A 121,896-nucleotide genomic window follows, 5' to 3' on the forward strand; every position below is an offset into this window, starting at 1 on the left:
TACAGATTCAAACTGGACTACTTTCTCACACCATATACAATAATAAACTCAAAACTGATTAAAGACTTAAGTGTAAGACCTGCCTGAAATCATAAAACTCCTGGAAGAAAACATAGGCAGTTTGCTCTTTGACATCATTCTTAGCAATATTTTTTGAATCGGTCTCCTCAGGCAAGAAAAACAAAAGCAAAAATAAGTAAATGTGACCTAATCAAACCAAAAAGCTTGTGCACAGCAAAGGAAACCATATACAAAATGATAACACAACCTACAGAGTGGGAGAAAATATTTGCAAGTCATGTATCTGATAAGGGGCTAATATCCAAAATATATAAAGAACTCATACAACTCAATAGCAAAAGATTGTTTTCAATTAAAAAATGAGCAGAAGGGCTTCCCTGGTGGCACAGTGGTTGAGAGTCCGCCTGCCGATGCAGGGGACACAGGTTCGTGCCCCGGTCCGGGAGGATCCCACATGCCATGGAGCGGCTGGGTCCGTGAGCCATGGCCACTGGGCCTGTGCATCCGGAACCTGTGCTCTCCAACGGGAGAGGCCACAACGGTGAGAGGCCTGCGTACCACAGGAAAAAAAAAAAAAATGAGCAGAGGATCTGAAAAGACATTTTTGCAAAGAAGGCACACAGATGGCCAACAGGTGTGTGAAAAGGTGTTCAACATCAACTAGACATCAGGGAAATGCAAATCAAAACCACACACATCTGTCAGAATGGCTATAATCAGAAAGACAACAAATAACAATTGTTGGTGAAGATGTGGAGTAAAGAGAACCTTCATGAATGGTGGGAATGGAAATTGGTGCGGCCGCTGTGGAAAACAGTATGGGGTTCCTCAAAAACTTAAAAACAGAACTATCATATGATCCAGCAATTCCACTTCTGGGTATTTATCCAAAGGAAATAAAAACATTAACTCAAAAAGATATATGCACCCCATGTTCATTGCAACGTTATTTAGAATAGGCAAAATATTAAAACAACCTTAATGTCTGTCAATAATGAATGGATAGTGCAAGAGGGTTCCCTTTTCTCCACACCCTCTCCAGCATTTATTGTTTCTAGATTTTTTGATGATGGCCATTCTGACCGGTGTGAGATGATATCTCATTGTAGTTTTGATTTGCATTTCTCTAATGATTAATGATGTTGACATTCTTTCATGGGTTTGTTGGCAATCTGTATATCTTCTTTGGAGAAATGTCTATTTAGGTCTTCTGCCCATTTTTGGATTGGGTTGTTTGTTTTTTGTTATTGAGCTGCATAAGCTGCTTGTAAATTTTGGAGATTAATCCTTTGTCAGTTGCTTCATTTGCAAATATTTTCTCCCATTCTGAGGGTTGTCTTTTGGTCTGCTTTATGGTTTCCTTTGCTGTGCAAAAGCTTTTAAGTTTCATTAGGTCCCATTTGTTTATCTTTATTTCCATTTCTCTAGGAGGTGGGTCAAAAAGGATCCTGCTGTGATTTATGTCATACAGTGTTTTGCCTATGTTTTCCTCTAAGAGTTTGATAGTGTTTGGCCTTACATTTAGGTCTTTAATCCATTTTGAGTTTATTTTTGTGTATGGTGTTAGGGAGTGTTCTAATTTCATACTTCTACATGTATCTGTCCAGTTTTCCCAGCACCACTTATTGAAGAGGCTGTCTTTTCTCCACTGTATATTCTTGCCTCCTTTATCAAAGATAAGGTGACCATATGTACATGGGTTTATCTCTGGGCTTTGGTGGGAATGTAAATTGATACAGCCACTATGGAAAACAGTATGGAGGTTCCTTAAAAAACTGAAAATAGGGGCTTCCCTGGTGGCGCGATGGTTGGGAGTCTGCCTGCCGATGCAGGGGACACGGGTTCGTGCCCCGGTCCGGGAAGATCCCACATGCCGCGGAGCGGCTAGGCCCGTGAGCCATGGCCGCTGAGCCTGCGCGTCCGGAGCCTGTGCTCCGCAGCGGGAGAGGCCACAGCAGTGAGAGGCCCGCGTACCGCAAAAAAAAAAAAAAAAAAAAAAAACTGAAAATAAAACTACCATATGACCCAGCAATCCCACTACTGGACATATACCCTGAGAAAACCATAATTCAAAAAGAGTCATGTACCAAAATGTTCATTGCAGCTCTACTTACAATACCCAGGACATGGAAGCAACCTAAGTGTCCATCATTGGATGAATGGATAAAGAAGATGTGGCACATATATACAATGGAATATTACTCAGCCATAAAAAGAAACGAAATTGAGATATTTGTAGTGAGGTGGATGGACCTAGAGTCTGTCATACAGAGTGAAGTAAGTCAGAAAGAGAAAAACAAATACCGTATGCTAACACATATATATGGAATTTAAGAAAAAAAATGTTATGAAGAACCTAGGGGTGAGACGGGAATAAAGACACAGACCTACTAGAGAATGGACTTGAGGATATGGGGAGGGGGAAGGGTAAGCTGTGACAAAGTGAGAGAGTGACATGGACATATATACACTACCAAACGTAAAATAGATAGCTAGTGGGAAGCAGCCACATAGCACAGGGAGATCAGCTCAATGGTTTGTGACCACCTAGAGGGGTGGGATAGGGAGGGTGGGAGGGAGGGAGATGCAAGAGGGAAGAGATATGGGAACATATGTATATGTATAGCTGATTCACTTTGTTACAAAGCAGAAACTAACACACCATTGTAAAGCAATTATACTCCAATAAAGATGTTTAAAAAAAAGGTAAAAATTAAAAAAAAATAAGGAATGGATAAATAAAATGTGATATAATGACACAAACAGATGAAAAGATATACCATGTTTTGGATTGGAAGAATCAATGTTGTCAAGATGACTATACCACAGAAGACAATCTACAGTCAATGCAATCTCTATCAAATTACTCATGGCATTTTTCACAGAACTAGAACAAAAAAAGTTTTAATTTGTATGGAAATACAAAAGACCCCAAATAGCCAAGGCAATCTTGAGAAAGAAAAATGAAGCTGGAGGAATCACACTACCTAACTTCAGACTACATTACAAAGCTACAGTAATCCAAACAGTATGGTACTGGCACAAGAACAGAAATATAAATCAATGGAGCAGGACAGAAAGCCCAGAAATAAACCTATTCATCTATGGTCAACTAGCCTATGACAAAGGAGGCAAGAAAATACAATGGAGAAGAGAGACTCTTCAATAAGTGGTGCTGGGAAAACTGAACAGTACATGCAAAAGAATGAAACTAGAACACTGTCTAACACCATGCACAAAAACTCAAAATGGATTAAAGACCTAAATGTAAAACTAGATACTATAAAATTCCTAGAGGAAAACATAGGCAGAACACTCTTTGACATAAATCATAGTAATATCTTTTTTGATCCGTCTCCTAGAGTAATGGAAATAAGAACAAAAATAAACAAATGGGACCTAATTAAACTTAAAAGCTTTTGAACAGCAAAGGAAACCATAAACAAAATGAAAAGAGAACCTACAGAATGGGAGAAAATATTTGCAAATGAAGCGACCAACAAGGGGCTAATCTCCAAAATATACAAACAGCTCATACAGCTCAACATCAAAAAACAAACAGCCCAATCAAAAAATGGGCAGCAGGAGTCCACCCAAGTAGTGGTGTAGAGGTGACGGGACGCCTGGATTCCTCAGTTTCCTTCCTTTTCCATTCCTGGGCTGGAGGAAATACCTGAACATATGGAATCCCAATGCCAGGCAGCCAGGGCCATATCCACACACCCCCAACGTTGGGTACCCTGGAGGTTGCAATCCTGCCCATCCACCACCTGCCACCCCTACCTTTCCTCCAGGCCCCTTTCCCACTCCCCCAGGAGCACCCCAGGGGAATCCAGCCTTTCCCCCTGGTGGGCCCTGTCATCCTGTGCCACAACCAGGGTATCCAGGATGCCAACCCTCAGGTCCCTACCCCCCTCCATACCCACCACCTGCCCCTGGTATGTGTCCTGTGAATACATTGGCTCCTGGCATGGTTGGACCAGGAATGGTGATTGACAAGAAGATGCAAAAGAAAATGAAAAAAGCTCATAAAAAGAAGCAGAAACACCACAAACATGGCAAGCATTCCTCCTCCTCCTCCTGCTCTTCCAGCAGTGACTCTGACTGAATACAAGGCCTGGACCCTTCCCTCAAGTCTCTCCAGTTCTGCTCTCCCATCAAGCTTCAGAGGCCATCTTGTACTGGGGGAAATTAGCCCTTGTGTCCCTCCCCCCGCCACCACTGCAATCTAAGCCTCACTCTGCTGTGAAAAGAATTGCTATGGGCTAGCAAAGGCCGTCCTCCAACTGCTTGGATAGAACTTTTAGCTGGTGAATTTTGCAGGGAACTATTTTTTGAAGATGGTGAGATTTGAGCTAAATGCTGAAGACAAGTCTAAGATCTGTAAAATGTGATTTTTTTACTTTCTTTTGTAATACTCATGATTGGGGAGATGCTGTGGAAATTTAATTATGGAAAGGAAAAGACAACCTGTACCTTTCTTGTAATTGTGGCATGCTTGGGTGATTTAGTGGCAAATAAACATTTCCCAGCAGGCCTTTTATTGATTGCACTCACTGCAAGGCTGCTGGGAAGTGGAGTCCATTTGTCTGATGAGCTCTGACTGCCATTTTGGAAACTGATCTCTACCCCTTAGCTCAGTATGCTATCTCAGGTCCTCCTCTCACTCTCCAACTCTCAGTCCAAATAAATCTGTTTCTCCTGGTCTCTGTTCAGAAAAAAAAAGGGCAGCAGATCTAAATACACACTTCTCAGGGCTTCCCTGGTGGTGCAGTGGTTGAGAGTCCGCCTGCCGATGCAGGGGACACGGGTTCGTGCCCCAGTCCAGGAAGATCCCACATGCCGCGGAGCGGCTAGGCCCGTGAGCCATGGCCGCTGAGCCTGCGCGTCCGGAGCCTGTGCTCCGCAACGGGAGAGGCCACAACAGTGAGAGGCTTGCGTACCGCAAAAAAAAAAAAGGTAAATACACACTTCTCCAAAGAAGACATACAGATGGCCAAAGGCACATGAAGAGATGCTCAACATCACTAATTATTAGAGAAATGCAAATGAAAACTACGAGGTGTCACCTCACACCAGTCAGAATGGCCATCATCAAAAAGTTTACAAATAATAAATGCTGGAGAGAGCATGGAGAAAAAGGAACCCTTCTACACTGTTGGTGAGAATGTAAAATGGTACAGCCACCATGGAGAAAAGTATGGAGGTTCCTTTAAAAACTAAAAATAGAGCTACCATATGCTCCTGCAATCCCACTCCTGGGCATATATCCAGAGAAAACCATAATTCGAAAAAATACATGCACCCCAATGTTCATAGCAGCGCTATTTACAAAAGCGAAGACGTGGATGCAACCTAAATGTCCATCAACAGATGAACGGATAAGGAAGATGTGGTACCTGTATACAATGGAATATTACTCAGCCATCAAAAAGAATGAAATAATGCCATTTGTAGCAACACAGATTATCATACTAAGTGAAGTAAACCAGACAAATATCATATGATATCGCTTATATGTGGAATCTAAAAAAAATGATACATTGGGAACTCCCTGGCAGTCCAGTGGTCAGGACTTGACACTTTCACTGCCATGGCCCAGGTTCAATCCCTGGTCAGGGAACTAAGATCCTGCAAGCCACGCAGCACAGCCAAAAAAATAAAAGTAAATGTAATTTAATTAATTTTAAAATGATACAAATGATGGGGATTCCCTGGTCATCCAGTGGTTAGCACTCTGTGCTTCCACTGCAGGGGGCAGGGGTTTGATCCCTGGTCAGGGAACTAAGATCCCACGAGCCATGCAGCATGGCCAAAAAAAAAAACTAATGAACTTATTTACAAAATAGAAAGAGACGCAGAGATGCACAGATGTTGAAAACAAATTTATGGTTACCAAAGGGGAAAGGGGGTGGGAGGAGGGATAAATTGGGAGTCTGGAATTAACAGATACAAACTACTATATATAAAATAGATAACCAACAAAGACCTACTGTATAGCACAGGGAACTATACTCAGTATTTTGTAATAACCTATAAGGGAAAAGAATCTGAAAAGGAATACACACACACACACACACACACACACACAACTAAATCACTGTGCTGTATACCCGAAACTAACACTATATTGTAAATCAACTATACTTCAGTTTAAAAAAAAAAGAAAGGGCTTCCCTGGTGGTGCAGTGGTTGAGTCCGCCTGCCGATGCAGGGGACACGGGTTCGCGCCCCGGTCCGGGAGGATCCCACATGCCGTGGAGTGGCTAGGCCCGTGAGTCGTGGCCGCTGAGCCTGCGTGTCCAGAGCCTGTGCTCCGCAATGGGAGAGGCCACAACAGTGAAAGGCCCGCGTACCGCAAAAAAAAAAAAAAAAAAGAAAAGAAAATGTGATATATACACACATATATATGGAATATTATTCAGCCATTTAAAAAAGGAAGAAATTCTTCCATTTGTGACACGGACGGACTTTGAGGGCATTATGCTAATTGAAATAAGTCAGAGAAAGACAAATACTGTATGATCTTATATGCGGAATCTAAGAAAAAGTAAAGAAACTCATAGATACACATAACAGGTTGGTGGTTGCCAGAGGCAGGCAAGGGGGAGGGTTTTTGGTAAAGGACATCAAAAGGTACAAATTTCTAGTTATATAATAAATAAGTCCTGGGGATGTGGTGTACAGCGTGGTTACTATTAACAATACTGTATTATATATTTGAAAGTTGCTAAGAAGTAGATCTTAAAAGTTCTCAGCACAAGAAAAAATATGTGTAACTCTGTGTGGTGATGGATGTTAACTAGACTTACTGTGGTGATCATTTTGCAGTATAGATAGATAGATATAATTATGTTGCACACATACACAGAAAAGGATAGGAAATGAACAATGGAAATTATTTGTTTTATTTATATTTTTTCTTCCAGTTTTATTGAGATATAATGACATACAGCACTGTATAAATCTAAGGTATACAGCATGATCTGACTTACATACATCATGAAATGATTTGCACAGTAGGTTTAGTGAACATCCATCATCTCATGAACAAAATTAGAGAAAAAGAAAAAACATTTTCTGTTGTGATGAGAACTCAAAATTTCCTCTCTTAACAACGTTCACATACAACACACAGCAGTGTTCGTTATATTCATCATGTTGTACATTACATTTCTAGTACTGATTTGTCTTACAACTGAAAGTTTGTACCTTTTGACCACCTTCATCCAAATCTCCCTCCTTACACCCCTTACCTCTGGTAACCACAAATCTGATCTTTTTCTATGAGTTTGTTTGTTTTTGAAGTATTATTGATCTACAACACTATGTTAGTTCCTGGTGCACAAAACAGTGATTGGATATTTCTATACTTTTCAAAATGATCACCATGTTAAATCTAGTTACCATCTGTCACCATACAAAGATATTCCATTATTATTGACTATATTCTGCACACTGTACATTTCATCCCCGTGACTCATTTATTTTTTAACTGGAAGTTTGTACCTCTTAATTTCCCTCACCCATTTCACTCATCTCCCACCATCCTCCCCTCTAACAACCACTTCTTTGTTCTCTGTATCTATGACTCTGCTTTGTTACTCTTATTTGATTTTTGATTCTACACATAAGTGAGATCATACAATATTTGTCTTTGTCTTATTTCACTTAGCAAAATACCCACTAGGTCTATCCATGTTGTAGCAAACGACAAGATTTAATTCTTTTTATGGCTGAGTAATACATATATCACCTCTTTTTCAATTCATCTATTGATGGACACTTAGGTTGTTTCCATACTTTGGCTATTGTGAATAATGCTGCAATGAATATATGGGTGCATATATCTTTTCAAATTAGTGTTTATATTTACTTCGGAAAAAAAACAGAAGTGAAATTGCTGGATCATATGACAGTTCCATTTTTAATTTTTTGAGGAACTGCCATACTGTTTTCCATGGTAGATGCACCAAGTTTCATTCCCACCAACAGTGCATGAAGATTCCCTTTACTCCATATCCTCACCATTGATCTTCATGTCTGTTTTTATGCCAATACCACACTGTTTTGATTACTGTTGCTTTGTGGTATAGTTTGAAATCAGGGCGTGTGATACCTCCAGCTTTGTTCTTCTTTTTCAAGATTGTTTTGGCTTTTCAGGGTCTTTTGTGTTACCATACAAATTTTAGAATTACTTGTTCTAGTTCTGTTAAAATTGCCATGGGTATGATGATAAGGATTGCATTAAATCTGTAGATTGCCTTGGCTAGTACAGACATTTTAACAACATTAATTCTTCTAATCCATGACATATTATATCTTTCCATTTGTTTGTGTCATCTTCAATTTCTTTCATCAATGTCTCATAGTTTTCTGAGTACAACTCTTTCACCTCCTTGATTAGATTTATTCTTAGGTATTTTTTAATGTAATTGTAAATGGGATACTTTTAATTTCTCTTTCTGATAGTTCACTGTTAGTGTACAGAAATGCAACCAATTTCTTTTTTTAATTTATTTTATTGAAGTATGGTTGACTTACAATGTTTTGTTAACTTCTGCTGTACAGCACAGTGATTCAGTTATACACATATATACATTCTTTTTCATATTCTTTTCCACTACAGTTTATCACAGGATATTGAATATAGTTCTCTGTGCTATACAGTAGGACCTTTTTGTTTATCCATTCTATATATAAAATTTGAAATGCAACAGATTTCTGTATATTAATTTTGTATCCTACAATTTTAATGAATTCATTTATTAGTTTTAATAGTTTTTTGCTGGCACCTTTAGAATTCTCTATATGCTGTGTCATGTCATCTGCAAACAGTGACAGTTTTACTTCTTCCTTTCCTACTTGGATTCCTTTTATTTCTTTTTCTTGTCTGATTGCTGTGGCTAGGACTTCCCATACTATGTTGAATAAAAGTGGCAAGAGTGGGCATCCTTGTCTTATTCCTGATCTTAGAGGAAATGCTTTCAGATTTTCACAGTTGAGTATGATTTTGGCTGTTAGTTTGCCATATGGCCTTTATTGTGTTGAGGTGTGTTGCCTCCATACCCACATTGTTAAGAATTTTTATCATAAATGAATGTTGGATTTTGTCAAAGGCTTTTTATACATCTATTAAGATGATCATATGATTTTTATCCTTCAGTTTCTTAATGGGGTGTATCACATTGATGATTTGCAGATGTTGAACCATCCTTGTTTCCCTTGGATAATTCCCACTTGATCATGGTATACAATTCTTTTAAAGTATGGTTGAATTCGGTTTGTTAATACTTTGCTAAGGATTTCTGCATCTATGTTCATCAGGGATATTGGCCTACAATTTTCCTTTTTTTTTTTTCTTTGTAGTGTCTTTGTCTGGTTTTGGTATCAGGGTAATACTGGTCTCATAGAATGAGTTGAGAAGTGGTCCTTTCCTTTAAATTTTTTGGAATAGTTTGAGAAGGATGAGCATTTAATTCTTCTTTAAATGTTTGGCAGAATTCACCAGTGAAGCCATCTAATCCTGGACTTTTGTTTGTTGGGAGTTTTTTTTTTCTTTTATTACTAATTCAATTTCATTACTGATAATTGGTCCATTCATATTTTCCATTTCTTCCTGATTCAGTCTTGGGAGATTGTACATTTCTAGGAATTTATCTGTTTCTTCTTGGTTGTCCATTTTATTGGCATATAATTATTCATAGTCATCTCTTATGATACTTTGCATTTCTATGGTGTCAACTGTATCTTCTCCTTTTTCATTTCCGATTTTATTTGGGCCCTCTCTCCTTTTTTTTTTTTTGGCACTATGTGGGCCTCTCACTGTTGTGGCCTCTCCCGTTGTGCAGCACAGGCTCTGGACGCGCAGGCTCAGTGGCCATGGCTCATGGGCCCAGCCACTCTGCGGCATGTGGGATCTTCCCGGACCGGGGCACGAACCCGTGTCCCCTGCATCAGCAGGCGGACTCTCAACCACTGTGCCACCAGGGAAACCCTCTCTTCTTTTCTTGATGTGTCCAGCTATAGGTTTATCAATTTTGTTTATCTCTCCTACTGTATTATTTCTTTTTTTCTCCTACCTTTGGGTTTTGTTTGTTCTTCTTTTCCTAGTTCCTCTAGGTATGAGGTTGGGTTATTATTTGAGAATTTCCTGTTCCCTGAGGTAGGCTTGTATCACTATAAACTTCCCTATTAGAACTGCTTTTGCTGTGTCCCACAGATTTTGCTGGGTTTTTTTTAAATATTTATTTATTTGGCTGCACCAGGTCTTAGTTGCAGCACGCAGGATCTTCATTGTGGCATGTGGGATCTTTAGTTGCGGCATGCGGGATCTAGTTCCCTGACCAGGGATCAAACCTGGGCCCCCTGCATTCGGAGCAGAGTCTTAACCACTGGACAACCAGGGAAGTCCCTGTGTCCCATACCTTTTGGATCCTTGTGTTTCCATTTTCATCTTTTCATTTGTCTCCAGATAGTTTTGATGTTTTACTTTTTAATCCAACAATTTTAACCCTTTGCGGGGGGGGAATTTGTTTCTCTCCATGTTAAATCACAATCTAAAAATAGTTCTTTTGTAGGGGGGGAAGGGGGTGGGATGAATTGGGAGATTGGGACTGACATATAAATGCCACTGGGTACAACATAGATTAACTAGTGAGGATCTGCTGTATAGCATGGGGAACTCTACTCAGTGCTCTGTGATGACCTGGATGGGAGGAAAATCCAAAAGGAGGGGATATGTGTATACACATGGCTGATTCACTTTGCTGTGCAGCAGGAGCTAGCACAACATTGTAAAGCAAGTGTACCCCGTTAAAAAAGTAAATTTTTAAAAAATAGTTCTTTTGAAACACCAGATTATGATTTAGTTTCTTCACTCTATTGGTGAATATATAATGTAGTTTGAAGGTACTGCATCCATTTGTACTAGTTGTTGAGAAAGAAAAACAGAATTTTCAAATTTGTTCTTTTAAAAAAGGATTATTTTCTGACTTGTTTTCCGTTGGTCAGAGTGACAGAGCAGCAAGGATGATGGGATTGGGCAGAGGCAGGAAATGGAGATCTTGTAGGACAGGATAACCACGCTATGGAGAAGCTGACAATCAGGACCACAGTAGCACACTGGTCAGTGTTAACAGTGAAGAAAGAAAATTGTGCTGGATGGACAATCCTGTTGGGACTTGTAGTTCTGACGTCAGTCCTAAGTATCTTCTCTTCAAAACTCTATGTACCAAGAACTTACAGTACTTTGTTTCCACAAAGAATGCTTTCTAAGCATGACAATTACAAACACAAATACATACACACACACACACACACACCACTATTAAAATACTATATTTTTATAAGGACTCAATAATCTATTTTATGGCTTTCTTCAAATTAGTTTAGTTTTTAAAATCTCATTTTAAAATGTGTGACAATAGAGCATACAACAAAGTTAAAAGGAATATAACTCTTTTAAATAGCTGTTCCCTTTACCTTACGTACTTTTGTTTTTCTTTAAGGATAATTTGCTTCAGGGAGGACGAAGTATAGGTTCTTCTGATGAAATGCAAGAAGATGGGAATAGGAATGCAAAGCAAGGTTTCTTTTTTTTAATCTTTATTGGAGTATGGTTGCTTTACAATACTGTGTTAGTTTCTACTGTACAGCAAAGTCAATCAGCTATATGTATACATATATCCCCTATTTTTGGATTTCCTTCCCATTTAGGTCACCACACAGCACTGAGTAGAGTTCCCTGCAAGGTTGCTGTAAGTTTTCTGTCTTAAAATCTTTTAACTATCTTCTTACCAAGCAAATAGTCTTAGAGGAATGTGGTAAGCTTCACAAGAAGTTCACTGTTTCAGGAAGCAAACTCCATTTTGTAGGAAAGATGTAAAAAAAAAAAAGGCAGCTTTAGAGAATTATAATTCAGTCAAGGAAAAAAATAAAGGGTATTTTATGTTATGTGAACTATATTTCAGTAAAGCTATTTTTTAATGTAAATTGTATCATCTCATTCTCCAGCTTACAAATAATAGTTTCTCTGTGTTTAGAATAAAAATCAAATTCCTTACCAAAAAAAAAAAAAAAAGGAGGAGGGGAGAAAAGATGAATCCACAAACTCAGATTCTAGTCCAAGCTGCTCAACTAACAGATTGAGCGTCACTCAAGGTCTCTGTGCCTCAGTTTCCCCTGCTCTAAGGGACATTTTATGGGTATGTGCTTCCCTGGATGGGTTCATCAGCTAGTGGGTGTGTGCATTCAGAGAATACAGCCAGGGAGTCATTTGTCACTCTGTTCCCCCGACACCTGACTCTAACATGAACTCTGTTCTGAGCTGGGTTCCTTTTAAATCCACTCATCAAGCTGAGGCTGTCATGGGCTCAAAGCCCTGCAAGCTAAGCCTGCATGGAGACCACTGAAAACACAGCCAGGACCCAACGATTGAATCATCAGAAAGGGCCTTTGGGCATTTCCTGGAGTTTTCTTCCTTTTCCCATCAAACTGGCAAAGACTCCAGGAGATTACTGCTTATTAACCTGTGGTCCACTAATTCCACTCCCATCCTTCCACCAACTTATCCATCAAAATCAGGTAGGAGGAAGAAGACTCACTTTCCCAGAGGCCTTGTCAAAGGCCTGGTCCACCGGCCTCTCCTTTCCCTCCCTACAGACCTCTGGACACAGCATTCCAGAAGCTACCATGCCTTCCCTGACCACTGACCATGACTATCTGGGTCAGGATTGAACAGAGAACTGCAATAGCAGCCACTGACGATAGGCACTTGCTATATAACAGGGACTTCTCAAACATGATCTCATTCAAGCTATTAGCCCTATCGTTATCCTCATTTTGCAGATGAGAAAACTGGGGTTCACAGATTGTTAAAATCAGGTGACCAAAGTCTTACAGCTCTTAACAGTGAACTTCACTGTCTCAGGCGAAGTCTAGAAGGACAGCAGCCCAGAGGGACCCTCCTTGGAGACAGTCCCATGAGGATCCCAGGATACATCCTTGCCAGGATCCTCTGCCCAAAGCAGGAAGGCACTGAGACTCCTGCAAATCCCTCCCTGGAGAGCATCAGGCAATGATGAGGGGCAGTGAAGGGCAGCACTCAGAGGAGAGAACTGGTGTACACTTTGCAGAAAGCTTTTATGGCTGGGAAGGAGTAAGTCATAGGCACACAGACTCTGGAACAATACAAGAAACTAGCCATCATATTTCCTTGAGCTGCATGACTCTGTGCAAATCCATCCCCCTCTATGGACCTCACTATCCCCATCTGTCAAATGGGCAGGTGTCAGACTAGATCTCCAAGGGCCCTCCCAGCTCTATCCCTTGAGGCTGAAGCTGGGAAACATCCATGACACGCCAGAGTAGAGGGTGAAGAATGCATGGGAAAGAGCAAAAGGGGTAGGAGAAGTGGAAAGAAAAGCAATGCGCCCTGACAAACTCCTTCTCAACCTGACTCTCCCAGGAAGCCTTCCCCAAACCCCACCCCCGTGGCCTTCTTCCAGACTCCCCTTTAGCACTCAGCCTGGACCTAAAGCAAGGCCCGGCCCTGACTGAGGGCAGGTTGGCGAACTGAAGAAGCAAACTCCTGAGAGAGAGAATATGTGAACAAGGTGAGCCGTCTCCCCTGTGGGGCCAGCAGGTGCAGGAAAGCCCCGCAGAACTGAGCTGACATGGGATGTGAACCAAAGACGTGTGAGTACATCAGAGAGTGAGTTGGTGAAAGAAGAACGAAGACTGGGCAGCTGCCTCCCCAGAAGGGGGCTTGGGAAGGGACGGACCAGCTGGCTGGTTCTGAGCATGATACCAGGGACTGAGGCCCAGAGGCAGTTTGCAGAAATGGAGTTTTAAACACATGCTAAACGCCCCTGGGGTCTGAGTCAAGAGCTCAGTTTTGGAGGGAGGCACGAAGAAGGTGAACAGCCAAAGCGAGTGGAGGAATTCGTGAAGACACTCCTTGATTCCCCAGCTCTGCACCTTGCTAATAACTCCGCTCAGCCTCCAGCGGTCAGCTTCCTAGCCTCTGACTGCCAGCACAAACCGCATCCTCCCACCAAACACTCCCAACCCACAACGTGGCCCCTCGCCTTCCTTCCATCACAGCTTTACCTAAAGGACTATTCAGCATCTGACTGATCTCTCCACAGGGTCTATTAGCTCCGTAAGGGCACGGACAGTGCCCTGTTCACCACTAAATGGCCGGCCCCAGCCCCGAGGTACTCGTGAGAGGTACTCAGGAAGTACGTGTTGAATGCAAGATGAGTGAAAGAGAGCAGGGGCTCAGGGGGAGGGGGGGTCTGGAAGGCCTCGAGAGACTAGACAGTCCTCTCGGGGCCCCAGTGGCAGCCAGCCTGCTCAGGATGGATGGGTGAGGAGGGGCACGCAGGCTGGCACTCACTGCCACACTGGCCATGTAGTTTGGCCTCACATCCACTGGGAGAGGGTGAAACCAGGCTGACAGACAGCTGTCTGGAACCATTCAGTGTGTCACTGATTCCTTACCCTGGCTTGAGGGCCGCGTTAAAGGAAGCTCAGGAAATTGTTTCAACCAGCTTGCCTCGCTGGGGCCTGACATCATGCGGCCTGACATCATGCGGCCCTCTACTGTGGTTTGGTGATTAGGGAGCTTGCCTGTCGCCCATTCTGCATCACACAAGCCCAAATCAGGCATGTCTTCCTCTAGTTCACGCATGGAACCAAAACATCCTGGCCCTGGTTTTACTTTCCCTCGTAAGCCCTTGTGCTTCCCTGACTGAGGGTCCTTCTGAAATCCTAGAGGTTTGTTCCCAAGTGGTGTATTCCATACATAGCCTGAAGTGGGATTACAGTAGAGATAAATAAAAGATTAGTTTCCGAGTTTCGGGACTAAATAAAGGATCAGATTCTTAGTGATTGGGAGATAAAAGGAATTTCGGGGTTTGTTCATGGATGAACCGATTCAGAAGCAGTTTGGGGCAGTGGGTGGGACCTGGAGCTCAGTTTTCCCCGGGGTTTTTTTGTGGATCTCCCTCACTACCCATCCTAGCCATCTGGTTTCACTTCTGAGACAGGCTGAGGCAGCTAGGGCAGCAGGAAGCCCAAGCGAGGAGGCTGATCAGAGCCTCTGCCCGGGCTGGGTGTCGAATTAGGAATGGCTGAGCATAACTGGCCCTTATGCTGGATTTGGAGTCTTCCTGGTCCCACTGGAGTATAATGTCCAGGTAACACTTGGCTTCTCTGGAAGATATTCTGCATGACAACCATAACTCTCTAGAACATCATTAACAACTTAAGATTAAGCAAAAGCGGCCCTCAGGCATTGGATATCTTTACTCTTTTCTGTCTTGCTTGTTTCTCTTTAGGGCCTGACAGATTTGGTGCAGCAAGTTAGAAGGGAGAGTAGAGAAGACTCCTGGAAGCAGAGACAGATGAATATCTGAATGGGGAGGGTGCACCACAAAAAAAAGAAAGAGAAAAAGAGAGCAACTCAAGAAGCACTTGCCCTGTACCATGCTGTGGCCTGACAATCACCAGCTGGTGTTCTGAATTCTGAGCCCAGGAGACCAGAGGAAAACCAGGCTGTGTCCGTCGAGCTTTATTTATAAAAGCAAGGGAGTCCAGCATGGCCTCCATGTCCCAGTGACTAAAGGTACAAAGATCTCCTCTTTTAAAGTATAAGAGTTCAGTTAGCTGAGAATTTAATGACTGTAGGACAGAGAATTCCCCACTGGCTTGAAATAATTAAGGGGTTGCTCCTGAAGGATTTATGTTAACAGGATATATCTGTAGTAGTAGTAGTAGTAGTAAAGAAAAATGGGCATCATTTTATGAGAATTTATGGCACAGTTGTAAGCCCATTTCATGTGTTAACTTGTTTAAGCCTTATAAGAAGCACATGAAGTTAACCGAACTTGTTAGCTGTGGGAAGAAGACCCTGGGAGGAAAAGCAAAGGATCATTATTTTTTTTTAACTGGATTTATTTTGAATGTTTAACAAGGGCTCAAAAATCCAACTATCTCTTTATAATTCATGAGTTTGGCCTGAATGATGATGATGACGGGGATGAATGTGACTGTGAAGTAAAGTAGTATCATCCAAAGATACGCTGTAACCAGTCACCTACTTGCAAGCGAACTTATCACACCCGGAAGCATCAGGATGAAACATTTCAATTTCCATCTAATACATGGGTGTTTGCAAAGATCTCTATGTTTACTAACATGGAGGAAAACATCCCAAATATCTGATAGTTTTTCACTTTCCACTCAGTTGTTTTGGGAACCATGTAGTGTCTCTCTCTCTCTCTCTCTCTCTCTCTCTCTCTCTCTCTCTCTCTCCCCCACACACACACACACCCCCCTCCCACTTCCCTCTCTCTCCCTCTCTCACTCACACACAAACACACACACACACACACACACCACCACCACCACAACCAGGGCACCCTGGCTGAGCCCCAGCCAACCTGCCTCCTGGCTGCCCTTCCTCAAGGATCCTGGCCTGAGGCTTGTGGACAGAGCTGGGTAAAGCGACACATGATCTGAATGGGATACCTGGTGATGAGCAGCCTTGGCAACCTAGACCCCCAACACTCCCACTGTACTTGAGATAAAAGGAGAAGTGCCCCTGACCTGGCTGCTTTCTACGTGGGCCTCGCAGGTCAGAGCGTAGAAACCTAAAAGCATCATCCAGCTGGGGACTGGGCCTCGCACGGAGGCAGTCAATGAGGAGAGGAGGGAGCCATCCTTCCAGGTGACCCCCTCACAGATGCAGTGGCTCTGGGAACTCCAAAGTGGGGACTCAAATCCCAGAGAACAACTGGCAACAAACTGAGGCCTCTCTATTTACAAATTCTACTCTGAGCCTCTCAATTCTGGAGGTACATTTCCCACAGAGTGAACGCTGGACCACCTGCAGCAGAATTCCCAGGAAAGCTTGTTGAACCTGTGGATTCCTAGGTCCCACCCCAGGCATCCTGGATCAGCTCCCGGCACTAGGATTCAGGAATCTGCATGTTGAAAGAGCTCCCTAATCAGCCTTATGCTCCATGAAGACTGGGAACCACTTCTTTAGAGACGTATTTCACCGGGTTGTAGTTTCTTCCATTTCTACAGGTTTCATATTTTACTCTGCTTCAATTCAACAAAAATTCACGGAGAGCCTGCTAACCAGATCCTGTTCCAGGTACAGAGGGTGCAGCACTGACAGGGACCCAGACCCTGCCTTCAGGGAGGCTGCAGTGATTTCGGTCTCACAGCATACCAACAGCCACAGCACATTAGGACTCTTTTTTCACAAATGAGAAAGCAGGACTCAGAGAGTGTAAACAACTTACCCAAGGTCACACAACTGCTAGGTGATATTTCTAGAGCTAGAATCCACTCCCCTCGTTTCAGACCCACATTCTTTGCACTGCCCCTCAGAACGTTAAAGGCTCCGTTGGTAGAGTGAAAGCTGGAAGGACCCTTAGCAGATAACTAACTGTTCCAGGAATATCCAAGAGGTTTTGTCATTTCAACTCTAACCAGTTGACAGTGATTGCCTCTACTTGTAAGGGAGCGCTCTGAGGCTACATCCAGGATCAGTGACAAAGATGCTGCAATTGACTAATCACGTCTATCACGTCTACAGTGGGTAAAGAACCAGGGAGTGGCTGCACACGGACTACATATGCACATTGGTCCTGTATATGGACAAATCCTCCATTTTATTGATGGGGAAATTGAGGTCCAGAGAGACAAAAGTCATCCAAGTCTCAGACCTGGTACTAGACTAGAACCAAGGTCTCTAAAATTCTAGTCAAGGGCTCTTTACCTTATCTAGTGCTGCCTTTCCCATGCAGCCAAGATGACTAAACTGAGAAATGGACCAAAGTGTCAGGAATCAAAGACTTTCTGGTGTTGGTACAAAGGGTCCTGTGGAGCCCAGGGGAAGGAAAGGAGGCTGAAACGGTAGGAGGACTGACTAGGGAGACGGCCCCTCCCATTTCTCCCCTCCCAATGGTGTAAGGAAGAAACCCACATTACTGAGCCCTCATCTGTGCCAGCCACTGTGCTAATTACATCAATTACCCCATTTAATCCTTTCAATCACCCCATGAGGAAGCTTCACGCAGAGGAGGAAACAGAGTGGGAGAGGTTAAGTGACTGGGCCAAGCTCACATAACCCAAGTGGCTGAGCCAGGACAGGCTCCCAGGTCGTTGTGGCTCTACAGCCCACCCATGATCACACAGCGGGGCTTAGAGCACATGCTTTGGGTCAGAAAGACCTTATTTTGAGTCCCAAATTTACCACACGCTGGCTCTGTAACCTTGGGCAAGTGCCTTAACCTCTCCATGCCTTAGTTTTTTCATCTGTAAAATGGAGATAGCAGGGCTTAGCTCAGAGAGTTGTTGTTATAGTATTAAAAGAAATAATATATGGGAAGCACTAAGCCATAGTATATAGTAAATGCTCAATAAATGGCAGCTCTTACTGTTGCCCTCTCCGCTGCCCTGGGCATATCACCTGGACACCTGCCACCCAGTGCTGGCCTGGACATCCCTCTTGGACAAGGTTCCATCCTGAGATCATCATGTTCATTTTTCCTACAGCTGGAGTTAGGACCCCAGAGCCCCATTTGCAAGTATATGCAAGTACTATATAAATCACAGGGAAGCAGATCTTTGGAGAAGTTAGGAAGCCTGTTACCCACAGACAGACTCACCTCAGAACAACTGCCACAAGATGGCAGCCTAAGAAGTAGCCACAAATCAGCAGAGCTCTTCTAAGCCAGGCCACAGCCTGTCAGATGGGGTCTCCCCAGCTGTGTTCACAGTGACCAGAGGGCCTGGCTGTGCGCAAGAACCTCCTTAGGGCACTTCCTGAGGTGGTCACTGCTTTCCTGACCTCATTAGGGACTGTTAGCACACCAAAGAAGGGTGGTTGGAGTTTTAACCTAAGAAAGTGAGGCGTGCTTTTATTTACTCTTAGGTGCCCAAGAACAAGTGACGAGTTTCTTTTAAGCTTTTTTTTTTTTTTGACTGTGTTGGGTCTTCATTGCTACACACAGGCTTTCTCTAGCTGCGGCGTGTGTGGGCTACTCTTCGTTGTGGTGCACGGACTTCTCATTGCGGTGGCTTCTCTTGTTTCGGAGCATGGGCTCTGGTGCGCGGGCTTCAGTAGTTGTGGCGTGCAGCCTCAGTAGTTGTGGCGCGCAGCCTCAGTAGTTGTGGTACATGGGCTTAGTTGCTCCGTGGAACATGGGATCTTCCCGGAGCAGGGCTCGAACCCGTGTCCCCTGCGTTGGCAGGCAGATTTTTAACCACTGCGCCACCAGGGAAGCCCCGAGTTTCTTTCAAATGCCTTTTTTTGACAAACTTATGGTCACCAGGGAGGAAAGCGGGAGGGGGGGGACTAAATTGGGAGATTGGGATTGATATATACGCACTGCTATATATAAAATAGATTACTAATAAGGACCTACTGTACAGCACAGGGAACTCTTCTCAATACTCTGTAATGACCTATATGGGAAAAGAATCTGAAAAAGAGTGGATATATGTATAACTGATTCACTTTGCTGTACACCTGAAACTAACACAGCCTTGTAAATCAACTATTGTATACTCCAATTAAAACTTTTTTTAAGATATAAAGAAAGAAAGAAAGAAATATGGGCTTCCTTGGTGGTTAAGAAGCTGCCTTCCAATAGAGGGGACATGGGTTCCTGGTCCAGGAAGATCCCACATGCCACGGAGCAACTAAGCCCGTGTGCTACAACTACTGAGGCTGCATGCCACAACTACTGAAGCCTGCGCACCTAGAGCCCATGCTCTGCAACAAGAGAAGCACTACAATGAGAAGCCCGCACACCACCACGAAGAGAAGCCCCCGCTCGCCACAACTAGAGAAAGCCCGCACACAGCAATGAAGACCCAACACAGCCAAAAATAAATATAAATAAAATAAATTTTAAAATATATGTTTAAAAAAAGAAAGAAAGAAATGCCTTTTTTAAATTAAGGGCTCCAAACAATATATCTAAATAAATATGTTACTAAAAGGCATTGGTTTCTATTTTCTATGTTTGGAGGTCAGATCCAAAGGAGTGGTGGACTTAGAGGGCCTGGAGCCCCTGTAATGGGTCCCAGTATGTGCCAGCATCTCCTCTGACTCCCTCATCCAAGGAGGAGGAGCACCCCCAGCTTCATTCATTCCACACACTGGCATTTGTTGTGCTTTATATGCATTATCTGATTGAGTCCTCCTCACAAAACCTTACGTAAGTAAGATAACTACTATTATGGTCCCCATGTTATAGGTGAGGAAACTGAGGCTCAGTGATGTTAAGTGACATGCCCGAAGTTCTCAGCCAGAAAGTGGTAGGTCCAGGAGGCAGACTTAGTCTCTCCTACTCCAGTACTTAATTTCTAACACCTCCAAGGTCAGACCTCTCCTGCTGCTCAAAGAATTCGTAAGCACCCATAAAGGCCCAGACAATGAAGGTGGGGAGTGGAAAAACTATGGTCTCTGCTCTTAAGGGCCTTCCATCTATTTGGGGCAGGAACAACAGAGTTGTCACCATGTGGCTGGGATAGTTTTCTTGGAGAAGAACCTTAGAAGAGGAGGTTCTGAAACCAAAGCCTGCACCAAAAGCCCAGGTCCTGGGGCTTCTTCCCACGGCCCACTTCCACCAGTATCCCCCAAACACCAATTTGACTAGTATTTCACTGGAACAGGCAATGGGGGAGGGCTGGGCCATGCTCTGATGACAGAGCCGGCATGGTGTAACCTTGACTTGACCTTGCTGTCTACCCACGGATGTCCTGGTCCAGAGGTAACACAATCTGTCACCTTAGGCAGGAGCCAATATCAAGAATGGGGTTGAAATCATCGTGTTTCCCCCTGTGAACTGCTGTGACCAAGAGAAGCACTTTCAAAGGGCAGCTGATAAAATTGCTGGTTTGACCCTCCTTTTAGCTGAAAACCAGACACCATCAAAATAGCTTTTCTTTTTATTAGCTACATTATTGGAGAAATAGTGAGGGATTGATTACATAATTGATTCTCCAAATAAAGATAATGTCTGTGGAGTAACAGGCAAGAGCTGACCAAGGATGGATACAGTGTGGGGTGTGTGTGTGTGTGTGTGTGTGTGTGTGTGTGTGTGTGTGTGTGTGTGTGTGTGTTTGTGTGTGTGTATTCGCCTGTCCTATTGTATGGCTGTGTCTCATCTCAGAGCATGTGATCCCCTCAGACCCTCTGTTTAGTCTCCATAGACAAGACCTCTTTGCCCCCAGACCTCATAGAATGCAAAGTCATCCAAGCACATCATCCCTGATTTCAGCCTGAAAAGTAGCAAGCTCTAATGGAGCAGCCATTATATCAACAGCCTCCAGAATGAATTAAAAGTTTAAAATAAAAGTTATTCACTTACTTAAGTATTCAACAAATATTCACTGAGGCCAAGGTGCTGGGCACACAAAAGTCATCAAAAAAGCTAGTCCCCCAGCCGCATAGCACAGGGAGATCAGCTCAGTGCTTTGTGACCACCTAGAGGGGTGGGATAGGGAGGGTGGGAGGGAGGGAGACCCAAGAGGGAAGAGATATGGGAACACACGTATATGTATAACTGATTCACTTTGTTATAAAGCAGAAACTAACACACCATTGTAAAGCAATTATACTCCAATAAAGATGTTAAAAAAAAAAGCTAGTCCCCACCTCTGTATAAGCTAGTGAAGGAGGCAGACATAAAACAAATAATTGCGTAAGCAAAAATAAATTACCAATAAGTTAAAAATTAAAAGAATAAATTACCATAGATGATGGGAGCTTGCCTAAAGGGGTGGCAATGGAGATGGAAAGGAGAGGACAGGATGGACGGGTACTAAGAAGGTTCGACCAAGAATGTTGCTACTGCACAGGGCCAGTGGGGGAGGGAGGAGTCCAGCATGACTGCCGCTGCCATTCGCTGGGCTTGGGCCCCTGCAGAAGGACCAGGCTACGGGTAGAGGTGGTTGTGAGTTTAGTCTTGGGCATGTGAAACCCTGAGTGCCATGGAGTCATCCAAGGCAGATGTCAGATGACTCACTGCAGTATAGGTTTGAGGCTCCAAGAAACAGTCTGGTCTGAAAATAGAAATTCGCAAGTCAGGTGATGATGGAAGCCCTGGGCGTGGATAAGGCTGACTGGGTAGAAAGGATGGATTGAGAAGAGAATCGGATGCAGAATTAGGTCTTGAGGAGCTCTACCACTGAGCTACCCTTGGGGCCTCCGCAGTAACAAGAGATTCCAATCACATTGCCACCACTTCAGTGGCATGACTTCCAGCTCTGCCAGGTACCTCGTGTGCACCCTGAATCCAGTTACTTAACCTGTCTGAGCCTCCGTGTCCCACACCCCACACATTCTGTGTCAGTCTTTAATCACTCCCCTTTTACTGCTTCCCCACCTATGCCCCATCCCTGCCTCAAAACCTCCTCCACTCCCAGCCCTCGGCCCCAGCCCCTCAGTGGAAGGGAACGAGAGCTACAAGACTAGCTGTTTCCCTTTGGAGAGGTTCTCAGGCCTGGATGTTCTTTGGAGTCACTGGGGAACTTCACAGGATACCAATGCCCAGTCCAACCCAGAGACGCTGATGTCATTGATCTGGGTGGTCTGCGCAGTGTGGACTTTTCAAAGCTCCCCAGGTGGTATTAATGTGCAGCCAGGGTTGAGAATCACTAGTTTAGAACCAAGAAAGCCAGACTGCCAGCACTTGCGAAATCATCCCCTTGCCTTGTACACAACACATGACAGCAAGGGTTTCTCAAGCATCGCAATTGGCAGCTCTGGTTGGGCTCCTGTGTTTCAAGACCACGACCATCTTTGACTTAGGAGGCGGGCACTCCTCACCTCAGCATCAGCGATCTGTGACCCTTAGGGACTAAGAGCCCAGACTTGGGCATCAGACAGCCTGAGCCCCAGCTCCTTCTCTTACAGGCTGTTTCAGTCCATTCAGGCTATAACATAGTACCATAGACTGGGTGGTTTATAAACAACAAACATTTCTTTCTCACAGTTCTGGAGGCTGGGAAGATCAAGGTGCCGGCAGATCTGGTGTCTGATGAGAGCCCACTTCCTCGTATACAGCCTGTGCCCTCTCGCTGTGTCTTCACGTGGTGGGATGGGCAAGGGAGCTTTCTCGGGGCACTTTTACAAGAGCACTAATTCCACTCATGAAAGCTCTGCCCTCATGACCTAACCACCTCCCAAAGGCCCCTCCTAATATCGTCACATTGGGCATTATGTTTTCAACATATGAATTTTGAGGGGACACGAAGATTCAACCTATAGCACAGGCCTTGGGACTGGGCAATCAGCAAAGCTTTCTGAGCTTCAGTTTCCTCCCCTGTAAGACAAGGAACATAGTTATGTGCAGTGTGGGGCTGTCACAGCAGGACTATAACCTCTACACACAGTACCCACTCACAGAAAGCTCTCAGTACATTGCTACAGATGGAACTTTTATCAGCAGCAAAGTTCCTCTTACCTTCCGTGGGCTCACTCTCTTCCTTCTCCCCTCCTTTATTCTCTGGATACCTCCTTGTTTCCCCAAAATGTCGAACAGAGCTAGGGACATAGGACACATCCAATAAATAACAATAGTTACCACTTATTAAATATCAACTCTGTGTTGACCTCTTTACTAGCTCAGACTTTAGCACAGATGCTCACGTCAACAGCACGAGGCAACTGCTCTACCCCCTCTCCATGAGGTTCTGGGAATTTAGGCAATGAAGCTGCCCACAGTGACAGGCAGGCGGTGGCAGTACAGGCCTGTCTGACTATAGAGACACAGTTCTGTCCCTGTCCTACAACTGCGATATACTGTGCTTCACAACTTCCTTATTGGTCCACTTGTATATTCAGATTATTTTAAAATCATAGAATCTTAATTTAAATACCTGCAACCTAGGGCTTCCCTGGGGGTGCAGTGGTTAGGAATCCGCCTGCCAATGCAGGGGACACGGGTTCAAGCCCTGGTCCGGGAAGATCCCACATGCCGCGGAGCAGCTAAGCCCATGTGCCACAACTACTGAGCCTGCGCTCTAGAGCCCGTGAGCCACAACTACTGAGCCTGTGTGCCACAACTACTGAGCCCACGCACCGCATCTACTGAAGCCCCTGTGCTCTAGAGCCTGTGCTCCGCAACAAGAGAAGCCACCGCAATGAGAAGCCCGCGCACCGCAACAAAGAGTAGCCCCCGCTCACCGCAACTAGAGAAAGCCCGCGCTCAGCAATGAAGACCCAACGCAGCCAAAAATAATAAATAAATAAAAATAAATTCTAAAAAAATAAATAAATAAATACCTGCAATCTTTAAAATCATGGAATGTTAGTTTAAATGTTAAACTGTGCTCCACAGGGCCTTAGAGTTCCATGGGGTATCGTGCCATGCTTTGGGAATCACAGGGACCAGCTCTGAGACCTCCAGTCCCCACTTTCACATGTGTAACCCCTCTCCCATCTAAGAGGGAAATCACCAGTTTTACAGATGAGGAAACTCCCAGTTACTCGGGCCGAGGCCCCACTGCCCCCAGAAGGCACATGACTTCCCTAGTCCAGGGCTCACTCCCCCGGCCTACGCCACCATCTTTGCAACCGCAGGGCCCTTCCTCCGCCTGGTGGGCTGCCATTAGGACATGGGGGGTGGGGCCCACCCCACAGGCCATGAGGCCTCACTGCCCTGCTTGTACTCGGTTCCCAGGTCATCCCTATCAACCCCGCTGGCTGTGTTGTCAGAAAGTGCAGGCCTGCACTGAGAGCCGGGTCACCCTGAGCTGCAGGGCCGCCCGCTGGAGCCCCCTGTTTATTTTCCTTCATGAACACATTGGTGACTCAGTGTTTGAAAAGCTCCAATGAGGCTGGAATGAGAGTCCACAGGAGAATGGACAGTCACCTCACAGAGGCCTGCTGGTGATTTGGAATGTCCTTCAGAAGGCTTTTTAATAAACTTTGTTTGTATCTGCCTTGATGAGGAACACATTTGCCTGGGACCGAGCAGGGATGTTTGGTTTCGAGGCTTCCCTTTCTTGGCCTTAGAAGTTCTTGGTGGCAGTGGCTGCCTGCAGGCCCTTGGGACTCCCCTGTGGAGGGGTGACCTGCCTCCGGCTTTGTCCCAGTAACTTTAGTCGTGCTACACTCCTGGCCCCTGGTGTCCCTGATAAACTCCAGAGCTCAAAGTGCAGGGTCAGAAAGGTTTGAAAGTTCAACAGGAAAAAAGGTCCCATCACCTTTTCTAAGGAGCTTCCAGACTCAGCACTGGAATTTGTTTTTTTAATCCATCAAGTAATGTGTCTCTGCCTCCTGCCTCTCTCAGTCCCCTGCTTTTCCAGCCTACATCAATTGTGAGAATTAGTTTCAGTAGCTTACACACACAGCAGTTCCTGGCCAAGAACCCTCACTAGAAAGAGGAAAACATTTAGGGGCCTGTTCCTCCCACTGGGTTTATCTCCTAGGCAGGAGTAGGCAGTGACCAGCTGCTTTCCCAGGCTCCCCACATGTGGTAAGTGCCCTGAAACGCTGTGCTGACCTGTTCTATTTGGCCAGAAAGGGATGAGCATTCAGCCCTAGGTGCTCTGTGGTCTGAGATACATGCACATTGGTCAACCGTCTGGAGAAAGCGTGGCAATGCCACCCTTGCTGGTACTTCTTATTCCCGTTTGACTCTGGTGTGTACAAAGCAGAAAACGGTCCAGGTGAGACAATTAGGTTGGTGCAGTAATTCCAGGTCAGGGGACAGGAAGGAAGCAGCAGGGACAAGCTCCTGCCCCATTTATTCAGGGTGACCTCCCACCATGTAACAAATACCCACCCTGACTGACCCAACTGGCAAAAATAATAACAGCATGGAGGAGGGGCAGCAAGAAAGAGACCAGGTAAGAAGCACACTACAGTTGACAAAGACCAAAGTCTGTGACCTGCTGGGGGTCAGGGCGGTGCCAAGGAAAAGGGTTTCCTGTCAGTCTCTGGAGTCACACACTACAAACAGTGGGTTTAAAACCCAGCTCTGCTCCTTCCCGGCTCTGTGCCCTGAGGCAAGTTGCTTAGCCTCTCTTGGCTTCAGTTTTCTTCTCTGTGAAATGGGGATCACAGAACTTTCCTTGAAGGGTTGTTTTTATGGTTAGAAAATAATATATGATGTATATGTATATAAACGCATAGAAAAGAATCTGGAAGGATAAAACTCAAAGTTGGGAGATGGGTTAGAGAGTGGGAAGGGGATTGAAGGTGGGAGAGAGAGGGAGGGCCTTCCACTTTCACCAGGCAGATAAAGATAACGGTGAGGGAAGAGAGAGAGAGAGAAGAAAAACTATGTGTGTGATTTATTTTATAATATGCTTAGCACATTGCACACAGTAAATGTTTAATAAATAGTAACTACTGTTACTCATTTTTTTCTCAAAAGTCTTAGATACTTATGGATACTTAAGGACCTGTGACCATCAAAAGTCCCTTGTCGAAGTCCCTTTTGATTCTGATCTAGGACAGAGGAAGGAGTGTCAGTCAAAGGGCCCCTAATCCTTTCTTTATTTTGGTTCAAAACGACCAACAGGAGAGGAAGCTAGATGTGTGGACACTCCGTGGGTCACTTTCTTGTTATGAAATCCAAGTGTGAGCAGTTCCCGCCTGGCTAGCAAGCCTATGGCCTCTCTTCCGGCCTCAGCTGGAGCCCCTCTTGGGCTGTGCTCTCGCCCGGCCCAGGCAGCCTCCCTCCCAATGCCATCCTGGAGGGGCAGCCCAGATATGCAGTACAAAAACACCCCAGCAGCGGCCTATTCCATAACATCACGTGTCCAAATAAATGGAGCTGTTGACTCAGGCTAATTAGATGAGGGGCCTTTCCTAAAGAGCAATCTGTGTGAGGCTAAGAAAAACAGGATTCTCGGCAGACTTAGGCTCCTAATCCCTGGCTTCCCCAGCAGAGCCATGGCCTGGAAGAGCTGGAGGGCCTCCCAGAGATGCCCTGTCAGGAGCCGGCCAGAAGGCTGCATTCTTGTTCTGCTGGCTGCCTCCAGCCTGGTTCATCCCCCTTGGGCAGGAGCATGGGGGCCTCAGGGTCTCAGTGGGGCCAGGGCCCAGGCTGAGGGCGTCCCTGGGGCTGCACACCTGAGCTGTGGGCAGCTGGGGTTGCTGAAGGAGCCCCACAATCCCCTCATCGTCACCCCAGATGGGCTTACTGCGACCTCAAGAGGCGGGTACCATTCAAGCTGTGGCCACCCAGGCTCACTTTCCAAGTGGAAATTGATTAAAGGCAGAGATGGGTTTATGGGGAACCCCCCCTCACACACACACGCACACGTTCACACGCACACACACCACCAGCACACAAAAGAAAAAGCAGAAAAATAAAAGGGGGTGTGTTATAAGGCATCTGCAAAGGGGCCAGCCACCTCGCCAGGCCCATACTATTTTGCATTCACATCTCTTTTGTGAGTGCCTGTGAGCAGGGACCTTGTTCAAGTCACCTCTCCAAGTCACCTTAGGGATAGCCTCACAGGGCTCACCGTGAGGACTAAATCTGGAAATTTGTGCGAAGGCCTTGGCCCCTTGCCCAGCCTATAGCAAATGCTTTATCAGCGGTCTACCACTGTCCGTGAGGCTTGTGGGGCAAGGAGTGGGTTGGAGCTGGGGCTCCTGCCTGAACGTGGGGAGCTTAATGAGACAGACATTAGAAAGGGGCCCAGGACCCCTCAGCTAAAAGCCAGGAGAACTGGAGTTCAGAGGACAGAGAGCAACTACAGCAAAGGTCAGAGAAGGCTTTCCCAGAGGAGCCGAAATTCCCAGCAGGCCATGAAGGGACAGGCAGGATTTGGGTAGGTGGAGAAAAGAGAGGATGACGTTCAGGTGGGGGAACAGCAAATGCCAATGTGGGAAACCAGAAAGGAGCCCAGCAGAAGCAGAATGTCTGCAGGGGGGCAGCGGAAGAGGAGCTTAGCTTGTCAGAGCAGACAGCTGGGCCTCGAGTGGTCAAACAAGGCCCTTGATGGAGGCATGGGGCCCGAAAAGGAAGTTCTGCAAGTTTCACCTCACTGGCTGCCACACAGGGCCAGCCTGGTCCTTCCCGCTTGCCTCTACTCACGAAGTTCCACCACCTCTCATGCCTCCTAGGCTTACCCTCCCATCTGCCCTCATACATACCCAAAACTTGCCTTCCCCAAGAAGCCTTCTGTATGGGTTTGGGAGTCAGACTGGGCTTGAGCAAGTCACTTAACTTCAACAGACCTCCTCTTTATACTCACACCTGCTTATGTGTGAAATGGGAAAAGTATCTACCTCTGTGGCTATACTGAGATGAAATTCGATAAGGTATGTAGAGTGCCTAGTAGGTGTCTGACACACAGTGAGGAGGTTCTCAGTAAACATTTGTGGTATGAACGGATTCAAAGCCATGGAACCTGCAAACCTTCCTCCACTCTACAAAGAAAGGTCTTCTCTCCATGCTGTGAAACCCTAATCCCTTCTTTCCTCCCCACACCTGCTGGTGGAGGCTCCCCACTGGAACGCTTTCCCTTCTCTCAGCCTAACCCGATCCCACGTGGAGGCCCAGCTCGAGGCTCAGCTCAGCATCCTCAGGCCTGCCACCACATGGCCTCCTAAGGGTATACTAGCATTATTCACTATTCTCTCAGAGGGCAGATCTGGCCACCCGCTCCTTGGGGGCAGAGGACAGTCCACCTTCTCACCACAGCACCCAGGACAAAGCTGGGGACAGGCTGCATGCTGCGCAGGGGCTGCCACTCAAATATCTTCAAGGACCGGGAAGGTGACATACGTGAGAGACACAAGCATGGTGACGTACAGCAGGGCATGGCGGGGCGTGTGGCAAGCTGGAGAGCCTTGCTGGGTGCTGAGCGGTCGATCAAGCTGCACAGGGAAGAGGCTCTTTAGAGACAGTCCTAGATCCCTTGGTTGCCAGGTGACTGTAAGCCAGGTGGCTTCCCCCTCTCTGGACCACAGGGACATTGTCTGTCCAAAGAGGCCAATAAACTCTTTCAGGCAGTTCCTAAGCTGTGAAAAAGATCAAATGAGTTGGTGCTTCTGAGAACACTTTGAAAGCCTGAGACCCTGTGGCGACCTGAGGGACCATGTTTAGAAGTCCTAACGTTTTCCCCAGACCAGGCCCCAAATCTCAGATGATCAGGAACAGGTGTATGGTTAGGGGAGCTTAAAAGGCCCCTGCTGCCCTGCTGGGAGCCGCCTCCTATCTCCCCAGGATCTCTGGCGGCCCTGGCTCCACAAGGGGGTGGTAATTGGGTCCCTCTGGAAAACAGCAGAGGCGGCTTAGGGCAGCTGGAGGCGGCAGAAACCCTATCCCCTCCAGAGCCCTGACATTCTCATCAGCTCCTTTCCCGCCCACCAGCCAGGGCTGCAGCTTCCTGGGGCCACCTGGCTTCCCGCCTGTCCCTGTCCCCACGGCTCCATGCTGCTCCCCTCCACTGCCCTGGCAGAGGCCAGCGACTGGAGATGCCCCATAGCTGTCTTCACTCCAAGGTCTAGCTCCATGCTGCTCCCCTCCACTGCCCTGGCAGAGGCCAGCGACTGGAGATGCCCCATAGCTGTCTTCACTCCAAGGTCTTGGTGGCAGCTGCCAAATAGCACAGTGACCTCCTCAACCCCAGTTCCAGCGTCACTCACCTCCTGAGGCGGGGGGACTGAGCCCCAACCTGTGGCCCAGCCTGACCCCAGACACTGAGGCCAGCTGTCGCCGGTCACCAGGAGCACAAGCTGCTCGTGAACAAGTATGCTCCTGGCTTTGCATCGAAGATGCTACTATGATAGTTACCAGGGCTCAAGCATCAGCTATTTGTCCAGCACTTTCAAAGTCCTTCCAACAGCTCCAAGAGGCAGTGTTATTGTACCCATTTTTCAGATGGGAAAACTTCAGCTCATAGAGATTAGGTAACTTGCCAAGGTGCAGAAATAAAATTCACCCCAAGTTCTGACAACAAGCTACATGCTTGTGCTATCAAAATGCCACATGTGTTCACTTCACAACCTTTTATTGAGCACCTACTCTTTGCCAATCTCAGAGCACAGAGAATATAAGGTTGCACAAAACAGACATGCTCCCTGCTTGCATGACACATAGAGTAAGAGGAGAAATAGACACTAAGGATCAAATCGGAGAAATATATAAGCATAAATAATGATAAATGCTGTAGGAGAACTGTGTGGGGATCAGTCCTGAATGATGAATCAGTGTTAACTAGGAGAAACCAGGGTGCTGAGTGGCAGGTGGGCGGAGGGAGTCTTCCAGATGCAGAGAACAGCATGAGCTGGGAAGGAGAAACACCAGGTGGCTGGAGTGCAGGTAGCCCAGGGAGAGCTCCTCAGAGGAGGCTGGGTGGTTGGCAGGGCCAGACCACTCTGGACTTTATAGGTGAAGGTAAGGATTTACTGCTGCCCCCAAGAATTCCCCCAACAAGTCATGGTGGGAGCAAGAGAATCTGGTTGGCATAATTCAAGACCCACCAGGGCTGCAGCGTGGGTATGGACTGTTCACACACACACACACACACACACACACACACACACACACACACACGCCTCCTGCCCATCCAATCCAATCATCCTCCCTTCTAGAGTCAAGGCTCCTGTGGGCCAAGCTCATCATCAGACCCAATCCAGGACAGGGCCCTTGGCGCGTTCATCTCAGGTCAGGAGCCCAGCAAACTTCTCTGAGCAGAAGCGTCCTAAACGCCAAGCCCCACCTAGGTGGAGCCAAGACTATCACGTCCCAGCAAGGGAGTGCAGCAGGTCCCAAAGACACTGTGATTGAAAGCAGGCTCACTAGAGATTCACAAAGTGTGAAGCTGAAAACCCACAGCGTCAGCAAAGTAACAATCTTGGTTACTGGTTTACTTTTTTCCACAGACTGAAATAAATGTCTCTATCTTCTTCAAATCAATCAACTTTCATCACCATCCAACGTCTGTACTAAACGAGTGCTCATTATCCTATTCTTTTCACTTTTCTCTGTGTTTAAATCTTTCAGAAACTTTTTTTTAAGTTGGGGAGACTTGTATTACCTCTGTGGAGAGCAACTTGGCAATATCTGTCAAAATTACATGTGCATGAACCCTCTAATCTGGCAATTCCACTTCAAAGGCTATACTCACACACGCAAAATTAGATATATATTTTTTTGAAGGACCAGAGGAAGATGCCACTGCCTGCCGTATACACATCTGTTTCTAAATGCATAAAATAGCTCAAAAAGATATACAAGAAGCTGGTATTATTGGATGCCTGTGAAAAGGAACTGACTGGTTACGCAGTGGAGCGCGAAAGACTTGTGTACTTGTTAAATTTTGAACCGTGTGTCTATAATACCTGTTCAGTGAATTAGGATATATATGCACAATGGAATACTACTCAGAAATAAACAGGAGTGAACTATGGATTCACTCAACAACATGGATGAATCTACCAAATATTATGCTGTGTATACAGAAGCCAGATACAAAAGACCACACACAGTATAATTCCACTTATATGAAACTCCAGAAGGACAAATCTAATCTCTAGTGACAGAAAGAAAATCAGTGGTTTGCTGAGGCTGGGAGTGGGGTGGGGGATCGACTAAACGGGGACACAAAGGAACTTTTTAAGGTGATGTAAGTGTTCTATACCTTGACTGAGGTGTTCATTACATGGGTGTTTAAATGTGTCAAAATTCCTCAAAATATACATTTAAAATGGGTGCATTTTATTGTATGAAAATTATACCTCAGCGGAGTTGATTTTTCAAAGAGGAAAATACATGCACGTGGGGACTTCCCTGGTGGTCCAGTGGGTTAAGAATTGGTCTTGCAGTGCAGGGGATACCGGTTCGATCCTTGGTCGGGAAACTAAGATCCCACATGCCGCGGGGCAACTTAGCCCGCGTGCCACAACTAGAGAGCCCACGCGCTCTGGAGCCCGCGAGCCACAACTGGAGAGAAGCCCACACACCGCCACAAAGAGCCTGCCTGCTGCAACTAAAACCTGACGCAGCCAAAGATAAATAAACAAATATTTTTTAAAAAAAGAAAATACATGCGTGTGATATAAATAAATAAAGAGTTTTGAAAGCAACAAAAAGCTAATATTGAGAACCTAATGGTGAAAGCACTTCATAACAAGCCTGGGCACACCCAGAAAGGGGTTAGAAGAATAACTGCAAGAACCCCCGGTCCAATCTGCCTGCCCGCACTCAATTAGGCCCGAGTTAGACTTTCTTCTATCAGTCCAAACAATAATCTTGATAACCAACCACGGACAGAAGCGAATCTGTGAGTTGGCCCCCGCGGGTGACTGCTGTACGTCTGTCAGCAGGCGATCTCTGGCCCAGCAGCTTGAATCAGCAACTGCTCACAAGGGAGGGGTCACCCTTCCCCCCAAGTCACAGTTCCTCAGGCCTGGAAGGAATCTTAGCGGTTCTCCCATGGCAAGGTCCATGCAGGCATCACCACAAGAAGTGGCCCAATTATTCTGAGCAGATTCTTCCCCACTGCCCAAAGCCACATCCCACCTCTCACTGGCACTTGCTGTCCCCCCCAGAGCATGAAGAGCCTGAGCAAATGGCCAAGACAGAGTTCTGCTGTCCCTTCAATGGTCAGAACTGCTGAGGCCATCAGGACCCAAGACTCCACCAAGGGAAGCCAGGGAACAACCATAAGGACCATGGGCTCTGCCCAGAATCTGAGACCCAGGGCCAAAATGAGGGCAGCCACGGGCTGTCCCCAGAAGCCAAGATTCCCATCCCTTCCCTCCCATCCCATTCCTCTCCCCCTGTGAAAACATGTGTGTATTATTCCCACTAATAGAAATACATATATTTATACTTGTATATACATATGTATGTTTAATTTATATATGTATATATTATATATAAATATATTATTATATTTACTTTATACTAATTATTATGTATTTATACTTTAATGTGTTATATATATTAACCATGTATTTAACTCAAATATATGGTGTATAGATAGATAGATATAGATATACCATCCCTGACCCATGAACATCCCTCTAGCTACTGCTTTCTCTCCCGACTTTTCATCTACTCACCTTAAGAAAATTATCTGGGGATTTCCCCAGTGGTCCAGTGGTTAGGACTCAGAGCTTTCACTGCCATGGCTCAGGCTCAATTCCTGGTCAGGGAACTAAGATCCCGCAAGCAGCGCAGCACAGCCACAAAAAAGAAAAAGAAAATTGTGCTCATTCTCTGCACTCCCTCATCTCCCTCAACTAACTGCAATCTAGCTGCTACACTGCTCTCTCACCCCCATGTCATAAAATAACAATATTTGTAAAAATGTTCATAGTGGGGCAATATAAACGTAGGGGATTCAGAGGTACAAACTATTATGTATAAAATAAGCTACAAGGATGTATTATTGTACAACACACAGAATATAACCAGTATTTTATAATAACTATAAGTGGAGTACAAATTTAAAAATTGTGCATCACTTTACTGTACACCTGTAACTTATATAGTAGTGTACATCAACTACACTTCAATTAAAATAATAATATAAATAAACATTAAAATAACAATAATTTTTAAATGTTCATATCAGCTTCACTGTGATATCTAAAAACTGTATACAGCTCAGGTTTCTAACAATAGGAGAATGGATAAACTGTGTTATAGCCAAACAATGAAATACTACTCAGCAATAAAAATGAACAAACTACTGATACACATACCCGCAAAACATGAATGAATCTCAAGATCATTTTGCTGAATGAAAGAATAATTACCCAAAGGAATACACCTGGAAAGAATTTCTAGAACAGGCAAAACTAGTTCATGGGGGAAAACATCAAAAGAGTTGCCTCGGGGCTTCCCTGGTGGCGCAGTGGTTGAGAGTCCGCCTGCCGATGCAGGGGACACAGGTTCGTGCCCCGGTCCGGGAAGATCCCACATGCCGCAGAGCGGCTGGGCCCGTGAGCCATGGCTGCTGAGCCTGCGCGTCCAGAGCCTGTGCTCCGCAACGGGAGAGGCCACAACAGTGAGAGGCCCGCGTACCGCAAAAAAAAAAAAAAAAAAAAAAGAGTTGCCTCTTGGCAGGTACAGGAACTGACTGGGAAGGGGCAGGAGGGAACTTCCTGCAGAGATGATGATGCTCTATATGCTGATATGGATTTGCATTACACAGGTGTGCACATTAGTCAAAACTCATGGATGGTAGAGTTAATACTGGCTCATTTGTATCTAGGGGGGAAAAGAACCATAAATAAATATTTAACTCTAGCTAATAATATGCATGCTGAACTGTTTAGGGATGAAGTATACTGATGTCTGCAACTTATTTTGAAACATATCAAAATACAAGATGAATAGATGGATGACTAGAAGGATGGGTAATGGATAGATACAGAATAAAGCAAATATAGCAAAATGACAATTGTAGAATCTGGGTGGATAGGATGTATATGCATTATGTTTGAAGATTTTCATAATGAAGTGATGGGGGTAGGAGATCATTATCAATAACTTCCTAAAGGCTACATTAAATGGAACCAGAGAAAGCTGGGTTCAAATCCTAACAAAGCCATTTCCTACCTGTCTGATCTAGGACAAGACTTAAACTTGCCAAGTTTCAATATCGTAATGCATAAATAGAAGTTGATAAATAACGTCTGTGTCACACAGTTCTTGTGAGAATGATATGAGAGAACACACACAAAGGGCCTGGAAAGGTTCATTGTGACCTGAAGCTATTTAAAAAGAAGAGTCTTCCATTACAAACTCACAGAAACTCTAGATTTTAAAATAACTAATAAAAAAAGATCCATTTTTTTCAACTTCTTGCTCTCAAGAAAGAAAAATCCCTAGACACCAGAAATATAGAGGGAACTGAAAGCCAGAAGAGTAGCACATGAGAAAACATTGAAGAAGTCCTAGATAGGGGGCGGTGGGCTTACAGACTACAAAATATCTCTGAAGGTGGAGTGCTTCAGTTCTAACCTTCTTACAGGTACAAGAGACAGAGCTTTGAGATCACTCAAGTTAAATTAGGAGTTAGAACCCTACAGAAGGTCAGGACTTTTGAAGAGCTGCACCCTAAGCAAAAAGAAGGTTAGAAAATCTTCCCCACCAACCCAGAGACATAGCAATAAAGCTTGTCTCTTCCTGATCTCTCCACGTGATGGTTTAGAGTTGAACTTATACCACCCACATTGTACAGCAATCCCAAGTCAAAAAATTAACAAATAAATAAAAAATAGATCCCAAGCTGCTGATGCCTCCAGGGCACCTGGCAAAACCAAAATAAAACCTCTCTGTGGGGTCATTCCTACAACTCAGGCAGTACAGGATTCCCACTGGGAAGGAAGTCACCAGTGAAAATGGCAGACCATACAAAGAAAAGTTTACCATGAGCAAGTTTTCAGACACAACAAACAGGATAAATGGCATCCCAAGAGCTTCCGATAGACAAACATTCTGAAAGACTATAAAATAAGTATGTTTAAAATAATAAAAGAGAAAAAGATAACAGAAACCATAATGAAATACCAGGCATTTTTTTAAAGAACCAAACAAAACTTCTAGAAATGAAAAAATATAGTCATCAAAATTAAATTTAAAAAAAAAAAACCTAAAATTTTAATGGATGAGTAAAATCTCTTTTCAGGAGCTGAAAAGAAAATTACTGAATTGGAAAATAGCTATGAGGAGATCACCCATAATATTGTACAGAGAGATAAAGCAACAGAAAGCATGAATGATAATTAAGGGAAAAAGAAAAGAGAATGAGAAGGTCCAACAAATTTGTAATGGGAAAGAATAAAAAGAATAGGGAAAAGGTAATATTAAAAGATATAACAGGGACTTCCCTGGTAGTGCAGTGGTTTAGAATCTGCCTGCCAATGCAGGGGACATGGGTTCAATCCCTGGCCCGGGAAGACGCCACATGCTGCAGAGCAACTAAGCCCATGCGCCACAACTACTGAAGCCCACGCGCCTAGAGCCCGTGCTCTGCAACAAGAGAAGCCACCTCAATGAGAAGCCCACGCACCGCAACGAAGAGTAGCCCCTGCTCGCCACAACTAGAGAAAGCCCATGTGTAGCAACAAAGACCCAACGCAGCCAAAAACTTAAATAAATCTTTTTAAAAAATGATGTAACAGCCAGGAATTCTCAAAATTGATGAAAAATATGAATCTTCATAAGGAAGAATCACTCCAGTCCCCAAGCAGAATATATAAAACTAATTCCACGCCTAGACATATCATATTAAAATTGCAAAACATCAAAGTAAAATCTTAAAAGCAACTAGAGAGACTAGACACATTACCTACAAAGGAACAATTAGGCTCACCTCAGACTTCTCAACAGACACCACAGATGCCAGAAAGTAATAGAATATTCCAAGTATCTCCCATGTACTGAGGAAAAATAACGGTCACCTTTGATGTTCTATATCCAATGATATTAACATTTAAGAGGGAAAATGAAATTCTTAAATTTCATCAAGACTTACTACACACAAACTTTTGGTGAAAGCACTATGAAACCATATGCTGGACTTCCCTGGTGGTACAGTGATTAGAAATCCTCCTGCCAATGCAGAGGACATGGGTTCGAACCCTGGTCCAGGAGGATCCCACATGCCGCGGAGCAACTAAGCCTGTGCGCCACAACTACTGAGCCTGCGCTCCATAGCCCACGAGCCACAACTACTGAACCCACATGCCATAACTACTGAGGCCCGTGTGCTTAGAGCCCGTGCTCTGGAATAAGAGAAGCCACCGCAATGAGAAGCCCGTGCACAACAATGAAGAGTAGCCCCCGCTTGCCGGAATTAGGGAATGCCCACGCGCACCAACGAAGACCCAAGGCAGCCAAAAATAAATAAACGCATAAATAAATTTATTTTTTTAAAAAAGAAAGAAACTATATGCTTCAGGAAGAAGGAAATTAAACTCAAAAGGAAGAAATGGGTGAGCAAAGAAAATGTAAACATGTAAGTGACTCTAAACAAGCATTAACTGTAAAAATACACAGATAAGTGACAAAGCCTTAGCACACAAGTGCTTAACTAATGTTTATTGGTTGGTGATTCTTGATTGCATGCACCTCTTCTGAGACATAATTCTGCATATGTTTTGGGCACAAACTCAGAAGCACTTCAGCTTATGGCTGTCATATCCTATTCACTTCCTCATTCCAGGAATGTTTTATCCCTTCATAATTTAAGTGCAACTCTGTATTTATTATCTTTTTAATTTTTTCCATATTTTGTTGGTGAGGGAGGGAATTCCAGTTTGATTTCCGTATACCATTTTGAAACTCCACTCAATAAGTATTTATTGAACTGGAAAAACTATTCCCACCCCTCTGGTAGTTCACCCAACAAGAACAATCCTCACTGCCTGCCAAACTCCAGAGTAGTTAGATTCTTACCTGGCGACTCAGGGCTCCAAGTACAGATCTTTATCGACTTACAATGGGGTTACCTCCCAATAAACCCATCGTTAAGTTGAAATTTTCATAAGCCGAAAATGCATTTAATATACCTAATCTACCAAACATCACAGCTTAGCCTAGTCTACCTTAAACACACTCAGAAGACTTAAATTAGCCTACAGTTGGGCAAAATCATCTAACACAAAGCCTATTTTATAAAAAAGGGCTGAACATCTCATGTAATTTATTGAATACTGTACTGAAAGTGGAAACTAGAATGGTTGTAAGTGTATCAGCTGTTTAATCTCATGGTAGCTGGCTGGGAGCTACAGCTTGCTGCCACTGCCCAGCATCACAAGAGTATTGAATCACCAGGAAAAGATCAAAATTCAAAATTCAGTTTGTACTGAATCTGCATCACTTTCACACCATCATAAAGTCGAAAAATCAGAAGTCAGGGACCACCTGTATGTGTTCCGGCAGCCAAAACAACGCCTGTGAAGTCACACAGTGTCACTTCCGCCATACCACACTGGCCAAGGTAGTCACACGAACACCCAGACGCAAGGGGAGGAGACATAGACCCTACCCCTTAAAGGGAGGAATGCCACAAAATTTGGAGGCCATATTCTAAAACCGTCACCTGCAGCTGGAACACAGCTGAAATTCAGGGCAACTAAAAGTGGGAAGTAAAGAACAAGTAACGACGGGATCTGTAAGTTACTGGGCACATAGTGTGTTCCAGACACTTCCATATTTCACTTACCTTTACACAGAAACTGTGAGATAAACAGGACTGCTACTCCCCATCTTACAGAGGAGGAAGCTGCCCTCACAGGGTCAGCGTGAATGCCCAAGGCCGTACAGCTAAAGAGTGGCCAGATTCAAGTCCAGGGTAGCCACACCACAAGGCCATGCTTCTACCCGCTCTGCTGTACTAATTCTCAAAGTGACTGAGCAGGGATAACGTACTCTAGTCCTCCCTCACTGAGGCTGCCTGTGAGGAATTTGAGCTTGGAGCCAGCCATCAGGGGAGGGAGGTGGCACCCCAGAGCAGGGGCTTCCTGTATAAACAGGAGGCGCATGGGAAGCGGCACTGTGGTGCAGGGACAATGGGCAGTGAGCAGGCAGGGCCTCCTGTCTCCGGTGGGCGCTCAGGGCTGCGGGCGGCCGGGCAGGAACAGCTGGGGCCCTGACTCCCTGACGCCTGGCCCAGGAGAGGAACTGCCCCTCTCATGGCTTTCCCAGGAGGAAGTTCCCCACTGATTCTCGGGAAGCCCTTCCCATCCCAGGCCTCGGCTGTGCCTAGACCTCCTCTTTCTTCTTCAGGAGCATGTTGTCTTTAGGGCTAATCTAGGATACAAGCCTCCTCTGAAGTCCCCGTGGCCTGGAGGCTTGGAGGGTGTGGGCAAGCCAGGCCAGGCTCAGATGCCAATCTAGGAGGCAGCCACCTCTGAAACATGCGCTAAGGAAAGCAATTAAAAAAAAAAAAAAAACTTGGAATATGGAAAGCAAAAAGACCTGACTCCACATCCCAGCTACAGTTCTAACAGCTGTGTGACCTTGGACAAGACACTTAACCTCTCTGAGCCACAGTTTCCTCACTTGTCAAGGGGTGGGGGAATAATATCTGCCTGAAAAGAGTTGTTTGAAGATTAAATGCGATAATTTGTGTAAAGTTACCAACACCTGTAAGAGCTGCATAAACAGTATCCATGAGTATTTAAAGCACATAAGAGGCCCCCTCCCCAACCTTTGTCCCACAACCAGTCTACTGTAGCATCTAAATTTTCACCATCAGAGAGACTGTGTCACCACTAAAATACCAATCACCCCATAAGGGGCAAGGCACCCCAGGCGTAGGAAGCCAGAGAAGGTGGGTTTGAGGGAGGGTCCTCACCAGGGTCTTCCCAAGGCTCCCATTACACCACACACTCTTTGTCACCCCCACTTCTCTGTCTACTCCCGCTCAGTCATTTTACTGGCTCCCCAACTCTACCCATCTCTTTTCTTTAACGCCCTTCTCTCTCTCTCTCAATCTCTCTCTCTCAATCTCTCTCTCTCCACACCCTCCTTGGGTGAATTCATCCTGTCCCATCTATAGGTTAGTGACTCCCAAACCTCTCTCAGGAGGCCAGATTCGCACATCCAACTGCCTCCCCGACACCTCCACCTGAACGCCCGTCGGGCACCTCAAATGCAGCGTGTGCCTCACAGATAATCATCTCATCCACCTGTGGGCCCTTCCGGCCACCCTCCTGCTCCTTCCTTGGTGCAGGCCCATCACCCCTCACCTGTGTGCTTCACCCTTCGCACCTCCGGCCATCCTCCACACTGCAGCCAGGATCAGCTTCCTAACATGTAAACCTTCCCTTTCACTCCCATTTGACAGCCAAACGGCCTCAGGATAAAGTCCAAGTCCCTCAGGGAGGCATCCTTGGCCCTCAGTGATGTGACTTTGTCAACCTGTGCGGCTTCATGGCCCACTACCCGCCACCCCTCCCCCACACTGGACACTGCCAAACCCAGACACTGGTGGTCCCCTGAGAGCACCATTGCCTCCCTCAGCTCTGGTCTTTACACACATGCTTATTCTTACTGGAATGCCTTCTCTACATCTCCCCTCAAGACTTAGCCCCAGCGAGAAGACTTCCTCCACCTCCCCCCATCACCGTACTTATCATATTATATTGCATTTGTCTGTTTACCTACTCAACTCACCACTAAACTGCACCTCCCCAAGGTCGAGAACAAGGCCTTCCTCCCCAGATCCCCAGGCCCAGCACAGGGCCAGTATAGACGCAGTGTCTGGATGTGTTCATCTGAATGCAAGAAGAATGAATGACAAATTCTGCCAACCAGGGAGTGCCACCTAAAGGTAGTCCTTGGGGGGGCAGTCAGTCGCAAGCAAACCCACATATGCAATAGAAGCTTGCTCCTCCCTGATGGCTCATGTAATTTAAAGTTTGCAAACAATTCTGCCCCAAGTCCCAGAAGCCAAAGAAAATCTGGTGGGATCTTAACAGAAATGCCCTTCCCAGACCTGAAAAATGGAGAAAGCAGACTGCCATATGTAATAGGCATTCTATACGGACAGTTTTTTTAAGACACAAACTGGAGAGAAAAGGGGTGGGGTGGGGCACTGTGTGGGTGCGGGGGTGTGCGTGGGCACGCACACACACACCAGTGAGGACACAGGTGAACAACTATGTGTAATGTGTGGACACACAAAGTGCAGAATGTTTGTGGAACTGTGAGGGCACACACTCAGCCTCTGTGATTTGTTCTCGATTCATACACTCTTCGGATGAAGGAAGGACCACCCCGTGACATATAAATAATGTCCCAGAACCTGTGGGCACCCGTTTCTCACAGAAAATTAGAGCCAAGGCAGTCCTGGCTGTCCCGAACGAAACGCCAGCCTCCCCACACAGGTGTTCCCTCCATCTGGACTTTACCTTGTCTCCAGGGTCGTCCCTACCTAGAGAATGTCTTAGCTACGCCTTCTTGCGGCCACAGGAAGCTGCAGTCGGTCCCGCCGTCTCGGGGCGTATCTTTTATTCCTTTCCCGGGACGGGGCCTCCGAGGCAGGGCTTAGCAGAAGCGGGAGGTGGCGAGGCCAGCGTCTCTGAGGACGTCAAAGAGACATGAAGATGGCGAGGCGGCCTCAGTGCAGGACCCCGGCCGACCCCGCCTCCCTGGGCGAGTGCGTCTGCGCTGAGAGCCGAGGGCCACGTACCACGCCTGGGCGGAGGCCCGGCGCCGGGGGCTCGGGTGCGCTCCCCAGGGGCTTCCTGCACCGCCGCGGGGTAGGATAACACGGTACGGCCTGGCACGGCTCTGAGCCCCACAGCCGGCTGCCGCTTCCGGCGCTACAAAGGGAGGAAGCCCCCCACGTCGGGCCAGCCTGACTTCCGACTTCCGGCCCGTTGGACACACCGTGCACCGTCAACGTCCTACACCCAAGGCACGCGGCGGGCCTGGCACACTCGGAAGCTGCCCTTTCTTTCCTCCACTTGAGCGTCTGACAATACCGCCGGCAGCCTTTGCCTTCGAGCCCTCCGGGACCCTCTCCCATCCTGAATTCCCCTCCTCTTCACCCTGGCACCTCACTATCCGAGAACATAACACGTGCGGACCCCTAACTCTTGTCCTAGAGTTCCTCCCATTCCCAGTTTCTACCTCTCACAGAACTATAATGAAACACTGGAATGATTCATACTAAAGTGTCAGTGACTAATAACATTTGCATGCCTCTTTTCCCAGACTGAATCTGCGCCTAAGAGAAAGAAGCACTAAATGTGGAGTCTCAGACATTCGTTCAACGAACATTTTCTGCACTACAGATACGTCAGGCACTAAGAATACAAAGATGATGAGAAAACAGCCACTGTTCTCAGGAGGTTCACAGTCTAGGAGAAGGAGATAAACAAATTAACAAATAATTTACAGCAGAGGGTAAGAATTGCTGAGATAGAAGAAAGCACAGACAACGTGCCGTAGGACCCCAAACACCCAGCCCAGCCTGCTGATGTATCAATAGATTATTGGGCCAGGGAATACCTCCAAGAGGAGATGATCCTTGAGTAGACTTAAAGGATGACCAGCAAGCAACTGAGAAGACACTGATAGGTAAGTCAACTTTACCAAGGCCCACATGACCAAGGATGCACCCCGAGTTTGGGGTGAGAGGAGGGGTGGACAGGAACACAGAGCACCCAAAACACAGACATGCCGAGAAGGCCATACAGCCTGCTGAAGGCAGGAGGCCCTCCTTCTGGCATACCGTAAACACTTCAGAAAACTTTGTTGAATTACAACTAACGCTTGCTGATCTGTTGTGGATCGAGTGTGTGTTGTTTTTCTTCCCAATCAGACTGAAGAGAACTCTTCATGGGTAGAAACTAGGTCTTTTCTTATGTCCACCATAACACTTGGCACATACCTTGGCATCTGACAGGTACAAAGGTGAAAGCACTCCTTGATTAAGGCAGTAACATGCTGTCCTCTGGCCCATGCAATGGCATGGCGGGGGGCGGGGGGTGGGGGTGAGAAGGGCAGCTCAGCCTCTCCTGGGGGACGAGACCTTTACCTGCCAGGCCTTCCCAGATTACCCAGCCAGAAATCTCTCCTCTCTTCCTCTTGCCTCCTATGGCACCTGCATCTTGGGCTGGGGAGATGTGTACAGGCTGTGTACTTGTCACCTGGGGCTCCCTGTGAGCAGAAATCACACATTGCTCCTCACTGCATCCCCACACCTGGAACAGCCAATGCACAGAAAAGGGGTTCAACACCTGTGTGAAGAAACAAATTATGTGATTGGGGAGTTTGTGAATTTGTTCATTCATTCTTTTCTTCCTTTCTTCTTTTGGGTGGAAGACACTCCTAATATCTTTCAGGACCCACAAAATCAGCTATTTCCTAAATGACCACTTACAGCCCCATTGTCACTGTCTTTAAACATAAGAAAAATCCATCATTCATCCTGCCTATCCTTCACAGACATTACCTCCGGGCAATCAAATGGTTGATAAGGAGGAGTTTCTCTTTATGGAAGAATCTCGTTAATTATTGAAGAAGGAATGACAGGATTAGAATAAAACCATTTTGCTAATGAACCCTAATGAATAATGGCTCTGGACAGTGATAATCAATGGCTGCTAAAATCCAAAAGAGGAAAAACTAAACATTAGTGTGTCCTGATTGAACTATGCAACACTATTGGTAAAGTTCTTGCCAAAATATCAAACCTGATCTAACCAAGCCTCTAGATCTACCAGCACACAGGAAATACAGAGGACAGAGGAGCATGTTAAAGGATGTTAAAGGATGCCATCAGCAAAATCCAGGCTGTGAGAAGCCTTGTCCTAGAGGATGAGTGGCCCACTATCTTACAGATATAATGCAAGAAGGGAAAAAAAGAGGAGCAATATTTATAGGTTAAGAGACTTAAGAGACATCTAAACCAAATGTAATATATGGATCTTGTTTGGATCGTGGCTCAAACCAACTGTAAAGTCCTTTTGAGATTATTGAGAAATTTTCAACATTAACTGTGTATTTGATATACCAAAAAATAATCACCCTCAGGCTTCCCTGGTGGTGCAGTGGTTAAGAATCTGCCTGCCAGGACAGGAATAAAGACGCAGATGTACAGAATGGACTGAGGACACGGGGAGGAGGAAGAATAAGCTGGGACGAAGTGAAAGAGTGGCATGGACATATATACACTACCAAACGTAAAACAGATAGCTAGTGGGAAGCAGCCGCATAGCACAGGGAGATCATCTCAGTGCTTTGTGACCACCTAGAGGGGTGGGATAGGGAGGGTGAGAGGGAGATGCAAGAGGGAGGAGATATGGGGATATAGGTATATGTATAACTGATTCACTTTGCTATAAAGCAGAAACTAACACACCATTGTAAAGCAATTATACTCCAATAAAGATGTTTTAAAAAAAAAAAAGAATCCGCCTGCCAATGCAGGGGACATGGGTTTGATCCCTGGTCCGGGAAGATCCCACATGCCGTGGAGCAACTAAGCCCGTGCGCCACAACTACTGAACCTGCACTCTAGAGCCCGCGAGCCACAACTACTGAAGCCCATGTGCCTAGAGACCATGCTCTGCAACGAGAGAAGCCACTGCAATGAGAAGCCCGCGCACCACGATGAAGAATAACCTCCGCTCGCCACAACTAGAGAAAGCCCGTGCACAGCAACAAAGACCCAACGCAGACAAAAATAAATAAAATAAATAAATAGCTTTTTTAAATCACCCTCAATTTTTAGATATGATGATGGTATTGTAGCTATGTTTTTTAAGTGCTTATATTTTAGGAATATGAACTGACATATATACAAATGAAGTAATAGATATGATGCCTGGAATTGACTTCAGAAGAATCTGGTGGGGAAAGGGTGAAGAAATGGGTGGGGATATAGAGGAAACCAGATGGAGGTTCATTGTACTATTCTCTCTCTTAGTTTATAGGCCTGAAATGTGCCACAATAACAGGCTAAAAACAAAGAGATCAAAGACATTATTATTGTTGGTATTATTATCATCATCATCATCACCACTGGGATTTTTTAGTGCTTCCTCTGTGCCAGACCCAGTGCTAAATACTTTTCACACAGTATCTTATTTAGTCTTCTCCAGAATTCTGTAACTTAGATACTATTATCACTGTTTGCAGATGTAGGAACTGAGGCACAGAGAGGCTGGATAACGGCCCAAAGCCACACAGCAAGTAGATCAAAGAGCCAGGATTTAAGTATAGATCTATTGAAATTCAAGCCCACGTTCTCTCCCACTCTACCATCTCACTCACTGATACTGACTTCCCAGGGCACAGGGATCACTCTCTCTGTTTGACAGATGAAGAAGCTGAGGCTGTGTTCAGCAATAACTAGTAAAGTTGAAGATATCTGAATCCTTTGATACAGCAGTCTCACTTCTTGGTAAACTGTAGCACATGTGCACTAGCAGACATATACAGGAACGTTCATAGCAGGCCAGTTGGTAACCTTAAAGAATAGGAAATAACCCAACATCCCTCAACAGGAACATGAATAAATAAACCGTGCTGTGTCCATACAATGGAATGGTGCAACCAAGTGAAAATGAATGGAGTTTGTCTTTGTGTATCAACCAGGAGCTTTTCTCAAACATAAGGTTGAATGAAAAAGCAAGCACATGTCTTTCTGCCACAGCAGGATACCATTTATATAAAGTTATGAAACACAAAGCAGTACTAAGTATTGCCTAGGAATGGATACCTGTCACACAAGTATTAAAACACCTATGGGAATATTTACCATGGTAATCACCTCAGGTGAGAGGGACAGAGAGGGATCAAGGAAGGATACAGAGGGGTCCTCGACTATATCTGCAAGATTTATTTCATAAAAAGAAATATGTGTGTTAGTGAGACTGTGGAGAAACAGGAATCCCATACACTTTTGGCGGGAGTGTACACTGCTTCAATCTATAAAGAGGGTGATTTGGTAACATCTATCAAAATTACAAATGCATATACCCTTTGACCCACCTCTATACTTCTAGAAATTTTTGTACAGATATATGCACACACCTACAAAATTAGGTGTATACAAGATTTTACATTACAGTATTAGTTATAAAAGCAAAGGACTGGAAACAAGCTAATGCTATGCAGCTCTAAAAAGTGAAGGCATTGATATGGAAAGATTTCTAAGGTGCAGAACACTGTGCATTAGATGCTGCCATGTGCAAAAAGTGAGGGAGGGCAGGGAAACATATGTGGTATGCTTGCATATGCATAAAATATGTCCAGGAGGATATAGAAGAGACTAGGGTCTCTGGCTGCCTGTGAGAAGGGTGACTTGGGGACAGAAGTGGGAGACTTTTCATTGTAAGCCTTCTGTATATTTTTTTAAACACCTTTATTGGAGTATAATCACTTTACAATGGTGTGTTAGTTTCTGCTTTATGTCGAAGTGAGTCAGCTATACAAAAATATGGAACGCTTCACGAATTTGCGTGTCATCCTTGCGCAGGGGCCATGCTAATCTCCTCTGTGTCGTTCCAATTTTAGTGAATGTGCTGCCGAAGCGAGCACCTTCTATATTTTTTAAAATTTTGGTATACGCAAGTATATTGCCTGTTCAAAGAATGACAAAATGTTAAAACTCTGAAGCTCAGGAAGGTTCCATGATCTCCAAGGCTGATGTAAGAACTGGGACAGAGGTCTGTGTTAACCACTCCCCCACGGTGCCTCCCAGACTGTGGTGGGTGTGCATCGGTGACAGTACCGGGCACCAGCACCTCCATTCCACCTGCACTACCTCTGTGGCCTAGAGCAGGCCTCGTATATTTCTGGACCTGAGTTCCCATCATCCACGTGAGGGGGCCCTTCCTGTTCAGACGTGCTACTAGTTCCCATTCCTCAGAAGTGCTGCCTCCGAGCAAAAGGCTAGGGCCAGGAGGTACCTGGAACAGAACACACAGGAATCCTGGAAAGGATTCCCACCCAAAGCTCCAAAATCCTGACCACAGTTTCCCCCAACAAAAGCCTGCTTGTACCACCACAGCAGCCTGCCAGCAATTACCCCCAATTTCAAACCCAGAGCCCAGCAAGGCCTCAATTAGTCTGAAAAGGAGCCTGAGGAGGGGCCCGGTACGCAGTATAGTGCCCACGTATTGTCTCCACCCACAGGGTAGCACAATCCTCTCAGTGAAGCCCAGGGCCTTGGATACCTGGGAACCATGTCCTCAGGATATGGTCCTGAGGAGAAGGCTGTTGGCTCTCCTTCCCAGAGTGACCATTCCCTGCAAGGCTCAGTCAAGTGCTATGTCCTGAAATGCAGCTCTCTCCCTGCACACACCACACACACCCTTCCCACTTACCACTTTCCCAGGCAAGGTGTGACATTTCCAGGCTATCATCCCCATCAACCCCAGATGAAAGCATCCCTGGGCGAACCTGCAGAGAGAGGGATGCCCCAGGCTGATGCCTTTAAATCACCACTGTTATGGACTTGGCTCACCGTGTTGGGAGGAGGACCAAATGCTCACCTCTTCTCAGGGAAGGATGGTCTCTGAATTCTTCTCAGAAGCATCCAAAAGCAGACTTGTCCCTAATCTTCTTTGCAGGTCTAATCTTCTCTGCAGGTCTAATCTTCTCCTGCAAATTCCCTGAGAGGAACACCGTCAGGTTGCAGAGGCCTGGGTTTGGCAAGCTTTGAGGTTTTCATGAATTGGCCCCCATGCCCATCTCCTTCACAGTGGGTGCGCATGGCTGTGACAAAGACTGTGTGCATATGTGTGTGTACAGAGATCTCAAGTGGGTGTGACCATGTATGCGGGGAGGACCAGAGGTTATAGGAAATGGGCCTCATAAATAATAGCTTAGATTTGGTCAGATGGAAGAAAGGAGTTCCTGACCTGGAAGCAACAGAGGCACACACTCAGAGGTGAAACTCGGGGTTCCAAAGTCAAACTGCCACTTAGTGGCTGGGGGCCTTCAGCAAGTTACTTAACGTCTGTGAGCCTCAGTTTCTTTATCTATCAAATGGGAATAGCACCAACCCCTCAGCTTACCACTGGACCACCAGGGAATTCAGTTGTCATAAAAAAGAAATGAGAGGGCTTCCCTGGTGGCGCAGTGGTTGAGAGTCCGCCTGCCGATGCAGGGGACACGGGTTCATGTCCTGGTCCGGGAAGATCCCACATGCCGCGGAGCGGCTGGGCCCGTGAGCCATGGCCGTTGAGCCCGCGCCTCCAGAGCCTGTGCTCCGCGACGGGAGAGGCCACAGCAGTGAGAGGCCCGCGTACCACAAAAAAAAAAAAAAAAATTGAAATGAGACACAGCTTTGGGAAAGGTCCCTAGTGTTCTCCTTACTTGCTGCAAGTAATAAATCCTTCCTTCTCTTGAAAAAAAAAAATGAAATGAGAAAATGCATGTAAAATCCCTGGTTCAAAATAAGCATTTAATAAAGGATAGCTATCTTAACCCTTTATAATGATGACAATAATAATAATAGCTGGAGGTACACAGCGGTCTTTAGAGAATGCTTTCTAGAAGGAAAAGGCCTGTTCCAGCATGTCTGTCTGTCTGTATAACACTGTAATTTGTTCTTCCACTTTGGAAAACTGGCAATTTCTACTAAAACTAAACAGATGCCTACTCTCCTACGTAGTCATTCACGAGTAATGAAATGCCCTTCACAAAAAGACATGTAGAAAACGTTGACAGTAGCTTTATTTATGATATCCCAAAACCGGAAACAACACAAATGTCCATCACTAGGTGAATGGATAAGCAAATTGTGGAATATTACACGGCAATAATATCTGATACATGCAACAAGATGCATGGATATCAAAAACATATTACACAGAAGGAACCACAGTAAAAAGAGTACATGTGGTATGCCCCATTTATATGAAGCTCAAAGCACGCCAAGTTCATCTATGGTGACAGAAATCAGAATACCTGTTACCTTTGGGAGTAAGTATGGATGAGGAAATGATAGGAGGGAACCTTCTGACGTGACAGAAACGTTAAAGCTCTGTATCTTGATCAGAGTGGTGGTTACATGCTATATTATATGTAAAAATACATCAAGCTGTACACTTGAGGTACATATCGTTTACCATATGTAAGTTAAACGGCACACACACATACACACACCATTTTGGCGTGATGGAAATCTTCTTCGGAAGCCCAGTAATAGGGAACATAAAACTCAGCCCTTCTCCCTTCCTCTGGACTTCATCTAAGCTAGGCATCTAAAACTGCCCTCCTACATGGACGCTTTTTAGATGGTGCCCATTTTGGGAGAGAAATATGAATGAGAACCACGAGGAAGAGCTCTTTCAGGCATCGCCTCATGGGCCTGCTTAGGCTCCAGACAGCAGGCCTTACCTTGCAAGCTAGCTGCCACAGATGCAGAGGCCTCTCTCTTTCTAGTAAAGTTAAGTCTGACTGTTTCAGACACACCCTCGCCGTGATCGGGGGTGGGGGAGGGGTGGGGGAACCAGGAAGATGCCTAAGGTTCAGCAGCACGGCTGTACCACCATAATGAGCAGATAGCCCCAGACGACAGAGGACTCTCAGATCCTGAGCTGGCCCTCTATGGTCCAGCCACTCTTCCCCACCTGCAGTCCCTTTCTTAGAAATTCCAGCTTCATAATAAGGAAAGTGGCATCTCTCAATTCTCTGTGGAGCACAGCCATGTTCCCATTCCACTACAATGCATTAAGCCCACCCTGGTGCGAAGCACTGAGTGAGAGAAGTGGAGGACACAGTCTCTGCCCATCAAGGCTTACAGTTTGGATGTGGAAAAAGGCAACTTTAAACAAGAATACATCACGCTCTCAAGCATGTGTTTGGGCCTACTGTCAGGGTACTCACTGTTCAGAGCTGAAGAAAATGGCTTTGGGCCATGGGAGTCAGAGCCATAGGATACCAGAGGAAGCTGGCCAGCAGCTCCTGCCACCCTAGGCTTCTCTCTCTGAGAGCATTCCAGAGGTCTTTGGAAGGGAGAGGTCCTGACATGGCCCAGGAACCACTCCCTCTGCCTTTTCTTTCTGAATTAGGCTCAACCAGGAAAAAGGTCTGCAACTGCACTGCAGTCTGCCTGCTACAGGGTAGGGCGTACACTCCTTGGGGCAAAGAGGTGCTGATGGACTTGAAGCCCAACACCAGTAAGGTAAGGAGGAACCCAGAACTCTGGCCTGCTGCCTCCCAGCCCAGCCACCCGCAGGCCCGGTGTGGGGGGGGGGGGGGGGCGGGGGAATTCAGCAAGATACTTACCAACTGGAAACAGCTCTCAGCTCTGGTCTGTGAGTTCTTCCCCAGAATGGGTAATAGCGTCCTCTCTCCCTCTCTCCCTTTATCTCTTCCCTCTCTCTCTCTGTCTCTCTCTCTGTCTCTCTCTCTCACCACTTCCCTACTCTTTCTCACTCTCTCTCCCAAGCACATATTTGGGTAAGTGACTCTGCTAATCCTAACCAGGCAGAATAATACCGGCTGGCCTGGGGCCTGGCGCCGTGTGGGTGTGTGCATGGGAGAGAACCGTGCAAACTTCTCTGCAGCCTGTCAGTTCGGGCAGCAAGCACAGCTACAAGACAGAGATGAAGCCTGTGTGAGTGGCCTGTGTGTGTTCAAGTGCATCAGGTATATGTTCTGTACCTGGGCTTCTCAAAAGAACTCTGAACAGCAACCTCGCCATGGTGACGTCCAGGTGGCAGCCCAGTCACCCTAACCGCAGGCCAAGGACATCAGAGAATCAGCAGGCTTCTGGGAGTCAGACTTGCAGACATGGAGCCAAGAGATCAGTCTTGAGATAGCTGGGTGTGGGAGTGTGTGAAGAGGCTTAGAGTCCCAGCATCAGACTGACAGGTTTTCCACCAAAATGTGCAGGATCTGAACTAGTATATGTGACAGGTGAGTGTGAGAGAGTAGTGGGGGAAAGGAGAACTGGAGGGGATAACGGGGGTTGACTAAGAGAGAGATGGATGGATGGAGGAATGTGACCTGGGTAGAGAGACCTGGAGTCCGTAGGGTGAGGTGGGCCGGGACGGTGCTGACAGCTGTTGAGGTGTGGAGTCGCGCGGGTATGTACTAATCACCACGCGTATTCAAGGTTCCCTTTTCCTGCCGTGGCGCCGCAGAGTTCCCTCTCACCCCGCAGGAGCGGGGAGCGGTGGGTGTTCGGGGGCCTCCGCCGCCGGTGGCTCGGGGCCAGCTGAGCGGGGCCAGGGAAGCTCCTCTGCCTGCCTCGGGGTCGCCGGGCGGCTCACCTGGCGGGGCCCGGCCTCCAGGCTCCCAAGGCGCGGGCCGCTCCAGCGCTGTTGCAGGATTCCCGGCCGTGCGAAGAGGAGCGCCTCGCTCCATCAGAGCGGAGAGCACAGCTCGCTCCGGCTGTCGGGGCCTCCGCCGCGCGGGGCGGACGCGGGGCCGGCGGCCGCGCTAGGTCGTAGGGTCTCCACGGCGTCGGCCAGCGGTGCTCGGGCTGGAAGACCGGAGCCGCAGCTGCGGGCCGCCGGGAAACCCGGGCCGGAGAGGCTGGGAGCTCCGCCCGGCCCTTGGACGTGGGCACCGCCCCAAGGTCACTGAGCCGGAGCCCTGCGCGCCGCAACGCCCTGGGGCCCCACACAAGCCTCGGCGCGGTCTGTCTTGCCGGCGGGATCCCGACCTCGCCCAGAAGCAGGGCCCTACCCAGCCTGCCCAAGAGGGCTGAGAAGTAAACCAAGGCGCGCCCCACCGTTTCCTGGAGAGATCGATACCTGGGAGCAGGACTCCTCTTCCTTCCTACTCAGAAAATCCTTGAGAGCAACCCCTTCCTTTACCCCCAACCCCTACACACACACAGACACACACACACACACACACACACACACACAGTCCTTAAAGGCTGAAAAGGGAGCCAAGTTTGGAATTCAGGGAAGTGATGACACACACAACAATGCTGTCACACCTGGCTGCTGCAGGCCAGCAGCGGAAATGCCTGCAAGGGGGAGAGAGGGAGAGGGAGAGGGAGAGAGAGGGGGCGCCAGCCTGGGTGGTCAGAAAAAAACAGAGGAGAGAGCAGCCCCCCACCCCCCAGCTGTATTTTCCCCTGCCAAGGCCCTGGGGGAGGATGGACAGTGAGGTCAATCTGCAGCAGCCCCAAACCCAACTCACACCACTCCCACCCATAGCCTGGGCACTAAGGGGGGTGAGGAAGAAGAAAACACCTTCGCTCTTGCTCAGGAAGCAACCACAGAAGTTTTGAAGATGAGCTGCTTGCCCCGGTGTATGTTGGAAGCAGTGAAAGAAAACAATCAAGCCACTTGGGACCTTTTCCCTCTTACTGTGGTGCTCAGGCCAGGCTGCCCTGCTGAGCTCTCTGGAGTCATCTTCAAGATGCTGAATTCCAAAGAGCCTGATCACCCTGTCCTCCTTTCCTTTAATCTCAGAATGCAGATCAGGGGCCTGAGTGGGAAGAGGCCGCACATGAGGGTGCGGCCTGTGGATGCTGGGGAAAAGGCCCATAGGCCACCAGTGGCCCTTCAGGCTTCCTCAGAGACTGGGCAGCTTGGGAGGAAGAGGTAGTGACAGGCATTGGGCCAGCCACTCCAGACATGCCAACCACTACACACACCCGCATGACATCCATTCAGGTTCACCTTCCTCCACAAAGTATCCTGGCCCCATCGGCGACAAGGGGTGTGGGGCATGAAGACTCAAAACACCGGCCATCTCTCTCACACTTTATGATTGCAGACTTTTTGTTAAGGCTGAGTTAACTGTTAAAAGACACACCTGACTATTTTGCCAACACTGATTTCCCCTGAGACAACCTCCCTGCATGCAACTGGGTCCCAATCAGACTTCTGCTGAAAGTAGGTGAGAATTCACCCCTCAGCCCTGGAGAAAGATTGAACAAATGTCTTGTCAGGAGAGAGATTTGAACAAGTACCTCCCTTACAGCCTGTTGTTTTTCTTCCTAGGCTGTGATAGATTATATACACCAGTAGCGAGAGAGGCAGGAAGAATTGAGAAAGAAAGAAAAGAGGAAATGGGGAAGGGAAGGAAAGAATAAATAAAGGAGAGAGAGGACAGAGAAAAGAGGAAAAAGAAAGAAGATGCAATATTCATGAGCCACATTTACTCTGATACATGACACACATATACCATTACATATCTATAAGTATAAATGTGTTTTACCCCATAAATATAAATATCACACCTTGTATATGTGCATACCTGTGTTTCTGCACCAGCACACGCACACCCGGACAGCTGGTATCTCACGTGTCACAAGGACAGACCCTCCCCATGACTTCTATTTGTGATGCGGTGCACATACATATACAGTCCCCCAAAGCCCCACGGCAACATCTGCGCCTGTGTCGGCGCAGGAGCACAGTGGGGTCTACTTGGTTAAAGGGAGTCTCTGTGTGTTAAAGCACACATCCAACCCGTAGGATTACGACGCGGTTACTAAGTAGGGGTCTGGTCCCTAGGTCCAGGAGCGACGCAAGGAAGGGTGCAGGGGCTTCAGGCGGAGCCCCCGGGCCCCTCTTCCCAGCGATCTTCTTTCCCGGCTCCGTCCCGGCCCAGTCACTCTGAGAGCGCAAGGGACAGGACAGGCCGAGGTTTCTTCGTTCAGTGACACGCGTTTCTGGGCTGAATTTCCCAAAGCCAACGCGCAGCTCTCTGCACCCCACCCTCGTCCGGCCCCCTCGCCGTCCCGCCCCTCCCCCGGACCGGAGCTAGAAGTTTAGCCCCCAGCCAGCAGCGAAGGGCAGAGCGAAGGAGTCGTTTTCTTTCACCTGGAAGCTGCGAGGAGGCTTGGCGCGCCTCTCCCCGCTAGGGCCCGAGCTCCCAGGGCACGGGCCAAATGCGGACGGACCCCGCCGAGGCCCTCGGCATCTCCCGGCCCAGTCCGCAGAGCGAGCACCGGCAGATTCAAGGGCTTGTGAGAGCGTGAGCGCGGCTGTCCGCCGGGCCCCCTAAGCTCGCTGGGAGGGGGCAGGCTGGTCCGGGCTGTGCGGGGCGTTTACAAAAAGTGACTTGGAGATGAACTCTCCCATGCGCTGCTGGCCGCCCCGCTATAGGGGCGAAGGCGCCTGACGCAAGCGGAACTCGGCGGAGCCCATACGAATCAGAACAGAGCGAGGCTCCTGGCGCACTAGGGACTCCAGGAGGCAGCTCCGCCAGAGACGCGGGTCTTGCCTCGGGAAACCGGAGGGTGGGGGGAGGGGAAGAGCGCAGAAAAGAAAACCCACCGAGGCGGGGACTGGCCTGGGCGGGGAGGGGCGGCGGAGCCGGAGCCCCTCTCTGTTGGGCGGACTGCCCATGGCCAGAGGCTGAGTTCCACTCCCGCCGACCTCTCCCTAGGGGAAGGGAAAGAAGAGAGAGGCGCGAGAGGCCGCCAGCGAGAGCGCGGGCGGCATCCGCAGTCTCCAGAAGTTTGAGACTCGGCCGTGAGCGGACTTGTGCGCCGGGACTCTTTGCCGCGCCAGCGCCAGCGGAAAAGAGCAGGGACTACCCGGCCGCGGCGTGCCGGCTTTGTCATGATGGCTAGCTATCCCGAGCCCGAGGACGCCGCGGGGGCCCTGCTGGCCCCGGAGACCGGCCGCGCAGCCAAGGAGCCCGAGGCGCCGCCGCCGCCGAGCCCGGGCAAGGGTGGCGGCGGCGGCGCCGGGACAGCCCCAGAGAAACCGGACCCGGCGCAGAAGCCCCCATACTCGTACGTGGCGCTCATCGCCATGGCGATCCGTGAGAGCGCCGAGAAGAGGCTCACGCTGTCCGGCATCTACCAGTACATTATCGCCAAGTTCCCGTTCTACGAGAAGAACAAGAAGGGCTGGCAGAATAGCATCCGCCACAACCTCAGCCTCAACGAGTGCTTCATCAAGGTGCCGCGCGAGGGCGGCGGCGAGCGCAAGGGCAACTACTGGACGCTGGACCCGGCCTGCGAGGACATGTTCGAGAAGGGCAACTACCGGCGCCGCCGCCGCATGAAACGACCCTTCAGGCCGCCACCCGCGCATTTCCAGCCGGGCAAGGGGCTCTTTGGGGCCGGAGGTGCCGCGGGTGGCTGCGGCGTGGCAGGAGCGGGAACCGACGGCTACGGCTACCTGGCGCCCCCCAAGTACCTGCAGTCCGGCTTCCTCAACAACTCGTGGCCGCTACCGCAGCCGCCCTCGCCCATGCCCTACGCCTCGTGCCAGATGGCGGCGGCCGCTGCGGCGGCGGCCGCAGCAGCGGCGGCCGCAGGCCCGGGCAGCCCAGGCGCGGCCGCTGTGGTCAAGGGGCTGGCGGGCCCGGCTGCCTCGTATGGGCCGTACTCACGCGTGCAGAGCATGGCGCTGCCTCCCGGCGTAGTGAACTCGTACAACGGCCTGGGAGGCCCGCCCGCCGCGCCCCCGCCGCCGCCGCCTCACCCCCACTCACACCCGCACGCACACCATCTGCACGCGGCTGCCGCACCCCCGCCGGCCCCGCCGCACCACGGGGCCGCCGCACCGCCCCCCGGCCAGCTCAGCCCCGCCAGCCCGGCTACTGCCGCGCCCCCGGCGCCCGCGCCCACCAACGCACCCGGCCTGCAGTTCGCCTGCGCCCGGCAGCCCGAGCTCGCCATGATGCATTGCTCTTACTGGGACCACGACAGCAAGACCGGCGCGCTGCACTCGCGCCTCGATCTCTGAAAGGCCAGGGCCCGCCGGCTGCGAGGATGCAGGAACGCGCGACGCCGGCCTTGGACGCAGCCACCGCCGCCAGCCAGACCGTGCGCCCGCTGGGGCCGCCCCCTGAGCCAGCGCCCACGGCCCCTCTGCGCCTCCGCGCTCCCCTCGGCTCCCCTCGCTCCTCTTTGTCTCCGCTTCTCCTCCTGTGCTCGCCTCCCTGCCCTCTATGCCCTTTCGCTCCTCCGGCCTACAGGCCGCCTCTCCACGCGTTTTCTACAGGCCTAGTCTTCTCCGGGCGCCCCAGCGTCCAGGCTGGACACCGGTTGCCAAAATTCACGGCGGAGAGGAAGTGCCCGGGGCCGAGGTGCAGCCGGGCGTCGGCGGCGCAGACCTCCTGGCCTTCTCTCACAGGTCGGTGCGCTCGCGCTCGGCTCTCTCCGTCCGGCTGCCGCGCCATCCTTGGCTAGAAGCGCCGGCCTGGGCGGGCAACGAGACCCGTGCCGACCGAGAAAGGGACGAAAGTGTATTTGCTCCGCGTACCCTCTTGGAGCTGTTCAGAAGCCCCTTGCTGGGGCCCACTGGGCCGGGCGGGGGTTGGGCCGGAGCAGGGAGCCGGGGCCGCCTCACTCGGCCGCCTGCGCCCGGGTTTACACCGCATCCGGGCTCGGAGAGAGGCTGCGTTTCTCCCGCTCTCCATCCCGGCGCTTCGGGCCCCTTCAGGCCCGGGCGGCTGGCTAATGTTTTGCTAAAAAGATGGGGAGGGCTATTTTAGATGATATCAAAAAATATATTTTTTAAAAGAAAAATCTCACCGGAAAACCGGCGAAGTATTGTGGCCTTGGAGTTTGCTAAAGCAAAACATGAAAATCTTCTCTACTGGAGATTTGAAGTAGAATTCCTGTCGGCCCTTCAAAAAGCTGTGTTCACAGAGGTAGGAGAATATGCCCAGTAACAGACGGTTTCCTCTGCAAACTAGAGGATTTCCCCCCTCAACCTATCTTTTAAAAAAATATCAGAAAATTTCCCCTATCTTCCGATGCAAACCCCCGAGCGCCGGGAGATCACTGCCTGCCTGGCGGAAGCTGCAGGGACAACTCATCCCCTCCCTGATTTTTGTTTTTCAAACGTCTTGCTTCTCCCACCTTGGGCAGGAGAAATGTGAAACCCGGCAGCAGTCGGACCAGGCGGGCTTGTGGCCCCGAGCCTGCTGGCCCAAAACTCTAGACCTGGTTGTTCTGTAGTGTGTCGTTTGGAGGACCAAATTTTTCTAGAAAGAACTAGAGCACTTTTGTTGTTCGTTTGTTGTTGTTTTGTCTTGTCGATTCCCGAATAAATTTTTTTGTTCTTTCTTTTCACACGGACTTATATTATTTACGTCGCGTCTAAGTTTGTTCAGCAGCTAGTTAAAAGAGGGAGATTTTCAGCAAAAAGTTACCCTTTTTCAGATAAACAAGGGTTGAGGGCAGCCGGAGTGGGGGGCCTTTGTGGTTGTCGCTGCTGCTCTGTTTTCCCGGGGATTGTTTGTTTTCTGTGTCATCGCTGATCTGTTGAGGCTGTTTCACGTCATCGCAGAGACATTATTTGCCGTGGTTCTTTCACAAGGCGTGACTGTACGTAGGATTTGTTCTATTTTTGCATCCATGCAAGTTTGAACTTTACCTCCTCCACAGCCGTACTGGGTGTATGGGCTGTGTTTTTATTATATTGTCTTCATGCTTTTCAATTTTTCCAGTTAAATCTAACAGCCAGAAGAGTTTATTCCAAATAGATAAAATCCTGGTTGCGGAAATGCTCTGTAAGCTGAAAACCTCTGTACAAACGTAACGAGTGACTGATTGCCTTATTTTTAATGGTCAGAATTCATTTACCTTGAGATATGTGTAAGAGATTTGGCAATATCAGAGATAGGTGAACATACGGCCTGGCTGTAGAAATGTAATCTTTTCTCTCTCTTTTTCTTTAATGAGACTCTTCGAATAACGAATTCAGACTGGTGCTTCCGCGAAATGTAATCTTTTCTCTCTCTTTTTCTTTAATGAGACTCTTCGAATAACGAATTCAGACTGGTGCTTCCGCGCAGGCACACGGGAGTTCGACCGGATTACAGGCCGGGGCTGAGAGGAGGATTAGAGGTGGTCAGCTTTCAGTCGTTCGGTGGGATGACAAGTATCAACCAACTCTTGCTGCCACTGCGGCGGCGCAGCTTGAGCTGGACCCCGCTCCCAGCCACGTGTTGCTCACTGCCCCCCACCCAGCCTGTACAGCAGTGGCCACAGGTCCAGGCCGACCAGTAAGCCCGGAGGAGCTGCCCGCGGCAAGGAATGAGCCTGCAGGCCTCCCACTTCAGCCTATACTGGTGGTTACGCCTCGGCAATGTTAGAGTGGGAGCCCTGTTATGTGTGGTTGGCCCCAAGGGGAAGTGGCTCAGGCTCAGAAATCCCACTTCTTCCTCGGGCATCCCGGGGAGGCTGGAAGGTGGAGATTGAAGCCGTGCGGGTTCTGAGGAGCATCACCCCGAGACCGGGACTGGAGCCTGCCAGGGCCAGGGGAACCAGAGCGGGCTGCAGATGAGCTTCAGCCCCGGCAGGTGAGAAACCCAAGAGGCTGGTCAGGCTTGGTGTCTGGGTGCTTCTGGCAACCTGTCGCACCTTTGTCTGGCTGACTAAGGTGAGGTGGGGAAAAGAAAGTAGATGGCTGCGTGCTTGCCCGTGCTTTCTGTGATGTGAACGTGTATCTCATTGGTAGTTGTGTAGTCTATGCCTGCTGCAAATGTGTGTGTACAGTGTAAGTCATGTCCCGGTGACAGGGAGAGAGGTGTGTATATCTGTCATTCACCCGCAGAGAGGGCATATATTTTAGGCATTGTAATAATCATATGGCTAATATTCAGAGAATGGTTACTGGGACCACAGCGTGTGTTGCATTCATAAGTCATTGGTAACATATGCAGTTATGTTCTGGGTATATAATTTTGGTTTGTTGAATGAAAACAGAATACATACAGAGCCTTTGCTTCAGCTGGTCGAGGCTCTCTGTTCCAAGGCTGGCTCTCAGCACCCCACAACTGCTATTCCAAGCAGAGAAAGAAGAGAAGGGAAGTCTTCTGGGCAGAGCCTCCAGTGAGGTGGGGAAGTTGGCCTAGGCCAGCGCTGAAGGACAGAGCCTTTCTCTGTCCCCCAAGAACTGAAAGGCGAGAGGCACCCACGACTGGGGAAAGAGCAGTAGCCTCACCCAGTTCGGAGGATGAGATGGAGGAATCGGGGAGGGATTCCTGGTCTACACAGGGATTAGAGGAGTTGAGAGAAGGGAGCCAAGTCATACCCCACTTCCCCATGGATGCCCGCAGAAAGACATCTGTCTCTAATTCCAGCCCCAGGAGGTTCTCCAAATCTCTACAGTTTGGTCATTTCCCCCCAGTGTTACAAGTTCGGGGCAATGGTTGATTTTCTTCATCTTTCATTTCCTTTCTTTCCTCTCCCTCTTTGCACTTTTGAGTTTCTGTTAGAGAAGATGATTTAAGGAATTCCCTAAGCAAGGACAAAAGTATTTAAGAGAGTTCCTGATATGTAGCAATTATGCGTTAGCATATACAGTCTGGTCTAGATGGCCAGACCATGTGGGTATATGTATATATGTTTGCCAGAGTGTATTGTAAATACAACGTAAATAGCTTGATATAAATACGTTGCCAATTTCTGCATGTCCTGGGTAATGAGTTGCTACACATGGCGTTGAATGAGGAGTATGTGCGCACTTGGTTGCATGTAAACATCCTCACACTCAGCACTGACAAGATGAGCCCCTCTCCTCACGTTTACACACAAATTCTTGGTCATCCCCACCCCCTAGAACTGCCCAGCCAGAGTACTTGGGTTCTGGTGGGGGAGAGTGTCCAGTTCGCAGGGGGACCTGGGAGAAATCTTTGCCAGTGCAGTACATGCACCAAGGGACTGTAAAATGGGGACCTAGGAGGTTCTCTGGGATGGCTCTGCACCCAACTCCAGAGGGTGTTCTGGGCCTGTTTCCCCCTTGCCTAAGTAAAGCGTTCACTGCTCTCCCTCCTGGCTTTGGGCAGGCAGGAAGCCCAAGACCTTTCGCCTGAGGTTAGGTGTCCTTCTGCCCTTGCCTGGGCCTCTCGCTAGCCAAGGCTGGAGCTCCAGGCTGGGAAGAGCCCCCTGGTGGTGGGTGGAAACCAGGGGTGGACCAGGGCTTCTTGCAGCCAGATGGGCAGGAGAGGATGGGCCAGGAAACTGGGTCAGACCCAAGACAATCGGCCCATGAATAAACTCTTCCCTTAATGGAGGTCTGGTGCACCAGAACCGCTGAGCCAGGCTCCTGGTCTCCAGGAGTGGGTCAGGCTCCAGGAAGAGCGGCTTGGTCAGGCTGAGGTTTCCTGCGATGCTCCCACTCTGTGGAGATAAGCCAGCGGTGACTATGCCTTGTCAGTCCCGCTGCCTCTGGAGGGCAGCCCCTGCTTCTGGGAGTAGCCTGTGGAACCTGTATGAAGGGATGGGCCCAGGAGCCCACACCTCTCCTCTGTGGTGGGGACCGGAGGCCTGGAGTGGTTGGGAGCGACCTTCATGCCCCAGAACCACAACCAGAAGTGAAAGATTCTTCACTTCACTTCTGAAGGATTCTTGAAACCAAGTGATCTGATTGGCTTTCTGCTTTCTGGAGAGAGGGCTCCATTCTGTCACAAGAGTGTCTGGGCCCCAGGAACCCCAAATCTTGTTTGGGGTCCTGAGAAGAGAAGGAGCCAGACAGAGGTCACCCAGCTGTCTGTCGGTCAAACAGCCTCAGAAATTTTAAGGAGAGACCTGAGAGTACCGAACCCAGCTACCCACCTGCCAACTGATGTTCGATGTAGGGGAGCTTAGTGGGTGAAGGGGGAGCCATCCAGAGGAGAAGGAAGCACAGGGCTGGGTCTGAGCTGTGGGCGGATTTTACTCTGGAAACATCTGCTATGCCAGCTGTTTGCTGCTCCCTCCTCGGTGGTAAGCTCTCACAAACTTGTTCTGGGACCATGTCACCCCAGGGAGATGGTTTGTGCAGGAGGGGGCAAGGACAGGGACTGTTCAGCCTGGAAGGACTAGTGTGGAGGCTGGTGACCTCCTTTAATAACTGTGGGACCTTGGGGGAAAAAAAAACCCTTCTGAATTTCAGTTTTCTCCTCTGTAAAACAGAATTACATATACCTCGCCAGGGTTATTAAAATAATTAAATGTTCTCATGTCAAAATGCCCAGTTTATAATAGATAGTCAATATGGTTTTCCTTCCCCTATTGAAAGAGGAAAGTAAGAAAGAAGGGAGGGAGGGAGGGAGGGATGAAGAGAAGGGGGAGAATGGGGAAAGGAGGGAAAGAGGAAGAAAGGAAAAGCCTTTGGCAGTAACTCCGTAGGGTATGACATCCAAATGCAGCGGCTGTGGCCACCCCTGCACGGCCCAAGAGCCCAGGCCACTGATCGCCTTGGCCGTCCGGGCTCGGGCGATTGCATCCACCCTACCTCAGCCCCTTGACCCTGGGGGTGAGGCACGTTCTGTTGCTGGGAATACCCGATTCGTGGGGGCACAGACGGAGAGCCTGGTCCGGAGCTCCTCCGACGGCCCTCTCGCTTCTCCTAAGCCAGTCTTCACCAATACATGAGGTTTTCCCTGAGAAAGGCCCACTGACCTGCGAAGTGACACCGACTCAGGCGCTTGGGACCAGCAGCAGCCGCCACTCTCAAGCTCTTGGGCCGACGCCCCCACGCCCTCAGGTGCCTCCCTCTGGAACGCGGGGCTGTTAGAACTTTTTCCCCCTTTTTCAGAAAAGCAGTAGGTAGCCCTGAGGTGGGAGGTGGCGGAGGTCAGCTTGTGGGAGAGGCTCTCCCCGGTCTTTGTGGAGAAACGGGAAACCTAAGGGGTAAACGCAGGAAACGGGTTGGCCGAGCTGCGGCGGGCAGAGGCGCAGCCCGCGGGTGACAGCGGAGACCGCATGGGGCCGTGGCTCCGCACAGCCGGGCCCGGGCGCCAGAGCCTCCAGTCCGCGGGCCTGGTGACGGCGCTGCAAGCGCGGATCCCCAGGCGCGGACCCGGTGCCTCCTGGCGGCTCTAAAACTTCGGTGAGAACGACTGGGCCCGTCTGAGCTCAGGGTGCTCCGGACAGCAGGGCGAGCAGGGGAAGCGCAGACCGTCCCCGGAGGTGGCGGAGCGCACCGAGCATTGGCCGCCCGAGCCCCCCCCCCACGCCGGGAGACTGACTCCGCTTCTCCGCGTTGGGAGCTCAACCTGACCTCGTTGTCCTTAGTAATAGCACTATCAAGCTGAATAAAATAAAACCTTTTCTGGATTCTCCACGGAAAGTTTTCTTTAGGCAGGCGAAGCAAAGGAAAGGACAGGATCCCGGGAAACTTCAATCCCTATGGATGAGGAGGGAAGGTGAATGTGCTTTTTGCTTTTTTTTTGTTTGTTTCTAGGGAGAAAGAAGGAAATTCGACACATATTTTTAAAAATCTACCCCCAACAAGTCCCAAAGGCTGTGAGTGTGAGCAGAGTCAGGAAACCGAGCCCCCGCCCGCAGTGACATCGGGCCTTTGTCTTCTTTCCTGAAGCCCCCATGACTGCTGACCGCGCCAAGATAAAGGCCGGGTCAGAGCCCTGTGGAATCCCGAGGGAGGGGGCAGCGGGGCTGTCCATTGGCCGCTTCCAACAGGCCGGCCTTGCCGGAACGGGGCTACCCAGCCAGAGGCTGCTCCCCCAGCCCCAGGCCCAACTGAGGCACGGATCCGCGTTTCTCGACTTGCCCTGAGTCTTCTGCCACTAAGTTCCCTGGACCCAGTCCCCACCAGCGTTACGTTTTCCTATTTAAAGACTCCAGGAGGGGTGAGGGGCCATGCCCGCCGTCTCCCCCAACCTCCCACCCCCGGGACGGACGTCGCCTGATTTGGTCCTCTAGAGTGGAATCGTGAGCAACTTCTGATGCGTCTCTGGCGTTTGCGGCCGCTGGGCTCGGTTGGCCAACAGGATCCGAACCCGTGCCGTGACTTCGCCGCTGCGCCTCTGTGCCTTCTCGCGGCCCTGGAGACCCCTCCAGCTCTTGGCCTCAAATTTTCGGCGTAACGCCCTCCTGTCGGCCGAACGGGTCTGCGGAGGTGGCAGGAGAGCGTTTGTGACCCTATCCTACCGCTTTTTGTGATTTAGAAACGCGCGTCGCCGCGGAGCTCAAGCCTCCGTGCTGTTGCCTTTGCACGGCGGTGTGGAGACCCCGGGGTACGCGTAGGGTCCGTTTCTCCGCAGACACACGCAGGTGATGAGAGTGCTGCGCAGCTCAGACTTCTTCCGAAGAAAGACGGGGAAGACGAGCCCGGCGACCTGCGCGTGCGGAGATGGAGGGATCTTCAGCAGTCAGGCTGCGCGCCTCCCGCGTACACCAACAAGGTTGTGCGCTGGGGCCCCCAGCCGGCGCTGCAGCCGCACATTTTCCCAAGCTGAGGGCGAATCCTCGGTTCCCTTCCCTTCATGATGGCTTGTGGGGGTAGGGGCCCGGGCCGTTCTCCCTGAGCCTACTGGAAGATCCGGGCCCCTCTTTTATCTTCCATGGGGACGCGACCTGGGGAGGAAAAGGAAAGGCGACAGACCAGGGAAGTGAGGCCCTGCAGCCTCGCGTGCCGGGAGCGCCCTCCACCTCTTCCTCTCTCGCCCCTGGCCCCCACCCGCTGACTCGGGGATCTTGGTCTCCACTGAAACTGGAGCTGCCCACCGGCCATCAGATGAGAGATAAAGGAGCCTGGCGGCGCCGAGGCGCTGACCGGATCCGGGCTTTGCCGCACCCTGGAGCGGCACCTGAGATCCTACTTCCCCAGGTGGCACTGACTCAGTTGGAGAGAAACGGGTCGGCTGAGCAGCGTGCACATTCTGCCTCCAGGCACCAACAGTCGCGTCCGCGTGCGCAGTGTGCCTAGACACCTCTGCACGAGGGTAGCCCGTATCCGTGTGCGTGTACACGCATACGTGTGTGCATCTGTTATCAGTCTAGAAAGACAGGCAGACACATTTACACACGCGTGATACACCTGTGCACACGTTTGAACTCTGTTCTTGCATCTGCCCTGTTCGCGCGCTGCGCAGACGCTGATGGAGCCGGCTGCTCGTGAGTAGTAATTATGCCTCATATTTACATAGGCCTTTACAGTTTCTAATCACGATTTTTACAGCTACCCTGGAGATACTGTCCTTTCGAATTTTAAGTGGGGAAACGAGCCAAGACAAGTTAATGGGTGCCCGTTTGCATGCAGACTGTGAGAGAGCGGGGCCAGCCAAAGACCTCGCCCGCTGTTGAACGTGGATGTGTTTGCTAGACGCGCTCCGAGGTTGGCCCGTTTACCGCCCTAAGCTACCTCCAGGCCCGGCGGGCCTTGGCCTTTCGCCAGGCTTCCCGGGAAACCCACCGCGCCGGGTGTCTAGTCTCAATTCGTTCGCTGATAAAGTGCGCACTGCTAGAGCTCGGTGACCCTGGTGCCCAGAGCAGGGGAGCTCGGGGCTCGCCGGACTGCCGCGAAAGAGAACCCTAAGAGTCCAGGGCCGTGACCGCCCACGCGCAGCTGGGTCCCAAAAGTCTGGCTGGCCTGCATCCCCAAGGCAGCCACGACAGGCAAATGCGCGATCCTTTCACCCCAGCCGCAAAACCAGGAGCCCTGAGTTGTGCCAGAGCAGAAGCAGTGACGAACGAATTCTGCTGTCTTGAATCTCTAATGACCCTGCAAGAGCCGGAGCTCACCATGCCCATTTTACAGAAGTGATTAGTCAGAGGCAAGAGAGGTACAGTAAGTTGCCCCAAATTCAACAGCCGGGAAGTGACCAGGGTCGGGGTTGGAATCCCCAATTAGCTGAGTCTGGATCCCTAGACCGCGGCTCCGATGCCCCCAGCCGGGATCGCCAGGTCCTTCCTTGCGCCACGTCTCCTGCGCGCGGCTCGAGACATCCGGCTCTTAGCCTCCGACTTCCCTCGCCAAGGACGCGAAAACTATTCTAGCTCTCACCAACATAATTTAAAAAGGTTCCTACACGCTTGGAACCTGTTTCTTATATATATATTCCCTGTGTGTTGGGCTTTGCTTCGTGCTTTTTCTCCTGGGGCATTTGGTTTCCCCCCCGCCGCCCCCCCGCCGCTTCCCCGCCCCAAGCCTTCGCACTCGGAGACTAAGGTTGCCCGAGGGCTGCAGCCTGACCACATCTCGCCGGGTGCCCTTGGGTCTCGGCGCCCGGCTCCCGCAGACTGAGGTCGCTGGTCCCCGGGCTCCAAGGCCGCCCCCATCCCGCCGAGCAAGGGCACTGGAAGGGAGCCCGCGGCACGGCGAGGTCGTCTTGCGGCCTCGCTGCCTCCAGGCTGCCCTCTGCTGGCATTAAGCGACATCATCGCAGACTCCCTCAGCGGCCCAGGCGCTGAGCCCACGAGAGGGGCTCGCGCAAGGCAAGGCTACCCCACAGCGCAGAGAGGCTAACACCACTCTTACTGGATCCCGGGAGTGGCCGACGCGCCTTCAACCACTGCCGATACCCTCTGATATCTCTGTTTCTGGTCCCTGCTCCCCGCCGGCCCCGGACTCCGGGTGCTCCAACCAGGGGCTGCTCAGAAAGCCGAAGCTCTGCTCTGGCAGTCCAGCTGCTCTGGGGCTTCCGCCCGGATCACCGTCCCTCGGGGGAAGCGGGGGAAGGGTGGGAAGCCGCAACCCGCTGGCGTCCACCGGTCACGTCACGGCAGGCCATTTGGCGGACTCTGGAGAACCCGAGGAGAACCCCAGTCTGTGCTCAGGCCCCTTTATTTTCAGCACCATGGCACTAGCACCCCTGGGTCAAGACCCAGAAAACCCTGCCCTCCCACTCCGTTCGACTTACAACTCCACTACATAGTCTCCTTGTCGCTTGGCTGCCTCTATTTCTTGCGGAGCACTTGTCTCCTCAACCAAATTAAGGGAGCCCCAAGGATCCGAAAGGACCGGTTCCCGACCCGCACAGTTCCCGACCCGCACGGCACACTCGCTCAGAGTCGGCCTAGTGGCGACCGCGCCTCCGTCGTCACTCTTGAAACAAGTCTTGGGCCATGAGGGGAGAAGATGCTTCCGCCTGCTGGAATCCAAGGTGGGATACAAATTATTCAGTAATCATACCTGTGCCCTTCCAGTGCTACATATTAGGACTTTGCACGTTTTCCCTTTTCCTCTTATTTACAAAGATAATTCAAATTGAAGAAAATTGAGAAAATAGAAAATTGAGAAAAGAAAACAAAAATTACAGGTGATCCCACCCTTCCTCCATGAGGTAACCACGGTGAACATTTTGGTGCCTTTCCTCTGATCTTTTATTTATCTATTTTAATAAGTCTAATTTCCACAATTACAAGAATATATTTTATATAGAATTTGCCATTTTGTATCCTGCTTCTTTTAACCTCCCACTATGGGGGTTTCTCCATATCTGATTCTTTGAAAGATGATTTGGAATGACTGCTTAATAATTCATCATATAGGTGAGCCATAATTTTTTAATATAAAAGCACTAATCATATTTTTTTTTTTTTGCGGTATGCGGGCCTCTCCCTGTTGTGGCCTCTCCCGTTGCAGAGCAGAGGCTCCGGACGTGCAGGCCCAGCGGCCATGGCTCACGTGCCCAGCCGCTCCACGGCATGGGGGATCTTCCCGGACCGGGGCACAAACCCGTGTCCCCTGCATCTGCAGGCGGACTCTCAACCACTGCGCCACCAGGGGAGCCTACTAATCAGCTTTGTTTCAGGTCTAGGAATCACACTCTCCTGGTCATTAAATATGGAATCAGTAGTTGATCAAAAAATCTTGAGTCCCTTGCTGGCCCAAAAAGGAGTGTTGTGGTCCCACTCTCAGGGCACAAAGGATCCACCCAGAAATTGGGAATTGCCTTGAGCTGGGAGAGGGCCTTCCAGACTCTGCTGACAGCTATTATTTCTTTTTGCTGGAGACCAGTGGAGCTGGGGTGCTGGAAGAAATGTCCTGAAAGAGAGCAGGGACCAGCAACGTGCCTGAAGAGCTGCCCTGGCCTGCCTCTAGGACCAAGCCCTGTATCCCCAGCTGGCACTCAAGATGGTATCTGCAGCCTGGGTTTCTGCATGCAGTATCTTGTAATAGGAGTCAAACATGCATTTATTTGGATCCTGGATCTTCCCTCAGAGGCTGTGTGACCTCGGAAAAGCTGCTCAACGTCTCTGAACCTCATTCTAAAACTTGGAATAATAATGCTATCACACTGAGCCTTTTTAAAGTATTCAGCTTTTATCACACTGAGCCTTTTTAAAGTATTCAGTATTATTACATCACTTAGCCTAGTGCCTGAACAAAGAAATTCTCAATACATGGTAACTACTGCTCCTACTGCCTCTGCAGCTGCTATTGCTATTGCTTCTGGCATTAGCTATGGTCTTGGGGATCACTGCAGTTGCCCTCTCCCTCAACTCCTGACCCCATTGCTACTGTTAAACACAAGCCTGAATCCTGGCACTATGCCGGGTCCAGGTTCTCAGGGCTGAAGGAGTCATTTCCAGCACTCTGGTTGGGCTGCTCAGGACCTACTGACAATCAGGCCTGGGCTTGGGTTGTTTATACTAGAACCGTTAAAACAGGAAAATATGCAAACCCTTCATTCACAGGGATCCGGCTATTGTTGGGTCAGAAATGATATTTTTGTTTCTAAAATAAAAAGTACATTTGCTGCTTTACTCACACACACTACAAACACTTTTTTGGGGGTGGGGGTTGGATGGGGAGGAGTTGAGTCTATAGGCAAAGTAAATGATCTAATTTATTTGACCAGTTCAACAAGCCTGAACTTCACGGGGCTCTTTTGTATATGTCCACAGACTAGGCTCTTATCCATCTCTCGAACAAAATGCCTTCAAAATCCATCTCCCAGGGACTTCCCTGGTGGTCCAGTGGTTGAGACTCCACGCTTCCAATGCAGGGGGCGTGGGAACTAAGATCCTACATGCTACACGGGGCAGCCAAAAAAAAAAAGAATCCATCTCCCAGACATGATGGGGGGACACCACCTCCAACTAGAAAAGAGGCTAAAGGGGAATTTCATAAGTTACACTAATTCAGCCAGCCTGATCCCAGTAGACTCAAATGCACATCAAAATCTCAGAGAGAGGACTTCCCTGGTGGTCCAGTGGTTAAGATTCCGTGCTCCCAATGCAGGGGGCACAGGTTTGATCCCTGGTCAGGGAGTTAACATGGTGTGGCCCCCCAAAAAAAAGTCTCACAAAGAAAGTTTTTAAAGTGTGGATTTCATGATCCTCTTCATACTGGATAGCTTTTGCCTCTCTGGGGCTAGTGCTTGGCAATCCTTGTATGTGTATCTGTAAGTCAGTTCCTCCAGGTGATTCTGATGAAGCTCATGGAGGCACATTAGGGAACCACTGCTGTTCCCAATTGAATTGAAAGCTGAGGTTTCTCCAAGTGGACTCCGGAAAATACAGATTCCAAAGAGTCTTCCATTGGGACCACATGGAGTTACAAAAAGCCTGGTTCAAACACCGGATGTGTGTATGAGTGTATGTGTGTCTGTGTGGGGTGGTGAATACACGCTTGTTTTTGTGTGCTTTTGTTGTACTGTTGCCTTTGCATGTGTCAGGCCTCTTCGGTCACAAGTAATGTAAACCCACTAGAGCTGGCTTAAGCCAAACAGTAGGGGCAGGGGGAGATTGTTATAAGGATTTGTGGGTGACCTCTGGTGCTCCTGGCAGGGTGGCAGCCACACTTCCTGAAGGACTGGGACAACAGGGGCTGAGGTGATGGCAGGAACAGAGGTAGCTTCTCTCTGCAGACGAACTTTTTTCTTTTTAATATATATATATTTTTCACTTTGTCAATCTTTTTTAAATTTATTTTTGGCTGTGTTGGGTCTTTGTTGCTGCGGGCAGGCTTTCTCTAGTTGCGGCGAGCGGGGGCTACTCTTCAGTGCAGTGTGCGGGCTTCTCATTGCAGTGGCTTCTCTTGTTGCAGAGCACGGGCTCTAGGTGCGTGGGCTTCAGTAGTTGTGGCATGTAGCCTCAGTAGTTGTGGCTCACGGGCTCAGTAGTTGTGGCTCACGGGCTCTAGAGCACAGGCTCAGTAGTTGTGGTGCACGGGCTTAGTTGCTCCATGGCATGTGGGATCTTCCTGGACCAGGGCTGAAACCTGTGACCCCTGCACTGGCAGGCTGATTCTTAACCACTGCACCACCAAGGAAGCCCCAGATCAACTTTTCTTGCTGCTCTGACCAGGCCTCTCCTCTGCTCTGTTCCAGGGAAGAGCCCAGTTATAGCTCAAATCTCTGAGTCCCAATTCCATTTTCCTCTGAGAGAGAAACTGACCCACCCGGGTTGGGTCTTGTCAACTGGAGCTGTTGGTGATGGGGAGGGTCTTGTAGTAGTTTCTGACGGTTCCTTCCTGCGGGGAGAGAGCAGTCGTGGCACTCATTGAAGGCTAAGCAGACACCCCAAAAGTCTGATTTGCTTCAGAATGGCCCCTTCAACCACTCAATCCGTGGCTCAGGGGTTCATGATACTAGCTGCACTCCAAAAATCACCCAGGGATCCTCAAAAACTATTGTGTCCAGGTTCCATATATGGGGTATAACCAGGGCATCAGGATTTTTCAAAGCAACCCTGGTGATCCCAACATACAATAGCAATAACTAAACAGGGAACCTAGAGCAAATTTAGCCATTTCCTAAACATGCAGTGTCAAAGTACAACCAATTAAAAGAAAAAGTTGGAAAACCTAATGGGTTGCACATGGCTTATTTTCATCTTAATTGGAGACTGACATCCTAATCCCAATGTTAAATGCCATGATTATTCACATTTGACGTTTTCTAAACCTCCTGGTGTAAATGTTCATTTACATTCCTAAAGAAACTTGCCTTTTCTGGAGACGCTGAGCTACTAAAAACAAAGGATGCCTCCCTGTGGCTTTGGTTGACCCCAGCCCACGAAGGACCACCTGCCCCTTCTTTTCCTCGGTCTCCAGCTTGCTGAGACAGTCCCAAAGCTCCCAGCACTGAAGCACGCTGACCTTGCTGGCTCCCACTCCAGGCTGGTGCTTCAAGGTTCCCACCCAGGGGCCTCTGACACAGGAGACCGAAGAGGAGAGACCCTGCCTCCTTAGCCAAGCTGGCAAACGCCTATCAAAACTTTGTCCTAGTCCATGGCAGGCTTGAGGAGAATCTTCATTTTATTCTATTTCCCCTCCTGGTAAGTTTCCCCAAACAGTTAATCAGCCGATCAGCAAGTATCTCATAAATAGCTATGATGTGCAAAGAAGGGAAAAAAAAAAAAAAGCATCACGTCCAGGACATCCTGTCGCTGGCAGAAGTGCAACAGCGACCCCTCTAGGCCTGGCCTTGCATGAATCTAAAGGAGCACATTAAAGGGATCCCTTCCTCAGGCCCTTTCCAGCCTGGCCCAGGGCTAGGTCTCAAGCACACCTAGAGGGTGAGGGATGGCAGGAAGGAGAAGGTAGCTATCAGCAGAGAGCTGTTCCCTGCCCCAAGAACCAGACAGCACAGACAGCAAGACCAAATTGCCTCTGAAAGCTGGGAAAGGCAGTCAACACAAAGGCCAGTGACTGATGGAGGATGTACAGAGGGTGGGGCTGGGCACACACACCATGACCACTTTGCAGCTACAGTAAGGGCTTAGAGATGCCAAAAAAAGCCTAGGGTAGTGGTTTTCAAAGTGTGGAATCCAGATCATCAGCGTCACCTGGGACCTTATTGAAATGCAAATTCTCAAATGATTCAAACCCACTGAATTAGCAACTCTGGGGGTGGGGACTGCAATTCAAGTCCTCAAGTTGGAGAACCAATGGTCTACTCTAGAGAGTGCAGGGAGAGGAGGCACTCTTTCCAGACGTGGTAAGTCTAACTCTTCCAGGTTCTTAGATCTCTAAATGGGTTCCATGAAGCCAAGCAGGACCTCAGAGATGTCACCCCAGCAAGAATTACTGCCCCTGTCTTCCCTAGTACCAAACCACTCACCCACCCAACACACACATGCACACACACACCACACACACACACACACACACACACACAATCACCCACTCACTCCCTGCCAGGAACTTCTGGCACAGGCAGGGTGACACAGAGCCAGGAGACTCTCTAGAGCCAGGGAAGTTGGAACAGAAACATCACCCAGATGCGTTGCCTGGAGTCTTAGAGCTGTTACCAGTTCTTTTCCAAAGGCCTTTGGCAGTCGCCAGCTTACCTGCACAGGCTGCTGGGAAATTCCAGTCCTTGAGCTTTGGAGTGGGACTTGATTGGTTCACTTTCGGACAGAGGTCTTTTAAGCAGTTACTGGATAATTGACCCCCTGTAGACTGCTGCGACACTCAGCCCTCTGAATGCCAGGGCCATGTTTGTCAGATGGTTCTCAAAGTGCTGTCCGTAGACCGGCAGTACCAGCAGTACCTGGGACGTGCAAATTCTCAGACCCCACCCTATCTCACCTACAAATCCGAAATTCTGGGGGTGGGGCTCAGCAGTGCGCACTTCAACAAGGCCTCCAGGAGATTCTGAGACTCCCTAGACCAGGTCTGAGGACCACTGGCCTGGGGGTGATTTTGGCTCAACCGGGAACCAGCCCAGAAGCAGGGTGTTCAAATGACTTAAAGGATTCGGACCCCCGAGGGTCAGGGATCGCCTCTCCCCGCTGTAGTGCAGTGGGCGAGCAGCCCCCCAGTGCTCGGTGCCTGCGAAGCTTCGCGGGGTCGGCAGGTCCCGGGGCCGCCGGCAGTGGCCTTGCGGATTGGAATGACGGCCGTGAGACTCCACTCTGACTTGTTTTGTTCCATTCCGGGAGGAATAATTTGTTTCGTATTGGAATCAAAGCGCCTCTCGCGGCGCTTCCGTTTTATCTCGGAGGCTCTCCGGCCGGGGCGCGGCGGCTGCTTCCCATTAGGACGGGCATGGTCCCCATTACGTGCTGAGCCCGTCCCGCCGACGGGACTGCAGCTGACCCGCCTCTGCGCCGCGATATCCAGAGACCCACCCCTCCCCCCCCCCCCCCCCCCAGTTACAGTTGGCCCCAGAGAGAAGCTGGAGCGGCCCTGGCCGTCCCAAGAGCTGGCCTCCGCTGCTTGGCTGTCCCGTGCCTGTCAATACACCATCAGGGCGCTCCTTGGGGGTCAGGCACCGCCCTCCAAAAGGGCACTTACAGGCCCCTAGCTCTTCAGTGAAAGTAAGTTCAAAGAGCGCTCAGATTTAGGGCTTGGGCCTACCAAAAACGGCCCCTAAAGAGGAAGGCATCACAGGGATTTTCTAGCCGGAGAAGAAAATGTTTCCAGTTTACCTGTTTACCCAGTACCTGAGCCCAGACCCTTTACAGCCGCTCAGGGAAATCAGGCCGACCTGGTTTTCTCCTACTTTGGTATCCATTTTACAAACAGTATAGAACATCAAGGAAGAGAAGATTAAGAAAGAAAAGCCACACCCAGTCCCCCTGACTTAATGCCCCCTGCAGATAAGGGGGACGCTGAAGGCTCTCCACCACCTACTGAAGGAGGGGTCTCCACACACGCCAGCCAAATCAAGGAGCTGTGCCTGCCACATCCTGGCTTCCCCAGGATGGCGAAACGTCTGTGCTGGGGACCTGCCGGGGCTTGGGAACACAGCCAGATATCCCAACAACCCCCAGAGCAAAGTGTAACAAGTGGCCCTCAGGTTCCCGTCAAACTTCACACTTATTTTCTTTGATTTCATTTTTTTTTTATTGCACAAACAATACTCTAATAATCACGACAACTTTAAATTAGGATGGAAAGCCAATAATCCTCCTAAGTCTGACCACTAACAAAGCAATTATTTTCATTTTGCTACACAGTTCACAATATTTAACGAGTGTGTGAGGTTCAGCCATGTGGATGTGGCCTAATTTATTTAACTCTGCCGTTTAGGATGCTCGCAAGTTTTTCACCGTTATAAAATGGAAACATTTGTTGAGGCGTGTGTACTGTATCTTAATCACTTTTATGGGATTAGGCAATGGATTTTTTTGCAGGGAATTTGAAAAATTCATAACATTATAAAAATTAACTATAGGGCTTGAAAGTCCGCCTGCCGATATAGGGGACGCGGGTTCATGCCCCAGTCTGGGAAGATCCCACATGCCGCGGAGCGGCTGGGCCTGTGAGCCATGGCCACTGAGCCTGCGCATCCGGAGCCTGTGCTCCGCAACGGGAGAGGCCACAACAGTGAGAGGCCTGCGTACCGCAAAAAAAAAAAAAAAAAAAAAATTAACTATAATCCCAACTCCCCTTTTGTCCATCAAGCTTTCCTCACCTCTGTACTCCTATAGCACGTGTGTCTATACTCTTACGACTTTACTCCCTTTCATCCGTCAGGTTTTGCTTTGTATTTAATGGTGGTTTGTCTTTTCCATACTCTTTGATTAACATTATTGCTTAACATTATTGAAGCAAAGACCATACCCTTTTCATCTCTATAATAATCATAAGAGCTAGTTTTTATTGGGTGCCTAGTCTGTGCCAGACATAATACAACATTATCTCACTGAATTCCCACAGGCTATATTTTATTTCCTTTTACTATATGAGGAAAGTGAGGCTGAGCAAGATTAAATAACTTGTGTGGGGTCACCCAGCTTGTAAGTAGCAACCAGGGGATAGAAACTGACTTCACATTCATGCCCCTTCCCCTGTATGAACTTAGAGTAGAATCGCATTGATAGATGACTTCTAAAATCTTTACTGGTTCAGAATTATATTAATCTAGTTGTAATTAATAACCTGCTGTATCTTTGCATCAATTACAATGCTTTTGGATTTTTTTTTTTTTTTTTTCCGGTACGCTGGCCTCTCACCGTCGTGGCCTCTCCCGTTGCAGAGCACAGGCTCCGGAGGCACAGGCTCAGTAGCCATGGCTCACGGGCCCAGCCGCTCCGCGGCATGTGGGATCCTCCCGGACCGGGGCACGAACCCGCGTCCCCTGCATCGGCAGGCGGACTCTCAACCACTGCGCCACCAGGGAAGCCCCTTTTGGATTTTTTTTAAAAAAAATTTTAACGATGAGGTCTTCATTATCTCACAAAAGAGAAGACTCAGAGATTAATGGCTCCTGGCTTTGGTTAGTCATTCAAAGATTTGGGTATGAGCCCTCATCATCTTTCTCCTTTGTAGACTGTACCCAGTCCAAGCATCACATTCAGATTTTTAAATGTCCGATGGGAAAAGGAACCATTTCTTCTAGGTCCTTTCTTAGGAATCTGGACCACTTTCCCAGAAGCCCTCAGCACACCTCCCCACTCATCTCATGGGCCAGGACTGAGCCACCTGCTTGTTCCTATTTGCTGACAAAAAGATGAGAGCACCATAGCTGGCTCAAACTAACTGTGGTCTGCCCAGGAGAGGGGCCAGGGTCTCTGAAGCATTTGAGTTACCTGCATCACTGAAGAAAATTGGGGTTCTCTGAAGAAGGAAGAGAGGGGGAAAGGGCAGTTAGAGAGGCAGCTAACTCGGTAATCTTAAAGGGCAATGTACCAAAAACTTAATGCGTGTGAGCTAAAGTGAAAGCAATTTGAAAATTTCCTCCCCCAACTTGAAATACTATTATTTGTCTTTAAATCTGTCTATAGTTTTAAGTAAATCAGTTAAATGTAAACTGTCAAATGATTGTGTTTTAGTTAGACCATGAAGTGACGTTGGGGAAAGAAAAGGGGTTCAACTGTATGGCTTTGAGACTGAACTGCTGTTGGGATCCGAGATTGCTCTGCTGTCTGGCCCTGTCTTTCTCCTCAACTGCCTGGTCTCTCCCAGGGCCGCCCTGCATCCCTTGCACATCCTCCTGCTTCCCCTGTTTTATCAAGTGCTCCCTCAGGCCACTGGCCCCCTCCTGGATTTGGTGGCCACCGAGGCCCCTCCCACCACCACTCCCACTGCAAATTAACAACCTCTCTTGGAAACTCCTAATTCCAGTCTCCAAGAGAGGTGGCTCTGTTTGGGGCTGCTCATCCTGTCAGTACAGCCACTTCAGAGGCTGCTGACCCGGCCAGCATCTGGAGTGGCTGCCCTGGCGTCATGAGCTACCCCAGATCCAACTGGCTGACCAAGGAAGGGAGCAGGTTCACTTGTCACAGAAACTGACTGCTGAGATCGGCCCCTTTGGGAAGGCGCTGGCGCTGGCGGTGGGGTGGTGAGGCTGGGCACCTCCCATTAGAAGGTCTGACACTTGGAGTTCATTTTGCTGTTCTATGGCTGAACTTCCACTCCAGATGAGTCTGCTCCTTATCTTGTTCAACTCTGAGCACACAGTGTGTGCTCCATAAATGCAAACTGGTTGGTCTAGTCATCCTAAGGGGCTGTTATAGGCCAGTGTTTATCCAACTTTAACATGCATGCAAATGACCTGGGTCTTATTAAAAATGCAGATTTTAATTCAGAAGGGCTGGGGTGGGGCCTGAGCTCTGCATTTCTAACAGGCTCTGCATCAGGCTCATGGGAGCAGTTGCAGCACATGTGGGGCAAGGTTGTAGGTGACCTTGGGACCTTCTTCCAACCCAGGACATCTGTGGTTTTAAGATTCTATCAGCATGCACGCTCCCCTCCTGCCAGGCTGCCTATGACCTGCCCCCATCAACCAGACACTTCTTCCTCCTTCAGTTCCTCTGCTTAGAATGCCCTCCCTTGGTTCCATGCTCTCCAGACTGCCACGTTACTACTGACATTTTGAACCAGGACTTGGCTGTGAAGGGCTGTCCCGTTTGCTGGAGGATGTTTAGCAGCAGCCCTGGTCTCCACCTATTAGATGCCAGGAGCCCCCTTCCTCAGGTGTGACAACCCAAAATGTCTCCACACACTGCCAGAAGTCTCCTGGGGGGGCGGGGGGGCTGGATGGAGGCAAAATTGTTCCTGGTTGAGAGCTACTGCTCTAAGACCTTGAATCAGAATCTACATTTTAACAGGGCCCCAAGTGATTCACATGCATATTAAAATTTGAGAAGCACCGCTCTATGACACAGCTCCAGTCCGAACATTCACTCCCTCCTCCGAGCTCTCACAGCCCTTGCTCTCTGTGCCTCACGTCTGATGGGTCCTCGCACCTCTTCTGTACCGGTATTTAGCAGGATGCAGATGGGCCTGGATGTAGCACACACCTGAGATTTTGGTCCTACCTGACATCTGTCCTCCTCTCTCCTTCTAAGAGAACCTTGATTTTCCAGGGGAACTACCTCTCCCTCACTCTCATTCCAGTAGTTCAGATGGAGCCACACACACTCCTATCTCCACTCTCATGGGAGGGGATGTATATTTCACCCCCTCTTCCACACGGATTGCCCCAATGGCAGGCAAGTGATTTAAGCCAAGAAGACCCAATTCCAGAACTTTTGTAGGGACTAAAGGCAAAGAGAAGCTCTCTTTCCACCAAGACTGATAGCTCTAGAGAAGACATAAGCCTGGAACTTTTTTTTTTTTTTTTTTTTTTGCGGTACGCGGGCCTCTCATTGCTGTGGCCTCTCCCGTTGCGGAGCACAGGCTCCGGACGCGCAGGCTCAGCGGCCATGGCTCACGGGCTCAGCCACTCCGCGGCACGTGGGATCTTCCCGGACCGGGGCACGAACCCGCGTCCCCTGCATCGGCAGGCGGACTCTCAACCACTGCGCCACCAGGGAAGCCCAAGCCTGGAACTTTTTAGGGCACCCAAGTGGAGAAAGTCTGCCTGACAGTGAAGCCAACACAAAGGAAAGCAGTATAGACAGGAGAGACTGAGTTCCAACCACATTGTTTGAGCTCCTGGCTCCAGCCATACCTGAAAACTTGCCATGAGTTTTCAGTGATATAAACCAATAATTTTCTTTTTTTAAAAAAATTGTAAAAAAAAAAAATTGTAAGCAGCTTGAGTTGAGTTCGCATCAACTGCAGACAACAGACTCATGACTGATATGCAGGGCCTTTCTGAGGAGTCAGGTCGTCATGGATGTATGGCAGGGTCCTATGGAACCACAGGCTGAGGCAGAAGTGTCCTCATCAGGAGGGTCCTCAGAGCCCCAGGACAACAGGCAGCACTACATCTGTGCCCAGGTCACCAGGTGCAACCCTGAGCAAGGGAGGGGGCATCCTCCCACTTCCGCTGAGGTCACTGCCTGGCTGCAGGGAGACCACAGCCTTGTGGCCCCCTGGATCCTCAAGGACTGCAGCTTTGAGAGGCTGGCTGATGCCCCCGGGACAGGAGAAGAGCCTCCCAGCCATCAGGGGCCTGGACAGCTATGGCAGTGAAGAGTCACCACCCTCAAGTGGCGTCACAGGCAGCCACGTTCCACCAGGGGGCGGGGCAGACCAGAGTAGAAGAAGGTGAGAGACATGTCTGAGCTCTCCTGACACATCGCCAGGCAGCCCCAGAAGCACGGAAGGCCGGCAGCTTTGCAGCAAGTTGAGGTCTTGCATCCTGCAGATGGAGATCAAAGCCACCCACGTCAGGGTTAGAAGTAGGTACCCTTAGCAGCCATACACAGAAAAGGCTCCATAGCTCTAAGTTTCAATAAGTTTTCCCGAAGATGCCCTGGGGAGGTGGCAGATACTCAGAGGGGATGACCACGGGCTACCTGTGACCTGGGCACTGGTGTTCCCAGCTCCACCAGCATGGCACTGAAACAGCAGAGATGCCAGGCCCAAAGGGACCGCACAGTTTGGGACAGCAAATAACTTGGCAGTAACGTCTGAGGACTGATGTCCCAAGGCCCCTGATATCAGATGGGGTGGGTGATTAGAAAAAATTAAGATCATTTGAAGAGGACCACAGCTTGTGCTGTTTCTTTCACACCTGAGTTTGTAGAACAGCATTCAGTCCTCTGTGTGTAGTCTCTGCCCTGTCCAGGGCAAGCTGTCAGGGAAGGGAAGGTCCCTGAGCGCCTGAGCAGACTTAGGAAGGGTATCCCAGCAGCAGAGACCCGTAGGAGCCCAGCTTTCCCGTATCCCAGGGCCCCTGACCCTAGGAGCCTGGGTGCGAGGTCTGAAGCATCCTTTCCAGTCGTGAAGGGGCAGCCATGATTCAGCCACGCAGCCTCTCTCCTGAGCATAAATACAAGTGCCCCAACCTGCAACCACTTAGGAAGCAGAAACCAAACTCCAGCAATAAATAAACAGACTGGCGGGAAACCTGCTCCGCAAGTGGAAGCATCAGAGGAAATTCTAGATTCAGAGGCTCTGAGATGGAAACCTCCTCACACACATCACCCAGCCCAACCTGCTCAGGAAGCTAGAAACCAACGAAGGCAGGGGACTTGCCTAAGGTCACACAATGAGTTGGTGGCACAGCCAGGAGCCAAAACCAGGCCTCCCCACCCCAGGTCTGGGGCTCTGTGCCCTGGGCTTCAGACACCCCCTCCCCACCCCAGGGAATCTCCATGTTTCGGAGGAAGAAAGGGACAAGGATTTTTTTTTCTTTTTTTTTTTTTTTTTTTTGCGGTACGCTGGCCTCTCACTCTTGTGGCCTCTCCCGTTGCGGAGCACAGGCTCCGGACGCGCAGGCTCAGTGGCCATGGCTCATGGGCCCAGCCGCTCCGCGGCATGTGGGATCTTCCCGGACCGGGGCACGAACCCATGCCCCCTGCATCGGCAGGTGGACTCTCAACCACTGCGCCACCAGGGAAGCCCGGGACAAGGATTTCTATGCCATGTGTTTATCTTTGCACTTGGACTTCACCCTCTGGAATTTTATAGTGGGAGCTCATAGCTATCACTTCCTTGGGATAATGCCCATTGCCCTGACCTATGAAGCTGCAGCCTTATTTACTGCCTCAAACCAGCCTTAGCCAGAATTCAGTTATATGGTAACAACAGTAGTCACCACTGACTGAACACTGTATTAGGGTTCTCCAGATAAACAGAACCAATAGGGAGAGAGAAAAAGAGAGGGATTGATTTTAAGGAATTGGGGGCCGGCAAATCTGAAATCCTGAAATCTGCAAGGATGCCAGCAGGCTGGAAATGCCAGCAGGAATCCACATTGCAGTCTTGAGTCGAAAGGCAGTCTAAAGGCAGAATTGCTTCCCCGTGAGGGGACCTCAGTCTTTTCCCCTAAGGCCTTCAACTGTTTCAAGGCCACTCACACTCTGGAAGGTAATGTGCTTTACTCAGACTCTGCTGATTTAAGTGTTAACCACATCTAAAAAGTAACTTCATATCAACATCTAGATTGGGGGACTTCCTTGGTGGTGCAGTGGTTAAGAATCCACCTGCCAATGTAGGGGACAGGGGTTCGATTCCTGGTCCGGGAAGATTCCACATGCCGTGGAGCAACTAAGCCTGTGCACCATGACTACTGAGCCTGCGCTCTGGAGCCCATGAGCCACAACTACTGAGGCCGCGTGCTGTAACTACTCAAGCCCACACGCCTAGAGCCCGTGCTCCGCAACAAGAGGAGCCACCACGATGAGAAGACCGCGCACCGCAAAGAAGAATAGCCCCCACTCGCCGCAACTAGAGAAAGCCCGCGCGCAGCAACGAAGACCAAACGCAGCCAAAAAAAAAAAAAGAATCTAGACCAGTGTTGGACCAAATAACTGGGAACCATCACCTAGGTAGTGACACGTAAAACCAACCATCACAAGTACTTACTCTGTGCCAGGTACTCAGATAATCTTGACAAGACGTTATGAGGGGGCTTCCCTGGTGGCACAGTGGTTAAGAATCCGCCTGCCAATGCAGGGGACACGGGTTTGATCCCTGGTCCAGGAAGACCCCACATGCCGTGGAGCAACAAAGCCCGTGCACCACAACGAAGAGTAGCCCCTGCTCACCGCAACTGGAGAAAGCCCGCGTGCAGCAGTGAAGATCCAACTCAGCCAAAAATAAATAAATTAAATAAATAAATTTTTTTAAAAAAAAGAATGCTATGAGGTGGCCAGCATCATCCCCACCTCACAGAAGGAAAAGCGAGGGCTTAAGCCCACAGGAAGTTGTGGACCAAGCCTGGAACCCCAGTCTCCCTTCCTTGTTCAGAACTTCCCCCTACCCCACCGTTTCCTTTCGCTCAGTTGCTAGAGCACAAAAAGATGCTTCTAGTCTACAGGCTCTCAGTCACTGATGCAAATTAGAATCACTGGGGAAAACTACTTTAAAAAACAAAGATGGGGGGCTTCCCTGGTGGTGCAGTGGTTGAGAATCTGCCTGCTAATGCAGGGGACACGGGTTCGAGCCCTGGTCTGGGAGGATCCCACATGCCGCGGAGCAACTAAGCCCGTGCGCCACAACTACTGAGCCTGCGCGTCTGGAGCCTGTGCTCCACAACAAGAGAGGCCGCGATAGTGAGAGGCACGCACACCGCGACAAAGAGTGGCCCCCGCTTGCCGCAACTAGAGAAAGCCCTCGCACAGAAACGAAGACCCAACACAGCAAAAATAAATTAATTAATTAATAAACTCCTAACCCCAACATCTTCTTTAAAAAAAAAAAAAGATAGAGGAATTCTCTGGCGGTCCAGTGGTTAGGACCCCACGCTTTCACAGCCAAGGGCGTGGATTCCATCCTAGTTAGGGAACTAAGAGCCAACAAGCGGTGGGCCATGGCCTAAATAAATAAATAAAACTACATAAACTTCAAAAAAAATTTTAAAAAACAAAGACACACTATTATATATAAAATAAACAACAAGGACCTACTGTATAGCACAGGGAACTATATTCAGTATCTTGTAATAACCTATAACGGAAAAGAATCTGAAAAGAATTGATATATATATATCATATATAACTGAATATACAACTGAATCACTTTGCTGTACACCTGAAACATTGTAAATTAACTATACTTCAATTTAAAAAAAAGAAAGCAGGGCTTCCCTGGTGGCGCAGTGGTTAAGAATCTGCCTGCCAATGCAGGGGACACGGGTTCGAGCCCCAGTCCGGGAAGATCCCACATGCCGCGGAGCAACTAAGCCCGTGAGCCACAACTACAGAGCCCGAAAACCACAACTACTGAACCCTGCATGTCTAGAGCCCATGCTCCACAACAAGAGAAGCCCGTGCACCGCAAAGAAGAGCAGTCCTTGCTCACCTCAACTAGAGAAGGTCTGCGCACAGCAACAAAGACCTAACGCAGCCAAAAAAAATTTTTTAAAGAAAAAAAGAAAGCAAAAATAAATATAATTTTTTTAATTAATTAATTTATTTATTTTTGGTTGCATTGGGTCTTCGTTGCTACCCACAGGCTTTCTCTAGTTGTGGAGAGCGGGGGCTACTCTTTGTTGTGGTGCGTGGGCTTCTCATTGCAGTAGCTTCTCTTGTTGTGGAGCACAGGCTCTAGGCACGTGGGCTTCAATAGTTGTGGCACATGGGCTCACTAGTTGTGGCTCACGGGCTTAGTTGCTCCGCGGCACGTGGGATCTTCCCAGACCAGGGATCGAACCTGTGTCCCCTGCATTGGCACGCGGATTCTTATCCACTGCGCCACCAGGGAAGGCCAATATAATTTTAAAAACAAATAAAAATTTAAAAACAAGACCAGAGGGCTTCCCTGGTGGCGCAGTGGTTGAGAGTCCGTCTGCCGATGCAGGGGACACGGGTTCGTTCCCCGGTCCGGGAAGATCTCACATGCCACGGAGCGAGCCATGGCCTCTGAGCCTGCGCGCCCGGAGCCTGTGCTCCGCAGTGGGAGAGGCCACAGCAGTGAGAGGCCCATGTACCGCAAAAAAAAAAAACAAGACCAGAAAACAAACAAAAAAACAAAGCTCAGATCCCATCCCCAGAGATTCTTATTCCATTGGTCAGAGGTGGAGCCCAGATCATCAGTATTTTAACCTCTCCCAATTGATTCTAATGTGCAGCGAGGCTGAGAACCCCTGTTCTAGAAGACGGAGCAGTGAAAGGCATGAGTTCCTCTCTTTTGTGGAGTGTACATTGCCCAACAGAAAATATACATCCTAAAAGGAAATCAAATAGCTATAAAATAGCCTGTGGGAAAAACTAGCAAATACATTTCCTCTCTCAGCATGAAATTAGCTATTTCCCCTCTCATTCTGAAGTTGCTTACAATGAGGACTTCCTTAATTATTTAATTGGAAATACAAAAGAGTGAAATGGAGTATAATTCATTCGGGCAATAAGCATTTGGTGAGCACCTGCTGAGTGCTGGGCACAGTGCCGGGCAGCCAGCAGCTAGATCTAACGCAGTTCCTGTCTTTAGCCAGCAAGCCTTTGAGTGGGGCAGTCAGAACCACAGAATAATGTGGGGAGGGCAATGACAGACACCTGTCCCCAAGTTCCCAGATTCCAGAGATGGTGACCTGCCGCAGACCTGGCAGGTGGAACTTTGATACAGTGGAGTCTGTGTTTTCAGAGACTTACACCCTAAATGGATGTCCCTTCTAGGTCAGCAAGACCTCAAATGCTGAGGGCAGCCAGGCTCCTATGAAGGAAGTCAGCCAGGGCTCCCAGATGCCCAAGAAGCATGTGGGAGCCCTGTTACGCCAGTCCTTGGTGAAACGAGAAAAACTTCATTTTTTGAGTTTTCTTAAAACTCTTGGGGTTAAAATATCCCTTTTCTGAACCCATCATAGAATTTGTTTTTGCTAATGTCCTGGTGTGCCGAAGCAACAGTGGACAAGTCTATGTTGTTTCCCCAATAACCACAGGGGATACTTCACTGGTTTCCAAAACCTGGGAACCACCAGACTAGACAATGACCTGAGGCCTCATATGAGCAGAAATCTCTGGAAACATCGCCTTCTGCACCCAGTCTTGTCCCGATCCTGTCCACCCACGGGCTCCTGAATAAATCACATGACACACATAGGTTGTCAGCCCTTTGAAAGAGGACACCTGTGTTTTGGAGCATTTTCTGGGCAGAATTGTTGAACTGGTATTTTCAGGTGTTTATTAGGAACAAATAAATACAATTTTGTACTATGTAAGGTAGAAAATGAGCATAACTTTGGTACTATTGGAACCTGGACTTCCGGGACTGGACACCCCTAACTAAACCGGGAGAGTGGGCCACAAACTTGGCCTCTGACACCCCAGATCTGGGATACTGGCCCATCATTGATGTGGCCCTTTGTGAGCAACTCAGATCAACTGAGAAAAGGGCTCACCCATGGCATGAGTGGCTACTAACATGTCAAGGTAAACCTACTTCAATAAAATAAAATTGTCTTTGAGTAGGCAAGAACCTGACAAGGACAAAAAAAAAAAAAATCAAGTTATGCAAAAAGAAAAAGAGAACGGTGAGAAACCTTGAGGGAGGCCCCATTGCCTTCCCCTCTGACTGCCCCCAGACGCCTCCAGTTCTAGAGCTGCCTCCAATGTCGTTTCCAGCCCTACCAAAATGAGGAAGGGAATGCTGACCCTGAGTTAACAGTCCTGCCAGGATCTAGGAAAGAGAACCAGCAAACTTGCACTTCCAGGGAGCACAGACCTACATTCCAGTGAAGGGGAGGACTTCTAACAGAAACCATAAGATATTTTCTCCGTTTTTTTTTTTCTGTTAACAATGATTATGCATTCCTTTTATAATCATACATGCCTTGTCCAAACTAGAATAAGAAGAACAATATAAGGACTTGCCTGGCGGTCCAGTGGTTAGGGCTCCACGCTTCCACTGCAGGGGGCACGGGTTCCACCCCTGGTCGCAGAACTAAGATTCCACAGGCTGGTGGCAAGGGGGGGAGAATCAGAGATACCAAAGGAAAGAAGAGTACAAAATACTAGAAACATGTAGGTAAATAAAAGTAACTATTAAAAACAAGAAAAGAACAATACATATGGGGGACAGGAGACAGTGTAGAGGGGAGGGAGGCTCACTTGGAGCCCTTACATCATCCACGAAGGCAGGAAACTAGAGTGCCAACACCAACAGGAACCATCCTGTTTTTGCCATTCCTCGGCAATCCAAAACCTGATCCCACCTTAACGTACCCAGTTCCAATGATCCAGGACCCCAACCACTAAGTGAAATGGACCCGGGGATCCTGCGTTAAGGGCAGGGCCTGGGAAGAGACGCCCCAACCAAGGATCCCTCTGACCAAATAGCCCCTAAGGCGCACCTGGGCTGCGGGATGCGGGCTGCGACCGCCAGGTGGCGTCCTGAACTCGGCTGGGGTGGCCGCCGGCTCTTCCCTCCCAATAGTTCGTGAGTCAGGGCTTCCACCAAATCGTGCCCGAGGGGACGCGCCTAGTGCCCGCAGACCGTGGAGCTCGATCCCAAACACAGAGGCACCGCCTCCCTTGACCTCAAAGCCCTTGGACAGGGCCGAGGGACGTCAGGTCCCAGGAAGGATACTGGCACGGCCCTCGCCTCCGCCTTCTGACCTCGCAGCCCCTCGCCTCCCGGGGTTGGGGGCGGGGGAAGGAGCGGAAGATAAGACCGGAGGGGGGCCGAGGGAAAAGCAAGGCTGTCCCAAAATGAGGAGACCTCGCACTTGAAAAAACACTTCTTTTTTTTCAAATGTATTTATTTATTTATTTTTGGCTGTGTTGGGTCTTCCTTGCGGTGCGCGGGCTTCTCATTGTCGTAGCTTCTCTTGTTGTGGAGCACGGGCTCTAGGCGTACAGGTTTCAGTAGTTGTGGCTCACGGGCTCTAGAGCTCAGGCTCAGTAGTTGTGGCGCAGGAGCTTAGTTGCTCCATGGCATGTGGGAATCTTCTCGGACCAGGGCTCGAACCCATATCCCTTGCATTAGCAGGCGGAGTCGTAACCACTGCGCCACCAGAGAGGCCTGAAAAAAACCCGTCTTGCGGATGACGTGGTGGAAAAAGGCGCAGGACCCCGACCTCCCTCCCGCCTCCCCGCCGGCTCCGCTCTTCTCCCTTCCCCAGTCCTCCTTCCTCTTCCCGCGCTGGGCAAAAGCAGAAGCGTCTCAAAGGCCGGAGGAAGCTGGCCCGGGAGCTCCAGGGCTTTCCGATGCGCCGGCGGTAGGGAGGTCCCTCCGCAGCCCAGCGCGGCGCCCGCTCCGGCCTCAGGGAGGCCGCCAGAGGGCGCTGTGGGGCAGGCAGGCCGCGCCCCTTGAGAGCACTTGCTGCCCTTTTCAGATTTCCTTAGAAACGCGCCCAGTGATCTTGAGCCCAGCGGTGGAGACCCTCCCCGGGCTCCTAGCCCGGGGCAGGATTCCTGTCGGGCCCTGAGGGCAGGTCCTCTGTCTCACTGGCTGCTGCAGCTCCAGCTCCTCGAACAGAGAAGAATAAGTGTCATAAAATTTCACCAAAATTGAAAGCCTGCTAAGGCCAGGAAATGTCCTCGGCACTGATGGTAAATGAGTGATCAAAACAGACAAAGCCACTACCCTTGTGAGGTTAATATTCTGTTGTGGAAGCGGGGAGGGGAGACAAGGAAGCTAGGCAATAAACAAAATAGAGGCGTTAAAAACTAGTAAATAGGTGTCAGAAGGGGATAGGTGCTATGGAGAAAAAGCGGAGTAAGACGGATATGGAGACGGAGACCTAGGGTGAGGTGGGGTTTCTTATTTTATACAGGATGATTACAGAAGGCCTCTCTTATCTGAGGGAGACGCTTCAGCAGATACCTAATGGAGGGGCCGAGGGCAGCCAAGCAGCTGTCTGAGGTAATAAGGAACACTTCACACTTGTGTTAAATGAATGAGTTCTCAAGGCAGGAGCCCACACTGGGCAATGGCCCCTCTGATGTGACCTAGGTCACACCTGTCTGCCCCACTTCATCCAACCATCCATCCGACCATTTCTGAGCAGTCCTCAGGCACCCTACCTTCTTTGTGGTAGACCTTATGCTGAGTGTATTTCATTTCTATATCCCCAAAACCCAGGATATGGAAATGAAGAAAACATAGTCCTTGGAGGAAAAAGAGGCCTTCATGGGCGCTCTGGTAGGATCAGAGAATGAAACAGCCTTCTTGGAAAGTAATTTGACAGCATCTCACTCTTCAATGTGAGCACCCTTTGAACCAAATTCTCAGTCTGGGACTCCAGGCCAGGCATCTCAGCACGGTGGTCAGGACCACTGGTTGGAACTAGACTGAGTGGGTTTTAACTCCAGCAGCAACTCTTATCAGGTCTAGGACCCCGAAAATATTATTCATCTGTGCCTGAGCTTTCACGTCAGTAACATTAAGCTAATAATAATATGACCTAACTCATAAGATTTTTGAGAAAATACATCTCAAATGGTTTAGAGCAGTGCCTGGCTGATTGCCAGTGTTTGATACATGTTAGCTATTATTATTTGCTTAGGCAACTGTTTGCACAGAAGTGCAAATTGACCTGTTCACCAAAATGCTCTCTGCAGGATTATCCCCATAGCTCCAGATTAGAGCAACCTCAGTAAATATCCAACAATAGGGAGATGACTAAGCAGATTATAGTGCATCCATTCTATAGAAGAAAATGTAATTTTAGAAAGATTGTGCTGGGATTTCTTTGGTGGTCCAGCGGTTAAGACTCTGCGCTCCCAATGCAGGGGGCCTGGGTTAGATCCCTGGTCAGGGAACTAGATCCCGCATGCTGCAACTAAAGATCCCGCATGCTGCAACTAAAGATCCCGCATGCTGCAACTCAGCCAAATAAATAAATAAACAAAATTTTCTTTAAGAAAAGAAAGATTGTGCCAACGAGAGACATCACATCAGCAAGTCAGACCAAATGTCAGAAAGTGGTGAGTCTCATGGTATGCAGGAATGTGTGTCATGGAGGACTGGGGAAGACTTGTCTTTGGGGGTCTCTGTTCCTCTGATAAGAGCTATTTGGACATGTTACTTGAATAGTCAGTCAATATCAATCAAAATTTTTAAATGTACGTATCTTTTGACCCAGAAATTCTACTTCTAGGAGCTTATCCAAAAGACATACTTGCACATTTGCCCAAAGACTCATTAACAAGAAGGTTTGTGACAGCATTGTCAAAGATAGAAAGAACATTATTTTCCATCAACAGAGGATTAGTTAAATAAATTATGATACATCCATCCCATGAAAGATTGAGCAGCCATTAAAGTTAGAGAAGCAGATCTATATGTGCTGATGTGGAAAAATCTCCAAGATGCAAAGTTAAAAACACAACATGACAACAATGAGATACCACTTTATATCCATTAAAATGGCTAAAATTAAAAAGACTGACAACACCAAACATTTGTAAAAATTTGGTACAACTGGAACTTATACACTCTGCCAGTGGTTGTATAAAATGGCACAACCATTTTGGAAAACAGTTTGGAGGGTTGTGTTTGTTTGTCTGTTTTTATTTATTTATATATTTATATTTGGCTGTGTTGGGTCATCGTTGCGGTGCGCAGGCTTTGTCTAGTTGCAGTGAGCGGGGGCTACTCTTTGTTGCAGTGCGCGGGCTTCTCATTGTGGTGGATTCTCTTATTGTGGAGCATGGGCTCTAGGTGAGCAGGCTCAGTAGTTGTGGCGCGCAGGCTCAGTAGTTGTGGCGTGCAGGCTTCAGTAGTTGTGACTTGCAGGCTCTAGAGCGCAAGCTCAGTAGTTGTGGTGCACGGGCTTAGTTGCTCCGCGGCATGTGAGATCTTCCTGGATGACCAGGGCTCAAACCCGTGGACCCTGCATTGGCAGGCAGACTCTTAACCACTGTGCCACCAAGGAAGCCCTGTTTGTTTGTTTTTAATAAAGTTAAACGTGCACATAAGCAGAGACCTAGCAAATCCACTCCTAAGTATTACCCAAGAGAAATAAAAATATATGTCCTCATATGTTGTACACAGACGTTGATAGCAACTTTATTTGTAATAGCTCCAAACTAGAAAAAACTCAAATGTCCATCAGTAGGTAAGTGAATAAATGGATTGTTGTATAACTATTCAACTATAAAAATGGTGTTCTTGGGACTTCCCTGGCAGTCCAGTGGTTAAGACTTCTCCTTCCAATGCAGAGGGTGCAGGTTCGAGCCCTGGTCGGGGAGCTAAGATCCCACATGCCTCGAGGCCAAAAAAAAAAACCACAAAACATCAAACAGAAGCACTATTGTAGCAAATTCAATAAAGACCTTAAAATGGTCCACATCAAAAAAAATCTTTAAAAAAATGGTATTCTTCCTCTAGGAGTTCACCACTATGAACTTACATCTCCCAGTCAACAATAAAAAGGAATGAACTGCTCATATGCAACAACATGAATGAAACTCAAAATTATTATTCTGAGTGAAAGAAGCTAGAACATAAAGAGTTCCATTTTTTGAAGATCTATAACAGGCAAAACTGAGCTAAGGCGATAGAAATCTGACAAACGGGTTAGGGTTGGGGAGGTTTAACTGGAAGTGTCAACTGGGAACTTGCTGTGGTGACTGAAAGTTTCCATGTCTTGATTGGGATTTGGGTTATAAGGGGGTACACATTGTCAAAAGTCAGAAAACACGGGCTTCCCTGGTGGCGCAGTGGTTGAGAGTCTGCCTGCCGATGCAGGGGACGCGGGTTCGTGCCCCGGTCCAGGAAGATCCCACGTGCCGCGGAGCGGCTGGGCTCGTGAGCCATGGCCAAAAAGTCAGAAAACTCTTAAGATTTGTGCATTTTATTGAAAGTAAAATATTCCTTAACTTGGAAAAAAGAAAAGAAAAGAAAGAAAAGGCTAGGCCCTCACGACAGGAGCCATTAAGAATTTGAGAGAGAGGGGGCTGCCCTGGGGACCCCAGGGAGAGGTGCGTTCTCATAGTGGTGAGCTCCTGGGGGCAGAACCCCATCGGATTCTGCACTGTTCTTCTCTCCACCCTCAGTGCCCTGTACAGGACAGGGCAGGACAAGTATTCACAGAGCACCCCAGGGAAGGGGGAGACCATGAGACGGGCACAAGGTCCTCTGAGTCTCACAAACAGCAGAAAGGACAGAATGTGATGGGGCGGCCCTTGCAGAGATGCCACGTCAGAGCTCAGGGAGGCGAGTTCTGTGGGCCTGCGAGAAGGCTGAATGTGCAGACCCCAGGGCTCCCGTCCCTTGTCCCTGCTGGTGCTCGGGGCTGGGCTGCAGCAGCTTGTTCTGGTAGATGTGGAACAAACACGAGAGCTTGGAGGTGGCCTAGTGAGACGTACTGATCCTCCCATGGCTAGCCGAGCCCAGGGACTCCCTGGCTTCCTCACCATACATACCCTCTGAGGCTTCTTATCTGGTTCCTGTAAGTCTTGGCCTCCAGCCCATCTCCTGGCAGAGGGTCACCTCAATCCCAAACACCCAGAACCTCTCCCCTCGATAACCTGAAGTCCATAAACTTTCAATGAAGCAAGGCAGATCCCTTGCTGCTGCAGTTTTCAGTCCCAGAGCAGCGATTCCTGAAATGACTGATTTCACCTAGTACACGTGCTCCAGTATGAGAAGAAATCACAACAAAATTCTCATATAATCTTGGAGGGAAAAAAAAGGCATTTTTAACTATGACCTCAATCACATTCCATAAAACAAAAGACTGATAAATTCAACTAAATTAAAAAAAATTTTTTTTAATTATTTATTTATTTTTGGCTGCCTTGGGTCTTTGTTGCTGTGTGCGGGCTTTCCCTAGTTGCGGCGAGCGGGGACTACTCTTCATTGCAGTGCACGGGATTCTCATTGCAGTGGCTTCTCTTGTTGCAGAGCATGGGCTCTAGGCACGCGGGCTTCAATAGTTGTGGCTCACGGGCTTAGTTGCTCCTCGGCATGTGGGATCATCCTGGACCAGGGCTCGAACCCATGTCCCCTGTATTGGCAGGTGGATTCTTAACAACTGCACCACCAGGAAAGCCCTAAAATTTTAATTTTTAAAGTGTTTTTTTTTTTTTTTTAATTTCTCTTTGGTCGAGCCATGTGGCTTGTGGCATCTTAGTTCCCTGAACAGAACAGCGATCGAACCCAGGCCCTCAGTAGTGAAAGTGCTGAGTCCTAACCACCGGACCACCAGGGAGTTCCCTAAAAAATTTAATTCTTGACTGTAAAACCTGTGTAAACAAATTCAGAAGACAAGTAGCAAACTGGGAAAATATTTTTAAATTCATATAACAGAAGAAGAGCTTAATTTCTCTAATATAAAAAGAGATCCTCTAAAAAGGTAAAGAGCAACCCCTAAATTTTAAAATGGTAAAAGTTCCGAGAAGAAAATTCTAGGTAAACGACTCTTAAAAATTAAAATATTCTCAGGACTTTCCTGGCGGTCCAGTGGTTAAGACCTCGCCTTGCAATGCAGGGGGTGCGGGTTCAATCCCTGGTCCAGGAGCTAAGATCCCACGTGCCTCTCAGCCAATAAACCAAATCACAAAACAGAAGCAATATTGTAACAAATTCAATAAAGACTTTAAAAATTGTCCACATCAAAAAAAAAAAAAAAGATTAAAATATTCTCAGTCTTACAATGAGAGAAATAAAACTACGTAAAGTTGGTGATAGTCAACAATTATTTTTACCTAAAATTCACGGCAATTTCCTATGGCTAATATTAATACAAATTAAAACAACATTGAGGTACTAATGTCATCCTTTCCTATTGACAAAGGTTCATGTTGGCAAAACTGTAAAGTAACACAGACCCTGAGGGCAGAAGGCTAAGGCATACAATCTCTATGGAAGGTGATTCAGCAGTTTTCTCTCAAATGACAAATGTAAATACCCTTCGACCCCGCTATTCCTCACTAGGAAATGGTTCTACAGATCGACTTACATACTTGAAATGTACCCAGTTATTTGCCACATTGTTTGCCATCTCAAATGATTAGGAAAAAAATAAATGCTCGTCCGTTGGTAGACTGGTTAAATAAATTATGGTGCATTCACACACACCCACATACAACAAAGCAACAGTAAAAATAGAATGAAATGATCTCTAAGATACACTGATAGATTTTTTAAAACCATACACACAAGGCTCAGAACAATGTGTTACCATCTGGGTAAACAAATATAAACGTGTACGTTATGGTGTCTGGAAAAACTGAAGACGTCTGTTTTGCCTAGAAAGGGGACCCTAGGGTGAATGAAAAACAGAGGTAGTAGGGAAACATCTCACGAAATATTGTTTTGTGCCTCTTGGATTTTGAACCCTGTGAATAATTACCCATTCAAAACAAACAACAAACAAAACAACCAGCCCTGGCAGGGCTCTCAGCATATCCTATCAAATACCTCGCTCTAACCAAGGCATTAGCATAACAAGAAGTAGAAAGATAGATAATCTCAGCAATTCAGGGTCCCTCCTCCAAAAGTCTGCTCTATTCTTGTTTTGTGTATTGTCCCGGGACATTCTGACTGGGCAAAGGTCTGTGGAGCCATTTGGTAACACTAGACTTAAGGTCTTAAGCAGATGCTAGTCTGAGCTTCCTGAGCTCCTGCTGGGCTGGCCCTGGCCCTTGAGGAATCAATGAGGCAGGAAGCCAGGGACCTGATGGCAGGAGCTTAGAGGCAACCTGAGGAGTCAAAACTAATCCAAGCTGGAGACTGAGTTCAGAGACAAGGTAGGAGAGCTGCAAAGTGAGACTGGGGAGCAGGCTGCCAAGAGACACCAGGCCAGCTAAGCCTGAAAAGGTGATCTGCAGTGGACCAGGAAGTCCTCCTGGGTCTGGGAGCCAAAGCGGGGGAGCAGGAGTGGCCCCATTAACCATCACTCCCAGGACCCACTTTTGTGCTTCCCATGCCTGCAACTCAGCTCTGCGTGGTTGAAGGTTCTGGCCCCCAAAGGGGTTGTGTTCTCGCCAGGGGAACACAAGCAGGGTCTCACTGAACTACGAGCCACAGCTCCTCCTCAGGGTCCTGCCGATGCGAGGAGTCACCACACTGGCAAGAGAAATTGACCCTGCTGAGCAGATGGCAGGTAGAACTGCTTTGACACCGTGACAGGGGTGAGGGGGTGGGAACCCACGTGATCCACATCAGTGCCCCTTGGTGCTCCCTGTGAATGGACACGTGTAGCAACCCCGGCCTCAGAGGGTTATGATTATATTGACTGAAAAAAATGCAAAAATTCTCAACCTAAAAGCTGAGAGTTATGTTTTATTTGGCAGACGTTATGAGGGCTTCCAAGCCCGGCAGGCAGCCTCTCAAATAGCTCTAGGGTCTGTTCCGAAGAGGGAGAGGAGGAACCAGGATACATAGGAGTTTTGCAACAAAAATCAGATAAAGAAAACCAGACACCAAGTTAATTTAGTGCTTTTCTATGTATGGGAAGATGCAAGAGTCAGGGCTCTTTGAAATCATTCCTTTGATATGCACCTTAGCTATGTAGGGCAGGTATCCTGTACTTCCCATCCCCAGTCCCCTCAGGGTGTGCCGCTGGGGGCAGCTGTAGTGGCTGATGGCTTGGTGGCCAACATCCTTTGTTTGCTCATATGGCAAGCAGCATTCTTAGTCCACAATAACAAGAGTCATACCACCAGGTAAGCTACAGCCTGCAGAGGTGACCAATGAGCGTGAGTGAAATTTAGAGTAAGTCGTGGAGCAGAGAGAGGATAAATGCCAGTTGTAACCGAGAGATCAGCTGCATGAACGGGGACTGTCGTTGTCCAATAAGCTCCTTCTGTGTCCCCTCAGAAAGAGAGACCTCCAGGAGCCAAGCAGGAGCTGCTCCCTGGACCTGTGGAGAAGAGAATTTGTACAGTGAAGTGGCCATGAGACTGTGCCTCTCATATCTCCAACTGCGGGAGTGTGTTTGACCATCACGACTTCCCTCAGGCCACCCACAGTCAGTGACTGAGCACAACAGGGGCCCCAAGGTGGGCCTGTACCCTGGAGACATGGGACTCTGCTGACAGGCAACTTCAGCTCAAGGACCCCTCATCAGCAGAGCCAGAACTTTTTTAGAAGTGCACTGCTCTCTGAGACTTCATGTCTACCCTTCTCCCTCCTCCCCTCTCCTCCACACAGCCTGATGCTTTCCCAACCTCTTCCTCCAGCTTCCTAACTGGTCCCCTCTCAGGTCTTTTCCCAGTGAATCTCTTGGGGCCTAACCTCATCTTGGCATCTACTTCTTGGAAGACCTGAACAAACACAAACATTATTGCTATTGTGTTTAAAACATAGTTCTGAGCTTCTCGGCAACCAAAGGAAAAAGCCTGTATTATTGTGCGATAACCGTTAGTGCTCTTCATCAAATAATTCCGGTTCCCCCACTTCCAGGCACATTGGTAAGATTGCTTCCTTGAAATAAGTTGCTCCAAGTCAATAAGGTTCTTGGGATCCTTTTTACAACTTTAACCCAGCCTTTCCTGACTAATATACATTGGTTTCTTTTACCTAATTCATTGTTTGCCAATAGCCACGCTACTGCCATTTTGGATCAGACTATTCTTTGCTGTGGGAGACAGAACTTTGCATTGTAGGATGTTTAACAGCATCACTGGCCTCCACTGACTAGATACCAGTAGCCCTCCCACAGTTGTGACAACCAAAAATATCTCCAGACGCTGGCAGATGTCACCTAGGAAACAAAATCACTGTCAGTTCAGAATCACTGATGTAACTAATAGCAGCAAAACTTTTCTTCAAAAAGAGATAAAGTTTAAAATGGAATTATATAAATGCTCAATTAAAACCAGACGGTAGGGACTTCCCTGGTGGTGCAGTGGTTAAGAATCCGCCTACCAATGCAGGGGACACTGGTTCGAGCCCTGATCCAGGAAGATCCCACATGCCACGGAGCAACTAAGCCTGTGTGCCACATCTACTGAGCCTGCGCTCTAGAGCCCGTGAGCCACAACTACTGAGCCCATGTGCCACAAGTACTGAAGCCATCGTGCCTAGAGCCCGTGCTCCACAACAAGAGAAGCCACCGAGCACACTGCAACAAAGAGTAGTCCCTGCTCGCCGCAACTAGAGAAAGCCCGCACACAGCAATGAAGGCCCAATGCAGCCAAAAATAATAAAATAAATAAATTTATATATATATGTAAAAAAAGACAGTAGAAAGAAGAGAAGAGGAAAGAAATAAAGAACAAGTACAACAAAGAAAAAACAGTTACCAGCATGGTGGATATTAATCTGATGATACCAATAATCACTTTACTTTATTTTTCTATTTTGACTGAGCTGTGAGGCTTGTGGATCTTAGTTCCCCAACCAGGGATCGAATCCGTGACCCCTGTAGTGGGAGCGTGGAATCCTAACCACTGCACAGCCAGGGAATTTCCCCCCAGTAATCACTTTAAATGTGAATTGTCTTAAGCGAATGAGAAGGCAAGCCACAAACTGGGGAAAATATCTGGGAACTCTTTGCTTTCTGCTCAGTTTTTGCTGTAAGCATAAGACTGCCCTAAAAAATAAAGTATATTTTTTAAATAGTTTAAAAATGTAAGTGGGCTAAATACACAGATTAAAAGACAGAGATTGGGCTTCCCTGGTGGCACAGTGGTTGAGCGTCCGCCTGCCGATGCAGGGGACACGAGTTCGTGCCCCAGACCCGGAAGATCCCACATGCCGCAGAGCGGCTGGGCCCGTGAGCCATGGCCACTGGGCCTGCGCGTCCGGAGCCTGTACTCCGCAACGGGAGAGGCCACAACAGTGAGAGGCCCGCGTCTGCAAAAAAAACCCATCTGCACAGCAAAGGAAACCATCAACAAAACAAAAAGGAAACCCACAGAATGGGAGAAAATATTTGCAAACAAAGTGATTAGCAAGGGATAAGTCTCCAAAATATACAAATGTTAGCGCAAGTTCATGTACCCGATGCACAGTGAGGCCAAACAAACCAAATGTCAGAGTTTGGAGCAGAGAAAGGCTTATTGCAGGGCCATGAAAGGAGACGGGTGGCTCATGCCCTAAAAAGCCCTGAGCTCTCTGAAGGGTTTCAGCAAAGCATTTGTAAAAGCCAGGTGAGGGAGTGGGGGTCACAGGGTAAGTGATCAACTGGTACACACTTCTCTGACTGGCTGATGGTGAGGTAACCAGGCAGTGTCACAGGGGTTAACCTTATCAGTCCTTAGGCTCCAGGAGGCTATGTGCTCATGGTCATCAGGTAGTTAACATCTTCCATTTAATGGGGGGTTTTCACTTCTGTAAAACAACTCAGGAAATGTGCATCAAATACTGTTATCTAGGTACTTCAGAGAGGAGCTAAAGCAGAGGATACGGGGGAAGGCCTGTCCCAGGAAGCCCCCATAGGGTCCTGCTCGGTTACACAAACAGCTCATGCAGCTCAATATCAAAAAAATAAAAAAACCAATCAAAAAATGGGCAGAAGACCTAAATAGACATTTCTCAAAAGAAGACATACAGAGGGCCAAGAGGCACATGAAAAGATGCTCAACATCACTAATTATTAGAAAAATGCAAATCAAAACTACAATGAGGTATCACCTCACACTGGTTGGAATGCCCATCATCAAAAAGAATACAAATAATAAATGCTGGAGAGGGTGTGGAGAAAAGGGAACCCTCCCATACTGTTGGTGGGAATGTAAATATTCTCCACTACGGAGAACAGTATGGAGGTTCCTTAAAAAACTAAAAATAGAACTACCATATGATCCAGCAATCCCACTCCTGGGCATATATCTGGAGTAAACCATAATTTGAAAATATATATGCACCCCAATGTTCATAGCAGCACTATTTGCAACAGCCAGGACATGGAAGCAACCTAAATGTCTATCAACAGATGAATTGGTAAAGAAGATGTGGTGTATAAACAGTGGAATATTATTCAGCCATAAATAAGAATGAAATAATGCCATTTGAAGCAACATGGATGGACCTAGAGATTATCATATTAAGTGAAGTAAATCAGACAAAAACAAATAACATATGATATCACTTACGTGTGGAATCTAGAAAATTGATACAAATGAACTTATTTACAAAACAGAAACAGACTCACAGATTTAGAAAACAAATTTATGGTTACCAAAGGGGAAAAGTGGGGGGCAGGGATAAATTAGGAGTTTGGGATTAACATATACACACTACTATATATAAAATAGAAAATCAACAAGGACCTACTGTATAGAACAGGGAAATCTTCTTAATACTCTGTAATGAACTATATGGTAAAAGAATCTGAGAAAGAATGGCTATATGTATGTGTATAACTGAATCACTTTGCTGTGCACCTAAAACTAACACAACATTGTAAATCAACTATACTTCAATTAAAAATAAAAATAAAATAAATAAAATTGAAAATACATAAATAGGAAAGACGTGATAAATCTCCTTTGCAGAAGAATTCCAGATAATTTATATAGATATTCTCCTGTGTTATGGGTTGAATTGTGTCCCTCAAAAAGATATTTTAAAGTCCTAAACCCCAGAATTTCTGACTGTGACCTTCGTTGGAAAGAGTGTTGCGGGTGGAATCAAGTTAAGATGACGTCATTAGGGTGGGCCCCAATCCAATGTAACTGGTGTTCGTATCAGAAGAAGAGAAGGCCACAAAGACAACAGGGGGAGAACACTGGGTGCCAGTGGAGGCAGACTGGAGTGATGCATCTACAAGCCTGGCAATGCCAAGGGTCACCAGCAGCACCTGATGCCAGAAGAGAGGCATGGAGCAAATTCTCCCCTAGAGGCTTCAGTGAGAACATGTGGGAGAATAAATTTCTGTCACTCAAAGTCACCCATTTGTAGTACTTCATTACAAAACCCTAGGAAACTAAGTCATTCGTGAAGGAGCTAGAGCATAATTCCCCAGTCCTTAAGTGTGTGTTGGGCATAGCGATTTCCTTCCAAGGAGCACAGTGTGGAAAGGGGGAAAAGAGTAACTTTCCAATGGAGAAACCTGACAGACACGACCTCAGCCAGGTGATCAAGGTCAGTATCAATAAAGATAACTCATGTTGGTAGTGTGCACCTTCATATGATACAATGAACATTGGACGTTATCTTTGTGGTCTTCCTCGCAAGAACCCGTAACTCCAGTCTAACCATGAGAAAAACACCAAATTCCAACAGAAAAACATTGTACAAAAGGGACTCATGCTCCTCAAAATCGTCAAGGTCATCAAAACCAAGGAGAAATTCTCACAGCCAACAAGAGCCTTAGACATGATAACTCAGTGTAACTCAGTGTAATGGGATCTTGGATCAGAAAAAGGACATTAGGTAAAAATTAAGGAAATCTGAATAAAGCATGGTTAATGATTAATGATTATTTATCAATATTGGTTCATTAATTGGAACAAGTGTACCATACTAACATAAAATGTTAATAGTAGAGGAAGTTGGGTATATGGGAACTCTCTGTACTAGCTCCTCAATTTGTATGTAAGTCTACAACTGCTCTAAAAAATAAAGTGTATTAAAATAAAAAATTTTTTTAATGATAAAAAAAGCCAATGCTGCAAATATGTCAGTATTCTCCGAACTATAAAAGTTGACAGATTTTGTTTAGAAAAGAGATCAAATTTTCTCTGGTGCTCACTCAAAGAAAATTTGGCATTGGCTCTTTATACCAGCGCTGGTGGTCGCTGTAACAGGGCCATTTGTCCTCTACTGAAGCTTTGTGTTTTTTGTGACAGGAGTGTTCCCTGTGTCACTTGATGACTGTAGATGAAAGATAAGGGCCAGAAAACCAATCTGACCAGGTGATCTCTTAGGAATATGCAGAAGTAATAAACAATTCTAGGTAACACATAGAACTTGCTATGTAAGCATTTTAATTATAATGACTCTTTTTTTTTTTTTTTTTTTTTTTTTTTTTTTTGCGGTATGCGGGCCTGTCACTGTTGTGGCCTCTCCCATTGCGGAGCACAGGCTCCGAACGCGCAGGCTCAGCGGCCATGGCTCACGGGCCCAGCCGCTCCGTGGCATGTGGGATCCTCCCGGACTGGGGCACGAACCCGTGTCCCCTGCATCGGCAGGCAGACTCTCAACCACTGTGCCACCAGGGAAGCCCTGTAATGACTCTTTTTATCCTCACAATATCCTTATAGAATAAATATCATTAATTCCCCATGTTACATTATGGAAACTAGGGCACAGAGAACTTTAATAACATGCCCAAATCATATAGCAAGTAAATAACCTAGCTGGGATTTGAACCCAAGCCAGCTAGTCCCAGACTCTGGATCTAGACATTATAGCATACTGTGGGAAGCCAAAATGTAATAGAGAATTTCATGATAACTTATGAAATCATGGGAAAAGTGTGGCTGGAGGGATTTTGCAAGTCATAATAAACTATTCCAAACCTGTTACTTAGTACGTTTGTATAGGAAGCATAACATAGGGATCAAATAAACTGTACTTCAATAAAAAATTTTTTTAAAAAGCAAAACATAGGGATAAAAAATGTGGGCCCTGGAACCAGACTTCCAGAGCCTAAATCCCAGCTCTGCTACTTGCTGTGTGAACAAAGCAAGTTACCTTCTGTGGTAGCCAGAATAACGGCCCCTCCAAAGATGTCCATGTCCTAATGCCCAGAAACTGTGAATACATTAGGTTATATAGCAAAGGAGAATTAAGGTTGCAGGTGGAATTAAGGTGGACTAATCAGCTGGCCTTAAGATACGGAGGTTGTTCTGGGTTATGCAGGTAGGTCCAGTGTGATCACAAGGGTCCTTAAAAATGGATGAGGGAGACTGAAGTGAGAGTCAGTCAGAGTCAGAAGAGTTGTGACGATAGAAACAAGATCGGAGCGATGCTATATGAGAAGAACTCGACCCACCATTGCTGGCTTTGAAGCTGGAAGGGGACCATAAGCCAAGCAATGCAGGCAGCCACTAAAAGCTGGAGAAGGTCGGGAAACAGATGTTTCCCTAGATCCTCCAGAAGTAAAGCAGCCCTGCCTACACCTTGATTTTAGTCCAGTGAGACCCACTTCAAACTTCTGACCTCCAGAAAGCTAAGATAATAAATGTGTTGTTTTAAGCCACTGAGTTTGTGGACTTTTGTTACAGCAGCAATAGGAAACTAATACACCTCTCTATGCCTCAGTTTCCTCACTTATAAAACGGAGAAAATAAAATTATCTCATAGGGTTATGGTGATGATTAAAGAAAATACAGGTAAAACCCTTGGAAGAGGGCACAGTACATAGTAAGTTGCTCAAGAAATGCTAGAAAACTACTTAATATAAACAGTTGAGGGAAGGAACCACAGTGGATGCTAAAAATATTAGGTGAAATATTGGTCAGGAACAGGATGTCACAATGGTGACCAAAGGTTACCCCATAGTTTACATACTCATTGCAAAAGGGGCAAGTGACTTTATGATGGAGAAATCTGCAACCACCACCTAAGCTCAGTCTTCAAACATAACATCACCGAAGGTGGGACCCCAGACATTGATGTCCCTCCTGATAGGATGCAATATAAAGTACAACATTAACTTTGAAATACTTACTAAAAAATGTTAATCTGAATCGAATCAAGCTACAGAGCTGACTTTCCATTTGCAGCAAATGCAAGGAATAGAGGAGGAAGTTAAATAACAACATGAAGAAACATTGAGATAAATCCTGTACGTGGGGATACTCTACAACTGTCCTTTTCTCTTCAAAACTGTTGTGTCATGAACCAAAAAAAAGATTGTGAAAAGGTGGTTCTCGACTCTACTCGTCATTCAGGAACCCAGGCCTCTCCCATCTGTGATGCTGCCATGGTTCACACTCCTATAAGGAAGGAGAAGGGGGCAGGATGTGGCGGGATGGCTTTTAATACCATGCCTTAAAGTGACATCCTTCAGCTGCCACTTAAATTTCTTTGGCCATAACTTCACCTGGCCCGTACCTAACTGGAAGAGAGCTGGGAGATGTGCCTGGACTCTTGGAAAGGTCAAGAAAGGGGTATGGTGACCATCCAACCAGACTCTCCACACACGTTAACACCACTTACCCCCAGTAATGCAGCGCTCAGCGTGGCCCCTGTCAGGTAGTCCTAAGCCATGCACACCTTCAGTGTCATGGTATTCCTCGCTCTGAGATGGACCAGCAATCCAGGGTCCTCCCTTCCCCCTTCCCCCCACACAGCCAGTCGGTCACAAATCTGACTGGCTTTACATATCTCTAAATAGCCTTCCCCTCTCCCACTGCAACTGCCAGAACCTAGTGCAACAGCCTGTGGTCTGGCCTCCCTTCATGCAAGGATCCTGCTCTTGGAGGAGCAGGTGGGAGGTGGGACTATATTCTTGTAACAGGCGGCAAGTGAGCAAATAAATGGGCAAGACAACTTGCTGTGAATAAGCCAGAGACTGAAATGGTAAAGAATGACTCTGCGGGGTGAGGAGGAGAAGCGAATTTATATCGGGCTGTCAGGGAAGGCTGCACTGAGGAGGTAGCCGTGGCAGAGAGAGTCATCCGGAAAAGCAGTATTCCTATTTCTGTGTGCTGTTGCAGAACCCTGCCACTCCCCCTTCAAGTGGTAGAGCCTGTGTTTCCTCCACTTGAACTTGCACAGGTGTTTCTTTTTGTTTGTTTGTTTGTTTGTTTTAATATTTATTTATTTATTTACTTTTTGGCCGCGCAGCGTGTGGGATCTTAGTTCCCTGACCAGGGATGGAACCTGCGCTCCCTGCAGTGGAAGCCCGGAGTCTTAACTGCTGGACCGCCAGGGAAGTCCCTGGACAGGTGTTTCGACTTGCAAAATTAATAAAGTACAATAGAAGTGATGCTATGTGACTTCTTAGGCTGGGTCATAAAAGACATCACAGCTTCCACCTGACTCTCTTGGGACCCCTTGAACAACCAAGGTCCCTCGCCTTCAACCCTGGTTTAACTAACAGACGACTGCCAGCCCCAGTGTGCCAGCCATGAAAGTGAGCCATCTTTGAAGCAGATCCTCAGATCTCGGTTGATTTGCCCCAGCTGTCGCCATGTGGAACAAAAATGCATCTTCCTCATCAAGCCCTACCCATATTACAGATAGATAATAAGCGAAACAGATAACTGCTGTTCTGAAGCCACTGAGTTTGGGGGTGTTTCATTAGGGAGCAATAGTACTGAGTTAAGTCCTAAATACTAAGGAGCCAGCCATGAAGAAATCTTCACAAAGCATTTTAAGCATTGCTAACGACTCCCATGGCTCTAAGGCAGGAACAAACTTGGCACACTGAAGGAGCAGGTAAGGCCATGTGGCTGAGGGGGAGGGTAATAAGACGTGTGGTGGGAGAGGAAGGCTGGAGCCGTATCATGCAGAGCCTCGCGCACTGTGGTAAGAAGTTTGAAATGTATCAGAAGTTCTGTGGGAGCCTTTGGAGGGTTATGAGCAGAATAATAGTGGGATGGGCTTGTCCCTGAAAGATGGCTCTGGCTGCTCTGGGGGGAGTGATCTACAGCAGGACAAGAGTAGAAGCAGGAAGACCAGTTAGCACATCACTGCAGTTGTTCAACACAAACACAACGGTCACTAAGCGGTGAAGAGAAGAAAATAGATTCTGGGCATATTCTGTAGACACAGCAGGCCTTGTTCTTTTTTTGTTTTGTTTTGTTGTGTTTCTTCTTTTGTTTTTAATGAACTTTTTTTTTTTTGCGGTACGCGGGCCTCTCACTGTTGTGTCCTCTCCCGTTGCGGAGCACAGGCTCTGGACGCGCAGGCTCAGCGGCCATGGCTCACGGGCCCAGCCGCTCCGCGGCATGTGGGATCTTCCTGGACCGGGGCACGAACCCGTTTCCCCTGCATCGGCAGGCAGACTCTCAACCACTGCGCCACCAGGGAAGCCCTGAATTTTTTTTTTAAGTATAGTTGATTTACAAAGTAGTGTTAATATCTGCTATACAGCAAAGTGATTCAGTTATATATACACACACACACACATATACCTTCTATTTTATTTTTTTAGTTTTAAATTTTTGATTAATTAATTTACTTATTTATTTATTTTTGGCTGTGTTGGGTCTTCGTTGCTGCTCATGGGCTTTCTCTAGTTGCAGTGAGTGGGGGCTACTCCTTATTGCGGTGCGTGGGCTTCTCATTGCGGTAGCTTGTCTTTGTTGTGGAGCACGGGCTCTAGGCACACGGGCTTCAGTAGTTGTGGTGCACGGGCTCAGTATTTGTGGCTCACGAGCTCTAGAGCGCAGGCTCAGTAGTTGTGGTGCACGGGCTTAGCTGCTCTGTGGCATGTGGGATCTTCCCGAACCGGGGATCAAACCCATGTCCCTGCATTGGCAGGCAGATTCTTTTTTTTTTTTTTCCTTTTAAAAACATATTTTTTTATTATGAAACATATCATACACACAGATAATTATTTAAAACCTACATGTTCAACTTAACAACTAGGTATAAAATAAACACCCTTGCCACTATCACCCAGGTCAAGGTAAGAACATGGCCAGCAGTCCAGAAGCACCCCCAGTTATAATTATTTTTCAGTTGAATTTGTTGTCAATACTTCAGATTCAGGAGATTTTATATGAAAACCCACTTTCTGGCCTCTCTTGAAAAATCAGACAATGCAGTCGCACTGGGCCCACATCCAGCAGGCAGATTCTTAACCACTGCGCCACCAGGGAAGTCCCTATACCTTCTTTTTTAAAACATTCTTTTCCATTATGGTTTATCATAGGATATTGAATATAGTTCTCTGTGCTATAAAAGGACCTTGTTGCTCATCCATTCTGTATATAACAGCCCACCTCTGCTAACCCCAACCTCCCACTCCATCCCTCCCCCAACCCCCTCCCCCTTGGCAACCACCAGTCTGTTCTCTAGGTCCGTGATTCTGTTTCTGTTTCATAGATAGGTTCATTTGTGTCATATTTTAGATTCCACATATAAGTGATGTCATATGGTGTTTGTCTTTCTCCTTCTGACTTACTTCACTTAGTATGATCATCTCTAGTTGCATATACAGTACGCCTTGTTGATACACAGGATGAGAGGTGAGGGATAAGGAAAAATGAAGGTGAACTTCTAGGTTTTTCTCTCAAGCAGTCAGGTGAATAACACTGCTACTGGCTGGAAGGGGAGGGCTTGGGGAGGAGCAGGGTTGGGGTGGGGAAACTTCCCTTTCCCTCAGGATGTCCAATTTCCATGTGGTTGTAGAAAGAATTTCAAGCTGCTTAAACAATGTTCACTAAGTTATGGGGAGGCGAGTATAGAGCTTCCGGGTCTGGTGGGGTGGGAGATTCTGATAACTACTTGACTTTCCTTAAGAACTCCTTTCTGTTTGTTTGCCTATATAGCTTTAAGATCCTCCATGCAGAGTGTGGTTATTATGATTACTATGGCAAAGATCCCAGTTGGAAGCTAAAACACACCCAGAGGAAGAAATTGAACTCAACATGTAGGGGACCCAGCCAAGCACTTTCTCCAAACCGGATTCCATTAGCTGGTCTGGAGAAGAGTCCCTGAGTGACCAAGAGAAGGGGACCAGGCCTTAGGTGCCTACTGGAAGAATGGCTAAGAAGAGTCAGGGGAAAGAAGGATGAACTTCTGGAAGGGCTCTTAATATAGGCAGAAGACCCAGACTGTTGGAAGCAGCTGCTGGGTCTCCTATGGGGAGAGGGAGGAGAAGGGGACATGGGGCTGCCCAGCAGCAGAGGAAGCAGTCTCAGGCCAAGCCACACCTAGATGCCTTCCTTTACTTTCCTCTTCAGCCCGAGTTCCAGGAGCTTGCCTGATCCACTCAATTCCCTCCCTCATTGGAGGCATCTCTGAAGCTCAGAAGGAAACTGCTCTTCACCTGGTCTTCAGTGAGGGTCATTCACCTCCAGGCTTCATGGAAATCACCTCACAGGACCCCAGGTTGGATGGGTCAACAGAGGGAAGCAGGGTATCCAGTCAGGCTCTCTATACAGGCAAAGGATAGGCAATCACAACAGCAGGGACAAGGACACTCAGTGACCTGGATTGTCTTTGCTGATTCCCACTCAGAGTCCCAAGTCTACTGATTCCTCTCTCCTGTATTTTTCAAGTTTGCTTCAACTTTCCACTCCATTGTCTCCTCCATGGACCCACAGTATTTGCTGCCCAAATACTACTTCTTCTCACTCTCTCTCCAAAATATGGTAAAGGGTCTCAAGATTAACCATGACCCATCAAACCGCCAAAGATAACTCATACCTGAGAATTGCTTCGTTTATTCATTCAACAATTATTTAGTGCAGTCCTACCATGGGTGACTGTTAAGGAGGTTATTGCAGTAATCCAACTAAGAGATGATGGAGACTTGGACCAGTATGGTAGTAGTGGAGGTGATGAGAGGTGGTTGGATTCTGGATATATTTTGAAAGATAGAGCCAACAGGATTCCCTGATGGATTGGACATGAGGTACGAGAGACAGAAGAAGAGAAAGATGCTTCCAGGTATTGGGCCTAAGCATCTCAAAGGGTGGTGTTGCCATTTTCTGAGAGAGGAAAAAGAGCAAGACAAGCAAGTTGAAAGGACTAAATCAAGAGCTTGATTTTTGGACATGTTAAATTTGAGATGCTTATTTAGACATTCCAGTGGCAATATTCAGTTAGCAGCCTGGAGTTCCTGAGAAAGGTTCAGGCTGGAGATAAAAATTTTCAAAACCTTATCCTGCCTTACTCTGCTCATAAGCAAAAAGAAATGCTGGAATCAGAGGGAAACTGCAGAATGTCAACCAACAAAGAACAGGAAGCATAACACCAACCAAGATATCTAGAAATGTTGTGGTTGGCATCGTCTAACGGAGCTGGTGAGCAACTTCTCTCAGAGACTGAATGAGATCATGTATCTAGAGTTCTAAGCTCCTATACAATGGGCACCATCACTGAAAGTGTCTGCAGTGGTCCCCTGCCCATAGAGACTGATGTAGGAATAATCTTACCCCCCTAAAATGGAGATGGACCAATGGCCTTTCTAGATCTCTTCTCTCCCAAGGTCAATATCACTATTTAAAACCAAACACCCTTTCCTCCCTCAATAAACTTTCTCCTCTCTTCCTTCACCTTGGCCTATCCCTTCTCCTACTTAGAAAATAAAAGCTACCATCCACATTAATGAAGACAAACAGAGGGTAGGGATAAGGGAGTAGGGGAATAGGGCGTGACCATACCTAGCAATAACCAACCTTAAATTCTTGTTATGTGTATTTTACTTTATTTTAATTTTTTTGTTTGTATTTTGTTGTTTTTTTTTTTTGCGGTATGCGGGCCTCTCACTGTTGTGGCCTCTCCCGTTGCGGAGCACAGGCTCCAGACGCACACGCTCAGTGGCCGTAGCTCACGGGCCTAGTCGCTCTGCGGCATGTGGGACCTTCCTGGACCGGGGCACGAACCCGTGTCCCCTGCATCGGCAGGCAGACTCTCAACCACTGCGCCACCAGGGAAGCCCTAATTTTTTATTTTTGTCTGGATTGGGTCTTCTTTGCTGCACACGGGCTTTCTCTAGTTGCAGCGAGCAGAGGCTACTCTTCATCGCGTTGCCCAGGCTCCTCACTGCAGTGGTCTCTCCTGTTGCAGAGCACAGGCTCCAAGCGCACGGGGCCAGTAGTTGTGGCTCACGGGCTCCAGAGCACAGGCTCAGTAGTTGTGGCACACGGGCCCAGCTGCTCTGCTGCATGTGGGAGCCTCCCGGCCCGGGGATCAAACCCATGTCCCCTGAGTTGGCAAGCGGACTCTTAACCAATGTGTCTTCAGGGAAGTCCCTGTTATGTGTATTTAAAAAAAAAATTTTTTTTTTGCAGCTTCTCGAATCTATTTGGATTTGCTTCTTTTTTTTTTAAATGTATTTTATTGAAGTATAGCTGACTGACAATGTTGTGTTAATTTCTGCTGTACAGCAAAGTGATTTAGTTATACATATATGTACATTCTTTTTCATATTCTTTTCCATTATGGTTTATCATAAGATATTGAATATAGTTCCCAGTGCTATACAATAGGGCCATTTTGTTTATTCTATGTATAATAGTTTGCATCTTCTAATGCTAAACTCCCAATCCAACCTTTCCTCAACTCCCCCTCCCCCTTGGCAACCACAAGTCTGTTCGTTAAAAGGTTTTTTTTAATTATTGTTTTGTTTTAAGATATTTGCTGTCAGTGTAATTGTCCTTTTATTGTTGGTTATTTGTTTTTCTTTCTGGATGCTTGGGTGGTCTTTCATCCTCTTGGATTTTTTTTTTAACTTATTTTTATTTATTTATTTTTGGCTGTGTTGGGTCTTCGTTTCTGTGTGAGGGCTTTCTCTAGTTGCGGCGAGTGGGGGGCCACTCTTCATTACGGTGCACGGGCCTCTCACTGTCGCAGCCTCTCTTGTTGAGGAGCACAGCCTCCAGATGCGCAGGCTCAGTAGTTGTGGCTCATGGGCCCAGCTGCCCCATGGCATGTGGGATCTTCCCAGACCAGGTCTCGAACCCGTGTCCCCTTCATTGGCAGGCAGATTCTCAACCAATGCGCCACCAGGGAAGCCCTCTTGGATTTTTTTAATAGACTTTATTTTTCAGAGTTTTAGACTCACAGCAAAATTGAGTGGAAAGTACAAGGAGTTCCTATTTACCCCAGACCTCTACACACACACAGACTGTCTTTACTATCAACATCAGTCACCAGAGTGGTAGGTACATTTGTTACAATCGATGAACTTCCATTAACACATCATTATCACTCCAAGTTTATCGTTTACGTCAGGTTTCACTCTTGGTGTTGTACATTCTATGAGTTTGGACAAATGTATAATGCTATGTATCCACCATTATATTATCATACAGAATAGTTTCACTGCCCTAAAAATCCTGTGCTTCACCTATTCATCCCTCCCTCCCCAATAACCCCTGCCAACCACTCATCTCTTTACCATCTCAATGTTTTTGCAAAACTTTTTTGCATTCTTCTGGAATGTCATATACTTGGAATCATACAGTATGTAGCCTTTTCGGATTGGCTTTTTTCACTTAGTAATATGCATTTAAGTTTCCTCCATATCTTTTTACAACTTGATAGCTTATTTCTTTTAGCACTGACTATTCCATGTATTAATGTACAATGTACACATTGTGTGACGTACCATTGCCTACTTACCCATTTACCTACAGCCTTCAGTAGTTGATCATGCATCTGTGTTGCTCTCAAGATGCTATTAATATAGTCTCCCTGTCTTCAATCTTCTGCAGTTTCCCTATAAAGACTGTAGGTTTGGGGAATTCCCTGGCGGTCCAGTGGTTAGGACTTGGAGCTTTCACTGCAGTGGCCCGAGTTCAACCCCTGGTTGGGGAACTAAGATCCTACAAGCCATGCAGCACAGCAAAAAAAGAAAAAAAAAAAAAGTCTATAAGTTTGGATTTATTTTTATTTATTTTTATTCTTGAGATTCATTCTGATTTCCGAACCAGAGAGTTCATATTTTTCACCAATTCTGGAAAATTTCTCAGGCATTTTGTGTTTGAATAATATCTATTTTCTATATTCTTTTCTTCTGGAGCCCAGTTGTCTGTGTGTTAGACCTCTCATTGCATCATTCATGTTTCCTAACATCTCTTTGTTTCTCTGTTTTGCATTCTGAATAATTTCTGCAGCTATATCTTCTAGTTTATTAATTCCCTCTTCAGTTATATCTAATTTGCTTTTTGACCTGTTCATTTGGTGCTTTATGTTTTTTAATTGTAAAAACACATAACTTAAAATTTATCATCTTAACCATTTGTTAGCGTACACTTCAGTAATGTTAACTGTGTTCACATTGTTTTGCAACCAATCACCAGCACTTTTCCATCTTGCAGAACTGAAACTTTATGCCCATTAAGCAACTCCCCGCATTCCCCTCCCCCTGGCAACCACCATTCAACTTTCCGTCTCTATTAATTTAACTAATTTAGATACCTCACGTAGGTGAAATCATACATACAGCATTTGTCTTTTTGTGACTGGCTAATTTCACATAGCATGATATACTCAAAATTCATCCATGTTGTAGCATGTATCAGGATTTCTTCCTCTTTAAGGCTGAATAATCCTCCATTGTATGTATATAGCACTTTGTTTATCCATTCATTAATTAGCTGACACTTGGCTTGCTTATACATTTTACCTGTTGTGAATAATGCCACTGCAAACGTGGGTGTGAGAATATCTCTTTGAGACCTTGCTTTCAATTCTTCCAGATACATACATACTTCCAGAAGTGAGTTTGCTGGATCGTATGGTAATTTCAGTTTTAATTTTTTGAGGAACTGCCATAATGTTTTCCACAGAGGCTGTAACATTTTACGTTCCTGCCAACAATGCACAAAGCTTCCAATTTCTCCACATCCTCATCAACACTTGTTATAAAGCACAACTGTCCTGGATCAACAAACATAGACAATTTTGAAATTCCTCAGTTTTGAGGGAAGTCTCCAACCGCCCCATTTGTGGTTAATTGTTCATTGCCCAACCTGAGCTATTGACTCCTAAATGGGGAGTTTCATGGATGTGTGACAATAACTAGTGGGAGAGTGTTTCCCCACAGCTTCTAGAGATCAGTCCCCAGGGAAACCTGAGAATACAACTCTGGAGAAAAGTTGGGGGAGGAAGTGACTCCTGTGCAGCTGAGGACCACAGATACTTCCTCAGGGTGACCAGAGATTAGCAGGTCCTTTGAACAGGTTTCTCTATTCTCTTCCATTCCAAGGACAAGAGTTCCTCTGCCCTTGTCAGAGAATAGACACCTGCTCTGTTCATCTAGAGGAGGATCCTAATCAGAGAATATTCAGCCTTTAGAAAATGGAATGAACTCCCTGGTGGCCCCATGGTTAGGAATCCACAGGTTCAATCCCAGGTCATCCTACAAGCTGCATGGCGTGACCCCTCCCCCCACACACACACAAAAGAAAGAAAAAGAAAATGGAGACTTTCTTTGGTGGAAAGAAAGCTGCACTGAGAATCTGCAGCTCAGAACCCTGAATTTCAGTTCTGCTCCTTTGGCTCAGAGGCTGTGTGATATGAAGTGAAGTTCCTCCAGGAATTTCCTTTTTCATGGAATACAACTCACTCACCCGCTCTGGACCCAAGCGGGAGACAATGGCTCTCAGAATGCTCTGAATGCCTGTTCTGGTTCAAGTGTGCCTTGCTCTTTCAGCATTCATATAGAGCAGTGAAAAGTCCACCTTTATGAGAAATCTTCATTACTATGTGGTTCCTTCCACCACAGCAAGCCAGGCAAAAATATGACCATGTGTGATCCCTGCTCAGGGAAGTACATAGAAATGAAATGACTTGTGCTACAGTAGTGAGACTACTGGGTGGGAAAGGGGAGAGTTATGGGGGCATGAGAGTTTCTTTTTTAAAATTTAGCTCAACCTTGTTATTATAGTTTCTATTTAATGGTAATATTTAAACACAAATTAAAAATTATACAAGTCTTATAAATAAATTATTCCAGTTTATGTAAGGGAGCAAAATGTGAAAAACCCACCCACCTACACTCCATCACTCAATAATTTATTGCCTATGGCAGTAGGCTGGGTACCCCAGGAAACAGACCATCAGACAAACTTGTGTGCGCGTGGGTTATTGGGAAGTACTTTCAGAAACATCTGTGAGGGAATGAGAGAAGTGAGATGCGGCCAAGAGAGAAGTTAGGTTGCCAAGTAGTAGCAGGTTGCAACAGAGGCTGCAGCAATCCCTGGGGGAGCTCTGAAGCTACGATTGCCCTTCATAACTGTCCCAAGCTGAAGCAAAGAAGATATGCATTTGTACTGCATAAGAACCAGTCATTAGGGCTTCCCTGGTGGCGCAGTGGTTGAGAGTCCGCCTGCTGATGCAGGGGACACGGGTTCGTGCCCCGGTCCGGGAAGATCCCACATGCCGCGGAGCAGCTGGGCCCGTGAGCCATGGCCGCTGAGCCTGCGCGTCTGGAGCCTGTGCTCCACGATGGGAGAGGCCACAAGAGTGAGAGACCTGCGTACCACAAAAACAAACAAACAAAACCAAAAACAAACAAACAAAAAAAACCCAACTTAAAAAAGGAAAAGGTAGGGACTTCCCTGGTGGCGCAGTGGTTAAGAATCTGCCTGCCATTACGGGAGACAGGGGTTCAAGCCCTAGTCCGGGAAGATCTCACATGCCACAGAACAACAAAGCCCATGCTCCACAACTACTAAGCCCCGGCGCCTAAAGCCAGTGCTAAAAATAAATAAATAAATAAATGGAAAAGGTAACACCTACTGGTAGAAAGGATATGAAGAAAACTGCATCACTTTGCCCTGTTCAGCAGAAATTAACACAACATTGTAAATCAATGATATGTCAATAAAAAAGAATAATTATTTTTTAAAAAGAAGAAAAATCAGCTGTAATCTCATATTAAAAGAAAAATCTGGGGTTTCCCTGGTGGCAGTTCTTAAGAATCCGCCTGCCAATGCAGGGGACACAGGTTCGAGCCCTGGTCGGGGAAGATCCCACATGCCGTGGAGCAACTAAGCCTGTGTGCCACAACTACTGAGCCTGCGCTCTAGTGCCCGCAAGACACAACTACTGAGCCCGTGCGCCTAGAGCCCGTGCTCCGCAACAAGAGAAGCCACCGCGATGAGAAGCCAGTTCACTGCAATGAAGAGTAGCTGCCCACCCCCCCACCCCCCCCCCCGTCACCGCAACTAGAGAAAGCCCACGCACCAACGCAGCCAAAAATAAATTAAATAAATCAATTTTAAGAAAAGAAAAATCTGTCAACATTTTAATGTTAATCTTTTCAGCTCCTTTTCTATGTATGACTAATTTTTTAACCTAGTTGACAGACTGAATGGTATTCAAATTCTGTTTATCCTTCTTTCTTTAACTTTCTCTGGAGCTTATCTCTAGTCTGGAATTCTCCCTCTTCCTTTGAAGTCACTATCTTCTTTCAAGCTCTGCCTTTGGGTGAAAGACAAGGCCACAAGCTCAGGAAGGACTCTCCCTTGCTGATGACTTGAAACTCCAGATCCTAGCCCCAGGGCACAGGAATGGCCCAGCAGGATCCACTATCTTCAGGCTGCTCTGGGGTAAGCAGGAAGAAAAGGCATTCCAAGGTGCAGGACTGATTGGGCTTGAGGGTCAGAAAAGGGGACTGAGGATCCCCTGGCTGTGGCTGACGCTGATTATTGAAAACAACTACTCAAAAGACAACAGTTAGTAAAAGAAGTCTCCCCAGGTGAGACTGGTCACTGCTTCTGCCAGGATCAGGACCCCACAGAGTCTAAACTTTGCTCCCTTTAATCGGGTTGCAAGGTGGTGTGAACCTGAATAAGGGCATTTACTGCACCATGAGATTCCTTAACACTTGAGCCTAATTCAGGAGGGAAAGTGTTTACCTAGACCACAAGGGCAAATCTACATTTCTGGTTTAGAAAAGACCCTTGGAAAATGCTCCTTTAAACTTAACCGCAGGAGGAGCAAGCCAACCTTCGGTCAGTCTTAGTCAGAAAACTACTCCGTAGGGGTTCCAGCTGCGCCTGCGCAGGACTGCATCTGCTGGGGTGCACAGAACCTGCACCTCAGTGAGCGGGCCCTGACGTCTGGAGAAGGAGCCACCAGTTACGCTAGCATCTGAACTTTATATAATAGTGATCTTATACACTATGGGATAAGAATCCACGGATACATTTATAATCAGAGGAAATAAACATTTAGTATACAAGAGTCAATAAGGAGATGAAAATCCATTACAGAACCCAAAATGAAAGTTACTGAGAGTGTTTCAAAATCCCTTAACAGTAATCATTTTGCAAGCTTCATATATCAAATCATTATGTTTATACCTTAATATAATGCAATGTTATGTCAGTTATAGCTCAGTAAAACTGGGAAACAATAACAAATAAAATCCTCTTTGGGAATTCTCTGGTGGTCCAGTGGTTAGGACTCCGCACTTTCACTGACGAGGATGTGGGTTCAATCCCTGGTCCGGGAACTAAAATCCGCCAGCCGGCCAACATGGCCCCCTCCCAAAAAAAATCCTCTGGTCCTCTGCTGTCACAATCTAGACCCTAGAATATTTTAGAAGTTCCTATAGCAAACATACTTGCTGATTTATAAATGAACACTATGGCAGTAATATTGTCTTTGCAATGGCCAAGGTCTTCATGATTAAGGTTTGGACCTGCCACCTCTTTACATCCCCTGCTCTTCTACCATAGTCTGAAGCTTCATAAATGTTTTTGGTTGATGGCAAAGCTGTTGAGTTTCAGTAGACAAATCCGATTATTCTCCCAAAGGAGTGGGGAAAAGGCACAAATAATTGACTCCATGAATATATTTGATTTTGAAGTATAGTGTGATTATTTTATGATAAGTTTGCCTTGGTATTCACTTTACTAGTAGTTCCTGAGCATAAATTAATTACTAGGAAGCTGCAAGTGTCCCTAGAAGATTCTTTCAATAGGAAGCTCCTCTCACTGCCCCCTTGGGGCATGTGACAGAAGCTCTGCCAATCAAATGCTGTCTTCCAGGGCTTTGATATTTCAACAAACAGGAGAGGAGGGGTATAACCTTTGGTCTCAGTGGACTAAGAGTGGGGTAGAGCTCTAAAGACCAAAAGGAATTTACTGTCCATATAGTAAACTCAAAAAGGGACACTAGGATTCAATTCCCTCATTAAATTATTCATTTCACAAACATTTACTGAGCATGCAATGTGTGCCAGGCATTGTACTAGATGTTTGCACATACTCATTTCATTTAACAGACGAAGACAGATTCAAAAACTTTCAAGAAACTTGCACAAGGTCACACAGCCAGGCGAGGATCCGGGCCCCTGAGTCCATTCTAGTGCTTTATCTTCTATTCCACAGTTTACACCAAGGATTGCCCACATCTAGTTTTAGGGGTAAAATGAAAGAAAAACACCAAACAGATTCTTTTTAAACAGATGAGGCTGACCTAAAAAGTAGAATTCACTTTATTTCAAGTGAGTATTAAAACTTATGTACAGTCCCTGAGAACACATGGCTGGTAGGGGCGGAGACTGGAAAGATTTCCCAGGAAAGAATGGGTGAGGCCACACGCACACACACCAATACACACAAGACAGAATTCTCCCCCATCAGAAGGGATGAACCTCAAACAGCCAATAGAAAGCTGATGGTTGAGGTGCTTGGAATGAAAACGGTAAACAGTTAGCCTGCCAAGTGAAAGAAACCCAGCTCTACTAGCTTAGACGACCACAGAAACAGCCTCAAGGGCAATGGCAAGTAAGACTGACTCTCTCTTTCTCCCCTTCCTTTTCTTGTCTGTGCATCTCTCTGTAGGTCAACCACTTTGTCTCAGTCAAGTTTCTACAAGTGAATGGAACAATAGCTGTTGGCAGTTTTCAGACTGCACCTCCCAGCCAAGAAGAACTTTACTCCTTTCCCTAGTGCCAGTTCAAACATCCTGGTGTACTGCCAGAGGTGTGTGTGTGTGTGTGTGTGTGTGTGTGTGTGTGTGTGTGTGTGTGTGTGTGTGTGTGTGTGTGTGTGTGTCATTAGCAGTGAGGGAGGGGGAGGCAGCCAGTGGTGATAATTATCCAGGAGAAATGGGGAGATAAGAGCCTGCAATGAAAACTTTAAATATCCTCCACATGGAGTTATCATTCTAATTAGCCCCTGTTCTTTCTGGTTATAATTGCAGCATGGTCTTCACAAGTTCAGGAAAGATGTGGCTGAAACAGGAGGTTAATCAGCTCAACTGTATCCCTCATCTACATTTTTTAAAAATTAATTTATTTAATTAATTTATTTTTGGCTGTGTTGGGTCTTCGTTGCTGCGCACGGGCTTTCTCTAGCTGTGACGAGCGGGGGCTACTCTTTGTTGCGGTGTGCGGGCTTCTCATTGCGGTGGCTTCTTTTGTTGCAGAGCACGGGCTCTAGGCGCGCGGGCTTCAGTAGTTGTGGCACGCGGGCTCAGTAGTTGTGGCTCGCAGGCTCTAGAGCGCAGGCTCAGTAGTTGTGGCGCACGGGCTTAGTTGCTCCGCGGCATGTGGGATCTTCCCAGACCAGAGCTCGAACCCATGTCCCCTGCATTGGCAGGCAGATTCTCAACCACTGAGCCACCAGGGAAGCCCCCTCATCTACATTAATAGCATCATTATTTTCATTTATGGGTCTATTCTGTTGATTAGCTTTTATATCTATTAGCTTTGATGGACTGTAACATATGGAAATTTGAGTGTGCTGATCATCTCTGATAACCATCCTAGACTTTTCTGTAGATTTTCTTTCTATATTGACTCAACTTCTATTTCTGTATGTGGCCCATTAACAAGAATAATTCCAAAGGCTTAAATATAACATTTCAGAATTGATTAAGCATGTTATATCCCAGTAGATAGATTCAAACTGATGTTTGCTTGCAAAAGAATTCATTAGACTGTATAGCAAAGGGAACTATATCCAATCTCCTGGGATAAACCATTATGGAAAAGAATATTTTAAAAAATGTATATATGTGTATAACTGAGTCACGTTGCTCTATAGCAGAAATGAAGCACAACGTTGTAAATCAACTATACTTCAATTTAAAAAAATAGATTGGGGCTTCCCTGGTGTCGCAGTGGTTGAGAGTCCGCCTGCCGATGCAGGGGACATGGGTTCGTGCCCCGGTCCGGGAAGATCCCACATGCCACGGAGCGGCTGGGCCCGTGAGCCATGGCTGCTGAGCCTGCGCGTCCGGAGCCTGTGCTCCGCAACGGGAGAGGCCACAACAGGGAGAGGCCCACGTATCGCAAAAAAAAAAAAAGTAAAACAACAAATAGATTAGAGCCCTATATTTGCATTTTCCTCCTCATTTAGCGTAGGAAAAAAAAGGGGGGAGCAATTGGGGTGGGTGTGTGGGCTGGATTGACTCCCTGCCTTATCACACACCCTGAGACCTTGGGTAGGTCCTTTAGTCATTTAAATTTCCTTTTCATTCTCTCTGAAATGGTTAACATCACCAACTTAGGGATATTGGGAGGAGTAGAGATAACAGATGCTTAGCACAGGGTATGGGAGGCTTAAAAAATGGTGCTTATTGATTTTAACCAAAGCCATTCTCCTACAATGCCCTGAGAGATCTTTATCCCAGGTTGGGATGACTCAGCAGTGCTCCACTATACACTCACTCACCTGTCCAAGGTACACAGAAAGCGATCCATCATCAGTTTACTGGGATATTCCCTCTCTGAGCCCAAATTGCCCTGCACGGCTCATGGTCCATTTGATCTTCCTATTGCACTGCTGTATGACATGGCTTGCTTTGTTAACTCAGACTGTTAACTCTTACATTGTACAATGTTTCACCAACAGTTGCCAAACTGACCTCATTTCCTGCCAAGTTAACCTCATTTCCGTTTTTGATAAGGTTACTAAACTGAACGGATCCTGAGAATACTGCAGACAGTATTATCTGGGTTCTGCCAGGGGGATGATAAGGTCCTGTGGTGTCTCTGTGGCCAGGATGGCCAAAGCAGTGGGGAGTCAGTGTAGATAGCAGGAGTCATAACTGGCTGGACAGTTCCTCCAGCAGCCCTTTGATCAGACCAAGAAGTTTGGTTGTGGGAAGTAGGTAGGTAGGTACAGAGAGGTCAAGCTGGGAATAAGAACTGAAGTGGTCATGAAAAAGATCCTTCAAAATCCAGAGTAGGAAGCCCTTTTGCTCATTCACAGAGCAAACTGAGTGCATGGGCAGGGCACTGTGTAAGGCTCTGGGGACAGAAGAGAACAAAACAGACATGACTTCTGCCTTTTTGGAGCTTATATTCTAGTGGTGGGGAGAGAGACAACAAACACACAAATCATCTGGAAATTTCTAAAACTGACGTGATACCAAGAAAGTAGCATGACTTGGGGCAGGAGAGGGGTGCTCCTTTAGGTATGATTGCCCAGTGAGCTAGAGAATGAGTAGCCAGCTGTGCGAACTTCTGGGGCCATAGCCAGCTAGGCAGAGGAAAGAGCAAAGGCAAAGGTTCCGAAAAGAGAACGTGCGGGGCTTCCCTGGTGGTGCAGTGGTTAAGAATCCGCCTGCCAATGCAGGGGACAAGGGTCCGAGCCCTGGTCCAGGAAGATCCCACATGCCGTGGAGCAAGTAAGCCCGTGCACCACAACTACTGAGCCTGAGCTCTAGAGCCCGTGAGCCACAACTACTGCGCCCATGAACCACAACTACTGAAGCCCGCACGCCTAGAGCCCGTGCTCCGCAACAAGAGAAGCCAACACAATAAGAAGCCCACGCACCGCAATGAGAAGCCCGCGCACCGCAACAAAGTGTAGCCCCCGCTCACTGCAACTGCAACTAGAGAAAGCCCGCGCGCAGCAACGAAAACATAGCCAAAAATAAATGAAATAAATAAATTTTAAATAAAAGAGAGAGAGAATGTGCTTGGTATATTAAGGTCTAGAAAGAAAAGCAGGTCTGGGGAGCAGAAATGAGGTGGAGAGGGGCAAGGAGTGGAACTTCTAGTGAAGAGCCTCCCAGATGATGTGCCCTAGGGGGGTTTCACAGGGTCCCAGCTGTAGCTCCCTCAGCAAGTCAGCAGAACTAGGGCTTGGAGCAGCTGCTTCTCTCCTCACCAACACCATCACCTTGGATTGCAAGAAGTTCATCTACTTACCCCAGTGTTCACTGCACAGTTACGATTTCCTTTGTGTTCCATGATGTAGAAGGTTGAGAAGCGCTGATGTAGCTTTTTGTAGATCATGTTTAACACTTTAAATGTTAACTCCTGTATAGTTTCAAATGACAAAATTAGAACTATTGCTTAGAAAATATAAAGAGATATACCTCAAAACAACGGGAAATTGAAAAACTATCAGAATCATCCAATGATAGAATGGGTTGCCTCAAAAAATTGTCTGATAGGAGGAGGGAAATACATATATTGGGTAGGAAGACTCAGTATTATAAAGATGTCAATTCACAATAAATTAATCTACACATTTAACATAACCAGGATTAAAACATCGAGTTTTTTTTAACTACACAATTTTAAAATTTATATTCTAAGAATATCTGGGAAAATTCTGGAAAAAAAAAGATGACCATCTCTTCTAGGTATTAAACATATTAAACACAGAATAATAAAAACAGTGTGGTAAGGGACATGAGGAAAGTTAAAAGGAAAACCACAGTCCCAAAATGGCATCACTCATGTTAAAAGCCCATGACGCCAAACCTAGATTTAATACCTGATCTAATTGCAGTTTCAACCTCTCCCAGAAATGTAATCTTAACCAACCAGTCTGGAATTTTCCAATCAAGCACCAGTAAGGTAATCTGTCACATGGGCCCTCTCCCTTTCCACCCCGCCTCCCCCAACCAAGAAGAGCCAATCTGCATGATAAAACCTTTGCTGCTCCCTTCCTCTAAAAAAAGATGCCCTAGCCTAAAAATAATCTTTTCTTTTCTTTTGCTAATAGCTGCCCTTCCCCACCCTTCTTCCCATAAAAACCTTCCATATTGTACAACTTCTTGGAGGCTCCTCTAGTTGCTAGATGAGATTCCACCCAAATAAAGTCAATTAGATCTTCAAATTTACTTGGTTGAATTTTGTTTTTTAAACACTAGGCAGGGAAAAAAAAAAAAACACTAGGCAGGGGACTTCCCTGGTGGTGCAGTGGTTAGGAATCCGCCTGCCAATGCAGGGGACACGGGTTCCAGCCCTGCTCTGGGAAGATCCCACATGCCACGGAGCAACTAAGCCCATGCTCCACAACTACTGAAGCCCGTGCACTGCAACGAAGAGTAGCCCCCGGTCAGCACAACTAGAGAAAGCCTGCGCCCAACAACGATGACCCAATGCAGCCAGAACAAAAAACAAACAAACAAAAAAAAACACTAGGCAGATAGATCAATGAAACAAAATTAAAAGCCCAGAAACATATATATGTGTAAAATTTTATATATAATTTATATATATAAATTTAGTTTATTATAAAGATAGTATTCTAAAAATAGATTATTCAGGGAATTCCCTGGCTGTCCAGTGGTTAGGACTTGGCGCTTTCGCTGCCTTGGCCCGGGTTCAATCCCTGGTCAGTGAATTAAGATCCCGCAAGCCATGCAGCATGGCCAAAAAAATAAATTAAATAAAAATTGATTTTTTTTTTTTTTGGCTGTGCCGGGTGGTTTGTGGGATATTTGTTCCGCAGCCAGGGGTTGAACACATGCCCCCTGTGGTGGAAGCACAGAGTCCTAACCACTGGACTGCCAGGGAATTCCCAAAAATGTGTTATTCAATAAAAGGTGTTAGGAAACTGAAGAGCAATCTGGAAAAAAAAAATACAATTGGATCACTACTTTATAGTTTAAAGCAAAATAAATTACAGATGGAGGAAAGGTTGGAATGTGAAAAGTGAAAGAACAAATGTACTAGAAGAGAACGTGGTAGAAGTTTTGTAATCTTGCTATAGACAAACTTTGCTCAGTACGGTAAAACAAACACTAAAATAAATAGATAAAACAAGATGCTGTAAAAGAAAATACTAATAAGTTTCAGCTTTTTTCCCCCAGTTTTACTGAAATATGATTGGAAAGTGAAATTGTATATATCTAAGGTATACAACATGATGTTTGGATATACATTGTGAAATGATTACCAAAATCAAGCTAATTAACAAATCCGTCACCTCACCAAGTTACCTTTTTTTTTTTGGTGATGGTGGTAAGAACCCTTGAGATCTACAATGTTAGTTGATTTAGTTGATAGTTAGTTGATAGATAGTTTAGTTGATAGTTAGATAGTTTAGTTAGTTGATCTACAATGTTAGTTGACTTCAGTACAATACATTATTATTAACTCTAGTCACCATGCTATACATTAGGTCTCCAAAAGTTATTCATCTTTTTTTTTTTTTTTTTTTTTTTGTGGTACGTGGGCCTCTCACTGTTGTGGCCTCTCCTGTTGCAGAGCACAGGCTCCAGACACGCAGGCTCAGCGGCCATGGCTCACGGGCCTAGCCGCTCTGCGGCATGTGGGATCTTCCCGGACCGGGGCACGAACCCGTGTCCCCTGCCTTGGCAGGCGGACTCTCAACCACTGAGTCACCAGGGAAGCCCAAAAGTTATTCATCTTATAACTGAAAAGTTGTATCCTTTGACCAACATCTCTCCATTTCCCCCACCCCCAGCTTCTAGTAATGAGCATCCTACTCTGTTACTATGAGGTCCATTCTTTTAGATTCCACATATAAGTGAGATCATATAATATTGGTCTTTCTTTGTCTGGCTTACTTCATTTACATTCACTGAATTGAACAATTAAAAAATTAAAAAAAATTTTTTTAATTCCTGCATGGAAAAAAAAAGTCATAAGAGAAATAACAAACTGGAAAAAAATTTCAATTAAAGTTGTTCTTATTTTCAAAAACGTATGTATATATAAAGCCTAATATTTACAAGAAAAGCAACAAGGAGAAAAAAAATAGAAAAACAGGTAAAGGATATGAACAGACGGCACACAGAAAATAAACACGATGACTCTCACATATATGAAAGGATGCTCAACTTCATTCATAAGAGAAGTACAAATGAAAACAGCTAAAGGTAACTATTTTTAACCTACCAAGTTGGCATAAGTTAAAAAAAAAAGTAATTAATATCCTAGTAATAGCATGGGGAAAAAGTACTCTCATAGTTGATGAATGGAATACAAATTGATACAACATCTACTGAGAGCAACTGGCAATATCTATCAAAATAACAAATGTATCCGCCCTTTGATCCAACAATTCTCCTTTTAGATATTTATCCCACAACCTTGCGTGTGCATGAAAAAGATGTAGTATAGTCAAAGTTATCCATTGCAGCCTTGTCTGTAATAGCAAAAGGGCAGGAACCCCAAAATAGTCATAAATAGATTGATTTATTAAATTATGACACATCCATACAATGAAATGCTATGCACCTGTTCAAAGGAATAAAGCAGCTTGCTCTAAGTATGGAATAATTTCTAAGATATGTAATTAAGGGGGAAATATTGTATTTAATCTGCTAACACTTGTGTTAAAAAAAAAAAAGAGGTACTTCCCTGGTGGTCCAGTGGTTAAAACTCCATGCTTCTACTGCAGGGGGTGTGGGTTTGATCCCTGGTCAGGGAACTAGGAACCCGTATGCCATGCAGTGTGGTCAAAATAATAATAATAATAACATATATGCTTGTAAAACGCACAGACTATCCCTGGAAGGATACATATAAAAGTAGTAACAGTGGCTGCCTCTGGAGAGCAGAACTGAGGTGCTAGAGGGAGAGGGATAGAAGAGACTTTCTTTTCATTGTACATTCTTTCATACCCTTTGATTTTTTTTTTTTTTTTTTTTTTTTCGGTAAGCGGGCCTCTCACCGTCGCCGCCCCTCCCGCTGCGGAGCACAGGCTCCGGACGCGCAGGCTCAGCGGCCATGGCTCACGGGCCCAGCCGCTCCGCGGCATGTGGGATCTTCGCGGACCGGGGCACGAACCCGTGTCCCCTGCATCGGCAGGCGGACTCGCAGCCACTGCGCCACCAGGGAAGCCCCATACCCTTCGATTTTTATATTGTATATGTTATCTAATTTAAAAAACAGATTACAATTGAAAGTATGGGGTGGAAATGTCCATATATGTGTTTGTACAAGTATAGAAAATAGCCATTCTTAGCATCCTGTAACAAATGGTAGGGAGGTGAGGGATTTGAGGTGAGGCTTGACTTTTTACTTTGATACTCTGCCATATTTTTTCAATGTGTTACATTAAGCAAATACAGCTTTTCTAATTACAAAAATTAATAGTAGTTTCCTCACCAGAGGAGTGTTGGTACAAAGCTGAAAAGACTATTTGCAAAGTACTTTGTTATTTTGTTTTATTCTGTTGTTTTGTTTTTGATTTTATTATTTTATTTTATTTTATTTTACATCTTTATTGGAGTATAATTGCTTTACAATGGTGTGTTAGTTTCTGCTTTATAACAAAGTGAATCAGTTATACATATACATATGTTCCCATACCTCCTCCCTCTTGTATCTCCCTCCCACCCTCCCTATCCCACCCCTCTAGGTGGTCACAAAGCACCGAAATGATCTCCCTGTGCTATGCGGCTGCTTCCCACTAGCTATCTGTTTTACGTTTGGTAGTGTATATATGTCCATGCCACTCTCACTTTGTCACAGCTTACCATTCTCCCTCCCCATATCCTCAAGTCCATTCTCTAGTAGGTCTGTGTCTTTATTCCTGTCTTACCCCGAGGTTCTTCATGACATTTTTTTTTCTTAGATTCCATATATATGTGTTAGCATACGGTATTTGTCTTTCTCTTTCTGACTTACTTCATGCTGTATGACAGACTCTAGTGCAGAGTACTTTGTATGGGGAGTTCCACCTTGGTAGGGAATTTCAGACCAGATGGGTCTTTAAGCAGCTTTCAACATAAAACATTCCTTAGTTCTATGATCTATAATTCTAGGTGGACTGGCCTTATTTCTCCAACTGGATTATAAGCTATTTAAGGATGGGGAGTGTCAATTTTGCTTAAAAAAAAAAAAAAATGTCCGTCATCTCTTAGCACAAAGGTACATAACTTGCCAAATAAATTCTGTGACTTGAACGAAGGGACATCTCTTTTTTTCACAGGTGACATAGTGCAGATTCAGTGCCCAGAGTTGTTAAGGTCACATATTGTTGTTCTAACCTTTCCTATCACAAAGAAATGTAATACAATTTTACAGGTAAAGAAGGCTTAGTCAGCACATTTTGCTTTGGGTTTAGTAAAACAAGAATTTATTTGGTCAAAGTTAGTGGGCCAAGAACGGCTGGCCAGTGCACCGTTGTGATCTCGATTTACACAATGCCAGCAACAGGACTGTAGGTCTGGAGCCTGGGACTTTTCCCTGGGCACCCACTTGGGTCTCTAATTATCATCAATCCTTCTGGCATCAAAGTAAAGAGTCATAACTCTTTTTTTTTTTTTTTTTTTTGCGGTACGCAGGCCTCTCACTGTTGTGGCCTCTCCCGCTGCGGAGCACAGGGTCCAGATGCGCAGGCTCAGCAGCCATGGCTCACGGGCCCAGCCGCTCCGCGGCATGTGGGATCTTCCCAGACTGGGGCACGAACCCGTGTCCCCTGCATCGGCCGGCGGACTCTCAACCACTGCGCCACCAGGGAAGCCCATAACTCTTTTTTTTAAAGTCACAACTCTTATAGTCAATGTGTACTAAATAAACGACTGTGCTAACGTACGAATACATGCCCAAATGAATAGATGGATCAATTATTGGGTAAATAAGTGCATAAATGCATGCATTAATTAATGAATGAAACACTTTCTCATGGGGCAAATAGACATACTATGTATGGGTTATGGACACTGACAGACCTAGAAAGTAGAGATAGGAACTATGGAGTGACAGGCACTCGGAGCAAGTCCCCACGACTGTCCACAACCTGTACCTGTTTGACCGGAATGGAGCGTGTCTGCATTACTGTGAGTGGCACCGCAAGAAGCAAGCAGAGATCCCCAAGTAGGAGGAGTACAAGCTGATGTACGGGATGCTCTTCTCTATCCTTTCCTTTGTCAGCAAAATGTCCCCACTAGACATTAAGGACGGCTTCCTGGCCTTCCAAACTAGACGTTACAAACTCCATTAGTACGAGATGCCCGCTGGGATCAGCGCTGTCATGAATACTGACTTGGCCGTGGGACCCATCTGAGATGTGCTGCACCACATCCACGGTGAGCTGTACGTGGAGCTGGTGGTGAAGAATCCCCTGTGCTCGCTGGGCCAAACTGTGCAGAATGAGCTCTTCCGCTCCCGACTGGACTCCTGTGGCCACTCTCCGCCCTTCTTCTCCACCCGGGCTGGCTGAAGGAAGCACTCTACCTCACCCCTCAGAAGAATCCCTGTCTGGGGCCCTTCCTAACCTGTTTCACCCGAGGGCCCCCTACTGCAAGTGCCACCGCCCCAGCACCCCCAGCCCAGTCAAGCCCCTCGGTAGCCCTCCCAGGGCAACAGCCTACAGCCGTCCCTGGTGCCCTCCCCGGCACAGAAAGAAAGCCTACCAGAGTCCCTACAACTCCAAATCAGGCCCTCTCCAGTTTTACCCCCTACCTGATGCTTCGAGAAGTACAGAATAAACTTCTTATCACTAAAA

The 121,896-nt window shown here is 47.3% G+C and overlaps 1 protein-coding gene, 1 non-coding gene and 2 pseudogenes across 2 annotated transcripts; 3 read left to right on the forward strand and 1 right to left on the reverse strand.

Annotated features, from left to right (window-relative positions):
- Nucleotides 1-3,595: 3,595 nt before the first annotated feature.
- Nucleotides 3,596-4,261, forward strand: LOC115862113 (proline-rich protein 13 pseudogene; annotated as a pseudogene).
- A 41,675-nt stretch (nt 4,262-45,936) lies between these two features.
- Nucleotides 45,937-46,043, reverse strand: LOC115862143 (U6 spliceosomal RNA). Its single transcript, XR_004043011.1, has one exon. It is a non-coding gene; the product is annotated as a U6 spliceosomal RNA (small nuclear RNA).
- Nucleotides 46,044-53,992: 7,949 nt separating this feature from the next.
- Nucleotides 53,993-55,129, forward strand: FOXL2 (forkhead box L2). The gene has a single exon (XM_060297629.1). The coding sequence runs from the start codon at nt 53,993-53,995 to the stop codon at nt 55,127-55,129; it is 1,137 nt and encodes a 378-aa protein (XP_060153612.1).
- Nucleotides 55,130-55,155: 26 nt separating this feature from the next.
- LOC115862114 (trafficking protein particle complex subunit 1 pseudogene) lies at nt 55,156-121,611 on the forward strand (annotated as a pseudogene).
- The last annotated feature ends 285 nt before the right edge of the window (nt 121,612-121,896 follow it).

The sequence above is a fragment of the Globicephala melas genome, chromosome 4, assembly GCF_963455315.2.
Source record: "Globicephala melas chromosome 4, mGloMel1.2, whole genome shotgun sequence".
NCBI lineage: Eukaryota > Metazoa > Chordata > Mammalia > Artiodactyla > Delphinidae > Globicephala > Globicephala melas.

Bases quoted from the DNA above. Each gene is read 5' to 3' on its own strand.
- FOXL2 (XM_060297629.1), top strand. From the start codon at position 53,993: ATGATGGCTAGCTATCCCGAGCCCGAGGACGCCGCGGGGGCCCTGCTG.